This window comes from Anoplopoma fimbria, chromosome 7 (assembly GCF_027596085.1).
Source record: "Anoplopoma fimbria isolate UVic2021 breed Golden Eagle Sablefish chromosome 7, Afim_UVic_2022, whole genome shotgun sequence".
Lineage (NCBI taxonomy): Eukaryota > Metazoa > Chordata > Actinopteri > Perciformes > Anoplopomatidae > Anoplopoma > Anoplopoma fimbria.
In genome coordinates, this window is record NC_072455.1 from 12,251,311 (window position 1) to 12,394,691 (window position 143,381).

The following is a 143,381-nucleotide window of genomic DNA, read 5'->3' on the forward strand; positions in this document are numbered from 1 at the left end:
CCACAGGCAACAAAAGAAACCAAGCCAACAGATGAAAAGACAGGAAGAAGAGACAATGATGGAGGAAAGAAAGAGAAAACAGAGATGGAAAATCAAAATGAAAAGCTTCAGCAGTGGGCAGTGGAGCTGAGGAACATCACAGAGGTGTGTGTGTGTGTGTGTGTGTGTGTGTGTGTGTGTGTGTGTGTGTGTGTGTGTGTGTGTGTGTGTGTGTGTGTGTGTGTGTGTGTGTGTGTGTGTGTGTGTGTGTGTGTGTGTGTGTGTGTGTGAGAGAGAGAGAGAGAGAGAGAGAGGGATACACATAGAAACAAAAATATATCAAAGCCAAAGAGTCCTGAAAATGCTATGTGTGTGTGTGTGGGGGTGTGTGTGTTTGTGTGTGTGCTAACAGGCTAACGGCGTGTCTGATGAGGAGCTGAAGAAGCTGCTGTATCCCAGAGGACCGAAGGAGTCGAGGATAGCCGCCATTCTTCCGCTGCTGGAGTTTGTGGCTTGGTCCCTGTTATCAGAGGACACTGAGGTGTGTGTGTGTGTGTGTAGTACATATGTTGTGGGGACATATGTCTGTTCATACAGTCATGTGGTGGGGGCTCGCCTCACTTTTGGGGAGTTGGACTTAGGTTTACTTGTTTAGGTTAAGGCAACAAAAGGATTTGGTTAAAATAGGAACATTTGTTACGTAACTGACTATTAGACAATGTAGACTTCAAACCGAACAGCGGTCTCTCGAAATGTCCAAGTTTTAAGTCTTCTTCAATACAGCATGATGCTCATTTTGTAAATGATGGTCCTATTTAGAGTCAATAAAACATAATGCCATAAAGCAGATGATTGTGACTCTACAGGAGGCTGTGTCAAAGCTGTGGCTGCCGACCAAACAAAAGGCCTGGAGGACAGGAACCGGAAGCCCCAGATACATCCCTAACTCAGGTGACTTAGCTGCTTTGAAATATCTTCGATAATAGGACTGAGTTCCTCTTTGTTCAGTCTTTATTTTTACTGCAATTATAATGTATGACCACAAAATATCTTGTCATCAGCTATGTGACCAGGAATCCTTTGAGATTGCTGTTCGGTGTGAATGAATGAATGAATGAATGAATGAATGAATGAATGAATGAAACACAGCTTGATGTACTGTGGGGGTCACATCAGCTCGGCCCAGAGGCCTTTTGGGACAGTGGGAGTAGGTGTCTGAATAGGATGGGATGGGATATAGAAGATCACCCTGATATAAATATCATATTTCTGCTTTTAAATCCAAACACATATTGTAATTTATGTCATGATCATAGGAACAATAATGATAATATATTGTATTGTCTTCCAGTGTGGCAGTGGATTCGGAGTGCCTCAGGTAATCTTTATTTTAAAACTTAAGACTGGTCTACACAACAGAAAATAATCAAATTGAATAGTGCTTCCTGCTTCCAGCGCTGTCACCACTAACAGTTTTATTTGAATCATAGTGTCTGTCCATTTGGACGTCAGCACCATCACTTCCTGGCTGGCTGTGTCCTCAGACCGCCTGCAGGTCCAGGAGGCGGCAGCGTGCTCCCCTGCCTCCTTGAACACAAGCCAGCGTTCGGCTGAGTGGCCCTACGTGCTGGGTGACACCATCATCACCGCGGGGAGACACTACTGGGAGGTGGAGGTGTCCCCTAGCGGCGGCTGGAGAATAGGTGTGATGTCAGAGTCGGCTCCCAGGAAGCAGAGGTCCCCCATTTCCCCAGGGAGAGGGTACTGGACCCTGTGGAAGAGCTCCTCCTCTTTGTGGGCCTGCACCGAGGAGCCCACCAAACTGCAGAGAGCGGCCGTGCCCCGACTGATCGGGGTGTATGTGGACGTGGGGGAGGGTCAGGTGTCTTTTTATGATGTCGATCGAAGGGTTCACATTTTTACTTTCTCCGATACCTTCAGACGCAGTCTCGTCCCCGTGTTTGGCTACTTGCACAAAAAAACGGTCCTTAAAATCATACCAGCAGAGATGTCAGTCAATGCCAGAAACATGTAGGATGTAGATACGGACATCGGTGATGAAGATAACATGTTCTCTTTAATTAGCCTCCTTTAAGATTCTTTGGCACAAATGACTAGATCAGAAAAGTTGATCGTAGAATAAGAGTATGGATCATCTCACTACTTACTTATCTCACCTGCGAATGTCTGCACTTTGTTAAATTAAATCAAATAAATTAGATAATATACGGTTTTATCCAGTTTGTTTAACAGAAACACCTTCACACATTCCACAAATTCTCAAAGGCAAATACATTTTTTATTTGTTCTAATACATACACTTATTCCATAATAATCCAAGGCATTATCTGGGGTCATGGAGGCCTTGAGCCTCGCCTGACTAACACCCTGGACAGGTCACCATTGTATCACAGGGCTGACATACAATGTCCAAGTTTTGTTAATGTTCTATCATTTTCAGTGTAATGGGATTTTTTTTCAAAATAAAAATAAGAATAATAACACTATTTACTAGTTAACACTGTCGGAAGTTACTAGTTGCATGTTATGGAGTCGCAAAATCGAATTAGAAAATGAATGTCAGTGATGGTTATTGAGAAAAAATCTGTAATTAAATTACAGTTACTAATTAAAATGTTTTATTGAATACGTTTTAATAAAAGTTTGACAGTAACTAGTGTCGAGTGCTTTTTTGAGGTTTACACTGCCCGGTTTATGTTGATGATTTTAGGACTTCTCAGCTTTATTGGCCAGTTTCAAATGTTTTTAAGAAAAGTAATCAAAAAGTTATCAAATGCAGTAAGTTATATCACTTTGATAAAGTAATAAAAAATCGTTACATTACTCGTTACATTGTAACAGGGTTACTAGTAATGTGTAACCACTAATAGTTGTGCTCAGCCTGTATATTCATACACCGTTCCTTACAAACTCTGACAGGATGACAGGGAGGGAGTCAGATGTTGACAGCAACAGCATGGAGTGTAGTGAGGAAGAGGGAAACCGTAGTGACGGGAGGAGGGAGAGTGAGTGGGAGGATGTGGTGAGAGGGAATCGATCCATGAAGGCAGCTAGCCGTAAGAGAAAGAAAACTAATGCAGCTAGCTCAGGTGGAACGGAGAGTGATGGGAAAGAGGGGGAGGAGAAGGACCCGAAAGCTGGGTTGCTTAATGTTGTGGTACGATTTGAAGGAGAGGGGGGAGTAAAGAAAGTCTAAAGTGGTAAGAGTGGGGGAGAAGAAGGTTGGTGGTTGCAAGGTGGTGATTACCAGATTGTTGGTATGAAGGAACTGGTGGAGAACTTGAGGGTGCGGAATGAATCAGCCAAGGGTGCTAAAAAAATGAGTTATACTATGGATTCATGAGATACAATGTGAGAGAGTACATACCAAAGCCTATACGGTGCTTTAACTCTTAGGAATTTGTGGCTATATATACTATGTATATATATATATATATATATATATATATATATATAGGCTAGATAGATATAGGCTAGATAGATATTAGATTATGGGAGTGTGTCGTATGGATCAGCAGCTAAATCTGTGGTTTCAGGACTGGATGCAATTCAGGCTCGGGCTTTGAGAGTGTGTTTAGGAGCAGTGAGAACATCACCAGTGTGTACACTGCAAGTTGAGGGAGGAGAAATGCCACTGTGTCTGCGTCGGAAACATTTGTTGGTAAACTACTGGATAAGTCTGAGGGGACATGGAGATAGTCATCCGACCCAAAGAGTACTACAGGCTAGCTTGGAAAGGGAGACAGCACAAAAACTAAGTTTGGATGGACAGGAGATGCAGCAGCAAGAGACCTGGGAGTGTATGGAAAGGAGTTTTGCTCAACAGTATTATGGCCTTTAACTCCTGTGTGGACGCTAGGAACTCTGGTGGTAGATTTGAAACTACTTCAAATTAAGGAAAACAATAAAAGTGCAGATCTGGTGAGTGAGTTTTATGGGTATGTGGAATATAAATATAAAGACTATGTGCAGGTTTATACAGATGGGTCAAAGGATCCAATAACAGGCCACACAGGTTCTGCAGTAGCTATTCCTAGCTATAGAGGTGAGGAACACAGACGGACCTCAAACTGCCTTAGTGTATTTACTGTTGAGCTGTATGCCATCCTGGTGGCTTTAGAATGGGGAGAACAAAACAAACCAAATGAAGTGTGAATCTGTAGTGATTCAATCTCTGCTCTGTACAGTCTCATGCCAGGTACAGTTAGTAATCGTCAGGATTTAACCTATAAAATAATGTCTATTCACACAGGAATAAGGAAACGAGGTGCTGAGGTTGCATTAATCTGGGTTCCTGTCCACATAGGCATTCTGGGAAATGAAAGAGTGGACAAATTAGCCAAACAAGCTGTTGAAAATTAGAAGGAAAGAGCATTGTACGGAAGGAAAGCAATAAAGAGTGGCAACAGCACTGGGATCAGGAGACAAGAGGAAGACATTTACACTCAATTCAGAATAGCGTTGGTATTGTGAGAAATAGGGGAGGAAATAGAAAACAGGAGACGGTCATTACAAGGATTTTTGTGATTATTGAGAAGTACCAGAAACTATAGAGCATGTGCTGGTTAGATGAGGAGATATGAATCACAGAGAAAGGACATGATGAAAATAATGGGAATGACAGGAGCAGGAGTAAAGAACATTCTGGAGTGTGGTGGAAGTGGGCAAGGCAGAATAGGTCTGATGAGGAAAATATAGCAGGAGTTAACTAACTCCAGAAGATGGCAGTAGTGCAACGCTAACGAAGAAAGCTGCCCTTAAAAGAAGAAGAAGAAGAAGAAGAAGAAGAAGAAGAAGAAGAAGAAGATGTAATGCGAACTGGCGGAGCTCTTTTTGTGTTACACAGCGTCGTCACTTCTATCTCCACAATGGCGGAAGAAGCTGTTTTGGTTGAAGGGTCGTCCTTTATGGATCCCTTTAAAGGGCTTTTGTTGACATATTTTATGCCGGAATCATGTTACGACGAGTTCTTTCTCAATTTCAACTTCCTGGACGGTAAGTGGCTCATGTTTAGTTCAGTACCGGTTGTCCAGGGACCGAGAAGACACTCTATTTAACAACCAGCTGCGTCTATGTTGACTTTATGAACATTCAACTTCCGGGTAGAAAAACACCTGACAGCTTTAGATATTAATTAAGCAACCTTTCCACTACATAACAACCTCACTAAGCCTTTTTAACCATTATATATATATATATATATATATATAAGAGAAATAGAAAAGTTTATGCCTGTATGGTTTATGTGCACTGGGAACAGACCTGAGGTATCAAACATTAATTACATAAAGAAAAGAACAGAATAGCCAGAAAAGCATGCTGGCTTGCATACTGCAAAATGCACTCGGATGTAGAAGGACATCCTGGTATTTATGGCACACTAAACACTATGGTAGTTTGGGTAATGTTATAATGTAAGGTTATTTTTTACTCAATCCTACACACACCATTCTGCAGCACCAAATACTGACTAGGGCACCCCATGAAGATTAATCCACTGCTGAAAATATTCTTTAAGAATGTTTCATGTTTGAGTAATATTTGTTAACAACTACATTGTTCTTGTAACTGTGTGTGTGTGTGTGTGTGTGTGTGTGTGTGTGTGTGTGTGTGTGTGTGTGTGTGTGTGTTTTACTTGTGATCTAGATGTGACATTCAGCTCATTTATTTTCCTATTTCGTTGCAGTACCATGTCTGAAGATTCTACTGAGCAAAGGCCTGGGGATCGGCATCATCCTGGGATCAGTGATGGGTAAAACACCTCACCTTCACTTCTCTTTATGGTTCATAATTCATTTGGACACCTGATTTAGGTTTAGTCTAAACTTTAGATGAATCATTGATCATTTGGTCTTATTTATTTAACTACTCTTAACAACATTGCATGTTACATGTTTAAATGAAAAGATGAGAAAGTATCATGAATTGACAACTTTTTATTTATTAGCAGGCAACATGAGAAACATATTCCACTCTCTCTCTGAGACATACTCTGTCATAATAACCCCTTTTTATACAGAGATCCTGCAATACGTCAGCAACAATGTCGAAAGGTGCTGTAGTATTCTTTTAAGAAGGATATTGTTGATAGATACCTGCCCCGTTTTTTAATCAAATTTCCTTCCTCGGTGTTCACAGTGAAGCTGCCTCAGATCTTTAAGCTGACGGGAGCACAGAGCGCTGAGGGGCTGAGCTTCCATACGGTGCTGCTGGAGCTGCTGGCCATCACAGGAACAATGGCCTACAGTATCGCCAACGAGTTCCCTTTCAGGTTGGGACCATATTCAAATTAACTCTGTGATATAGAGATATACATAGAGCGCTCTGACTTCTACAATCACACTATTGTAATCACTGACTGTATCAATGCACTGTATGTTGATTCAGATGAAGCTGTATACCTTTTTTGAGTCATGTGTTAAGTAAGAAGTTGAGTAACGGTGTGAATGTTTCCTCAGTGCCTGGGGCGAGGCTCTGTTCCTCATGCTGCAGACAGTCGTTATCGGCTTCCTCATTCAGCACTACGGAGGAAGAAGCAGCAGAGGTACAACCGCATGCACACGCAACAATCACTTTAGTCAGAATTAGAGCTTCATGTTTAGAGGCAGTACTGATACAAATGTTTGGTCCCTCTTGTTGGTTTACTGAAGAGATGTGATATAGATAAATACTGATACAACTATCTGTATTATCAGTGATGACAATACCAGACAAGATGAGTGCATTCTTAAATAGTTACATTTAAATAGAAATTTGATTTAAGATCTTCTTTAATCCAATTAAATTAAAAAAGGGGGAAAGAGTTCCTTAGCGATGGTTGCTGATTTATCTATTTGGATTTGATTAGCTCACGAATCTCTTCATTCACGATCTCTCCCAGTCTCTTTAGCCTCTTTCTCACGCTACAGACGTGTTCAAAGAAAAAAAATCAACTTTGCAAACGTTGCTTACTCAGCAACAAACAGCTGATGTGCGCTAAAAGGCAGGTGTGGCCGGCCCGACTATGTAAGCAAACCCAGAGAAGCTCAGATAACAACACACACAGAGGGAGAGTGACTTCATTCTCTGCTCAGGTAGACATTACTCCACTCTATCGTTACAAAGCTTATAGCTATTTGTTGCAATATTAATTCTCTGAATGTGGGATTTAGCACCTTTAACAAGACTCACTGGCTGAAGATGGCATACAGCCTTAACTTAAACATGTGTACTTTTAATTTAAGTCAACAAAACAATTGCGAAACTAAATATTTGATGGAGGGTACTCATGGCTAAATATTTGTACATCGTTAAAATGTACATAGTAAATAGACATTTTACTACTATAATAAAGTCTGGGCTAGTCTAAACTGGCTACAACCGCCCCTAATGAAATCAAAGGGACCCAAAACCCAGAAGATCTCAGAGCCGGACTCAGTCCTTGGATTGTCTCCTCTCTCCCAGGTCTGCTGTTCCTGGTTGTGTATTTTGTTCTGCTGGTCCTCCTGCTGTCTCCAGTCACTCCCATGTCAGTGGTTACCTTCCTACAGGCCTCTAACATGCCAGCCATCATCATCGGCAGGGTAGGCGGAGGCCACACAGGTCTAATACATTTATAGTCATATAATGAATACATTCCATTTTTTACATCATATTTGGCGGCAGACATTTCAGTCTGCTGGTCAGTGCTGTGTTCTGGTGTTTATCTATCTATTGAGACTTTTTTTTTTATAGAAGGAATGAATAATATTTATGACATTCAGACGTTTTTATCAGTATCAACAGTAATCCGATGATCACTGCTTGTTTGCATGGTTGCAGTACAAACAGGAACTAATGCAGAATAACTTTTTCATTTTGTGAACTTACCAAAATGTAAAGGAAGTATAAACTAAAAGAAAGTAACTAATGCGGATTTATAAAGACACACACACACACACACACACACACACACACACACACACACACACACACACACACACACACACACACACACACACACACAAAACTCAGGAGAGACTGACAGAGTGTGTGTTTGTCTCAGCTGATCCAGGCGGTCGCTAACTTCCGTAATGGGCACACTGGCCAGCTGTCTGCTATCTCCGTCTTCCTGCTGTTTGCTGGATCCCTCGCTCGCATCTTCACCTCACTACAGGTAAGAGTACTGTTGGCATTTCTCTCTGTTATATGTTGAAAAATGCACTATTTTTCTTATCAGCCTGCGTTCACATCGCACTAGTAAACGGTTTTGAGCCATATTGCCTTTTTACAGGAAACTGGTGACTCTCTGATGGCCCTCACCTACGTCATATCCTCCACCTGTAACGGCGTCATCGCCCTGCAGGTTCTCTACTACTGGAACAGCTCTCTGGAACGCAAGAAGAAGAGCGAGTAGGCAAAGGACAGTCGCAAAACTGTAATCATAGAGCAACACATTTCCATTTCCAATTTCTAGACATTCTCAAAGAGGTGTCTTCAAACTTGAACTACTTGGCACATGCAATGCACGTACAGAGCCACTGAGAAGTGCAGGGACATTGGATCTGATGGACTAACGCTTAACTTTAAAGCAAGGATGTGAACAGAACATGCCAAGCAGATCATCCATGTGATTGTGGCTTTATGATTGACAGTTAGCTGGGTTTGTGCTGTGCAATACGCTGAGATTACATTCCTCTTGATCCTCATTTGTCAGGCTCTGTCCACACCGGTGTGTTATTATGTTACCTTGGATTGCCTGTAAAGAATGATTTGTTGTTTCATCATTTCCCATAAACAGAATTCCACACTAGCTCCCATATTTGTAAGGTCCTTTCTATGGTCTGCATTAAGATGTGGCTTTATAGAGTGACATTGATGCTACCATGAAGGGTCACTTTTTCAAATTTGTACTGAAAGTAATGACGCTGACACGTCAGTGAATTACATATCTCTAGAGGTCACGGGAGCCAAATGATTTACAAACATATCATATCACAAAACCTTAGTAAAACACAGTAACATTTTCTAAAATACAATTGACCTATTTCGTGGTTGTATAGAAGTCTATGAGAAACTGACCCTCCATCTCACTTGTTTTATTATCTCAGTCAATACTATAAACATGAGTTTATGGTCTCAATCTCTAGTTTCAAGTCTTCTTCAATACCGCATGATGTTCATTTAGTGAAATATGGTCCATTTAGAGTCAAATAGACCATAAAGCAGGGTATGCTTTAGGGCGGGGCTACCTTGTGATTGATAGTTTGCGTCACTCAGGCGTTCATTGATTGCAAAAAAAAAGGAGACGGCTGAATTGTCGAACTTGAGGTTTCTAAACCGCAGTCTACAAACCAATGGGTGAGGTCACGACGACTATGTTCACTTCTTGTACTTATTCTATTGGGTTATGGCCGGGACGTCTTTATCAGCTGTAACCGCCATATGGGAGCAGTGGAACCGGAACCTACCGGCTGTCAGCTTCACATGCACGGCTATGTCAACCAAGCAGGGAAAAGCTGGAATAACAACACACAACGAGGGAGTAAAAATTGCATTAAAAGTCATAGTATAATATGCCATGAAAATGTCATTAAAATGTTATAATGTAGTACTCTATAAAAATAGTAATATACAATGTAATGAAAATAATCTTGAAAAATTCATAGTATGGTAAGCCATTAAAAAGGAATAATATAAGTCATGATAAATGTCATCAAAAATATCATAGAAAAGTACACCACACAATGCAACGGGCCATTTAAACTCCCGGTTTGGATCCTACGCTGTTTTGAGTTTTGGATCTGATTAGATGACTTAATCCTGTTTTTTAAATGCTGATACCAATTGCCGATTGTCGCTGATCCATAATGGCCGATACAGATTGTTGTTTTTGTATTTGTTTTAGCAGCTGTAAAGTCAGTGTAAACCGTTAATCAAAATCAAATGATAAGGAAATGAAAGATTGTATTTCTATTGATTACCAAAATTCAATTCAATTCAATTCAGTTTATTTTGTATAGCCCAGAATCACAAATTACAAATTTGCCTCAGAGGGCTTTACAATCTGTGCACATGCGACATCCTCTGTCCTTCCCTCACATCGGCACAGGAAAAACTCCCCTAAAAAACCCCTTTAACAGGGAGAAAAAAGGAAGAAACCTATGGGAGAACGACAGAGGAGGGATCCTTCTCCCAGGATGGACAGAATGCAAAATGCAATGCAAAATCATGGAATATAAGTATAGTATGTCGTAAAAGTAAAAAAGAAATCCTAGTATAGTATGTCGAAAAAAGTCGTAAAAAAGTGATAGTATAGTACATTGAAATTTCTTCTAAAAAAGTCATAGTATAGTGTATACTAACACATAACGGAGACAATAAAATTGAAATATAAAAATCATGTCATGTGACTCTTGCAGTTTCCAGCTGTGTACAGACGATAATGTTTTTCAGGTCCTCCTATCCTCACCTTGATGTCCTCGTCTCCATCCAGTCTGCTGGTCCTCCACCATCACCTCATGTCTTTTTCTCTGAGAACCAGTAAAGAAGAAAAATGAGTTAAATGGGCTGTAATGTCAGCTTCAGGTATTCTGAGGTTCTGGACATAAGAGACAGTGGCTACAGTCGAATAGTCCTTTTAGCTAAGAAAAGGTTCCTAACTGAGTGAAATGACCCAGAAGTATCTAAGAGAGGGCCATGATAAGAGCTGTTTTGAATTCTCTAAATGTTAAGGAAAGGTGCTTCAATGCTTCCTTTATTAGCTCCTTTAGCATAAACTGGACCATCCTTTACCAAAGGAAAGAAAATATACTGCGCCCCACAATTCCTTGCGGCGACAAAATTTTAAATGACGCCCCATTCGGCCTAAACTAATGGGATTAATGTAGATAAATATGAAAAGACAGTGGCAACCATTTCGATCTATTTTATGTGTATTTATTTACTTCCAAATTATAAGTAATTATTTACCAAATCAGTAAATATAGCCAACTGTCAATGAACAAATTTCTCATTCTCAATAACGAGAAGCATAAGAAGAAATCATAAAACAAGCTAGGCCTGTGACAAATTATTAAACTGTTAAAAAGAAAAATATTACCAAACCGTTGAAATATTGATATTGATCAGTTTCATTGATATTCTACATGAAAGATTGTCACTTTCTACTGAAGCAGTGTTGATTGTTAAGTGTGACTGCAGGTTTCTCTCCTTCACACACCACGAATGAAGCAGCCTGTCACTGAAGGAGCTATTAATAAAGCCTGCATGCTATATTACAATAGATTTCATAGGATCATGTTTTAGTTGTGATTTTTGTAGTCATTCTTCTTGTCTTTTCCTAACTACTTATGAATTCTACTTCACATCTTGCCTTGACCCCATGACGTTTTCCATCGAGGTCAAGGAAAAGTGGTTAGGAAAGGACATTAGGAGGTCATTTTGGGCATTTCGACCGCAGCCAATGTCTGAATGTCCATGTCTATTACACGCCATATTCTATAATTTCAGGACTTTTTGAAAAATTCATAACAAACCTAAATAGACTGAATTTATAATATTAAAATAATAATTAAAAAAACAACACTAGAAATAACGCAGATGGTATTGAGGAAAATATCCTACCTGAGAGCTTTAGCACAGAGAAGATGTTGGTTTGTATAACATTCCTCTCCTTCCCAGGTGTCCCCTGTTGAAGCCATATATCTACAAGTGTGTGACAAAAAGAAGCACCCGTCTTCACATTTAACACAACTGACAGTTCAAGTAAAAACCAAACTACAACAATTAACTTTATCAGAATTGTTAGTTATATAGTTAGCATTAACAATGGAAAGTGGCAAATTACATGATGTCCATGAATAAAATGACAAAGATAAGCAGGATTCTAACAAACGACCATTAACGATACACATTACCCATTTAACTGAAAGCAGCTTAGTTTAAATAAAATAGTTTCTCCAGCTATACAATCTAACACTTTTGAATATTGTTTTTATTATCAGCTGTCGTCCTCATTCTTCCTCATGTTGTTCAGAGAACCAGTGTGCTTATAAATGCTCATTCAGAGGTGGCGTTGATTTCCCCTGAGAATAAAAGTACACTAAATGTAACAACATCAAAACTGATCAACCCAGGGCACACAAACCTGGTCTCAGTGATCCTGAGAGCTGTGTTGTCGGGGGCAATAGCTCCTGGTAGGGTCTCCGAAGGCAAAGTGGTCTCAGGGGAGGGGTCAGACTAATTCACAGACCCCTAATGAATCGACCGATAACGAGTTGTGGGGGGACATGGAATCCGACTGGGCCATGTTTAAAGCCTCCATTGTGGAAGCTGCTGCTAGGAGTTGTGGTCGGAAGGCGATCAGTGCCTGTTGAGGCGGCAACCTGAGAACCCGCTGGTGGACACCAGCGGCGAAGGAGGCTGTCAAGCTGAAGAAGGAGGCCTTTCGGGCTTGGCTGGCCCAGGGGTAACAGCAGACAGGTACCGGTTGGCCAGAAGGGCTGCAGTTGTGGCAGTTGCCGAGGCAAAAACCTGGGTGTGGGAGGAGGTCGGGGAGGCCATGGAGAAGGACTTTCGACTGGCCTCAAGGAAGTTCTGGCAAACCGTGAGACGAAGCAGGGCTTGTTTTTACCCCAAACTATCTTGTTTGTCTCATTTGCAGTATTGCAGAGACAGATTATGTCATGTTTAAAACTCTCTGTAGCTGCACTGAATGGAAACAAATTACTGGAAAATAAAATAATAAATACTTGAATGAATAAAATTAAAAATAACTTTGACAAATATGAGAAAATAATTAAAATGTCTCTCTTTCTGTCTTGACACGCACGCGCGTCAGTAAATGCCATGGAAACAGAACGACGACCCGACCGAGGTCACGTGCATAAGGGAGGCCGAACATTCTGACCTCACTTTGCATTTGGACTTGAACACGAGCTGAAAACCTCTTGTGAACCCAAACTGTGGAGAACGAGCTCTTTGAGTTTTGACTGCTTGAGAAAAATCAATTTATACGAATCTTGTTGGAGAACTAAACTACTGGATCACTTCTATCGTGGGCAACAGAAGAGCCTGAAAATGGCCCTCAGTCGTCCGCTGATGGAGGAGGAGCACCTGCTGCTGGGAGTGGGCGGAGATTTGGACATCAACCGTGCAGGTAAGACAACTTTTATATTTATTTTAGCATTTTTCTTAATGATTCATCTCCTTAAAACCATTTAAAACGATATCAGTTTAGAAATCAGTGAAACTTTTTGAGTTTAAAGGTGAACAATTCACATCATAGTATGAGGCGTGTTGGAAAAATACAGATTTGGTGAAAAGAGACACTCAGTCGACGTTTTCGTCGTGTAAAATGATTATTTGAGGGACAAAATGTCTTAAATATGGCGGGACATCTGTGGAATGTAATAACAGTTAGTGTAGAGCTTTGAAAACACTGTTATTTTGGTTTGAAGGCATCAAATCTTCCAAATTTAACATTGAAATTTGTGAAAAAAGATGGCGCCTGGGCCATATTTCATAAAATGCTAAATATGTGCTGAAATGGAACGATCAGGAGCGAACGTCATGACGCACAGGTGGAATCACACCAGGGCACGAGGCCACCCTGAGCTGGTTTTGATTGTTGAACGTTGACTTATTGTACAAACATCTGCTCCTTTATTTAATAATATTACATAAACTACTCCTTTAATATTTAACATTGAAATGGGCTTTGCTCGTTGTTGAGGTATTTAGTTTTTGAGGGACAAGAGAGCGATCTGTTAAGTAACTGTACGGGACTGAATGTGCGCGTGCTGCGTTCAGCTTGACACCATGTCCTCCACGCGCTGTGATGTTCGACTCATAAACCGGGAGAATAATAAGTTATTATTTTTAGTTAACTAAAGAGGACACTGTGGTCATGTTGGATGAGCGTATCCACGTTTCACTGTGCGTCATGACGCACGTACTGCGCTGCACATTAAATACGTTCACGCTGTTTATATCAAACAAATGCAGAATGAATGTATCTGTCGAGAGCTCACGAGGACTCAACAGTCGGTTAATCGACCTGCTGACTGACTGATTAGCAGCTGGAATCTGAATCCAGATCAGATCAGAGCTGCTCCTCTCCTCATCCAACAATTATGAATCGCTCTTCACGTGCACCTCATGATAAAAGCTTTTTTATGATGAACCCTACACTGTTGTTTCGGGCATGAAATAATAAAAGTAACAATGATAATATTTAAAACGACAATAATAATAATAATAATAATAATAATAATTATTATTATTATTATTATTATTATTATCATAGTTGTTTTGTTAAAAACAAACTAACAGAGGCAGAGCTGCACTGTTTAATATTACTGTTAAAAGGTGAAGCCTCTGGTGTGTTGGTTACTTAATGACACGTGGAGTTCAGTCGTAGTTAGTTTATGGATATGCTGTTGTTTTTTTAAATTTAAACTTTGATTATTGCTTAATGTAATCCAGAAATATTTCATGCTATGAGGAATCCTGACAGTTTAAATGTTTCCCTCTCAGCTGGTGGAGTCTACGTCGTCGGACGTCCTGCACAAGATGGCCTCCCTGAATTCATCAGGATTCTCCCTATCTACTACTCTTCTGATGAGGAAGGTGAGGTTGAGATTGCTGTTGTGGGTGGAGGTCGGGTGGAGTTTGGTGTTATGGGTGAAGGTGAAGGTGAGTTGCTTCCCCGGATCTTCTCTGACGAGGAGGAAGGGGACGAGGAAGACGTCGGGCCCGGCTGGGGGAGCGAAGATTCCGGGTACAGCTCCATGTTCGAGGATGAATATGATGAAGAGGCTGAAGAGGAGGAAGTGGATGAAGAGGAGGAAGAAGAGGAGGAAGAAGATGAAGATGGCATCAGACCACGGTCCCCTCTCACCCAGTGGTTCCCACCTCTGAGTTTCTGGCAGGAGCTGCGTCGAGTGCTGACTCCTCCTCCCTTTCCAGCTGGACATCCTCTCTCCCTCCCTTTTGGTGTGGAATGTCCTGAAGAGGCTCCGCCCCCAGTCCCCCAGAGGTCAGAAGAGTCCACCAAGAGGAGCAGGGAAGAGGACCACACGGAGCAAGTGAGTGTGAAGAGGCAGAGGAACGGTGAAGACGACCACGAGGACTCAGCGCCCTCCACTTCAGGCCTCGGATCCTCCACCAAGAGGACCAGAGAAGAGGACTACAGATGGTCACCACCCAACTCTTCAGGCCTCATCTCCCCCACAGTCAGAAGATACTGGCAGTGGAATGAAGACAGCGACTCGGATTGAGACCGACAGCCTGTTTGCTGCATGATTGTAAAACCTTTACGTCTGGCAGGACTGATAAAGCCCCAGACAGCCTCCCTCGCATCTGGTGGGGTTGGTGATAGGTAGCATCTTGAAGCAGAGCTTTTAAATATCTCTTTTTTTTTATGGATTTATCTTTTGAGTAACAGTTGATGATGCTAGATGCAGATACCAGAGGTAAGTTTACTATGAATGGTTGTTGTTCTGTTGTGTATTTTTCTTTATAAAGTCTAGATGTCTTCACCAGACAAAGGTGAGTCAACACTTAATGACAGCATTAACACAAGTCTCCTGAAAGTCTCACTTAACAGAAATTCAAAGATTGTCCATTTTACTCACTCTCTATCTTTTTTATAGTTAGGTGAAGGTGGCTGAACCAGACAGAGGTAAACTAATAATTACTAACGTTAAGAAAAAGTCTCCAAGTCTCTTTTACTCAGGAATCGATGGCTGTGACATAAGAAGCATCATCCAGGATCTCCTTGACAACAGAGACGATGAGTTTACTCCACACCAGAAGGATGGAGGACTACAGGACCAGATGTGAAGGATGGAGGACCACAGGACCAGATGAGAAGGATGGAGGACTACAGGACCAGATGGAGGGCGGCGGTCCCCTTTCTTTCAGTGGGCTGAGTAAGTAGTCCCTCACTCAGACTACAGAAGTAGCACTAGAACATTCCATCATTGGAGGCCAGATTCAACACTATAGCTTGCAACAATGTAAAGGTTGTATAGTTGAGTTTAAAGTATTCACCTCTTGTGTTTGTGTCTCACAGGGCAGGACTCCTCTGTGCTTTGGTCTCAGTCCTGGGGCAGTTGAGAGTGGACGTCAACCAACCCATCATCCCAGGAAGACCCAGACCCACAGCAGACCACTGAACCCTCTCAGCACCCCAGAGAGTCCCAGACCAAGTGAGTACGATCAGGACCCCCTGCCCGCCCACCCAAACCCCCCGACACCACCCGCCCCACCCACCAGCCGAGAGGACGAGGAGCATCCCGTCCCCAACAGCACAGAGGACGTTGTTTGTCTCCATCTGCTTCTTCTGTGCTAGTGGCTTTGGGAAGCTCCTCACTCACACAGGAAGCTGTCAGCAGCTCTTCTCATCTGCTCAGAAATAATGATTCTAAAAGCTTTAAAGTATTTAATTTGTCACGTAGAATACAATATGTTCATTTAAACTGTATGTACAGTATTTATGCTGTTGATCTCCTGAAGAGTTTATTGAAATAAATGATCAGCAAACTTTACAAATATGTCTATGTGTTATTAAAAATTACTGGGTCAGCAATCACAGCCAGAACACAGTTATAATCTTCATATTGGGAAAAGATACTCCATGTAATGACTGAAGAAGAGTCTGTTGGAGCAGGAGTTTTAAATGGCTTGTTGTGCTGTTTTTCTCAAATGAGAAAATGTTAAATTAATTGGTTAAAGGTGCTAAATGTGAAATTTAACTGGGCGGCCGTCTGGTTTTGCATTTTGGACTTAATTTACTGGTGGAAGCTTCAGCAGTTCACACAGAAACTTGTGCTGCATCATGAAACTTTGAACACCATTTAGACGCATAATGTTGAGGGCCTCAAATGTTCTCCCAGTGTTTCCTATACAGAGTCTTTACTCAGACAGGCTCACCGGGAATATTAACAGTTGCCACAGTATATTAGGAAACACATTTTTATCATTTATAATTTTTATTGTTCTATCCTTCCAAGAAGAGTCCTCCGTGATGGATGAAGTAGTGGACTATTGGTTGGACTGACAGGCTTCTAGTTACAGTGACATATTACGTATTCATTCCAGAGCCAGCAGTGATTGTTTTTAAGAAATCTCTTAAGCCGTCGTTTTACTGCTTTCCCTCATAAATGTTATTATTTTCATGTTATTATTTCACCCAGCCGCTATAAATCAGAGATGTACATTTATTTAAAGACACTCTGTACATGACATTCATTTGCACACCCTACATCACCACATTTTTACATTTGACTTCATTAATTCATTAATTGGATAAACTAAATTTATCTTGTTCTTGGCTAGTAAAAATAAAATATAGCGTGCAGTATTCAGTGATGGATCTTATCATTTTTTTAACTCACATGTAGCAGTTTATATGAAAAGCTCTTATTGTTGATCGTAAGAACAGGTAACGTTATTGTCCCCCTCATTGTGGACTGTGAGACCCATGTGGTCTTTGACTGTGATTGTGATCAAATCAAACAGCCAATCAAAGGTCATGGTCCGTATTCAAAGTGACCAATCAAAGGAGACATCAGAGACGGTCGTTTTGGTACTCATCACGATTTTAAACAATAACATATATTGAGATTTATTCGCTTTTATAATGCAAATTGCAGTTTGTCAACATCTGTTCATCTCATAATATAGAAGTTACCACTCGGTTCATCTCACTTCAGTTCTTTTTATTGCAGCAGAATGGTTTTGTCAGTCATAAATGTTTCATCATGCACCTGACAAACTGAACTGTTCTTATTAAAGTCTACAGAGTCTAACCCTGCTGACTTTATTCATGACCACACTAGGAGAAACTCAGCACCCTCTAGTGGACTGGAAAATAAATTGTTAATCCGAAAGGTTTAAATTGTAATTGCAATTAGGGATGTCACGATGTGACGTCATCATCAACTATTTCCTTTACTTTGTTTTAGTCATCTATAGTGGTGATTTGCATAAAAACACATCATTCAAATGATTTGTAAATAAAAGATTGTATTTTTATTGAATAAAAAAAATCTTTGCACTTAATATTTTAAATTATATATTATAAGATGCTTAGAGCTATTGTTAGGAAGCTAAATAATGATTCTCTCTCTAATATCTATTAATGTTGATGTGAAAATATCTCAGTCAAACAACTGGATTTATTCAAATTTCTCACCAGTACTATATTTTATAAGATTTTATAAGCAACTTGGGGTTAAGTGTCTTGCCCAAGGACACATCGACCCGGCTTCGGCAGTCGATGTGTCCTTAGGCAAGACACTTAACCCCAAGTTGCTCCCGAAGGCTTGCCATCGGTGTGGACTGGATGTGAATGAATGTTAGTTAGAGTCTGATGGTGGCACCTTGCATGGTAGCCCTGTCATCAGTGTGTGAATGGGTGAATGATATGTAATATATACTACTGATTGTAAGTCGCTTTGGATAAAAGCGTCTGCTAAATGACTGTAATGTAATGTAATTCAAGTTTCTCACCAGTACTATATTTTATAAGATTCCGTTTTAACACATCATGATAACGTGATGATTTACCGTCATCCTCATTTTTAATGACACTATCCTTCATTTTTAATGAATGGAGCTTGAATGCACCATAATGCCTCTGTACATTATAACAGTATGTACTGTTACACGCTTAATACTATATGGTGACTTTTTGATGAAGAACTTAACTATTATTTTACACTATGACATTGTTTACGACTTCTTATCTCATACTATACTATGACTTTTCATGAAATACTTGTTATTATATTTTAATAACAACTTATTCAATTGTTCATGACATTTATATAACATTTCTAAGGCACTCTGTACTATGACATTTTTTTATGTCATACTATATTATGAGAAATTTTGACTTTTTTACAATATGCCATCCTTTGCCCACATACTATGATTTTTTTTTATGACATACTATTGTACTATTTTTATGGCATACATAATAATGTCATTAACCATGGCATTTCTTATAACTTTTGTATGACACTTGTTTTAATGACATTTTTATGACATACTATAGCATGAGATTTTTTTATGACATTTTCTATTACATTCTATATAATGCCGTTTTTTATGAAATACTATACTATTGAGATCTTTATGACATAGCATCCTTACTACAATAGTTGAAATATTTAAGAAAATATTTGGCTCGGAGGTGGCTGAGCTATTTCTGATGATCCTCCTGTGGTTCATTAGCTGCCCCTTCAGAGTTTTCTGGTTGACGGAGAAAAAGAAAGACACAAAATTCTTCAAATATAAATATTATGTCATGTGACTGTTGCAGTTTCCAGCTGTGTACAGGCGGTAGTGTTTTTCAGGTCCTCCTCTCCTCACTTTAATGTCCTCATCTCCATCCAGTCTGCTGCTCCTCCAACAACATCTCGTTTTTTTTTTCTCTGAGAACCAACAAAGAAGAAACATTTGCTTCTTAAATGGGCTCTAATGTCAGCTTCAGGTATTCTGAAGTTCTGGACATCAGTGACAACGATATTTTTGGGAAGTATAAATCAAATTGATTGATATCTGAATGTCAACGTCAAAAGAAGATCATATAATGTAATTTCATGAATTTTGTAGAAGTTGATAACAAAGTCAAAGCTGCCACTGAATTAGGATTTTACATAACGCAGCCAATTATGAGAAAAGTATCCAACCTCAGAGCTTCAGCAAAAGGATGATGGTTATTATAACGTTCCTCTTCTTCCGAGATCTCATCCATTGAGGTCACATATCGACTAGTGTGTGACTAATAGAAGCACCTGTCTTAACATTTAAAACAACTGACAGTTAAAGTAAAAGCTAAACAACAATAATATTTATGTGACATTGGGTTCCCGTATCTGCCTACACTTCTAGGAATAACAGTCTGACTTTCTGGTCAATTGAACCACATTTAAAACAAAAAGAGAGAATTTGTGATTTTTAGACTCTATTGGGTTTATTATCAGTCATTGTAATAAAACTACATGTTCATCCTCACAACAATCTCTTGGCCTTGCATCATTCCGGAGAATTTTGTTGCAGGGTCATTTGTTTATTGGCATCATACAGCCCAACGATATAACCAACAATATATTTAACCCTGTAATAGGTCTACAACTCATAAGAAGCAGTTTTCCACTTGCCAAAAGGAGAGTACAGCTCATTCCCCGTCGCTGTGAGGTTGTTTATGTCTCTAAATGACTTGACTTAATCTATGAGGGTTGAAAGACTATAGCAAACCTAGTCCTTTATATCTAAGTGTAGCTGACCTAAAAAAATAAAACATCTCACAAAATGTGGTTAAGACAAGCCTAATTTATTTTTAAAGTGTCCTTTTTTATTCATTAGGCTACATATAGACATTCTTTCCTTATTTCTCTCATTACAATAAGCACATTGAATAAAGGCTGTACATGCTGTTTGGAATTTTCTGAACTTACAAATAATTTAATTATCATATTATTTTTGTAATATTATTTTATAATCAGACAAAAAGGATTGAATCGAAGAAACAGCATTTTATTGGCTTGAGGACTATATCTAAACTGGTAAAGCGAAACTTCTGTGTTGATCATATGTAAATGTCATGCCTGATTACTAAACTGAAAACACTATTATTCGGTTTCAATAAATGTTTAAGTTTCACAAAGACATGCTTTCCTACTACCACGTACATGCTTTGCTGTATATGAAAACATAAAAGGCCTTACTAATTACTTCTTTTAGAATGTCTGTGGAACGATGCCATCTAGAAACTCACTTCATCAATCAATCACACTTTATTCATAAAGCTAAAGTCATGCATCTAATGCAACTCCAAGTGCTGAACACAGAGTTAAAAAGAACACTAGTTAAATAAAAACAAAAACCTTAAAGTGAACATAGACATTTGAAAGAGTGAATTAAAGTATAATAAAAAATGTTTGTTTTAAGTTTTCTATTAAAGATATCCACACTCTGCTCCCCTCAGGTCGTTCCATAAACTGGGGCCCCGCTGAGGGTCTTGGACGGGACCCAAGAGACAACAACCAGAGGACCTGAGGGGTCAAGTATTGTGTGATTTGTAAACCAACAAAAGTAATCCTTAATCTATTCTTAATCTAACAGGTAGGTAGTGTGTGTTGATTTAAGATTTAGGAAGGTGTGATGTTGGCTCTCCTTCTGGTCCTGGTCAACACATGATAACTGAATGTTTGTATGAGTTGAAGTTGATCTTTGGTTTTTGAGTTTTAAATAGCTTCACCATTGTAGCTTTCCAACATGATATATAGCTCATTTCATATACTAATAACAATGCATCATGATGATATAGCATGTTTTCTGGTAATTCCATGAAATAAGCACATGGTCTTGTAAACTAACAAATATTGTACTTTTTACTGTACTATATCTCAGAGGTCAATATTGTACTTTTTACTGTACTACATCTCAGAGGTACATATTGTACTTTTTACTGTACTACATCTCATAGGTCAATATTGTACTTTTTACTGTACTACATCTCAGAGGTCAATATTGTACTTTTTTTACTACAATATTGTACTACATCTCATAGGTCAATATTGTACTTTTTACTGTACTACATCTCAGAGGGCAATATTGTACTTTTTACTGTACTACATCTCAGAGGTACATATTGTACTTTTTACTCCACTACATCTCAGAGGTACATATTGTACTTTTTACTGTACTACATCTCAGAGGTACACTTTTTTGTACTACATCTCAGAGGTACATTTTGTACTTTTTACTTCACTATATCTCAGAGGTAAACATTGTACTTTTTACTTCACAACATCTCAGAGGTAAATATTGTACTTTTTACTGTACTACATCTCAGAGGTACATATTGTACTTTTTACTCCACTATATCTCAGAGGTAAATATTGTACTTTTAACTGTACTGCATCTCTGAGGTAAATATTGTACTTTTTACTTAAATATTGTAATTTTCATACTTATTCATTAAATTTCTTACCTTATAAGTTGTATTAAGTTCCATAGAAAGTGAATGGAGAGTTTGGAAATGCTTAAAAACTTTAAGTTACATTTTTAGTTTTTGTGTATCTTTTAAAGTAGGCATTATATTTATTTTTTACTTACACATATTAAACTGAAAAATGTATTTACTCCTCACTCCACTTCAAACGCCATTTCCAGAGTTGTTTCATTTGTCACTTTTTAGTGATGGGTAATTGTATTGGTACATTTCATCCCTTTTTCGCTGTATTTTGCACTATAATATACTTTTGTTGCTACCATCATGATAAATTGTGAAAAAACCAACACATTCTCACTCTCAACTCGTCACTCAGTGGCCCTACAATTGTAAGTGAGGCTCTATGTGCCCCTATAGCATCAGTTTGGGACGTGTCAGGGACTGCATGTCAATTTCCATCTGTTACATGCAGAGTGTTATTTCAAAATAAACTTCCATCTTATCAGGCAGTTAGGTTAAGGCAGCAAAACTACTTAGTTTGAGTTAGCAAAAAAACATGATTGACCTAAATATAGATCAGAGGAGAGGGAATATTGCGCCCTTTGTGCTACAGTACACACTCACTGAGCATCGAATAATGACACAGGTGAGTTTACAATGGAATTAGATGAAAGCTACAGACGCTAAAAGATGTCTTTGTATGTCTGAATCCGAAGAAAAAATTAAATCGTAGTGTTTTATTCTACCTATAGCCGTCTCAGTTCCACCCCCGGTCCATGATACTACCGATCATAAACACAGAAGCCTCCTCAGGAAGTTCAGTCAACTCTGACCCTTGTTGTACAGGTCCAAAAACATAAACAGGCCCGACCAGGTGAGCATGGGCACAGCAAAGCGAATAGTTTGGGTGGAGGAGGGACAGTAGGGTTCGGGGGGCAGATGAATGAAGAGCCAGTGGAGGGGGTGAACAGAGCCCCCACAGCTAATGCTGCCGATGAAAGGATTGAACTAACACTGGCCATCAGACTGTATTTTCCACGGTGTGAGAAGATGATGTGGACGGAAGCGTCAGTGGGGCATATTCACACGTCACTCACTGACTGGCCGTTACCATGGCTTGACTCGTCGCCCCTGCAGAGGCGAGACATTACCTGTTGCCAGTCACTCACTCACTCAGTGGGCTTTTGGTGAGGGTGCCGTGGGTTCAGATGTCTTCGGTCTCGGTAATCAGATAAGCCGTGTGCACAACAGGGGATGTCACACAGGAAAGGGAAAACCTTTTCTCCTCACTTGAGGACATGTCTCCTTTCCTTTCCGTCCCGGTCCGTTCCCCTTCAAATTAGAATAGTAAGAGACCCTTCACCACTCTGATAGCAACTAGAATTAATGTAATTACCACTTAAGACAGCAGAGGCTGCTGTTGCTGTTGAATGGGAATGCACCAGGACTGAAACACTGAATCTTTCTTCCCTCACCACTCACTGTTTCTACCTTAATTTAAAAACTATGTACAAATGTGCAGTATCATCATGTTGGGCTACTCTGCTAGAATTCACTGTTTAAGAGCATTTCTCCCATCTTTAGTTTTTGAGTGACTTTCGTGCTCAGAAGTCTATAAATTATTATATTAAATTATTATAAGTTATTTTTTTCCCACATGGGGGGTTAGGGGTTAGTTATTCATGCCATACTGTCGTAGGTCACAAAGCTACCACTGTCACATTCCTTTACCCTGGTTGTAAGACAGAGAGCGGACAATACAACCTGACACAGAGGGATATAAACTGGTTTCACATTTTTAACATGACATTATTATCTATTACCATATGTGTCTCTCTAATATGCATTCGTTAACATGTTTGGCTTATCTATAGTTTGTTACAAAACAAGCTGACATTACTAAAGATTAAATTCCTAACATGTCACAGATGGAACAAGGGTACATTCTGTGCATTTTTTTTTGTGTATGTATTTGCAGATGGTTTTCTTTTCTTTTATTTCTATCTATTTCTATTTTCTTTCATAACCTCCTGTGGATAGGTGTTGTAAATTTGCGTTTCGCTACAAACACTTGTGCATGGTCCTTTTGCATAAATGTATGTTACAATTATTTTTCTACTGTGATGTCCATATCTAATTAAAAAAGAAAAAAAGGTGGCAGAGAAGAAAACCAAAAACAGGGATTTATTCATCTCATCGGGTATGGAAATAATCTGCAGATGCTCATATTAAAAATGACACCAAACTTTTCTATTGATGTCAGTAAACAGGAATGCCTTTTGCTACAGTAGCAGTAGTCAGTGGTCAATGACACAATGATGTGTAAAACAGTCAATAACGTGTTTTCTAAAAGTGTGAATCACCAGGTTGAGACGTCCTCGAGCAGTATGTAAGTTTAGCCATGGACAGACAGACAGGAATATAGATGCACACTCACACAAAGATGCCCGACAGAATACATAATCTCCTGGTAGAGATAATAATAACCAATTCAAAGTAAAGCACAATTAGAAAACAAGATGCACATTTTGTACCACAGTTGTTCAAGGCCATCTCGAGATGTGGGCTTTCAATGCTGATACCAGAGGGTGTGTCGCATCACCTGCATCACCAATCAACTCTCTGTTGGACAACCTTTATACACCATCCTAACGGGTGTGCCGGAGTTCAGGGAAGGGACAGAGCAGGTTGGCTGCCTGGGATCAACAGCGTATTTCGTTAAAAAAGAAAAGAAAGGGAAACCTCTTTTAATGAGAGCGATGGGGTGAGGGGGGGGGCGAGTGTAGCCGCAGGCTGGCTCATGTCTGATTGTGGAGCGGAGATGGTGCAGATTGGCGTGTTTGCCGGGCCCGATCACCTGCCACTTTTCATCTTGGGAGGTCTTTCTTCCCTCCTCAGCTCCAGACTATGCTCACCACTCAACTGCTGTTCTGTCTTAACCTCTCTAAAGTTAATGTTTTAGGTACAGGTGAGCCACAAGTCACCTATCATAAGATTATAACATTCTAAAGTGGACTCACATGGTAGTTAGTTAGGGAAATTATAAAGATACATGGTGATATCAACCCTGAAGTAAAACCAACGTTGTCCTTAGCCGGTCTACAGGTCCAAGATCAGGACCAGTGGAGACGTTTTGTGATGTTTAGGTGTTAGCCATCTGGGGTTCAAAGCTAAAATGCCCACTTGTGCAAAATTAAAAACACTGCTAATGAAAATGTACAGGTGCTAATCGACCGTCTAGTCATGACAGAGATATAGAACAAAATCATAATCAAACTATTTGGTTATTAAAAGCCGAATGCCCTCAGACGCATCAGTGAATAACTTGCCGAGGGCACCAAAACGGGCGGAAAGATTATTTGTGAGTAAGCAGATCCACTCCTGCAACTAGAAATGAAATGGAGCACAAAGTGTAGTGTAGTTAACCAGATAAAATGGAAAACAGCCAACTGCCTGTTTGTACTGCACCAGGAGACCTGCCAGCAGAATTAAATGTGGGGAAACAATTTTTATTCTTTCAAATCCTCTATTTGGAGGGAAGGATAAGGCTTTGTTCAGATGTTTGAGGCATCTATGAGTAACGTTTTTTAAAGATAATGGGAGGGTTACTGTGTTGAAGGCTGCGAGTGCCTCTAAATCTCTATCGCACCTGTGATCTGACTTATGTGTGGGCTGTTCATATCAGAGTCATCAACGAGCCGCATTTAACCACCGGACTATCTGCAAAAAATAAAACCGTGCTGAATAGAGTGGAGGAGAATGGAAACACTGATGAAGATGAAGTGCGCCGACACTCCTTTCATCCGCCCGTGAGGCCTCGTTGCCGACGGTTCCCGTTGTAAACATCTGTTTATCAGAGCATCTAGAAATGCAGGGTGTTTTCACAGCCATGCACGATACCGATCAGAGGGCCAACACTGACAACAGCAGCTCCGCCTCAAGCCATTGTGCTGCTATTGCTAAATTCATATGTATTTCCTGTCTGAGTAGTTTACTGTGATAAATAGATCTATCCATTAAAACCTTAACACACACTAGCAGTCTCAGTGCTGGCTTCTCCACTGAGGGACAACATTTCCCATCAACCCTGTTGCTTTTCTGCTCTCCTTTGTTCCTCTTTTCTACTTTCATGGTGGGGTGTTTAGGCAGTGTGTGTGTGGGGGGGGATCCACCAGCCTCCAGATAAACTTATATTTACCTCCAACTGCTGACAGAAATCTGAGGAGAAACACATCAGCTGAGAACAAGCAAATGTTTCCTCTACATCTTAGTATTTAATTTAAGTGTTTCATTTAACCAACTCTTATTGTGTTCATGCCAATAACAAACCTCAATGTGAGATTAGTTATTATTCATGCCTGACATTTCCTTATATTATACGATAAGATGAGATAGAAATGTATTGTGCCAGAGATTGCTCAAAAAATTACATAAGATAAAAAACAACTCATTGTTTATATGACTATTTATTTTATTTTGCAATCCTCACTTTTTTATGAAATGTTGATTATATTACCTCTTGGGACCTCAAGCAGCTCACTGAGCGGTTCAGAGGGAAAATGACTCTTTGGTGAAACAGCTAACAACAAGACTTCTGAAAGTAATGAGCCCGACGTTGCATTTTGGCTTGTAACTCTACAAAGTTACATTTGGCAACCAATCCTTGGCCTTTGGTTGCCATCAGTGGCAGACGTGGGACTGCAATCAGCAAAATAAATACATATTTAACATTGGTTGCATTAGTGATATTTAAAGCTGTAACAGTTGTAACGGGAAGCTGACAACCCTGCACGTGTGTTGGTGAGTTAACTCCAATGCCCACAGGTGTCTCTTTTAAGAAGGAAAGTGAAGACAATAAAGTTATTTGACAGTGTTGTCAGTGTCAAAATGAACAAGCTAATTGAGAAGAAAGAACCAGATGAACCCGAACGAATAAGGGTAATGTGGTAAGTCTTGGGAGGCAACGTAATCCGCCATCTTTGAGCTGGATGGAAAATTATACTGCAAAGCCAATGACTCAGCACCTCAATAAGTGACACTTCAAGTTCAGTAGTTCAAGGTAGCGTGTCCAACAGCTCAGCGACATAATGAGTCGGCGGCTGGAGAGCTGGCACACCCATTGATGGGCCTGTGAACACTGTTACACACAAGATTTTCATTATTAAGCTAAAAATAGCAATCATATTATCAGTTTCAGCAACTTAAAAGCTGATGCCTTCTAAAAGTTAGCGTTGAGCCCTGCTACAGGCCACATGTTTGTTATATAAGATATTATATTGTCTATTAGTGTCTGTCTCTGTGGATTCCCATGGACACCTGTAAACACAGTAATTATATTTGGTTAAATCTTCAGGCACACAAACACAGAAAACAGAAGCTTTGCCGCTCCTTCACCCAGCCGCTCCTCCCACACATCCACCTTTCCCCTCACCTCAGGGTGTGCCTCTCCCCCACCTTCTGCACACACATACCTCATTAGGGTTACCTGTCAGTCAAGTCTTTCATGGCTTAGCAAACACTTCCCTCTATTAGTGGCGGTGGGGCCTGTATCTGCTGACAGCCCTGCTGGCCGTCATGGTGGTCCGTCCCATTCAGAGGCTCCCGTTTCTGAAGAGTGGTTCCGCTTTGATTCCTGCAACCCTGAGGTGTGTTATCTTTTCGGAAAGGTTGATTTTTACGTGGTTGAAGGCATACTCCAACCAAATACATGTATTTTTTAGTAGAAGTTTGTTGTTTGCACAATGATGTCCCGCCCCCCCCCCTTCTAATGGAGCATGTGACTTCTGCAGTTCTCAGACATAACAATGATCCCTATCACACCTTTAGCCCGCTCAGCCTCACTGCGTGCATGTGTGTGCCCTCCCAGGTATTGCGTGCCACCCGCCTGCACGCTCAAAAAATGTGGCAAATCTCGTGCTCATGGGCTGACGTACTACCCAACTGAAGTGGAGAGCTGCCAAAACGGCAGCCGCCCACCTGTTGACCTGCCCCAACCGCCTGTGTAGGAGGGTGTGCATGATGGGAGTTCAAAAGCCTTCAGTTCTTCAGGGGTGTTATTAGGGTTTGGGTTTATGAATATATAAACTATAAACACTATACTCTATGCTGCTGTAAATCCTGTAAACTTCCCCACTGCGGGACTAATAAAGGATTCTCTTATCTTATCTTATCTTATTTTCGATGTTTTTCGTTCATTCAATCTCTATATCTCTTGTTTTAAAGCATTTTGTTCTGCTTTACTTCTATGAAAGGTGCCATAAAAATAAAGTGTTTATTTGTCGTTATCATATAATATAATGACGCGGACTGCTGAGGCCTCATGTTACCTTCAGGTGAACTTAAAAACATATCAAAAACTGTGAATGTTATCCCTTATGCCATATGAGGGGATCTTTTGATGGTCAGTATGAAAAGGAGGAATGATTACAGGAAACAACCTGTTTCAATGTTCACATGGGCACTTGACTAACGTTTTAAAATAGACTTGAAAAACTTTTCAACATGTCCTTTAACTGTGATTAAGTCTAGACGTGTCTCTATAGGGCAGGTTTGGTTAACACTATTCTTCATGCTCCTATTTAGTATTTATAAGCAGTATATAAAGGATTGATAAATGGTTGATGAAGCACTATAAAGTAGTTGTGAGCAGATGTCAGTGCTCTTTGTTCTCAAGCTCTTGCATACTTTGTTCAGCGCAGTGTAACTGTATTGTATAGACAGGCTGGATTGGAAGTGTGCAGGAGCCCCGTGCTTTCTAACAACAGTGAGTTTGTGAAGCTTTACATTAGCATCTAATGAGAGGGAGTTTTTGGTAGAATTCTTTTTACATTTTTTACAAGGCTTATTTTCCAACTACAGGAGAGACTTTGGGCCAAGTGAAAAAAAAATTGAGTTCTGAGTTTAAAGTCAAAATCTTGAGAATAAAGTCAGAATTCACAGAATAAAATCTGAATTCTGAGATTAAATTGGGAATTGGGAAATAAAGTCAGAATTCTGACATTAAAGTCAGTATTCTGAGATAAAAGCCAAGTCAGATTTGTGACAATTAAAGCAGAATTCTGAAGGCAAAATCTGAATTCTGAGATTCTGAATTGGCCAAATAAAGTCAGAATTGTGCAAATAAGGTCAGAATACTGATATTTTGTTTTCTTTACTTACTAACTTTAATGTCAAATACATTTTTCACTTGTTGCCTGAACTCAAATACATTTTTCATGCAGCTCTAATCCTCCTCTTTCTCCCCTGTTCATGTGTTTACATGTCTATGTGCATACCCATGTGTGTGTACATAGGACGGTGTTTGTCCTGCTGTGCATGCAGATAAGAGATGTGTCTGTTCTCCTGCTGGAGTGCAGCAGGTACATTCAAAATCCAGGCAGCTTTTCCATGACTGCTTTTGAAGTGGCGGTTTCCTGGAGCAGTGTTGCCAAACTCATTCCTGTCTTTTTGTGCTGATATAATTCCTAATTCCTCCTCTTACTTGTTGGAATGTTCATTGAAGAAAGAGACAACAGCAGCCAGTGAATGAGAGCTTGACCGGCCAGTGAGCGAGCATAAATTAACTTCGCAGGAGACGAGCTTGGACTCAAATCCATTAGCTTGTAAAAAAACATAGAGGTTATGAGTAGATTGTGTGTCACCAGTAAATGTCGATTTGCACTTTAAAAAAATAAAAACCCTGTTGGTAACCACCACCTGATTCTCACACATACACTCTCTCACACACACACACACACACACACACACACACACACACACACACACACACACACACACACACACACACACACACACACACACACACACACACACACTGACACACACAGAGGCTGACTACAGCTCTTTGTGGAGACTTTTAAGTCACTCTCGGTAGATCCATGGCAACCACTTGTTGAAGCCTCACTGCTCGTTGCTAAGTGATGGGATGTATTGGACCAGAAAATCCTTTCCATTGACACTCCCTCCACCCCCTTCTCCACCCACTCCTCTCCCTATCCCCCAACCCTTCCCCGCCCATGGACTGCAGCCAAAACAACCCACATATATGCTCGGACTTCCGCTGGTTACAGGGCAAGAAATGCTCCTTTGGAACTTTGCCAAATTCTACCTGTAAATACGCCAGCTGCTGTAAGAGGTCAAAAGGTGCTAGTCGAGCTGTCACTTGTTGAATCATTTCTATCCACATGTCTCCAGTCTTAAATACTAGAATGCTTCACAGCAGCAGAATCAAATGAAACGTGCACACTGGAGTCTTTACTCAGATTTTCACAGATTTTTTAAAAAGAGCTGGATTACATAGATATGCCCCAGTTCAAAAAAAGAACTTTGTGAACTATTTTTAAATGAATTAATTTTATTTTACTTTTATTTAATTAGGCATTTAGACATAAAGAACCCTGCTTTATGTCTATAAGGTCCCACAAGCACTTGGGCTAGTTCCAAAGGTTCTTAATGAGGTTCAAGGGATCCTTGAGAGACTCAGGAAGTTCCAGATGGGATCCTGGGGGACGAGGAACGACTATTATAAACAAAAGTTGGACTATGGCTTTAAAATAAGTTTCATAACTAGAAATATCCAAACACGAAGTTTCATAATTAACTCTACATGAGCTAAAAGTTATCATATCCCCATCACTTGTGAAATGTAATCACTTTCACATATAGTCTGAGAAGCTATGCCCCCCCCACTCCCCCCACATCTGTTCTCCTTTCTCCTCCTCCTCCGGTTGATCCTGCTGCCCTCATCCCCCCCCCCCTCTCTCTTCCCCCCCTCCTCTCCCCTCCCCTCAGTGACCGATTAGCCGGTGCGGGGTTCTCTCCCATTTCCATGAGAAAGGCGGCGGTCGGTGAAAGGGTTAAGCCAGAGGACGAAGCCCCGAAAAAGCAGCCCTAATTTTCTGCCCGGCGGGGGATTTTGGGGGGGGGAGCATGGAGAGGGAACAAAGACGCCGGGGGAGGAGCGGAGACTCCGGCTTTACTATATGCACCTGCGGCCTGAAAGGCCTCGGACAATGCGCCTCCGACACGGCCAATTACGAACGGGCCATCCACCCGCTTTCTCTGTGGAGAGACGGGGGGGGGGGGGAGGAGGGGAACGGGGGAAAGTGAATTTTAAAAGAGGGTAAAGATAAGAAAGTAAATAATCGAGCTTTAAATCATCCCCGGCACTATAGACTCCCGCCCCCTCTCCCCCTTCACCATCACCCATCACATCTTCCCACCCCCGGCAAGACACCCATGTTCTCCCGATAATGTCCACTTTTGTCCCGAGTGTGCGCGGAGCGGCGGCCTCGGGAGGAGCTGTGAGGAGCTGTGGGAGGGAGAGGTCGGGGTCTGATCGCTGCTAGGCCCCTCTTATGCCCCTCTTATGTCCTCCTTATGACTCGGGTGGATGAGGTCATGTTTGAAACCAACAGCTGAGAGACACCACAACTCGTCTGGTGACACGCAGATAACCAGTTTTTTACAAACCCACCTGAGATTATTATAGGCCACTGACGTCGGTATTTGTTGGAACAGAGATTAAATAATAAAATAACTATGAGCAATTCTTTTGAGACAAATATAAGTGTGTATACTGGGAAATGTGGATGAACATACTAGAAACCATTGCGGCCAATTAGACCTAACCCGTTTGATAATCGTCCTGATGTGTTTTTGAATTTAAAACTGATTTTTTTTTTTTTTTTTATATTTGAAATGAAGTTTTCCTAATGCTACAGGTTGTCATTGATTTCCATTCATTTTTGATAGAAAAGAGTCTTAAACACAACGAACACACCAAGTCTTCATTATTCTATTCGAATCCACCTGCACACCGAGCACCAATAATCCCAATTATGCAAAAAACTATTGCAAATGTGAAGTTCACTGCGATGATTTAAACATTTGAAGCATTTTTGTTCCCATTGAGTTCGGTATAATATGGAAATTAATGCAATGCTTTAGAACAAATACATGTAAAGATCTGAAACATGACCAGTGTTTGTATAAAATCGTGATGCTTTTAAGGGGATAAACTGACTTAATGACACTGGTAATGTCCTCTAAAGCTGTATAGATAAGCACTTCTTACTCAGTCACTTCATTAGGTCTGCCTGTTAAATATATATATAATAATATTTGATTACAGCAGCTCAGCCATTAATTATACCTTTATAGATCTTTTATGTTCAGTTTTGGACGACACTGCCAACTGTTCATAATTGAGGTTGTGGACTGTTTAAGGGTTGTTATCTAATATTCCACCTCCTCATGTAAATTAATGGACAAATCAACACTCATTATAGTGCATACACCGGTATTATGACCAGTACCACACCTAAACATACGGCTGAATCAACATAGCCTCCAAATAAAGTTCAGTTGATATTTATCACACCATCAGCTGATGAAACCTCGTGATACGGTTGAAAGCTCCAGAAAGTGCTTGTAAGTGGACTGTTTTTTATTTTAAAAGGACTGCTTTCATTTGTTCAAGTGTCCTTAATAAAGTGGCCAGTGAATGTATTGGTCATGTGATAAAAAAGCTTTTCACTTTATAAAATGCTGTAAAATACAGTTAACGTGACATCATTAACGAAAAAAAGGATTTGTACTTTATTAATATTGTCATGAATGCCATAACAAAGATTTTTTTTTTTGAACCAAAAAGGAATTGAGACTCTTAGTATAAGAGCCTAAAAATGTTTACATTATTTACATGAATGCTACATACAGCAACTATAGCATATGGCAGCATTTACATACAAGAGAATTCATTCTAAAAAATAGAGATACAAGTCAGTAAAAAAGTTAAAACACTCAGGTAACAATGTAAACATTCACGCATTACTTTAATAAAACTGCTCTCCCTTTTTCAAAAAGATAAGTAAGGCATCTGTTTCCAGTGCATGTGGAGTTAGTAATGGAATGCTTCAAAGTTAAAGTCGGAATAATCTACCACATTCAATATTCACAGTGTTTTCTGAAGGCTGAAAGTAAAAGTTCCCTTTAGGTCCATAGCAGCACTAGTAACCAGACAGCAGGCTAGACAGGAAAATAGAGAAATAACAGTACTGTCGGTTTGAGAGAACCAGGATTAAAAGCACCTGTTACCTAAAAAATTATAGAATTACCCACAGGTAAATATCTGAAAAGTTTGCTGGAGATTTAATCTGAAACTCTGATACATTCTCTTCAGTGGTAGTAAAAACAGAAACATTTGACAGGTGGTTAAAAAACACAGGCCTTTTGTCACTCCAGTTTACTTTGTGGAAGACAGAACTTGTAAATCTTAGTCTGCTATTTTGGAATAAAACCACTGAAATGTAACATTTCATATTAAATTTCATTCACTTACTGAAAAGCCTATAAAACAATACAATTCTTGCCTAGAGCAAAGTGACAATGAATACACAGAGCGACTCAGGATGCTGCCAGAGCAACGCCTCTGAACAATTACGTCAAAAAGATCAAATCTAAAAACTAATTATAGCAAATAAAAATCATACAGGCAGCAAAAAACAAAAACAAAAAAAAAAAAAAAAACAGTGCCACATCTTTCCCACACAGCAAATCCAGTGACACTGGGGACACTAGACCTGACTGAAATGTAGGATTTAGAACCAGCCCGGTTCTACGTTCTAAAGAGACACCACACATCGGAGAGGCCAGTGTGTTCCGTTTATTTCCTGTGGATGCAGTGCTGATTGTCCCAACAGGTGGTTTCCGTGTCATCCAACAAGATTTCATCAGTTAAAAATAAAATGGAAAAATACAATAGTACTAAAACCAATGCCAAGGTACAAAAAGTTATTAAAAAAAAAAAAGAAAAAGCTCCGTCATTCAAGTTGTGCATTTCCTTCCCTTTATCCCCACCAGCACCCGGCTGCTCTCTAGCTCCGCTCACGCCTCGGGACAGCAACAACAAATAACCAGAGCGATTCAGCTCGGGTGATTTGTCCGTCACCAGCTGAGCGATTGTGATCCACCGACCCGGCTGCCAGGTCTTTTTAGTCTCTGTGCTGTGGCTGTGGACAGCAGGGACCTTCTCCGTGGAAGACTAATACACCCGCTACCCGGCCCAGTCCCCCAGCACTGACTGGGCATGGTGGAACTGTCATGAGTGCCACTGTCACAAGTGTTTTAAAGTGGTATTTTTATATAAAAAAAATAAAAATAAAACTTATTATGGATACTTTTCTAAAATATAAGAAAAAAAAAAAAAAGAGACAAGAAGACAGAAAAAGACAGAACATTTCCTTATATGTACACAATAAAGGTGGGCTCCGTCTTCACTGCAATCCTTCGTGGAGAGAAGTCTGCTGGAGGCTGGTGGGGCAGGGAGGAGCCTCCGCTCTGTACGTGTGCTGGGTGTGTGTGGCATTTATCTTAACTTGTGTGGCACCAAAGAGGTAGACAAACAGCTTTTCAATGAATATAAATGGAGTGGCTCGGTGTGTCGCGGAACCGTGTGTTTTCCTTCACGTCTCTTTGCCCGACTAAAGTCCCCCCACACCCGACTCCCATCTCCTGTACAGCCAGCTGTGCACCGAGAGCATTTGTGGTCCTCCCACTCAGTCCACCCCCACCCCCCGGCCCCGCTCCATCGCCCCAACCCCATGACTCCCACTTCCAGTCCTAGATGTGTGTGAGTGGGACGGTTCCGGAGAGGTAGTGCTGCTGGACGCTGGTGTAGCCCCTCTGTGCTGCCGTGGGGTCTCCGGCGTCCCCCTGGTCCGGGGATGTACATGCTGATCATGTCCCTGAGGTCGCCCTGCAAAGGGCCCCGGTGGTGGTTGGGCGTCCCTGTCGTGGGCGAGTGGGACACGGGTTCTGCTTTCACCATGGACATGGTGACGGGGCTCGGCTGCTGGGGACTGCTGTAGGACATGGGGCTGTAGGGGGACAGATGTTACAAGTAATATTGGTTAATGGTTTCCTTCAGTCAATGGATCTGTTGGACTGGTGATGCCAAAGATATTAAAAAAAAAAGTAAATTGCACAATGTCTCCAGCTTCATGGTGCTGATGCTAAAAATCATGATTACTGTGGAACAAATCAAAACTAATTTAAAATATTTTTTTGCCCACTTTTAGCACCTTAATTCTGAATGTCTTCTTTTGTCCCTTTAAAAAAAAAAACTTTTAAAATAAAAAAAGTACTTTTAAATAAACAAAGTATTTAGATCCTGAAGAAGACCATCAGCAACACTAAACTACTGAGCACGGAAAAACAAACTTTAGGCAAATTTGACTAAAACACATTTATCTTCTGTCTGAATGTCACATCATAACAACTAATTTTTCACTCAAACAAACGTTCATCTCACGCCAACGTAACTGAAGCAGAACTGTCTTTTCACAGGTTAAGGAAAGTTGATTTGTAAATCATTCATTTCCCATTTTGTGCTACTTCATGCGTTCAATAAAACAATACAGTCTCTGCTTTTCACCGATCTGAAAACAAACAAAAAACATCTTGTATGAGAGAACTAAACACATCTTTAGGTGGTGATGCCTTTTGATCAACGTCACATCAGTCTTTTGACACCACTTCATCTGGTTTCAGTTGCAGACTGAAAACATTTTAATAAGACTTTCAGGTTTAACAAGTCATGCTATGTTAAAAATAAAGCAATGTGGGGAACTGTGCATACGAGCAGCTCCTCTTCCACCATTATTCTGACCAAGAGAAGACACTCAAATGGATGGAGGGACAACTCTACTGGGAGCATGCTCGGATTAACAGCCTTAGGGGCATGTCAGGTACATCGCAATATTGGAAACAAATAGATTTCAGACTGCAAAATAAATCCCTGATGTAGCAACCATAGCATTGGGCTAACAGGAGACATAATGAGAGAATAGGACTTTATGATTCCCAAATGACTTCACTGTAGAGACACCTGCTAACTGACAACTTCTTACTTAATCCAAATTGTCTCTGGGCCATCTAATAAAGCTAACGGGGGCTAGTTTTATACTGCATTACAACTTAAATTTAACAGAGATTTTTTATAAATACTATTTTAATTTACTGAGAATATATTTGCCATTTCCTCAAGATCAGCTCTATTTTTTGGCCATATGACCTCAAACTTTAAGATTTCTGAGCATCTGTTGACAAGCGGTCACCTTACTCTTACTTTAAAAAACTTTTGTCTCTAGCGGTGATTCAGGAGGACGGGCATCAACAAGTTTTGGCTTCCAACATGACTCAAAGCCTCTGACAAGTGAGTAGCCATTAATCAAAATATCTTTTAGGAAAGCTTTAAAAAAGGATTCACCTGCTGGAGAACAAATCTGTCTTAACAAATGTCTGCAGTTGAATCATCATTCCAAAAAAGGAACCAAATGATCAGATCCCAGAATAGATTTCCACATCATCCATCTACATTGTTCAGTCTTTGTACTTTGGGGGGGGGGGGGGGGGACGTTGGACCCATAAGGCAGGAGGCAGGGACCCAGAAGTGGAACTGGGACAATGGCGGAGCAGGAATAGGGGATTGTGGGTAGAGGACCACACACAGAGCAGCCCTTCCTACCGTCAAGTCACCCTGATCAACATTCCAGGCAGGACCCAGCCCAGAGCAAAGCGTCACACGCATAACAAGTAGGCAACAGACTGGAGCCTGTTGTTCCATCGCAGGCAGTGCTCCTCAGTGACTCAATGGGCCTGAATGCACTTTATCTCAACACTCCCACCTGATTAAAGTCACAGATTAATAAAGTGCACTCTGTAAATTGGAGTTGAATTTTCACACTATTGGTCATATTCTTTCCTCATTTAAACTTCAATTTAAACTCTTGTAGATATAAAAAAAAAAAATTAAGGGGAATTATCAAAAACAGAAGTGCTGTTTTACAGCTTCTAAGTTTAATTTCAAGTCACAAAACGAATGTGTATGGAAGAGATATATGTGCAAGTCTAAGTATTGGAAGTGTATTTACATGGAGCAACTAAATAAGGCTGAAAGCTCAGTGGAATAAATTAAAGAAAAATGCATCACTAAACGACTTAGTTCACTGCGCATGCTCGCCCACTTCACTGAAGAGCTCCTCTCCTCCACTGATTGAAAAACAGTTCACCCTATTTCATCCCCAAAAAAAAATTCTAGGATGCCATCATCAGGTCCCATGTTTTATACTGTCGGTTGTTGGTTTTGAGTGCCTCGAGAAATAGTACATTTAATAAAACTTTGAATTTAAAAAAAAAACGCCATATTATGCTTGAAGCAGGTGGATCCGGCCTACTGCGCGCGTTGGGGACCTTCAGTCTTCTTTTCTTAAGCGTGTAGTTCGTTCTGAATTACTGGCTTGTGAAATAATTTAAGACGAATCATGGAAAAAAACAAACAAAAAAACAACACTTTGAAGTTTTGGCTGCACTTTGATCATTTTCACTTGCCCATTCCCCCCCAGTAAGTGTCTTGATTAAAACCATGTTGGAAGTTCTTATGCAAACCAGACACAACTCACCTGTACGAGTTGCCTCCGTTCATGTACGTCTGCGCCGCCGTCATAGCGGGCGGGTACTGGAGAGCTGACAGGTCGTACCGGTGGAGCTGCTGCGTGTAGCCGAGCGCCTCGCTCTGCATGCCGGCGTACCCCCCGGTGGGGCCCCAGCCGTAGCTGTCCATCCTCGGACTACCGCCTTGGCCCTGCGCGGCCGCCAGCAGGTTGCCGGCCGACAGCGGGTACTTGCCCACCTGGGCGTCCTTCTTGAGCATGGGCTTGGTCTTGCGGCGCGGCTTGTACTTGTAGTCGGGGTACTCCTTCATGTGGACCGCCCGGAGCCGCTTGGCCTCGTCGATGAAAGGCCGCTTCTCGGCGTCGGTCAGCAGCTTCCACTCAGCTCCCAGCCGCTTGCTGATCTCGGAGTTGTGCATTTTGGGGTTTTCTTGAGCCATCTTGCGCCTCTGTCCCCTAGACCAGACCATGAAGGCGTTCATTGGCCGCTTGACTTTATCCATGGGGTCGACTCCCGGTGGGCATACAGTTTTGGACCCCGGGTGAGAGTTGCCATTGCCGCCCATGCCCCCGGTCATGTTGCCGGTGACCGGTGACATTCCCTGGGAGGTCTGGTGAGACGGGGGCTGGCCGGTCGGCTTCAGCTCGTGTTCCATCATGCTGTACATGTTGGGACGGATGTAGCAAAGTTGACACGAGTTAACGAAGAGTTGAAACGAAGTCGCACAGCCGCCTTTTTGTCGCCGTCCACCTGGCGACTTGTGCCCAGGTTTCCCTACAGATTTAACCGGGTGATGCGAATCAACTAATTACTCACGACGAACGCGGGGACACAAAACAACCGCAACGGACGATTTATTTGTTTTCTCTTAAATAAAACGTCTGTTTGTGTCGGTCAATACTTTGACACTAAAACACACAGTCGTTGTTGAAAAAGTTAGCCGCTGCCTCTGCGTCGGTGCTGCGAAATAGTTCTCGGCGGAAAACCACTTGTTGTCAGACGGCCAACTCACACACTGAACTCTTCTGCCCGTCCGCTGCAAAAGTTGCCCTGTTCTCGTGCAGTTTGGCCGGGTGCGGACCAATGGGAGGGCGAGGAGCTTCCGCGTGCGTGCGCGCATGCAATTTGCAAATGAAAAGGCTCCGAGGGTGCGTGAGACACTTGTTGATGACGGCGGCGGAGAGAGGGGAGGCATTCCGCGGAGACAAGTATCTTAATATAATTAGCCTGTTATCAGACAGCAGATCAGATTATTCACGTTGAATAAAATGTTCAATCAAAGTGATCTACTAAAAGAGAGTAAAAATCACTGCTTCGATTGGGTCCAAACACTACACGCGCGCACACATACACACGAAGGCTAATTCTCTAAACCCAAAACCAGTTCAAACTGCCTGTATCTGTCTTTTTTCAGTCCAGGGTACTTATTCTGTTTATGTACTGCATGACACAAACAACACACAATTTATTTCAATACGTGTACTACATTTGATTAAAGCGTAAACATCTACTGATATAAAAAAAGTAAAATAACATTGAATATTTCTTCTTATGTTAATCAAATCCCATTGCAATTTGCATAAAAGCAACATCAACAAAAATATATATAAAAAAAACTTTCAGGAAGACTGTGACTGTACCACACATCATTTTTTAAGTGTATTTTCCTTAGAAAAAACAATTATAGACCTATATTGGAAGATAACTAAAGTGCTACTTTCATGAGAAAAAAAAAATCAGTATCTTCTATTTATGAATGTAGACCACCACAAAACATACAGATGTCTTTTTTGAGGGGCCAGATTAACCCCTTTAAGGACCCCTGTTGACCTTCACTTCCTCCCATTCAACAGTATGTATACATGTGTTTGAGTACTAGTCACGTACAGTGGGGACTGCAGGCAACAAATAGCAGCATCGCTATATTTTTGCCTAGAGGCCCAGAAACATACCAGTTTAACAGTTAGAAAACTAGACAAACACAGTGCCCCTCTACACCAGACATCTGCAGTTAATGAGGCCTTTAAGGGTCTGGCTCCTGGGGCAGTTGCCCACTTAGCCTGGGTGGTAATCCAAAAGGTCACCCTTTTAGGGCAAATAAAATCAAATGAATCTTTTAATCTGTAGGCCTAAACTTTTATGTCATAACGGTGATGTGGTACACCCTGTTCACTCATAACTTTGTATTTTGTATAACATTGGGCATATATTTTTTTCAAACCATGATAATGAAAATACAGTGCAACTGCATTTCTATAAATTAAAGAAGATTAGCTAAATGTACATGTCACACACTTTTTTTAAACTAATCACACCTGCTATAGAGCTTGTTTGCCGAATGTGTGAATACGGGTGTTGTTTCCTTACTCTAACATTTTGACAATGATGAAGATCCAAGTAGATTCGAAACATAGTGTATAAAAGTATGGCATGTAGTAGTATGCAGGCCTTTTCCTTCATGAAACAGCAACTTTTTCAAACATATCCCTCCGCCGCTAAACTAGTCTGACTCAATCAAAGACAACAACATTATTATAAGTGCAGCTAACCGCTAATGAAATGCTTGTTGAGTCTTCTTTAAAGCCCAGCTTTTGAGAAGCCTGGCCCTCTTTTCAGAGGATTGTGCTGAAGACATGTCCCCATACACGGGTATTGATTCGGCTACAATGGCACACAGAATTACTTTGGAGCTGCAGGAGAATGAGGAAGATCTTTGTTGGTCTGGTGAAAATAGACCTCTTCTTTTGCTGTCTTCCTTTGTCTAGAGCGGGGCTCCCCAAAAACTACAAGGACCGTGCTGGGTTCGAGTCTGCTCCACTTCATCCAAAGTTGGCTTCAGTGATGTGGCAGATAAATCCATCCGTCTAACCTGACACATAAAGTCATACAATGCTGTAGGCAATATAATTAAGGCCTAAATTATAGAAGAATTGATCTGTTCATTAACAATAGGCAAGCAGTATTTCCTGAATCTACAATCAAATATTGTGTAGTTCTTTGTCATATAATGATCACAAAGAAGTGTCTGAACGTGGGATGTGTTGGTGGTTCCTGGCGGCCGTGCCGGGCTTTGTGTGTTTCCACCCCTCTAGTGAGTGGAAGAACTGTCAGCAGAAGGTGCGTGTGTTGGAGGAAGCAAGTTGAACTGGATTCAGATTCATTGAATGTCGTATAACTCCATCCTTACTGGGCATTAGCTTATATGAGACTGCATACACACTGAGGACATAACAGAACACATGGCTAGGGGCTAGTAGATGTTTTGGAATCTGCGTGGCTGAAATAGTTTTATTATAGAAAAACTGTTTTTGTGGACATTTTGCAAAAACTATGTGGGGCCCATTCAATATCCACTAAAATATGACATCACAATGAACTGCATTGGACATTCCAGGGCAGCCCAATACCCCAGAAATGAGCTTTACAATTAAGTAATGTTCAGTTGTGTGTCCTTTATGTAGCCCTGTGTAGAGTAAAGGTGTGGGATCTGTCTTTCTTGCAGAAGATTTGACCTCATGTCGAGTCATAGACCTGTACTTTATGTTTTACGTTTTTGTGATCCATAACCAAGATCTGAATGTTGCCCAATCCTGACCATACTGTTTTTACCTCGTCATGAATTGTTTATTTTTATACAGAAAGATTTCAAACGTTCATTGTTACTGAACATAATCCAGTACTTCCTATACCAATGTTCTTTTGTGGCGATTGGGTTGTACCTTCTTCATCATTTGTGTGTGTCCACCGTTATTTCAACTCGTTCTCACTCCCAACTCATCAAATACTGACACTTGGTCAGTGGCCCAGTGGGGTCTGATGCCGATGCACCAAGGCACCCTTTAGGGTTTCCATGAGACGCACCAGGCTTACAACTAAATCCATTTAAACCCATCTGCATCATTATTAGACGCTCAACTGATGTAGTATGATGAGCGAAAAAGTCAACATAGGGTTGGAGTGGAGGTTTGATAGGTAAAACAAACACAGAACTCTCACCCAGTAGGGCACTGTTTGTGTTCTGTGTGAAACCGGTTCTACTTTAAAGGTCACAGTTTAAAGAGTAATGCTACTGAGCGAGCATCATTAAGTTAGAATGTGTTGGTTGTTTATCATTATTTCATCATGTCCTTTGCTCAGCCTCGGGTTTGATTCATACTTGACACAAGTGGTAAACAGGAGTCTCTTCATAGATATCTACGGCATAGGTTTTGATTTATATCTCTTCTTTCAGCTGTTAATAACACCCTCTCAAACACATACTATTGTAAATGATCAGGTCATGTCCTGCTTTGATAGTATTCCCCACAGTATTTTCTTCACTTCACTTTATAGGCTGTTTCTGTTATTGTGTGGCTTTGGAGAATCCAAGTTACCAAACTACCCCTTTAAAGGGGAACTCCACTCATTGACTTGTGGAGTAGTACTAAATGGAAAGAAAGTTGCATAAAGTCTCCAGAGGGAGATGTGCCTTTTAAATGTCCTCAAATGATGTCACTTCAGTCAGAGCTGGTTGGGGCCGAAGAGAAGTTTAAAAAAGGAAACAAATCGGGAGTTGTGAAGTTAGAAGTGGTTTTGCAGCACTTCAGTTGCATTGTGGGTAGTTTAATAGTCTTTTATTATTGTCTTCACTATCAGCCACCTCCACCTGCATCGGACACATGTGGGAGGAAAAGCCAATCACAGTTCTTGTGATCTGCATGTGATATCCAACAAGTCTCATGGTGTCAGCTCCATAGCTACAGTAAAACCCTTTAACTAGAACTTAAATTCAAGTTCTCAAGCAAGATTTTTCTCAGTAGTGTCACAGCCTTGACTACATCCGACAGATAAGAATCACTGTGTCACTCACAAACAGGTGAGGCAGGTGAGATTTCCCGGCACTTGGCATGAATTTGTGTGTGTGTGTGTGTGTGTGTGTGTGTGTTTGTGACATCCTACCAAGTGTGTGTAAGAGAGAGTTTACAAAGTCAGTTGGAGAGTGTATTATGCAGATGTGTGTGTGTGTGCTATCTGCAGGTGTGTGTGTGTGTGTGTTTGTGACCATGTGTTTGTGACTAATTGGGAATTGTGAGGCTCCAGTCTCCCGTTTCCATCTCCATGACAACCTTGTGTGGAATCCCTTCCAAACCTTGCCCTCCTCCGCCTCCTTGCTCCCCCTGGCTTTCCTTCTTTCAAAAACAACTCACCAACACACTCACGCTCTCGGCTTTTCTTCGTCTATCTGTCAACCTCTGCGGCTTCAGAGGGAATGGAATGGCAGAGGAGTTTTTTCAGCCCGCTCTGTCCCGTCACACGCTCTAACTTTACGCTTGTGTGTCACGTCAGACACAACACGGCAGTGGGTTTCCACCTTTCTGTCATCATCACAGAGCTGCGCTCTCTCCTTCTTTTTTAAACGTTCTTTTGCTGCTTGTCAAAGTTGATGGAAGTGAAGTGAAGTGAAGACAGCAGCGTTTTTCAGTCCTCCCCCCCTCACAGAAATGGCCATGCTGTTCACCACCTGGTCTATTATTCATCAGGTTTTCCATTGAAATCCCACTAATTAGTAAAATGAACTGTTATACACTCCTTTTCTCCACAAGTGATGCAATCCATTCATTTTTATCATACCGTTTAATTTAGTCTTTGGTCACAGGGGACTCCTTGGCCTTCAGTCATGTGGCAGTAAACTGTAATAATAGTCATAGCTGATAATGTGGCAGCGGTGTGTGTTCACCTGAGGTGGGTGTGTAGATCCTGGTGTGTGTGTGGATGTCAAGCCTACTCTGTTCAGCTTTAATTACGGCAGTTTCACCTGTGACAGACAAACTGGCTCACAAATGGTTTCCCTGTCATCTGGAGAGATTCTGGATCATCTTACAGTCTCTATGATATTATACTGAAATAAATGTCAACAATATATCACTATAGCTGAAAACAGACATGCCATAAGTGTACTCAACATGTATTATATTGAAAGAAATTAACTGTGAAAAGTATGCTTCATAGCCACCATAGGGCTATTATATCATTGCAGGACCCTAAGATGGCATTAACTAGCATCACAGTTTAAAAGTGGATTTAAATAGGTGAGTTTTGAGTGCAGGGTTTGATCAAAGATGACACCAAGGTCAGGGATGTGTGTGTTTACATTATGATTTGAGGGAAGCAGTGCTGGGGTCGGGCGCATATGGTAGTGTTCCAGAAACCTGGGAAACTTTTGTGAACTGAGGAGAGTGCCAGGAGATCGTACATTAGATCAAAGACATTGTCCAACACCCAAGGACTGAAGGTTCAAGACTTAAGCTCGCCATTTACTCTTGCTGTTGATGTGCGTGATGTAGTGGATTGGAGCTGTCCTCCTTCAGCTCGGTGAGGACGGCTGTGAAAAACCAGTGGCATACTATTCCACAAAGTTATCCAAACCAGCGCATTCAACCACCAACAATGAGGCCATGAAGCATTTTGAAATTGAAGTTGCCAGTGGCGACAAGATCATGGTTTACCACAATCAGTTAGCTTTCCTGGCCATGTGTCAGTGTGCCAATGCTTGAGTATTCAGATGGAGCCTGATGTTGCAGCGATAACATCAAGCACATTTAAGTACCCTTACAAACTGTGAACATTATCCTGAGCTCATCCGTGTCAGACACATTCTAACCTATTATCATTTTATTATGGTCCATTTAGAGTCAAATAGTCCATAAGGCGGAGTAGGCTTTAGGCCGGGGCTACCTTGTTGTGGACTGGTTGCTGCACTACCAGAGCCGTATACGGTGGTTCTACGTCAACGTAACTTCCGTTCATTGGTTACAAAAAAGGAAAAAATGGCATCGACCTTATTCCAAGATAGTGACAGCCAAGGCGACGAACTCAAGTCCACAAACCAATGGGTGACGTTGCAATGACTACATCCACTTCCCATATACAGTCTATATACTGGCTAAATAGTCAGATAATTTTCTCAGGAGTCTGTGGAGACCAAACCAGAGCAAATAGAAGAGTGATTATTGGACTTGCATTCATCCCGTGGACAAAAACATCACTCCAAATGAATGCTAATATTGCTCTGTGTGTGCTGGATGTACACATAGACATTTAATATGTCAGCCATATCAGCTTTACAAAGCGTGACAGGCCCGTGGCTGTATATCTGTCTGTTTCTGTGTCTTTCTGCTCCCTAGTGGCTAAAAATCATTGAATGCAGCTTTAACCTAATTATGCCATAATATCTCCTGCTGACTCAAATGTGGACTCACTAAGCATGTCAGAGCATCAAGTCACATGACTTATTTTAGTGTTAAAGAGCTTTGACCATGACATTTCCATTATGGCCTCTCATTCACAATGCACACAAAGTAATGAGAGGATTCAAATGTTATGGAACTCACCGAGGTAAAAAAACAGCTTGATGGAAAGGAGGGAAAATCTGAATGAACAGAAATTAAGTGGGATGAAATCAAGAAGTAAGGAGGGCAGCGGAGTGGGGGTGGGGTGTAGATTAGAGGGTGAGAAAGAAGCAGTGAGGACGAGTAAGTGAAAGCCACAAAATGAGGGAAGAAAGGGGGACCAAGATGGCGAGAGAGAACAAGGGAGGAGGAGGAGGCTCGAAAGGATGAAGGGATGGATGATGAAGGGGTGGGGTGTGAGGGTTCAGTGCAGGAGGGTGGTTTTGGGTGACAGGCCTCATTGAATAGACCTCTATTCTCCCCTCTGCTGGCTTCTCTTCTCATGCAAAACAGGCCTGTTCAGCCTCCCAGCCATCCGTCACACAACAGAAAGACCATGGCAGGCCCTTTACGAGCCTCACACTCGCATAATCCACCCCCCCACACCACCCACCCACCCCACCATCTCTCAACCCCACAATCCAGCACCCAACAGGGGGTGGAGTGGGTAACAGTGTGTGTGTGTGTGTGTGTGTGTGTGTGTGTGTGTGTGTGTGTGTGTGTGTGTGTGTGTGTGTGTGTGTGTGTGTGTGTGTGTGTGTGTGTGTGTTTGTGTGTGTTGGGCAGTTGGGGGATGGGTACGGGGGTATCTTCGCCAAAGTGCCTTTGGAAGAAGGGCCACCTAGGCTGAGAGCGGGACAAAAAAAATCAGAGACGTAACATGTTTTGAGACTGCATGGACGTCATATTGGGACACCGGGGAGGTTTGGAGGGGTTAACCGGCCTGGGATGTAGTGTGTTTGTGAGTGTGTGTGTTTGTGGAGTGGAACAGGGGGCCATTGAGAGTGTTGGTTCAGAGCTACAAGTCAATGACAGCTGGAAGGAGCGCAGTTTATATTTATTTAGTTATTCATGCATGCTGGTGCAGGGCGCATATTTACATTCACTGTGCATGACAATGCATGTGTGTGGATGCTGCATACATGTGATGTATGACATTTAGCCGGTAGACTAGGGGATGCCTTGTGGCAGATGCCAACAATGTAAAAATGAGAGCTAAATACAGCCTTTGCTGTTCCTTTTGCCCCTCTGACGGTAAATCCCAGATTGATGTAACCAACCTGTTATCGTCTTCTTAACTGACTCCTCCTCAGCACTCAAGGTTCCTCCAACTCTGAACTGACGGGCCCAGCGCTGTCACTTGCCTCTCGATATTCTTTTACACTGTGTAGTTATTTCAAAACACCACTCATTCTGCCTTAATCAATGACTTTGGATCCTGAATCAAAGTCCGAATGCATTAAGCTAACGCTACCGTTACTAGTTCATGCTATGTCAGACGTCACATCCATCAAATTTTGTTTCTTAAATATCTAAATGGTTGTCTGTAATAAAATTTATTTTTTTAAAAATGTTCTGGTTATAAAGGGACAGTTCTACCCCAAATATGTCATATAGTCCCATTATATGGGAAGACAGACATCTCTTCTGTCAATATCTACAACATTATGTAACTTACACTAAAACAGTCCAGATATATTAATAGCACTTGCAGGATAATGGAAAAACATGTATTTTTGATTTTGGTCCTTTAACTTGGGCCATCTGGAGTGCAGTAGTGAGGTCTTTTAGCAAGGCTCTTGCGTACCAACAGACCGGAGCTTGCATGCCATCAGTGGTGCGGGAACAACAGCTTGAGAATAACTGCCTTATGTCAATGAGGGTCATTATGACAGATAAAAGTGCATATATATATATATACCATGACATTTCCATATATATATATATATGTGTGTGTGTGTGTGTGTGTGTGTGTGTGTGTGTGTGTGTGTGTGTGTGTGTGTGTGTGTGTGTGTGTGTGTGTGTGTGCATATAAGATGCTTGTTCATTCAAAGAGCTGTTTTAACTATACTATTTTAAATTGTTGAAAGAAGATTATTTTCTTTTAAAGACATCTTCTAAAAATCTTGTTTTTGCCAAACTGCTCTAGTGATGTGCTTGGTGTACCATATGACCCTGTGACATCACAGTTACAAGTGACTACAGGTGCAACAGGGCACACTTCCAACCTCAGCCAGTCACAGGCGATAGGGGCAGTGGTTCAAGATAAGACAGTCCAAAAGGTGTCAAGTGTTAACAGAAAAATAGTGCTGTCCAGTGTGGGGTAAGATGACTCTTTGAAATGAGATTGAGACAGTTTTTGGATGGAACTAAACCTGTCGTGGTTTGCTCTGCCTGCTGTCAGATTACTCCACATTATTTATTTTTTAAATGATGGACGACAATCCAATCCCAAAAAAAATGAAGACTTCATTCAGACCCAAATGATCTGCAGAGCACCAAATCAGTTAACCAGTCCTTCTTGGTCCACTCACATTTTTTATCTTTCACTTTCACACAAATCATCCCTCGTGTTAATGCCAAATGAAAACTGAGGGAGCATTTAAAAGCACAGGAAAAAAACAGAAAGGGACAAGATTTTGGACTCAATGACCGATTTCCAATGTGAAATCAATGAACAATGTTAAGCACCGCATCCCACTGTGATCGCACTGCAACATGACAATAAATCAAAGACGTACAGGTCCAGCACGTTAATTGTAATATTATTCCTAAAATACTGAGCATTCTCCAGAATGCGTCGCTCCAATAACCCCCTGCTGCACTGTATCTACTCAGCCTGAGTCAGAACATGTGCCGGACGGACCCCAAATCAAAAGAAATAAATCGTTCAACCACTTAAACAAATTCATGAATTCTGAGTCCATCTGGGACTGACATAAAGCAGCCACGTCTGCGGCTGAGTGGGTGGCCCTCACCCTCACACCGGGGGCTCCCCAGTAATACTACAGTCTGATCTGCAGCTCTACTGCAGCAGATTAGGCGCTGCTCAAGGGCACCTCAGCAGTGATAATGAGGGAGTTGTGAGGGCTACTATTCCAATATTTATCCAGTCAGTGGGGGAATCGAACTGACAGTTTTCCTTAAAATCATTTAGTCTTATCCGTCCCTGTCTGGAGGATAGTTTATGCCCATAGCTTCTATTATTATCTGCGCCAGGGTTAGCCTGTGAGGAGGTAATGTGTTGGATCGTGTGTGCATTCGTGGGTGTGTGTGTGGGTGTCTGTCTGTCCGCAGCTAATCTCACATACTGCTGGACCCATCAGACTAATATTTTGTGTGCTCATTTATGACTGTGTGGTCAAGGACCTCTGGTGGTTGCAGTGATTCACAATTTGTTTTGTTTTTTTAAATTTTGCCCCAATCTTGACTGTAAGGAAGCACAGTGTGAGACAACTGAGTGAGATTTAACTTCCTCTTTGTTTGGGAGGGGAGAGGGAGACTCAAAGATCTGCATTCTACTGAGTGCACTTTTCTAGTTGACATCACTTTTCTCTTGGTCTAATTCAAATGATGTCTTAATCTATAACTGGTGACCACCTGAACCCATTAACCGGTAAATACTATGTGGGCACATGATATTTCCCAACCTTACATTGCCTGAACACTCAATCTGATCTAATTACGGAACTAATGATGACACCAATACACCATCTTAACCCAAAATACATAATTATGTCTGCTAAAATCAACAAAAAAAACGCTTGTTAACCAGCTAGTAAGACAGCAGCTCCTGTTTGAGTTAAATTAGTCCCGATTGATATCCCACTTGGTATTTGGAAGGAGTAAGATTCTTCTTCCAGTTTGAGTTGCTTGCAGACAGTCATCCTGCCAGTTAATTTAAGAACCCTGCTATAGAGAAGAACGATGTTTCCCTCTGGTGGAGGGACAGTGCTTTTGTCCTTTAACCCAGAGTCCATGTTTCTGTCATATCTTTAGGGGTCTAACTCTTAGTACTCAGAGGAAAAAGTATTTTAATTAACTAAGGGTTATAAATACTATGATAGCCATTTTTTTTTAGCAATAGGTCATGGAGTATGTTGGGGTTATTCACCCGCACATTGATTCCATATAAATGCTAAAACAACTTGCTTTATACTCCAAGAGTGTTAAACCATCTTTCTATTCAGTTTTATTATATGCAGCTAGATAAGTACAAAAACTCAGCAGCTAGTCACCATGATTACTTAGATTGTTTATAAGTCATATTTATTCAAGATAATAATTAACATTGAATACAATGTTTTTAATCTTAAAAAGTAGTTTTAATCTGTCAAAATACCTGAACAAAATGTACAGGTCCATGAAAATAGCCAGGCCCGGTCCCCCAAGGCTCATAAGGAGTTGTTTGGATTCACTAACAAGAATTTATTTGCAGTTTAATTATTTTTAGTTGAAATACTTAGGAAATGTAGCCCATGACTGAAGTTGGCCTTTTTGTTTGTATAACTGGAAAAAAAAAAAAAAAAAAAAAAAAAAAAAAAAGTTGTTAAAACGTACAACCAGTTAGTTTTACTAGATTTTATTTTGTAAATATTTGTTATGGCAACTCTGGTCCCCCTGGTGGTGAATAGACCAAACGTCGGCTCAAAATTTGACGTGATCATTTTTTGTCATTTCCAAGGTGTCGCAAACTCGGAGTATTTTGTTGGGATTAACTAAACATAACTCCAGTATCCTGAGGGTCAGCCAAACGGCTTCCGTTCAAACTTCCAGGGATTTCGCACCGTACTTGCGCGCGTGACTGAATGGACATGACACCGATATACAATTAAATGTTTATTACGAAAAGACAACAATCAGAACTGACCATATAGTGTATATAAGAAGGTAATGAATGACATGCTAGAATGTTCTTAATAGCGTCCAGGCTGAAGGCTGCTACTGTCACTTTAAGACTCAGATGGCAGAGCAGTAAAAAAGAAAACGAAAACGCACAACCACCACGTGATCGAAAGTCCCGTCACACCTACAGTCGTCAGATATATAAACGCTCGTTTTAACCAACTGAAAGGGGGAAAAACTCGGGAATAAATATTAGACCTCAGTGGGCACGTGTCTGTCAGTGCCAGGAGTCGTACTAAACCTCGCGCGCTCTCAGCCGCCAATCAGCGACAGGTTTGTGCCGGTCCATTAAAGCGGAGCTGTCATCTTAGTGTATCCGTTAAATACTAGCCTTTCCACAAAGGGTTTGGCCACAAACGGGGTTCATGCTAGTCAACAATGCAGAGGCCAGTTTACACTGTCAAGGAGGAGAAACCTTTATTTTTTTCTTTAAAGACCATTAAAATAAATACTATACAGAATCCAATGTAGAAAACGTGATACTGTTTCTATCTCAAAAAGGTTAACAATTCCGCAGTCATTTTAAAAAATAGCACTGACTATACACCTCAAAACATGACGGTTCTCCTACACACCAAACCCCATGATGACAGGCATTTTAATGAGAGCGCTTAGAAAGAGGAGGGGGGTCTCTATACTTCTGTAGTTTGGTCCTTTCATTTCAGATATCCAACCCCCCATCCTCCCAACATTTTTGGCGAGGTCGGTTACAAAAAGACACCTGCCACCTTATCAAAATCAAATATGTTGTTGAAAAATAAAATCTAAATGAACAATAATGTCAAAAGCGTTAGAGGTGAAGATCCAACCGGGTCGTCAGGGTCGAGAGGCAAAGTCTCCACAGCACTCACCGTTGTTTTTTTGCCTCCGAGCTTCTGTGGCCACCAGTCAGTCTTCGACTGAATGCTACTGCACAAGTCAAGCACTATGTACAATAGCAGTTAAAAATATAATATATATGAAACAGCAGTAAAGGATCAAAACGGTAAACAACTCATTCATGATGGATTTTACTATATAGGTCTTTTTATTGAATATGCCCTGTGTACTCTAGCCCCAGAAACCTCTTAACATGATCATGGATGGGAGTTAAAAGGCTGTTTGCAGTACACTGAAGGTTGCTTAAATACTGATCTGGTCAAATGCAGCGCTTCCCATTTCAGTTAGAGCATTGGTGAGTTTTTGAGTCCAAACTGAACTGCAGTCTAAGCCACTCGTCTATTTGCGGTGCAAATCACTGTCGCATTTCACAATAGCGTTGGTGATCTTCAGGTTAACGTTGTGCACTTTATCAATTAAGCAAAGTTATTAATGTAGTTTAAGCTTTTGCTGACAGAACTAGAATATTTCTTAACATTAACTTTGTTGGGGTCTTGTTTCTAATGCGCTTTTGGAAACGCGGTAATGTTTTGCACAAATTGGGACCCATTTACAAACTCGCTTGTTTGATGATGAATGTTCTTTTGTTTGCAAAAACATGAATGTCAAAATTAATGCTTTAAAGTTTAGAGGCTGGATTAGCTGCAGGAAGAATTTAGGTGCCAATTTTGGGGAATCGAGTATGGCAAGCAGATGAGGCAGGTCAGTAATTCCATCCTTCCAAAACGGCCAAAAAACTATTTCAAAAGGTAAGGGAGGAACGATGGCCACATTCTTCCTTCCCTTAGAAAGTAGAGGGTAAAGTCATGGTGGAATTTAGCAAAAGGAAGTTCTTAGAATTCAGATCGTGTAAGAAAACAAGGTTTTGACTGCTAAAATAAGTGGGGAGAGGGTGGACGATGGGCACGTGGAGTCTTCTAGATAAGATCAGCCACATTCATGGGCATCTCCTCCACGGTGGTGTTGTAGAATGTCTCAATGTCCCTCAGGGTGCGCTTGTCGTCCTCGGTCACCATGTTGATGGCAACTCCCTTTCTGCCGAAACGACCACCCCGACCAATCCTGACATGAAAAAATGAAAATCAGTTGCACTGTGAAAAGGCCATCTGGAGGCTCCAACTATGGGATTGATGGGAAACATCCCATGATTTATGTATTTAGGGTTCAGATTGTTATTTGATACTTTGCACTGTTGGTCTCGTCTTACCTGTGGATGTAGTTTTCCCTGTTGGTCGGCAGGTCGTAGTTGATGACTAGAGACACCTGCTGGACATCAATACCTCTGGCCTGAGCAGGAGCAGAACGACCATTAGTTAAGCCACACAATGTAATTTGCATACATACAGCACAGTGACAGGAGTGAGTTCAAGAAGAAACTGTTTCAGGTCACATGAACTATGAAGAAACTCATCTTCTGGGGATAAAATGAACTAAAGTCTACAGTACATTGGCGTCACCTCAGTTTTCACTGATGTGAATGTCAATGTGATAGCAGCACATGCTTTTAAGAAAATTGTTTTTCCAGTCATAATTCCTCTCCAAATTGTTCAATGTAAAATCTAAAAGATTTGATGAAAGTCTGAGTGTAATCCGCCAATTAGTTGTGAGTCAAGGACTTAAACCCAGCTACGGTGGAGGGCAGATAGGCTTCTCTACCAAGGAACATTCAGTCCTTCACCACCACTGCAGATGGGAGGAGAGGGAACCCTGGACTGCACACAGTGCTTGTGATAGCCGGTGTAAAACAGATATTGTACATACCAACAGGTCAGTGGTGATGAGGACTCTGCTGGAGCCAGAGCGGAACTCCCTCATGATCAAGTCTCTCTCCTTCTGGTCCATGTCACCGTGCTGAAAGACGAGATTGTGGATACAAGTGAGCCAAAAAACATGAACAGTCACAGGCAGTCGTCTTAGAGAGCTGGGCCGGTCACAGCAATGGACTTCATTGCAATATTACTTTAGGGACATTTTACCTAAGATGCAAACCAACAACATTTTGGAGTAATGCCTCAACCTGGTACTAATAGGGCTTTCACAGGCTCAATTTAACATGCAAAATGGAATATCCCCAATACATTTTTTTTTAAAGTTATGAATCTTGTTGGTTAGATTGGGTGGTGTATGCAGAGGCCCTTACCAGAGCGGACACGGTGAAGTCTCTGGCGTGCATCTTCTCGGTCAGCCAGTCCACTTTCCTCCTTGTGTTGATGAAGATGACCGCTTGTGTGATGGTCAGGGTTTCGTACAGGTCACACAGCGTGTCCAGCTTCCACTCCTGAAGACCACCAACAGGTCAGACAGAGCAGGCTCAAGCACTTTGTACACAGCAGGTCCTCAAAGATCTGGGCACATTATACTAAGCTGCCCAATTTCTGTTTTATTTATTGCTATTGTTAGCGCAACAAGCGTTAGCTAATGTATTGCGTACAGTGAGGTGATGTTATTTAGCCTACACTGATAGAAATGGTTGGGGAGAAAAAGCCACACCTCCCAGTAAAACACAAGTTCACCAGCACACCAAACTACAGCCACCTATAATTATCTTTTTCAGTTAATCACTTGTATTTGCTGACTAAACTCAACATTGACTAGAACTCTCTCTCCACCTCTTTCTCCACGTTGATGTAGAACTGACGGATTCCCTCAAGGGTCAGCTCCTCCTTCTTCACCAGGATTCTGACCGGTTCACGCATGAACTTCTTCGTGACTTCCAACACGTCAGCTGGCATGGTGGCCGACAGGAGGACAACCTGAACACACAGACGAGGGAGAATGTTAGAGCGTTGACAGACATCAGGGTATCCAGTCTTTTCAAATTGTTCGATATAAAATCTAAAAGAATTAAGTGTAATCCGCCAATTAGTTGTGAGTCAAGGACTTAAACCCAGCTACGGTGGAGGGCAGATAGGCTTCTCTACCAAGGAACATTCAGTCCTTCACCACCACTGCAGATGGGAGGAGAGGGAACCCTGGACTGCACACAGTGCTCGTCATCAAACCTGACATTTGTTAGTCTGATGTAAAAGTTAAGTTCTTACCTGTGTGCTGCTTGCCAGTTTCTGGAAAATCTCATAAATCTGGTCCTTGAACCCTCGACTTAGCATCTCATCAGCCTCGTCCAGCACAAACATTTTGATGAACTTAGAAGCTGCAAGGATATGACATAGGCAGATCAGAACACCACGTTTCATGCGCTCATACACGTCAATGTTGAGTGATGCTGGGGGCTGTATTCAGAAGTAGTGAGGTATGATCACGTCTCTGTAGCCCTGCTATGCTGAGGACTCAGGCCAGCAAAACGCCGACCAGAGCAACAACAAAGCAGCGGTTTACAGAGTCAGCTGACACGCATGGGTTTCATCATTATACAGCAAGTCTCTTTCTGATAATGCACTTAAAAGTGCAAGAATAGTTTGATTCATCGCTCATGGAGTGACTGATTTTACAAGTTGATCCCCCCCGCTCAATTCCCCATGCAGCAACTTTTCTACAACTAAATTTCCTAAGTATTTTGTTGATATTTATAGGGTAAAGTTTCTTCATTATGAGTCTCTGTATTTACTTACAGAGGTTCTTGCGATTTAACATGTCAAAGACACGGCCGGGGGTTCCCACCACAATGTGAGGGGATTCAGCCTGGAGCTTCTGGACTTCACTGCGAATGTTGGTCCCTCCGATACAGGCATAGCAATTGGCTCCCATGTAGTCACCCAGGGCCAGCACCACCTTCTGGATCTAAAGGTCACAAAACAAAATGCAAGAAAGAATCATAAGTAGGTTTTAATGGCCTAAAACAGTAAATCCATAAATTCTTAAACTCAAACAAGGCACATCACAGGTTGCATGTTGGCGGTTAAACCAATTTACCATTTGGCAAGGATGACCCAGTCTATAAGTTTTGCTCATTTTCTCCCAGGTAGACCCTTGTCATGTCAGCTAAACTGCAGGAGTCGCACTAATAATCAAATTATGAATTTTTACATGGTTTTGATGTTCTGTATTGAATAGTTAGAAGATTAATTCACATTATAAAAAAACATTTGAGTGCTGTGCAGCTTTTTTGCTTGACAGTTTATCGTTGATAAACCTGGTATTTTTGTGCAGTTGCAGTTAGACTAATCAGTTTCCCCTATATTCATAAAACTATGGCCACTGCTGCTAGAATTCACACAATTATCTTTATCTTCTGCATTTTCTTTTATCCAACGAAACATTGAAGGCATGTTTTGAAAAAAAAAAAAAAAAAAAAAAATCTTAGTATAGTTGGCCATAAAACAAAATGTGCAGTGCCAAAGAAATCGTTAACTGTGATATGATTGGTGCTCAGTGCTGTGCAAGCAGTGGCTTTGATTTGAAATTAGACATTTTATTCATAGGGAAATTATGCAGATGATGACGCATTTAAGAAGGGTGCTGTATTCAGAAGTAGTGAGGTATGATCACGTCTCTGTAGCCCTGCTATGCTGAGGACTCAGGCCAGCAAAACGCCGACCAGAGCGACAACACAGCAGCGGTTTACAGAGTCAGCTGACACGCATGGGTTTCATCATTATACAGCAAGTCTCCTGACTGTTAGTGGCCATCACCATGTATTAGTATTAATGTTCAGACATTAGGGCATGTAAGAGTAGCAAATAGAAGCCTGACTATCTGAAGTGCACCAAAGAAGGCTAGTTTTATTCATGACCTGAATAACTGATTACATTTTACATACGATCCATTTCCTCACAACTGAGCTCAAACACAAGATTTGATTACTTTAAGCAACAATACATTTATCTGGCAGGCCTTTAGCATTCTACACCATGTGATCCACCCGTACAGCCATCAGCCAATAAGGCAAATCAAAAATAATAAATTTGAACCACATATGGACTGCAATACTGTGCTGAAAAAGTCTGAGCTAGACGATGGAATTCATCAATTACTTACATTATTAATTTGTGGTTTGATGATACATTTTCACTTAAAATGTCAACATATGCTAATAAAAGTGAAGAGTTTGTACACCCAGTTGTCTTAAAATCAGTGGCACGACTACTGTATTCCAGCATCTAAAACTGAGGTGTGCAGCGTCTCAACAGAAGTATGTGGCAGTTTGGCTAAAAGCAGGCAACATTAGCTGGATTGTTTTGTGATAGTATGCCATATGACAAGAATGCCAGCACAAATGACAACCTAGCAAGACAGGCCCAATGGTTCTCAGTCAGCTACAACTGCACTGGAGGGAGAGTTGTGTGTAAGAGGACTGTGGTGTCGAAACACAAACATGAGAACGCATGAAGCTGTAATCTGGCCAAGAAATAGCCATCTATCACAAGTGTTCCATCTACAAGGGTGTGTGTGATAGGGGCAATTTAACATGCCACATGGCTAAACAATAAACACATTTGAGTTAGCGCCAAGTTATAAACTATATCAAAAACTAAAATTGGATAAAAAAAAAATTTTTTGACCAACTTCCCCAGTGCTGAGGAAAAATTAGAGAGGAAGTTTGAAGACACCATTTTGGTCTGCCAAATTGATTGCAACACTGGTTAAGCCTGCCGAACAGGATAGTCACTAGTTATTTCTAGTGAGTGCATTTAGTGGGCTGGAGGTCATTGGATTATGTTATCAAGTTTTCCCCTCACTCTCTTTTTTATGTTCTGTGTGACAGTTAGCGTACCTGCTGAGCCAGCTCCCTAGTGGGAGCCAAGACCAGAGCCTGGGTGCCTTTCAGCTCCACATCAATCTGCTGAAGGATGGAAATGGCAAAGGTGGCAGTCTTCCCAGTGCCAGACTGGGCCTGAGCGATCACATCGTAACCTAAAAAAAATAAAATAAAGATTCTTCATTGTAATGCGCCTAGAGAACACCTGCAAAAGATAAACTGGATAGTGCCAGGCAATTACATGTTCGCAATCAGAATGTGTGTGTGAGTTGGCACAGATGAGAACAAGCAAAAAAGATTGCAATCACTTCTAACCAGCAACAACATCAACCCACCCATAAGCTAGTACTTACTGGCTAAAGCAGGAGAACACCATGGCCTAACACCTAGTGCTGATCAAATTAAAATGGCCAAATATATATTCATGTATAACCTGATCTTGTTATTCTTTAAGGCACTGAGAAATACTTTCAGGAAAATGTGTATATGCATGTTTAGCAAGAATAGGTCACATTCTGCCTTGTGAGTTTACTATCTATATATATATATATATATATATATATATATATATATATAAAATAAATTATGACATCTCAAATAAAAAGCCTTACTTACCCTTGATACAAGGCATAATGGCTCTCTGCTGGATAGCAGAGGGCTTCTCAAAACCATAGGCATAAATTCCCCTTAGCAGAGCCTCGCGCAGGGCCATCTCATCAAAACTGTCAGTGATCTCATTCCAGTTGCTCTGTGGGGAACAACAAATGCATAACATTCAAAGTTGTGTGCTCAACAAACGGCGAGGGGTTCCTAACTGCTTCATCACACTTCCAACTAGAGTTAGAATTGTCGTCTACCATACGACTGGATGGGTATTTCACTCTGCAGTAAGGCATTTTATTTACATAGTCAGTACCACTGTTAACGGAGACTCACCTCAATGATCCCATCTGGCTCCATGCCCTCCGGGCCATTGTCTCTGTGAACGAGAAGACAATAAAGGCATTGTTACTTCACCTTCCACTCCACAATTTCCAAAATCAACAGAATGCGAGTGATTAATAAAAATCGGGTTAAAGGAACACCCACAACTCTGCTTATTCGTCAGACACCTAATTACACAATACATACTTTACCGTTAAAATATAAATAAATAAATATATATTCAGATTGTCAGACACCTATATAGTAAAGGTTTCACTGGTAATATAATATCACGGAGACGTTTGGCTCTGTTCTGCTTGATAAACGTGCTGCCTTTCAATCCTCGTGTTTAAAAGCAAACGCCTTTCCCCCCCACAAGTCCGCCATTTCTACTGCATACATTCAAGATGGTCGTTTCACCCGTGGGTGCTGAAAAGTCAGAAGCGAGTCGACGGGAACAGCGGGCCTAGCCACGTACTGTGTCATCGAGCTTGATAAAAAATATAATTATTATTGACTCAACGTGAAATAATCGTTAATAGCTGGTTTAAGACTGAATAGTGCAAAAAATGTGCGATATTAGGAATAAAGAAAAGCTCTGCTGGTTGTAGCCCAACCCCGCTGCTCTGCATGCGGCCTTGTCATGTGCCAGACCCGCTCCCTAACAAATCACGTATCTGTCCCCGACGGGAGCCGATGCTACCCCGCTAGCTACACCGGAGGCTTCCAGCCGCGTTGTAGCGGCCTAAGCTACCGGCATTGTCCGGGCCCCCGACCACGACCATGTGCGCCCCTCGCGATGAAACGACAAATAATCATACATTTCCGCCGCCGGACCTCGGCGTGCCCTGCTCTACTGCCCCCACACCGCAGGTTACTACCACCGCAGCATAATAGTTAACGTAATAACGGTCTGTGGTCGACGCAAACCTCAGCAGCATAAAGGAAGGCCTCAACCAGCCCGTTCACGTGCTGCCCGAGAGGCGCCGGCTGCCATTTAATTGCCCCTCGGCTACATTGAGCTCCCACAGCTAACTCCGGCATTGTGCCGCCAGACACGCGTGTTGCCGGTCATTTAAAGAGCATAAATATACACATTAACCGTGAGCTGGTCACAGCTAGCGTCGGGTTTTAAGAGATGCGACGCGGCGGTAGTGCGAGGCCGGCTCGAGGCGGGCCCGACCGTTAGTCGGGCACAGAAACTACAGATGCTCCGTTTACGGTCTCCTCTACCGAGACCCGTCGACGGCAGAGACGAGCATGTCGACGGAAATCATTTCTGAAAAATCTGAAACACGGAAGGCCCGTAAAACCATAAAAACCGTTCCCTTACCTATTATCATATTCAGCCGACATTATTCCAAAGAAAGAAACTGCGGCAGAGATGTCTTATATACGTTGACAACACACCAAGAAGGCCTTCTCATTGGAACAGAACGCCGTCATTCAGCGGTGAGCCCGCCCACGGAGACCTGTGATTGGCCAGTTTGTACGTCATATATAAGTAGGCGGGCTGTCGAGTCTGAAGGAGCGCTAGATTGATTCACCGTTAGCATGCTAGGGGGGCGGTGTTAAGCTTTTATAAGGAAACTGTATGAACGGTTACAACGCTTTTCGCCCCCGCGCTGCGCTGAGGTATACTTTTAAGCCCCCAATTCTCAGTTCAGCCTTTCGTCAACGCGGAGAAAAGACCATCCCTTAGGGTTGGTTTTCTGTTGTCTTCTGAAGCCCCTCTCAGATACAGTGATATGTGTGAATCACATTTCTTGAATATTAGTGGCACATCTCATATGTTGTGTAATCTGATGTTATCTGGACAAGGTGAAACAGTTTGGATCAAAGGTTTGGATGAGTCACAGTGTAATCATCTGTGGCATATTTAAACACAATTTATGAGGGTGAAGTGCTTTATTATATAGAACATGACCCAGTTATTTCTACTGGAGCAGTTGTTCCAAGCTGGAATTAATATCTTTATAAATGACAATTGAACTCACGGACGGATCCAGGATTTCAAAGAATACAGAGGTCATATATATATATATATATATGTCTGGATTTTAATGCAGGCATAGTTCCCCTTTAAGCAAAACAATCTATATTTTAAATGCATTATTGTTTACTGTAGCATTTTCTTGTTGCAAGTTTTTGAGGTGGAGCTAATTATAATACATACATTGTTGGGTTGTTTAATCGGTAACAATGCATCATGTTTTTTTTATAAAAAATCTTCACTTACAAGGGAACTTATATCTGTCAGATAAATGTTTTGAGTCAAAAGTACAATATAATTGAAGTATTAAGTGGCCTGAAATGGTAATTCTTAAGTCTAAGTGTGTACTTAAGTACAGTTCTTGAGTAAAACTTTGTTCCATCCCACCACTGGATGACATGTTAATCCTGTCAGCGTACCCTGCTGATGCGCCTCTCCAGTTGCATTAATGAAACGCACAATCCCTTGTTTGCCGCATATTTTTTATTTTCAGCAACCATAATGCATTGTAGAAGATATATAAAACTGTCAACTCTTTTGCATTAACATCCTGTTTGGAAAAGAAAAGAAATAAACAAACACACAGCTATCAACAAATTTGTCTTTTGTTATAAAAAGAAGAGGAGGGTGCTGTAACTCCGCTGTGATCTAACTCTGACGTGGTCCTCTCCAAAATGGCTCTCAAACTTCCAAAGAAATACCAACCAGAGGATCTCTTTTGTACTTTCTCCAAAAATAACGCAAATTAGTAGTCCTCCTTTTAACATCTTTTGTTTAAAGCAATAAGCATATCAACACGTTTACCAACGAGATAAAACAGGAAAAAAAAGATAAATGCAATGTAAAGACACCCCTTTCTTCGGGCCAATGTGTCATTCCGGCTTGTTTGGGCAGATGCTGATCCAGTCTCCCACATGAAGGCGTGTTATTTGGGGACGAGTGATGGAGGCAGAGGAGGTTTCCTGTGCAGGGGCCAATATGTGCTGTGTTCCATGGTTTGTGTTTTCTGATGTCAAAATGGCAGCACGTTAAGTTCCACTGTCACTTTAAATTCATCCAAACATCTTGTTGTAAATTGTTAAACAAATATGATACATTGGAAATGTCACTACAGTAGCAAACATGTGCTGACTAGATAGAGTTGTGGACATGACATCGGCTGTAGCATGGGGAAGTGTATTTCATGTTTTTTTTTTGCTGAGACTTTCACACTTGGAACACAACACACTGGATTGGATGGAAGGCGTGTACATCCGCTGGTACTATTTAACCACAAGCTTACGCAGACTGGTTCAAATCATTCAGCCGTGAAAACAGGAGTCAGGTTGAACCGACTGTGGTCCAAACTCTTCATCTGGACCGTATCCTTCAGACGTCTTCATGCTCAAGGTGGACTAAGATAGGATGGATGATAAGCACGTTCCCAAAACGGAAGCTAGTCTTGGCCTCTGTCAACCACAAAGGAATAACCGTGACATGGAAATTAAATCAAGAGTTTTCAAAAAGGGTGGAGAGAGGAAAGCGAAGAGAGAGAACAAAAAAGTCAAACAATGACATCACCTACAATAGAAGAAGTCGTTTCTCTGGATGTTGGCAGAGAAGAAAAAATGTTTTTTCAATGAAAAGTTTCTCTCTCTCTTTTTTTTCCCCCCAGTCAATCTTTTGCTCCCCTTGCCCTCCTTCTTGTCATATCATTGTCCCTCCATCTTGTTAGGGTTCTGGGTGGGAGCAGGTGGAAATGGCGGGGGGGGGGGGTCACAGGGTGAGCTTGCAGTGACAGAGTTCTTTGTACATTTGCCTCCTCAGCCGCGGCATGTCCTGTTGGCCGAAGATGAAGGGCTGCCCTAGAGCCAGACACTTGCAGTACTGCAGGACGGAGAAGAAAAAAAAATGTCACGACTATTCAAGTCAGTATGTGTGTGTTACTACAATGCTACGCTTTTGTATTAACAACATAAACACAGAGCACTGGGAAAAATGCTTGTTTTTGTTACCGACCGGCTCAGATTGGTTTCAGAACTGTCTGAGTCCATGTGCAGATACCTGTGAACATTTGTTTCTCTGTAATGTCATCATTTTGTCAGACAGGACAAACTCACCTGTAGCACAAAAGCACCACAGTCACTGTCGTTGTTCTGACGACCCACATTCTGCAACAAGAAAACCACAATACATCAGCAATATGCATCACAATTGTTCAAATGCAAAACAGAGCCATAGTGACGTTACAGCAGCAACAACAACAACAACAACAACAACAACAACAACAACAACAACAACAACAACAACAACAACAACAACAACCCACTCTTGGGAAATTAGTCACCTGAATCCGTCAAAGTCGGAAAAACAAAATCAAAAAACTCTCACCATTTTGAAAAAGCCTTTCCATCCCGTCAAAAAGTCTTGTTGGTCTTTTTTGATGGCCTCCGCTTGCAGATACTTAAAAATGTGCTGAAACAACAACAAGTGATTCTATTAAAACTACTGAGCTAAAGCAACACTAGTCATAGCGGTTTCTACATGTCATATATTGTTATACATAGATATTTAAAACAGTGACACAAAAAGAAACTCTTGAATTGTTGCTAAAAAAACAAATACACTATCACAACATCAAAATACGAGGACGTAAAAGGATTTATAAATAATGACATTTAACAAAACATTTATATTAAAAAACATAATATATTAGATTATAGCATTGGAAACATTATGTAGTGAGCTTATTTGATTACTCCTGCCATATCAATAACAATTGTCTTCCCACCAGAAACATTGATTAGAGCAGTCAGGGTCCCAGGGCTTCAGGTGGACTGCTTTTTTTTTTTTTTTTTTTTTTATTTTATTTTTTTACTTTAAGGCGTTTTAATGGATTCCATGTCTTATTGATCTTTTCAATTATTTTCCTTATTATTATTATTATTATTATTATTATGATGATGTAACCCCATATCTGAAATGTTAAAATCCGTTGAATAATCCTCTAGTGTAAGGTTAGGAGCTGCTGTCCGGTCCTACCTTCGGACAACGTCTGTTGAGAGTCCGCTGAGAGTCGAAGTAAGTGATGGCTCGACGCGGAATGTCAACACTGACCAGCGACCAGTGGACCTCCAGGTGGATGGGGATCAACAACAGATCCTTCTGAAAGATGTCCACCTGAGAGAGGAAGAGTTTGCAGAGAGAAGGGAGAGATAAAGGATGTAAGTAGAGCTTCAGCGCCTTAAGATGAATTCATTCTAGGGCTCCAGAATACGATGCAACACCGACACTAGGCTGAGGAGGAACAATGGTCCTTCTCAAGTTATCAAATGTTCTTACTTTTACATGATGGACGATATACAACTATTTAAGCAGGGGACTTTGTCACTTTGTTTGTTTTAATAAAATGTATCCACACTTTGGAATGTTTTAGTTAGGGAGGTCCACCACCTTCAGCCACAGAGTCTTGTTACTTGTTAGCACGTGGCTGACAACTAAAGCTGTGACACTGGACTTATGAAGGTGTTTTTTGACACAGCACTGATGACATCACGGGTGGACAATCACAACTAAAGTGGCCAAAACACATTCTCAGGAAGTAGAAGCTCTGCTTCCTCTCACTGAAAGAAGCCCGTTGAGGAGGTTTGGTCATCTCAGGTGTGCATTGAGATCAGATCACTCAGACCACATTCTGAGGTGATCCGGGCAGCATGGGGACACATTCTTTGAGCAGTGTGTTCGCAAATGTGTGTGAAGGAGTGCCTAATTATCTGAGGTCATCAGCGGAGGTATTTGTGCGTATCAAAGGCTGGCTTTTTCCACAACATCAGAAATTTTCAAAAAGCCAATGAGGATATATCATTAGCTCCACCCTCTTGCTTCTGGTAAAAAAAATTAATAAAAAGAAAAGATGGGGGATGCCAAAATGACAAACGCACAACAATCGGCACCTTCCATTATTCTGAAACAACACCTAAGCAAAAGGTATCTTCAGTAATGTTGTTTTTACTATTTTTCATTATATAAAGCTTAGGTAGAGGGGATCAGTGAGAAAAACAGACTTGATTTGATGATCAATTGACTATCTGTAAGACTTGACCAATGGGATTTGTAAATTCAAATTCGGGGACACTCCTAGCTTGACTAAGAGTGTCCCCTTGAACACTAATATGAACGACTGATGATTATCCTTCTGTTTGGTTGTGTAACCATATTTCAGTTATTGTTGATTTTCTACTGTTTTTTATTGCTTATTTATAATACTTGTTTTTTTATTTCATTTTTATTTTTATCTTGTCTTTCTTTTACTATGTCTCTTGTGTGCACTTTACTCTATGCTGCTGTAAGCCTGCAAATTTCCCCGCTGCGGGACTAATAAAGGATTATCTTATCTTATCTCAAATGTAAAGAGACTATCGACTGATAACAGACAAATAGAACTGCTCCACAAAGAGGGGGGTCCAAGTAAACAGCGATGAGGCCCGACTTTGTGATTTTACCGTAACGTGGAGAAAATCCTCCCCTACAACACTTACATTTTTTGTCCACCGTTTGACTCCATCATAGCCTTTTGTCCTCAGCTTATCGTAAAAGAAGCTGTTGAAAAAGTGAACCTGAGGGAGAGAACAGAGAAATGTAAGAATAGGTGCTACTTGGGTTTCAGCACAGCTCCATAAAGCAATCTTCATGGCTTCTGTTGCTTCTTGATGATCTACTTAATGAGTTGCTCGTAGCCTCCTTTCTGACACAAGCAGGAGCACATGTTTCAGTGATTAGCCCAGATGTCCATATGGTGTCTCACTCCTGTTTCACCCACTCACTTCATTGGGTTTAAAAATGATTTATTTTAAGAATATTCATGTAAATGCAACAAAACACAAAATTGGTTGTTATTGAAACATCGTTCTCATTCAACCTTCTGTTTCATTCCAGCTGTCAATCACATGTGATACATTCATATGTAACGTCTAAGGACCGACATTTTCATTCCTAACCGTCCGCTCTGCAAAGCAAAGGACAGATGGCGCTAGAGGACAGGTAGACGTCATCCTCTGGGGACCACGAGTGTCTCAACCTGTCCAGCAGTTATTGATATTTCAGTCTGGGCTGAGTGTCCCTGGAGCCAGGCCACTAGTAGGCTAACAATCTTAACCTATAGTGTTAATGATTATTGTTGATTATTAAGTTCATCACAAAAAAATCTGTGATGGGACAGTCTCAGGTGTTACTTTAATAAGCCGTAAGCCCCTCGGGATGGACACATGCAGACCTGATGCATTTTATTTTGGAGTGATAGGCCTTATTGTGTTAGAAATGACATTGATCATAAATAAAAATATTCACTATATTTTACTCAACTAATGATTATTACGTTTTAATAATCATTTTGTTTTATAGACTATAGGAAACCTTTAACTCGCCCAACCTGATGGAGACTGGAAGGCCTAACTTACTGAACATTTACTCAGCTCCACACTAAGTGAACCCAGAACAGTGAAGTTGTCGGTTTGGGAGCAGACACCAGTTTTAATTTATATTCACTGATCAACAACCAACATTGGCTAGTGAACATATTAAATCATTTCATAAGTTTGGTCTAATAAATAACCAAATCATTTTGAGTATAATGTTAATGCAGGCACATCCCCTTGCGACAGTTGGGACAACTAGTTCCATTTTTGGAAAACACGCATGCTGGTCGGCTTTGAGTCTGCTGTTATCGTTCAAGAATAAAATAACTAGGTTCTTATTAATTTGATATGCTGAAAATAGCTTTTCATGTTGATCTATAATTCATTCAGGCACCCAGTGCTCTGTGGCCAATTTAGTTCATCTAGAGATAACGTGCAGATCTGTTTCCTCATCAACCAATCGATTGGTCGAGGAGCAAGAAGGATTTTGGTCGACCAAGATGTTCTTGGGTGTTTACGCCTCCATCCCTCCCACCCCTGTGTGTTAAATGCCCACATCTTTGAATGTCCACATCTTTGAATGCCCACATCTTTGAATGCCCACAACCCCAGTTTAGAGTAGTTTGTAACATAGGCTTCTTCTCAACAATTTGATGTCTGAAGGGATATTTATTGCTCTTACAGAAGTCGTTATACTACTGTTTTTTAGAGAAGTAGTACTCTACATGATGATATGACTGTAACGTGAATCTGTGGAAAGCCTCTTCAATGAGCCCTTGATATTGTTATTTTATTTCCTTACCTTCTCGGGGACGGAGTCCATGACCAGGTCACCATACATGTTCATAATCTGAATAAAACACAAACAACAAAAGGGGGTTGCCAGATTTAAAGAAACATCTTAAAAAGTGACACCGTAACTTCTCTGATTCTCCACTACAAAAAGGTGCTATATAACCCATTTCACCTTTTCTTGGTATAAAAGAACAATCTACCCTATTTGAGATTACTTCCTGTATCTGTAAACACTAGAGTTTTTGGCTAAAGGTTTGACAATTGTATTCATTTTAGCCCGAGGAAGAGTAGCTGCCCTATCTCACTGGGCTGAACCACTTCATTATCTGGGCAGAGGACAGTTTTCTCAGAATACAGGAATTCTGTTGGTATTGTTATTATTAAAACTAAGTCCAATCAGGAACAAACCCTCTAATAAAGGGGTAGTGTTGGTTGCAGAAAAGTGTTCCAAGAAAGCGGAGCAGAACAATTTGATATGGCAGGAACAATATATGTATCCAAATTTAGATTTAAAGACCCCCTGTTTCTAAAGCATTTAGAAACAAATTGTCGGTCTTTGTAAAATCCTCAGGCAGTGCTTTTATCAGTGAACTATTTGGGACATGTCTAAGAGCTCCGATCACGAGCGCAGCATGTGCCTAGTTACATAAATTCAGAGGTGCATGGAAAAGCATATATTTTTTTTTTTACTAATTTCTAAGAAACTCATGAGCACATCTGAGGTAAACACAAGATAAAGTGTTGCCTTTGTGTGACTCTTTGGAGAAAATCAGTTTTACAGATGTGATTATTAAATCAACTAATTGATTTGTCAGCCCTACACATTGTGAACAGTCCTGTTAATGATCCTTCGTATTATCTAACAATGCGGCATGGTGTTGTGAGTGTGTGCTGCTCCACCTGGTCGTTGAGCCAGTTCTGTCCATACAGAGTGCCCAGGTCGTCCATGGTCAGGACGTGGCGTTTGTAGTTGACTCGGAACGTTTTGGCCAGGGCTGATCCCGACGAACGCTGGAAGGATTGTATTAGGTGTTGGACCACTGCTTTCCTAGAGGACGACAGCACACACACATTAGTACGGTACTTACTGAACTCTTTTACCTTCATTGTGTCACTTCAGAGGGAATAAAATACCTTGCACTGGTTTTGCTAAACCCCAGGTTAACTAATTAATGTCATACACTATAAAAGGTAGAATGTAGAATTCTGCTGGATATAAACCTGCAGTCTGACCAGGTGTTGGGTTGTAACTCTCATTTGATTATTTTCTGCTCACATGCTTTATGTCAAATATTTGTCTGGATAATCATACTGTATGTAGTCAGCTTTAATGGAAAGTTGGGGACACTGATGTGTGATGATTGTGGCTTTCTCTAATGTTTTGCACCACTAGAGATAATAACACATAATAATAATAATAATAATAATAATAATAATAATAATAATACATTATATTTATAGAGCGCTTTTCAAAGTTCTCAAAGACATTTTACAAACATTAAAATCATCATTAAAAGCTACACACTAAAAACGTAGAACACACAGCATTCGTCACGCATTAAAAGCAGTTCTGAAAAGGTGAGTTTTGATTTCTGATTTGAACATGGAAAGATCGTTGCAGTCTCGGATGTGCTATATGGATATTTTTTTTAAGGATTCATATGAAATTTGAAGATTCTCTGTTCAATTCAAATACGGTAATTATGTATCTACTTTTACCTGGACCCTATTTTCCCATGATTGTGTGTCTAAGGGGCTAATTGGGACAACAGTTTCTGAAACTGGTCCAGTATTGAGGGAGAACACTGCAGACGTCAGCAGCTAAACAGGCTGTAATGTAAGCGCTCCACTCCTCACCGTCAATGTTTGTCCACAAATGAAAAAGTGCTTGTTTTCATCATTGAAAGGCTCAGATTGTTATTAAAAGTGTCTGACACCATTATGGAGAGAAACCTACAGTCTTGCTCAAGGAGGAGACTTGTTCTGAAATCTTGCGAGAGGGTCAGGCCTCATCCACATTGTCAAAATCAGCTACATTTTTCAGCACTGACATTGACAATCTTTTGAATAACATTAACGGTAGAGAGATAGCACATCAGGCCAACAAACGGTAAGACTTGAAGGAAGCCGTAGTGGTCCGGTTTCCTCCGGTCTGTGCTTGTTCTTTGGCTGGACTGGTTTAAACATGGAGACCGGGTCACACACTTTCTCATTTTACTTCTAAATGGTGCACTAATATATATTATTTGATCAGCACTGCCTAGTTTTACTGTTTGATCTTTGACTGTTTGAAGCCTGCTGCTTTTAAAGGGATGGACTACATTTGCACAAAGTTGAGGTTTAGTGGTGATTATGCAAATGTGGATACTGAAAACGGTCGTTTATCTCGCCACGCCGTATCCGTCATGCAACACATGGTCGGCTCTCCTGCACTTAAAGGGAAAGTGCCACTTATATTTCAATCATTTTGAGTTTTTTGTCTTTTACCAGTTTACCAATTAACCAGTTAGTTACTGGTTAATGGGTGCCAGGCTATCAAAAGCAAAATTAACCAAAACTTATATCCCTACTACTATTACTGTCTTTTTTCTTTATCCGCAATAGTGACCTGAGCCTTACAGGGTGAACTTGGGCTTTGCAAAATACTGAGAGAAGATTAACTTATAGTTGCATCTTTATATTACAATCTTATTTCCATTTTATATATTCATTCTTATAATAAACAAAAAATGTTTGAAGTGAAAGCTAAATAATAGACTTTGAACACACTTGAGACTTCAACCCTAAACTTTAATATTGTAAGCTACTTACACTATGGAAATGATATCTGAAAGACAAAGTGTAACATACTGTGTATCATGAGATGTACAACACTGGTTGAACAATGTTGTTTTTTTGTTTTTTTAAAGAGAAATGCCAATATTAGTGCCAAAAGGACTTGACCACTACCAATTTAATCAAGGGAACAATAAGGGACAAGGAGGGATTGTGAAACATTTATGAGCATGCTGCTTTTCTCTGTTTCATATATTTGTAAGTCAAATAATCAGGAAAAGAACAGATAAATAACACTGTGTCTGACCTGTGTGGCTGAGAGAAGCTCTCGCTGAAGATGTCCTGAAGCTTCTCCACGATGTCGTCCACGTGGATGGGGATCAAACTGCCGTACTGCTGTAGAGACTCTTCAAGAATACCTGGACAGAAGACAATCAAAGATATTAAACCATGATCATCACACAGCAAGCATTCCTAAAATCCTGTTTTATCAGACCTAGAGCTAACATGAACTAACAGCCAGTCTGTGACCCGTACCTGTCACACAGCTCATGTGTTCCTCAGTAAGGGCCAGCTCCACAGGTTTGACCTCAATGTCCCGCCTCCCTCTGTCCTCCTGCTTGTCTGGAGAGCAGCCGTTCATCAGCTTATCTGCCAGAAAAAAGGAACCAAATTACATGAACACATTTCTTTTTCCTCTACACAGAATACTTTTCACTTCTCAGCAATCTGGTGAAGGTAAATTGTTGCATAATGGTATAATGTAACTCTGTTAATAGCGTGAAATCTCAATTAACAAGTTGGGAGTTGGAAGCATTGGCTCATAAATTTGCTAGTGTCCCCACAGCTGACATTATTACTGAAGCGCAATATTTTAGAAATCCCACAAAAAGGAATAAACCTCTAACGCCTCCAATCTGCTCCATGTTTATCTCGTCACAAAACTTAGAAGATTTAATTTGGTACACTTAGCACCAAATGTGGATGTATCTGCCGCTTTAAATATTCCTAACAAATGAGCTATTTTTACTATTTGGAGTAACCGGACAAAAACTGCACTGTCAAGCTACCCTAAAAAAATCTTTGTGCGCTGTTTGAAATATTTATATCTTCAGTAGAAGCTAATGGGACAGATGTATTGAGGGAAAACCTAATTATATCATGCAAATTGTTGATTAAAGAGAAAAATATGTGAACCATTTTAAAAACATTCCGTTTAACTAGCCTTCTTTGGAAGTAAGTGGTGTATGTCAGTACCTCTCTCGGACTCTCTCAACCTCTCATCGTTGCTGTCCTCGTCTCCGTCGCTGTAAGCTGATTGCCGATACCTTTTTATCCTCCTTTGCTTGCCGTACTGATTAAGCCTCTGCCCTCTGCGGCTGCACCGGTACCCTTGGGAGCAGACCCACTGCGCCCGCTGGCGCCAGCTCTTCCAGTGCTTGGTGAGCCGAAACCCAAGGCCTCCGTGGGAGCGCAAACGTTGCCAGCGCCGGAGCCTCCGCAGAGCCCGGTACTTGCTGAAGTGGGACCTGAACAAGTCCCCCGCTTCGGCCTGGGAGACGGCGTCCTCCGCAGGGACATCACCGCCTTCGTCCACCTTCTGTAGTGGTCCATGGTGTTGGTGGTGTTGTTGTTGTGAATGAGGGTGCTGCGTGGACTGGGAGGGAAAGTCTGGGATCTCCCACTCCAGCTCCGCCTGGTCTCCATCTTCCACCTCGTCCTCCTCATCTTCTTCCTCTTCTTCTTCTTCTTCATCATCATCTTCTTCATCCTCCTCATTGTTATCCCAACCCTTGCCTTCAAACTCTACCTCGTCCTCGCCATCAGGATTGTTTTCTTCATCCTCATCACCCATTTCCTTGATCCTACCCATCCCATCCTCCTCGTCCTCCTCCTCCACATACTCTCCTGTCCACACCTTCTCTTTCTGCCCCAGTCTGAGGTGCATGGGGCTGGGTACGCTGTTGCCTGACACAGGGACTATGAGGTGGTCTCCAGGAATCCCACCTAAACACAAACATGAGCAGTGATCAACTATGTCGGTCATGTTCAACCATGTGCCATCATAACCTAAAAGCCTTCATTTTAAAAAGGTCAAATGTGTAGCATTCAGGGGAGTCTATTAGCTGAAATGGAATATAATATTCATTATTATGTTTTCTAGTGGTGCAACGGACCATAGTCAAGGTTTGACACGCGGATTAATTACACAGTCTGTGAAATAAAAATGTACTGCCAATTTTCAGTAGAAATATGCAATTAGGAGATCGGCAAAAATGCATTCAAGCTCCCAATCCCTGACAATGCTACATTATGAACAACAAACGCGTGTGGAAATTGACAGGAGGATGGTTAGTGACCCTGATAGCACTGCTAAACGCTAAAGGCTAACGTACAGGTTCCCTTCAGTAACCTTATGATGCGTCCGTTATGGATCATCGATGATCAGAAATTGGTATGGCGATCTATAAAGTTATATTTGCGCCCTTTTTTCTTCTGTGCTGATCCAATTGGATCCGTGACTTATATCAGTGATACGAGCCAAACCATGAGTTTTATGATCCGTTGCACCTCTAATGTCTTAATAGGTGTATAATCATTAGAAATGAATACATTTGTGTTTTTGTTACCTTAGAATGAACCCTTCATATCTACATAGGGAGGAGTTCCTATTAAAGCCACTGACGCCATTTAAAATTAACGATGACATTATCAAGCTGACGGAAAAAGTTAAGACTAAAATCCAGTTTAAAAAAAAAAAACTTTACCAAAATCTCTCTTTATTTTGTTTTCTGCTAGCTCACTGAAATCCTACACACTGCTCCTTTAACCAAATACTACTGGAGTTCATGTCCCTCAACACAGGTACTTTTGATTGTGGGGATTAGACATCACAGTGCAGCAAATCATAACTGCAAATAACTCTAAATACAAAATGTTTGGCATATGTATTTGTAAAGCAAATTATTATTATTAATAATAATAATAGTAATAATAACGATAATAAAAGCAGATTATTATGCTGTCAATTGATTTAACACTTATTCAGGTTCAATTAGCAGTTTTGATACTGGATTAGGATTTGATCAAATTTGATCAAACCTCAACCACCAGTAGTGAAATGCCTACCTCCTCCTGTGTCGTCCTGCCCCACAGCGGTCAGACCCAGGTCTCCCTGCCAGCGGTTCTGGGCCAGGCTACCGCCACTGTCTCGCATTCTCCACGGACAACCCACAACCTGCGCCAGCTCGTCACCTGCAACAACAACACCACCAAACTTTAGTTCCTATATAATGGCAGCATGCTCGCTATCTTGGAGTGAGAGAGAACATCACTTTAAAACACAGCTGTTCCATAGTGCACCACTCTCACTCCACACTAGTCACATTGGCAATTTATTTATATGATTTATATTTCTCCCCCATAATGTGCATCACGACATTTCTGTACTTTTAAATATCACCACATCCTAATCCAGATAGATATGATTTAATAAAATAACGGCCAGGTTAAAAATCAGCCGCCTTGGGAACCATTATTCAAGCTGCATTCATTTATGGTACAGGTGAAAGAGGGGGGAAAGAAGAGATGTTTTTTCCTCATCACTCCAAATGTTACACCAGTCCCACAGTGCTTCCGCTGCAAACCTTAGGGGGAATATGTGAACCCTAATATTTGACCTTTTAATCCAGCAGTGGATAACATCTGCCAACTGGTCTGAACAAGGCAAAACCAACGTTTAAATGTAAAATGTGTACAGACTGTGTAGGCCACTAGCATTGAGTCAACATATGCTCATATGAGAGAAGAGTAGATGAGTCAAGTGGCACAGTGTGACTGACACCGTCCAGTTGGTATACAAAAACAGCCCGTCAAACACCACTCATACCTTATAATCACAAGTCATTACTGCTTGTTTTGCCAAATGCAGAAATGAGAACTTCAAAAGAAGCATTTCAATGCTTTAATTCACAAAAACATGGGATAGCTTTAATGGTGATTTAAGCCCTTTATGGCATTAATATTACAAATGTAACTATATTCTCCAGTTTTCAATCCACAACATATGTCCCTGTCCTGTTACAGGCAGAATACCTGTTCTTTTAACCCGGGACTCTTGTTACCATGTGCACCTGGTCAGTGAGCGGATATGTAATATGTAGCTTGCTAGCTAGCCTGTGTAATAGAATAACAGAGCAACAGGGGAAGCTGGATTTTACAATGGTTTATAATTGGATGCGGCCCGAGTCCTTTTAAAAAGAGAGATTCTTGCAGAAACGCGGCTCTATGGTGAGAAAAATGATTTCCGGTGCAGGAAATAGTCCCTGCCAAGGCTAGCTTGTGCGCGTTGAGCGCTAGCAGCACCCACGTCATTGTTTCACCCCTTAAATCCTAAATAAAAACAGCATTAATTGCAAACCTTGTTTAATCAGCAACTATGCACAGCCAAAGCACCTGCGCCCCTATTACTAACAATCTGAAATAACAAGAGCTCTTCAACAATCCGCTGTCTGTCCGTGCTAACATGTTAGCTGGTTAGCCATGTTGTCGTTAGCTAGCTAGGCGTCAGATACCATGTTAGCAATAACATCATAAAACGCCCGGCTGACTGTGCTCCTTGCATAGCTAGGTGTTGTAATAGCATCCTTACCGTTAGCCTGCAGATTTATATGAATGTGTGTCCAGCTGCGTGCGACTGAATGTTGGGCGTGTTTGATTTTCTGTGGGTATCGAACCAAAACAAATGCTAATTGGTGTTGAACCTCATTCAATGAAGTCAGGTGTGGAGCAGCCAGATGTCACCTCCTTGCGAACTTTGATTTCTTTGAGGTCTTCCGGTTCAGAGAAAAACGCAAACACTTCACGGAAACGTTGGATTGCAGTTTACGATGTGCATGAAATCGGCTGGAAGATTCAATTTCTATGTATATGGTCTGATGAGCTGAGCCGGATCGCTGCAGATTTTTCGCTCTCATGTGAACTACCAACAAGTCCGTCGCGCAGCAATGGCGTCACACAGGGTATGTTTTAGGATAGCCTTTCGTTTTTGACCCCTAATTTCATTCTATTGCAAAACGAATTTCTAAAAATATCTTATTGTGCTAAATAAAGTGAGTGAAACGCAATTAGCGTTATTTTGGTGATTTATTTTGTTGAGTACTTCCTTGTTTTCTGCAAACTGATTAATTAAACTAAACATTCAATTATTTTGCTTTCCCTGATCTATTGTAGCCCTCTCGGAATTCGGTGATGAGTTCGTGAAAGTTTTACGTTTTACCATAATATTAACTGTGCTACTAAACTAAAACACTTCCAAAAGATTCATTGTTAGGTAGATAGGCAGGCTTGTTCCCTTTACCTTCAAACCTAAAGAACTAAGATAATTGGTGCCTATATCATTGTTAAACTTATATTATAATTGATATACCTCTATATGCCAGTGGATTAAACATTTGTTTCAATTTCATCATCTCTATAAAACCATCTGGATTAATGTAAAATCTGCACAGATTTTTTTTTGACTTGTTTTGTCCCTTAATTTATAAAATAACCTCATAAAAGGCTTTTATTTAAGAAACCCTTCATTACATTGGTTTTAGTCACAACTTCGGAAACATTTTACAATGATACCAATAGTAATATTTCCTTATCAGAGGGACACCTCTCCCAGATTTGTCTTTTAACAGAGGATTCAAATATGGCTGTCCAGTGTGACCTTTTGATGGCTACCAAAATGCTAAACCTATTGACCATCCATTGCGCCAACATTGAGTTCATCTCAAAAGGAGACAATACTCTTTATAGTAGTCATGATTTAAAATTTCTGAATGTCTCGCAATTCTTTTCCAAACCACAGGCCTCAGAATGAACTCAACTAAAAGCTAAATATTGTTAATGATTCATGGGTAGCTCTCAAGGTTGTCTGCATGGCCCCCAGTTTCAACCTTGGTGCCGTGGTCTGATAAGTACTCAAATGGTTTACCCTTGTGGGCAAGGAATCTCAGATATGCCATTAAAGAAAAGGTCCAAATGACCTGCCCTGCTAGTCACAGGCACTTAAATATGTTGACTCACCTCTTCTCATTCCTACAACCCCCTTTAATGATGCAAAGGCCAAAGCAGTCTTCTTGATGTTGAGAGCTGGGCTGGACCTCCTCCCTGGGCAGGCCAACTCATCGTTGTTTTTGCTAAGGTCTACCAACGTTTTGTCGTCTGCAAACTTGCGAATTAGTAGGTGAAGAGGTAATGGAGAAGAGGACCCAGCACACAGCCCTGTGGGATGTCTGTGTTCTGGGTGAAGGTTGAGAAGATGTGGGTGTCTAACCTCACAGACTGGGGTCTGTTGTATGGAAGTCCAGTATCCAGTTGCACAGGAGGGTGTCGATGTCAAGGTCAACAGATCTGGAAATTAGTTTGGATGGTTTTGAATACTTAACTTAAGTTGATGAATAGCATTATGCGGTCCTCTGCAACACAGTTCCAGAGGACTATACTTTTTTTTTTAAATCTAAAATGAATTATATTTGTTGGACTTTCTCTTGTTGCATATAGTATATAAAATATATTGTATAGTTAAGTAGCAAGGAGTTGTGTTCTTTACAATTTTGAAAGCAAGACTTAGATTGATTCATTCCTATTTCCAATGTAAAAAAATTTAGGTTTTGAAAATGTATAGAGCTAATGTCGAGAGGGATGTAATCAATTTATTTTGAGAGTTCTGAAGCAAATTTTCACGAGTTGTGGATAATTGCTGTACCAAAAGGTGGCAGCATAATCAAAATTACATCAAACTAAAGACAGAATTAGTTATGTTGCACCAGCAGCAGACCTAAAATGTGTGCAATTTGATGTTTTGCTATTTGCTAAAATGCACTATTTTGGAAAAAATGATAAAACAGAAATAGTAATAATGAGTAAAATACTAAATAAAATATTAAAGCAGATGATTACATGTGAATGCCAGTTTGAGTAAAATATTAATGAACATTAATGTACAACCCAAATTTTTTACATTTAAAACAAATTAAATAGCGATAAAAAGATTGAAAACACATTGTTTGGCAACAGTAGACAAAATATTTATGCTTATTTCTCAGCTTGTACCATAAGCTGTAATGCAAACTGTGAAAAAAGTGGTTGGGGCTCTGCCAAAAAGCTTCCGTTTCAAAGTGTGTTTGACTGTAAGATTACTCGAAAGAGATACAAAATAAGTTGATTCAAAAGGTCTACAGTTTTTGCACTTTTTTTGTGTGGTTACTGGGGACTACTTACTGTTAGGCTTGTCTTTGTTTTTACTTGTCCAGTTATTTTATAATAATGTCTCAAAAAGAGACTCCACTGTCTTTTTTTGGGTTGCTTTGTAGTGTAGGCAGTTGTTACACGGAACAAAAAAGTATTGTTAGCAATATAAGTTAGTGTTAGCATAGCCTACTGTATCAAACTCCTGTATTTACCGTAATTCCAAGATCCTATTAAAGACATTACCATTAACATACGCTTAATCATTTTCTTACATAGAGTTATTTGAAAAAAATAACACCAATCTCGGTAATGTAGCTGGAGCAAGCAGCAGGTTGGCTTAGCTTAGTACAAAGACTGGAAACAGGCTAGCTAGCATGGCTCTGTCTAGAAGTGGTATCAATCTTCTCATTCAAATCTCTACGTAAATCAAAACTCTCTACGCTCTTTAGTGAAACACCATGAATCTGTTTAGTTCCAGCTCGTTTTTAGTTGCCTGACTCACAAATAGAAAACCCACCCAACACCACCTATTCAGCAGCAAACAACAGACAGACTCAGTTAGAGACTAGCTGGTGAACTTAGTGGAGCATTAAGCAGCTATGAGCCAGATAGGCCTATTTTTTTCAGGAGTTTGAAGAGACCAAAAACAGAGCTTAAAGAGTGAATATTTGACATATCTTGCTACTTATGTTGTGAACAACTGCTGACAAATTTCCCCTATTAACATAAATTTGCTCTGGTTTATGCTTTTAGATGCTTGTTTAAGAAAGGAGATGCACTTATGACTTCTGGTGACTAGTAGTTCTCTTGAATAACTATGTTGAATACACTTATTGTAAGTCGCTTTGGATAAAAGCGTCTGCCAAATGACTGTAATGTAATGTAAGGATATGTCAAAAAGTAATAGGTTTGAAGTCAAGTAATAATTACTCATCTACTCCTTCAAAAACCACATGTTTGTGTACAGCTAAACCACAACGCCTCATTGCTCTTGCTAACATACAGATGCACAGTGGGACATTGCCTCTTCCCACGCCACCCCAGGTGTAGCTTCTTTGCAAATGTTGAATTCCGTTTTAAAACCATATTTGTTGCATATAAGACTTTACACAACAAGATACTAGATGGTGAACTTTAATTCTACCACAATAATCTTTTGGCTTTGAAACAGTCGACCAGATATTATTTGGTCTGCACCATCTCCGCATTTAAATCAAGTCTTCAAACACATTTAACAGTCTTGTCTGCCTTTTTATAGCTATATCATGTTAGCATCATTTCACGTTTAATATACTCATTATTGATTTTGTCGTAATATTCTTCTTGGTGGTGATTTTTTGATTAACAACCCCCATTACTCATTTATTTATTATATTTATTCCTTCCTCATTAACACCACCTAGATATTAAAAAAATACATCAACAATAGTGTTAAATAATTCTGAATAATAATAATAATATTTTTTTTATTATTTAATAATAATACAATTGTAAGTCTTAATAATAATTACTACGATTATATTTATTATTATTTATTATTATATTCATATTTCTCCCCTGTTGTTATCAAATCATACCACATGCGAATTCACTGCTGTTTCATATTTGCACCAATAAAGAGAAGAAAAAGAAGGAATGAGAAGACCCAAGGCAAAGATTTTACACAATTCACTTTATTTGTATGAGGTTGATACAGTGTGATGTTGTGGGTATTACAAAGCATCCAAAAGAAGTAACAAAAACACAGGATAAGTTGGTCAATGCGCCGACACAAGCTCAAAACGACTCCATCAGGAGGCAAATCAACAGACTTTGATTAAAAATATGCGTTTTGATGAAGCAACAAAAGACGCTGTAACTTTGAAGGAGGGCGAGCAGGCAGCTGGTTCAAAAGGTGCTTTCATCAATGTGTTTCATGATGCCAATGACCCAGGAGAGATTCGGATCGACACAGATGCGACGACCCTTTTTTGTAACCAGACTGAAATAAATAGATAAATCAATGACATTATAAAAGTCGACAATTGATAAAAATAATAACGGAACAAAAAGGAAATTAGTTCCAAAACTACGATATATATATTAAAAAAATAAAAAATTGTATGCAATATACTGTATATCTAATTAGAGAGAAATGTATATAGTGTGCATGATGTGTGAAATGTGCGCTTTTTTATGTTTATGAATTGAAATGCATTTAAAAGCAATAGTCACACTAAATAACACTCATTGTGCTGATCAAAGTTCTCTGTATTATACAAATAGCAGGGTGTAGTAAACTTACATGGCTCCAGACTTGGAGCATCTGTAATCAGTCATGCAATACGATTTTATGAGACTTTTGTTCATTCTTCTCGGGTAAGGTGTGAAGCAGCAATCGTCTGGGCCGATTCCATCTTAAGGAAAAAAAAAAAGGTTATGCATTATCAGTAACACACAATATGTCTGAATGTTTAACAGTCTAAGGTGATCTTACTTGCGCAGTTCACAAAGGAGAGCAGCGCATATCCCAGGATGCAGAGCAGGAGAATGTCAGTGGTCCTCATGGTGACTCGATGTCCCTCTCGATGTGATGATGGAGATTAAAACCACAGCTGCTCCTTATCTTCAGTGAAGGGCTTCTAAACAAAAGGTGTTGCGCTGTCACGTTTATCATGTTTTTTCACTGATGTGTCACTAGTGTGAAGGAGGGAGGGCAGCTGTGGTTTCACGACGACTGATGTTGCCTGAGACGGAAACTTTCCACTCAGTTTTTCAAAAGGTTGAGGTAGATTACAGGAAATGCATTCGTGGTTAGCCCAGAGATGTAGCTCAAAGTTACGACACAACCAACAGCCCCGAACAACTCTTAAATTATTTTTGAAATAAAAGTAAATACCTTAGACTGGAATTAAGTATTGGAGATGTTTTTTTTAGCATCTTGGGTAATTTCTTTCTTTCTTTCTTTTTCTGACATTTAGTATGCTAGTAGATGCTAGTTACTAGCAAAATGTAGTCAAGTTTCTCAATTTAACAAATAAGCAATTTAAATCTCAACTTTTATGGAATCATGTATAAAAGGTTCTTTAGGTATTCCAATTATTTTATTTTTCATTTCAACATCTACACTTCTCTCTTCTGCTAATGCCCCCCAAGGCTAAAATCATCTATCTATCTATCAACAGCTGTTGATCTGAGTCATTTCTGTGGGTCAATTTACAGTTTGCACAGTTGTCACTGGATCCTGTATTTCCCATAATGCCACTTGCTGAAAAACAAAATAATCCTACTGACTGGAAAAATTGGGGGAGTGCTCCTTTAGCATCGAGCTTTAGCATAAATTGCTAATAATCAAAGAGCAAAGGCATAAAATAAACAGTCACAATAGAAAAAAATCGATGAAATGCAGAAACAACCTTTTCAGAAAGATGCCTCAATAGACCAGAATGCAATGCTGCAACAAGACTTTTAAAGCTGCACTTTTTGATCTTTTTTTAAATATTGATTACCTTTAAACAACGGGGGCGTTTCTTTCATGCTATTATTTCGCACATTAATATATTCTTTACAACTGTAGTTTTTGTCATGAAAACTTTTTCAAAGAAAGCCATATTACGCAGAGTATAAGGTGATTTTTTTTAAAAATAATTTTTCTGAGCTTCCGCACCACAAGTAAAGGCAACAACCGACCATGTTATGAAAAACGGCCATATTCAAAATGTGATGTAGGCTTAAACAACAAGGAAGCTCCTTAGTCTGAACTAAGACAGCAAACTTTGTTACTCCTTTTAATCTTGAAAAAGATGCAGACCAGATCCACGTCTTCCGATCTTACTTTTCAAAATAAAAGCCCTATGTACATATACACTGCATAACTGTTTATCAGAGGCAAAAGCACCATACTACAGATGTCCAGGGTAAAAATTAAAACGCTTCAAATCAGTTCAAAGACACACTGCTCCTGGATGAATATGTACATCTCTTTATTTTAATAAAACCACTGTTTATATACAGTTCAAGTGAGCTAAAGTTGCATGGTAACCCTCTGCTTTCTCCATGTAAGTCCACCAGTCCTCTACAGTACAACAGGTCTCTTGAGGGATGGGAAAACAAAACAGACAATGCAAAACAGAACCAAATAAATTACAGCATATTTCACGTTTTATTCAAATGAGATTGAATTTGGTTTGTGGCCACAGTGGATCGTACAGCGTTGTGTGTTTTGTGATGGGAAGCAGGTAGTGTTGGTAGAGCTTGAGGGCCAGCCTTTAATGTAACAACGAACTAGTAACTAACAGATCGCATTCTGAAAAAGCCACGTAACACATGCACATGAAGCACACACACGCGCACACACACACACACACTTCAACTTGCACTGTCACTACTTAGCACAAAAAAACTAAAGTTAATAGAATAAAAGGCAGACAACCCGTTTAAAACCTGCGAGTGATGACATTATAAGTGATGATGCGAGGCACAACTCAAAGTGCTTACATGTATGTGCAAAAAGCTTTATTGCAGTCCTGCGGTTTGACACCACACTGGTGGAGTGGGGGGTGAGGGAGGGTGGGGGAGTTCATCAAGTAGATCAGAAAGTGTTCTCTGTGCCGCTGAGCTGATGCAAACGCTGTTTCTGTTAGCAGGCATTAACCAAACAAGTTTAGGGTTCAAGGTGCTTCCTGTTTTTTAAAACCCAGAACATGTGTTATACTTCATCTGTGGTCCAGGTATTTAAGAACGTTTGGTCAGATAGACATTACTGATAACACAGGGAACAAACGGAGGTAAAGTCCTCCATACATCAGATCAAGCAGCTTCACAGCCAACACCAGGACAATGACTGTCTGCACTTCTCAACTCATCTAATTTGTTGAACAGGTCTGTGCAAAATGGGCAACTCACAAGTTAAAAAAAAAAAAAAAAAAGAAGATATTTAACATTCAACTACGACAGTGTCTTAGGGCCATTGTAGGTGAAAATAAAAAAATACGTTATGGGAGACAAAAAATTAAAAAAATAAAGTGTTACATTTATGAGATATAATCTGAGATTACAGATTAAGAGATTAAATTTGAGATTTTAGTTTTTTCAGTTTTAAGGAAACACAGACTCCACAGCTGTTGTGCCTGAAGTAAATGACCCAATCATATTATACTTTGCCATCGGATTTAGCTTTGAGGAAGCATCCTGACTTTGAAGAGACATGAACTGGGCCTATTTTTTTTTTTCTTGTAAATTTACCATTTTAATCTCAGACAATATGTGAGTGTTTTCCATCATAAATTTACAAATTTAATCTAGGAAATGTCATGTTTTCCTCTGATTATTACCCCCCTCCCCTGCTCCATAAATGATTTTACTTTACCCACACTGGGCCGTCATTTTCACCAGTAAGATGCTTCTTCACTTTTGTTTTAGCTGATTATCAAGAAGTGTCATGTACTAACTGTCCAACCTGTGTTAACTCATCAAAACAGCTGTGCTGTAATAAAACCTCAACCAACAGTGCTTTTACCAAAACACTCATGAGCATGTCGACTACTCTGTTGTTGAATAACTTTGATTTGCGTACACATTCAAATCAAGCGTATGCTTAAGAGCGGCTCAGCAACAACCCTTCATTTGTGTCCTTTTGATAAATATTAAATAAATACATTTAAAGACATCACACTCAGGAATCAGAACACCGACAAGCTGAAAGATACCTCTAACATTAAGGGGAATCCGTGTCTGACGCTGAGTGTTGAATGTGTCTGACAGCAGCATCATTTCCTCCATTTTGATTGACATAAATATACTGTAGAACTCATTTTACAGGCAGCTCATGACCTCCTCAGAACAAATGTAACCGCGCGGTGCTCTCAGAGACTTCGGAATATATTCGGTGTTATGTGCATTCATGTTTCTTTTTAGCTTGAAACTGAGAGGTGACTTCATGGAATGGATTAGAAACCAAAATCTGTACCAACTGTGAAACACAACACAAATGTAAAGCACACAGAGGACAAAATCAAACTGAAGGAATGTCTTAAGTTTTGGGGGGGAAGAAAAAAAGTGCAGAAACAAAGAGATTGAGACACAGAGACGCTAGCTGAAGTTCACATAGTTCCACACTGTCATTCACACATCTCACTCTGGAGATTCACTTTAAGACATTACTCTTACTTTCCATGACTGGAACTTATCGAGATTGGGCAGTCACACATGGAACTTTGTTTTGTCATAAAAATAGCTACATTTAAAAGAAAGACAAGTGGAACTGTAGCTAGAAAGAGTGCTGAATTCAAATCTAAGAGGAGTAGTACTGGTATCTCTGTGGTTTCCTCTGCTCCGTGCAGACCTGAACCCTCTTGCCGATTGTGGGAGTGTGTGATACATTCTTCAGCCTCCGCTTCCCAGTCCACCACTGGGCCTCTCAGCAGAGGAGGTGGGAGATAAATAAGGCCTCGTATTCCTTTTCACACCCCACCCTCATCATCACCATCACTGATAAACCCCCCCTCTAGAGTCCTGGTTCCAGATGGAGCAGTGACGCGGCTCTAGGGGAGAAGGTTTATCACAGCGGCTACAACCAGATAAGTCCTGCTGAGCTTAAAAGGTCTTCCTCAGGTCCATACGGCCTGCTGAGGGTCAGGTTTCCCCCCCAGAGGGCTGGATGGGAGAACTGGTTGAGTCTGGTAACATGTGATGGCTCAGCGCTTCAGCACCGGGCTCCCTCGCTCCGGATCTTTCTGTAACGCCTGCAGGACCTGAGGAGATGGAGGGAGGTACGGTTAAAAAAGGGAAAAAAAAAAGAGACCTAAAAAGCCTAAAATGGAAACTGTGTCGTCTTACCTGCGCCCACTTCCTGTTGCGGCTAGTCATGTGAACGGCGGCGATGTGCTGGAAGAGCTGCTCGGCGGGGATTAGTTCGGGCAGGCGGGTGAGGAACTGAGCCATGTGGATGAAGTCCATGGTGGTCAGGACGTCCTGGTAGAGACGCAGCAGGCCCAGCCCCGTGCGGAACAGGAACTCCTCGTTGTCTCTGCAGAACACGTCCCACACCCGACACGCCAGGTCCAACGGCAGGGACTTGCTGTACAGGGTGAAGATCCTGGAGGGACGGGCGGACAAAGGGAAGAGGAGAAGTGCACTTAAGATAACACCGTCATTCAATTAAAAGTGATGGAAACATCTGAACTGAGCTTCATGAGCTGCAGAAATGTGGCGGATGAAGAGGAAACGGTTGAAACTCACCAGTCGATTAAATAAATATCGGGCGTCAAGTTGTTTTTCTGGAAATGTGCAAAGAGCTTTGGTAGGTTTTCTTCAAAGAACACTTCAAATGCCGAAAAGTAAGTCAACATCTGTGGAGAGAGGGAAAGCTGGTCTTATAGAGTGACACAAAAACCAGGATTGTGTCCAACGAGCAACAAATATTTGCTTGTTTCCTTAGTCTTCAACGATTTTAAACTAAATATATTTGGGACTGTTAGACTGCTGATCCAAAAAAACAAAGTAGTAAAAAAGAATAGTTAGTTTGCTGCCCTAATTAAAAGAATGCCCCAGTTAAAAGGGAAATTCACCACATTCCATGTGGATGACCAATCGGTGTTGATGGTAAAGGTAGTTCACTGACTCAATTAATTCCTCAGTGCGTGCTATATTGACAGAGAAAGAAGGGTTCTCTTGCTGCGCGCTGAGCCATTCCGGCAGTGACTACACGTACCAGCATGCATTTTGTGCTAGTGTCCTCAGACTCTCTCTGCTGAATTTCTTCGGCCGTAAACTCTGACTCCAATACCTACGGCTTAATATCAGAGTCACTGTGAAATTAATCCTCCTAAAGAACATCCTCTGTTCCCATATTTTAAGAAGCCATTCTGACGCTATACAAGTGAAGAGGACCAGAAAGTTCTGAAGTTTCTGAGCGCCATCTAAAGAGAGGCAGAGCCCAGAGATCCAAGCTTCAGTAACAGCATGTAGTTCTTCTTTGCCTTTAACTGTCCCGTGATGGAGCTGGATGCAGGAAGAACTACAGGTTTTGCATCCGAGAACTCAGATTTCTGGGTCAATATGAAGTACTGAGGATTTTTTTTTCTTCAAATCGATTTACCATCAACACTTACTGGACTTAAATAAATGACTGGGTGTGTCCACAAGCATAAACTACAAGTAACAGGCTGTAATGGTTCTTAATGTGTGTGTGTGTGTGTGTGTGTGTGTGTGTGTGTGTGTGTGTGTGTGTGTGTGTGTGTGTGTGTGTGTGTGTGTGTGTGTGTGTGTGTGTGTGTGTGTGTGTGTGTGTGTGTGTGTGTGTGTGTGTGTGTGTGTGTGTGTGTGTGTGTGTGTGTGTGTGTGTACTGACAAGGCTGTGGTCGACTCTGAAGAAGGCCATCTGACAGGGCTTGTTGAGCAGGTTGGCAAAAGCTATGAAGGCGTCAGCTGTGTCAAGGTTCAGGATCAGCACTGCTGCGATGAACGACATCCCCTGCACCTAAATATACGCACACACACAGTTTGTACAAGCAAACAAGAAGCAGAAAATAACTGTGGTCTAACAGGGGGCTTGCAGACGTATACTTGACTTCCGTCTCTGAATGCGAGAGCAGAGAGACACCAGCGGCGGCAAGTCAACACCTGCTAGAGGTGAATTTTGCTCTGTGCTCTAATAAATCTAATCTTATTTTAAACTAATCTACAATGACAAACAACTGAGCTTCAGTCTGGATATTTAAGATGGAAACAGAGATGAAATGCTGATGCAGACGGATGCAAAGAACAAAACAGAAACGGCTGCACGGAGGGGAATGCATCGATTGTGTGTGTGTGTGTGTGTGTGTGTGTGTGTGTGTGGCAGCACAGGGGTTGGGGTCAGTGCAGGAAGTCACAGTCATTTCTACCTAAGCACACACAGCGTGGGACTGCAGTGATGGAGCAGCAAGGCAAACAGCAGCATCTCCAAGCACAGTGTGGCTTTATAGAATAACAGAGCGTGAACATGACTTCATTATTAGAGATCGGAGTCAAAGAACTTCCAGCACTTTTTTAACGCCACTGGCTAATGTGTGAGGTTTTATGCGTATGTGGTTCGTGGAACTTCAGAGAAACTGACCACAACCACACCTATAAATCCGTCACTGTCACCTAATTTAACACATTTCTCTCATTGAATCGAGGTCATGTGGTTTGTTACCATTGATGCCGATACCAGTCAATACCTAATGTATTCATTATCAATACTCATAGTAGTTAGAACATATTAACTGAAAAAGTAAGTGAAATGTTACTAAAATATGATGAAAATGTAGTGAAACAGGGCCAAAAATATTAGTAGAATATGTCAAATAAATTGGTGACATTTCTGAAAAATACATACGAAAATTTGCATCTGATAAATATTTGAAATATGTCCAAAAGATATCTGAGAAATATGTGAAAACATCTGTGATATATCCAAAATAACATTCGTAAATAATGTGAAATATACCAATAAATGACATACAAATAGTATTTTGTGAATGAAGTAGCCTACTGATATCATGTACTGGATGTAGCATTATGTTATTTATGGAACCTTATATTTTACAGTACGGATCAATTGCGGCAGGATGTTGGTATTCCAATCAGATGTAATCACCTGTCCAGGCAAAGGACAGATGATTTTACAACCTCCGCACTCATAGAAATATAATTATTATGTGAAAAATATTTGTCAAAAATATCAGAAATGTATTAATCAGACATTGAAAAAAGGCAATGCCACAAAAAGACAAACAATTCAACATTTTAGGTTTAAATGAATACATTTAAGTCTTTTTTGTATGAAATAAATGTACATTAAAACTACATTAACACTTGAATATATTCATCAAATGACACCTCACACTACGTAGGTGTCGTGTGATAATTCCAGGTCTGTGCTGTGTCATTTTAACCATCATAATCTAACAGTAGGTACTGTAAAATATCTCTAAAATATGACACATATAAAAAGAGACACGGACGTCACACGCGCATTAAGACCCATATAGTTCATGTTAGCACACGTTTGAGGTCCACTTGTGAGGCTACGAGGCAGTTTTCTTAAAAGGCACAGAACACAAAGTGAGTATAAAAAGGTATAAAATGTGCAGACGTATCACAGCTGGATGTCATGCTATGTTTGGTGTGTGTGTGTGACTTACGTAGCCAACGTCTGGCCGGTAACAAGTGTATGCTCCCAGAATGCTGTGCAGCACATCATGATATGGCCCGCCCTGACGATTGACAAAGAAATAATGAAGACAATGGAATAAAGAGACCAAAGATACACTCGTTCACACACCCTTTCCCAGAAAGTTCGGTGTCAGATTTACTTTGATACAATAATATCAGAGTAATGTCACCGAGCTTGGCTTGGTTCTTGCCAAGGTTACCAGAGTAACATTGTATTTAATAAAAGGGCTGAGTGAGACATTTTCTCAATAATGACAGCCAAAACGTTTTAATACAATAGACGTATTGTATAGGGTGGCTGAGCTTCTCTCACTGACCTGCTGGAAGATACAAAGATGGGGGAAGGTTCTTGAGATGTCCAGCTTGATCAGCTCCAGGCTCGACTCCCGATCTGACGAATCAGGATCTTGAAGACAGAGCAAAAACATTACAAAACACAAAGGAAAAATCTAAAAACGTGTATAGTATAGCCTCTGATCTGACTTCACTTTTGTTAGCCTAGATGGTCCAAGATTTTAAGGAAATGGCCACATGATGATTTATTCTGTGTCTACCTTCAGGTTCAGTCTCTAAGGAATGTGCTGGTGTGCTCCTCCACTTCTCTTTCGCCCGGGCCAGACAGATGCTATACAGCTCTGCAGGGACACATAACAGCACCACAGTACAATCAATCTGAGAGAAAGGGAGGAGGACAGAGGCTGAAGACACTGAGCGGAGAACATGATGACTGGACAGAAACCACTTGAGGTGATAAAAGGATCAGGCTCTTCACATTACTCTGCAGCAGTGACACTCAAGGTGATTACAGAAAAAGAGATCTCCCTTAATTGTCAGAAGTTTGACAGTAACAATAATTAAATAGCAAACATTTGTTTATATTTGGCAAATTGGCACCAGTGAAAGCACGCTGAACTGGCTAAAGTTAGTTCTGGAGTTACGAGGAGCATCTCTTTTTCTGGATTGATTTATGACATTTCTGTCATACACTTCTGTCCCAAAATGTAGCAGTAATAGTTGCCACCTAGCAGTAATATACAATAGACACACTGAGCTATTCATATGCCTTAAAAGTAGTACTTGTAGTTGGCTAGCTGTAGCAGTAATGCAAATAACTAGCAGTAGTTCCTTCAATACCACTAGAGATAGCAAAGTTAAAGGGGCCATATCATGCTCATGCTACTAGAACATGTTTACATGCTTTAATGTTCCAAAAACACATCATTTTCAAAAGAGAATACTCGGGGGGTCCCCGAAGTCCCCCTTCAAGTCCCCTTCAATAATAGTAGAAATGCTACTACTAGCATTAGCAGAAGTATTAAACTACTTTACTTAAAATGGGGGAATACTGTCACTGAGCTGCTACTCATTAAATTATGGACATCTTTGAAAGAGACTGAGCTTTTAAGGAGTGTGTGTGCTCAGAGTGATGATGAATAGGACTCTTCTCCATTTAAAAGGCTGAGTAGTACAAAGCAGAGTGGACCAGCTCAGTAGTCCTCAGCTTTCCCAGAACGGTTTGACGTTGGTGCTCTTTTAGCAATAGGAGAATGAATCTGCAGTGTGTGTGTGTGTGTGTGTGTGTGTGTGTGTGTGTGTGTGTGTGTGTGTGTGTGTGTGTGTGTGTGTGTGTGTGTGTGTGTGTGTGTGTGTGTGTGTGTGTGTGTGTGTGTGTGTGTTCTTGGAAATCTTTCTTTGTGAGGACCAATTTTGGAAAGAGAGGTCATTTTGACTGTTCAGAATTTGCCTAACCTAGTCCAAGTCTTCACAGAGATAGAAGTACAGGGATGTGTGTGTGTGTGTGTGTGTGTGTGTGTGTGTGTGTGTGTGTGTGTGTGTGTGTGTGTGTGTGTGTGTGTGTGTGTGTGTGTGTGTGTGTGTGTGTGTGTGTGTGTGTGTGTGATCCCCATCCAGACTTGAGAACTCATTAAAATGATACTTTGTTCCCTCTTGTGCTGGGGGAGTCATTGAACCATGCTCCTTCTTAATGGACACACTCCTCCTTCCTCTTTATTTATCTCACTGCCACTGATTCACTGGGACAAAGTGAAACACCCGTCTTTGTGTTGTGTGTTGTGTGTGTGTGTGTGTGTGTGTGTGTGTGTGTGTGTGTGTGTGTGTGTGTGTCTTTGTGTGTGTGTGTGTGTGTGTGTGTGTGTGTGTGTGTGTGTGTGTGTGTGTGTGTGTGTGTGTGTGTACTGGTGGGAGCAGTCAGGTAACAGGGCGGATCAGGACATGACAGTCAAAGTTCAGGCACAGTTATGGCAATTATGAGTCATACATAACACACACACACGCACTCTCAGACGCACACCCGTACCATGTGTGATGTTGAGCTCGTTGCCCACGGCCAGGCTCCACACTTTGCCCCTTACGCTGGGGGGGAGGCCCTGCCACCAGAGGTCCCTCACTCTTCGGGATGTACACCTGGGGGAGGGACAAATGTGGGTTCAATGTGGGCTGCTTGCTAGTTGTGTTTCACAGAGGCAACTAGAATTTAGTGATCAGAAACCACAAGGTGGCAGTCATTTACTCCATCGCTGCAGTCACTTATTCCATTTAAGGGGCAAGAAATGACTTACCTTCAGAGAAAAACTAATCCTTGACGCAAACATCATTTAATCTTTATGTTAGCCCCATATTTCACAATAGACTTAGTTGGTAAAACAAGATCACATAAGCCTAAACGCTTTGCAAAGACCTCCTCAATTTTTACACTTAGGGGAAAAAAGTACTAAACTTATTCCAAGATATGTAGGAGTGGTGAAACTTTGATATGGAATCAGACATGACTGAATGACAGAAGCCCTGACATTGATATTAATTCTCATCAACAAGCTGGAATTCATGTGTGGCAGTTGTGCTTGTAAAACAGGTTGTGTTTGTATAATCTCATACTGAATCATCATGTTTGCATGTGAGGCGTTTGTCATTAGTCACTGAAGTGCTTGTCTACAGCAGCTGTTCGGTGTATGCTTGATACCACAATAAAACAGCCACATAATGCAAATTTCCCCGCTGCGGGACTAATAAAGGATTATCTTATCTTATCTTATCTTAATGATGATTTGGTGCACTGTTAAGAAGACAGACAATTAGTGAGGCCCATGTAGGAATTTATAGGGATCGTTTGGACTTAAACTGATATTGATATTATTTAGGTGTTTAAAATACGTTCTACTGCTGCCTCCGTCCACAGCAGTACATTACTTTGCTCCTGGGCTGGTACTCCTGTCTACTGCTCCAAGCTACTGTAGGTAATACACTGATTATGGAGAAGTACCTCGTACAACCCCATTCAAAATATCTGAACTATTCCTTTAAGGCGTTAATATCTCGATCATCATTTTACAGATGCCAACATGTACTTACTTAATTGACATTGACAATGATAATTTATGTGATATGGAGGATTTTTTGTGTAAATATTTTTGAATACCAGTTTATGCTATTTAGTTTTTCTTCTCCAGACTACAGCTCTCAAATGCAATGCAATCTACATCCATGCTCCAACTCTGCTCTGTATTTGATTTCTAAGCTACTGAAACGCTTGAAGTGGTTCCCAAAGGAACCTGGCCGCTTTTCAATTTTAAATTTTCCAAGACAGGTCCAGTTACATTTAGGGAATTTCTGCACACTGCTGTGTTTGTACTTGAAAATTCCTTCTCAGTACAAAGAAGTTAAAGTATCATAGAAACTGAATTCAGAGCGTCTTTAGCTTCCGTACTGTGACATATTTCACAGTAAACTGAATATTTAAGCGGTATATAGTTACAAATGGGATTTAAATCAAATCCTTTGCTTTTGATTGGGCCACTAAAAAGTGGGCGGGCTTAGAGTTCAGCCCTACACAGATCTGTTGGTTCCACTCACATCTCTGTCACCTGTTGTCAGATCAGGAGGAGGACGAAGGAGAGATGAAGGGTGCTTGCAGATTTTAAACCTCGGCCACATTGTTTTTGAAATGAAAACTACATTTTTGCCCACTGATATACAAAAACACATTCCTTCCTGTCTCTCTCCATATTGCTCTGGTAGCTACTACTATCCACAAACAGTGAAGGTGGCTGGATAGTCACCCAAACTCTCAGTTGATTGGATTTTTTGTAAACGCCCCTGAAGCCAGGATGAGTCCACAAACATTCAAAACCCTAACAGAAGCGTAAGATGTCTAACTTCCGTTTAACTGGGACTTTAAGTTTCCAGAAATGCATGCAACATCAGTATATTTATTATTCTAAACTCAGTCGTTGTTTGTTCTCACATTGTGCTCCAGTTAGGCAAGATTTCCTGGTTCCAGATCTGGGCGGCATTGCCGATGCTCTCCTCGAGCTTACATCGATCCTCGAGCTGCTTCTTTCTCTTCTGAGCCTCCTTCAACTCTACAGACAGGAGTGTGGAGAGAGGTGGGTAGATACAAAACAGAGGGAACGTTAATACAAGAGGTTTACAGCAGGCTTAAGAGAGACATCATCAGTTCAGTCCTGTAGTAGTCTCACCTCTCTTCTTGGCCTGGGCCACCATCTCTTCATACTGCTGTCTGTGCTTCTGTGCCTCCTCGGCCGGCTTGGCAGGCAGATTACTGTAACACATATACATCAAGCAAAGGAAATGGATTAGCGTCTATGTGTTCTCTTAGCTTTGCATTATTCATGTTGAGCAGGCTTGTGATGTAATACAACACTCCTCAAGGTCCATTAAGTAGCCTTTCTGGAGCTTCCATTCATATCACATCTTGGGCTGAACCGGTTCATCTTTATACATTCAAAGCTTCTATTAATGTTTTCCAATGAAATTAGAAAGTCTATTATCCTATTTAATGATGTTTTAGATTTTTTGTTATTGTGTTTTATAAATGTAACTTAAGGTGCTGTAGATTGCTGCTGAAAAAAAAAACCAGGTTGTGAATTTGATCATTACATCTTTCTTTTTTCAATACATTTTGACTTTTGAAATTGACAACACCCTGCAGTTAGTTATTGGAAATGTTAAATTGAAATGTTTTTTAAACATTGTGAACAGAAAAGCAAAAAATAATAATAATAATAATAATAATTCTACGCTGCATTCAAATATTGATTGAGAATACAAATGTAACAGTCTACATTCTAAGATAACTGGGCTATTTGTGCGATGAAGATCATGAGCGAATGCTCGATAACAGCTAATACATTAACAAACAGAAATATATAAAAAAAAGAAAATTAACTTGAATTGTATTTTCTAGCTTTTTATCATCTGTTGATTTGCTCTGAGTTTTTGTTAATATGATCTACCTGCACTTCTTGCAGGGGGACATCTTACTGGGTCTTGTCAGTAGAGGTTCATGTGATTTTAGGAAGTTTTTCTTAGTGTGGAATGCTTGTGTCATGATTGCACCATAATAAACTGCTCTTCTTCCATCTTCTTTAAATATAGATAGACTGAGGGTGCACTGACACTTTGCAATATTCTGTGCGCTTTTCTAGATGGGTTTTACCAGCAGGGGGTGACAGTGAAGAAGGAGTAGAGTTGGGAGGTTGCATGCAGCAGCTGAACTCACAGTTTTGCCAGTCATGGTGTGCACACACAGGAAATCAGGCTAAATTCTACTATTGTTTTCTTTCACCTTGTTGCCAAAGCAGAAGTGCTAATCTTCAGGCTGAGCAGCAACACTGAATTAAACATGAGGCTCAGCATATGTCTGTAGGTCTGTCTGCCTGTACGCATGTTAACAAAATGTAAAATGCTAAAAAAAAAGCAGGGTAATGGAGCCAGGCTCAGGGAGGGCTATTAAACTTTCAGCAGCACCTCTCTTTTACCGTCTGTGAAACAAACAGAGACACAGCACAGGGAGCTGGAACAATGATGAAAGGAGTCTAATGACAGAGGATGGAGGACTGATAAAGAAGGAATGAGGGAGAGATAAAGATAGAAAGGCAACAGACGTGGCTTCATTGTCTGATAAGCAAACTCCACTGGTACTGAGAGGGAAAGAAAAATGTGGGATAGTCTAATATCCCGCAGATTAAAGATAAAGATGAAAGGCAACAGTGTGGCTTCATTGTCTGATAAGAGTGTGTGTGTGTGTGTGTGTGTGTGTGTGTGTGTGTGTGTGTGTGTGTGTGTGTGTGTGTGTGTGTGTGTGTGTGTGTGTGTGTGTGTGTGTGTGTGTGTGTGTGTGTGTGTGTGTGTGTGTGTGTTTACTTACGCAGGTCTGTCCTCCAGTATGAGTGCAGTGGTGGAGAGCGGCTCAAAGTCCAGGTTTTTCCTCGCACCCTGCCTGGGAGACGTCGGGTTGCCAGGTCCAGCTCTGCCACTCTTTGTTTCATATTCCTGACGACGAAAAACATACATTTAGACACAGAAACTCAAGAACTGTAAGTGGAGTTTTATTTACACTATTAAAACAAACACGGACACAAACACAAACAGCAAAATTGGTGAATAAGTTGCTTAATGTTCCATGTCAAAGTACAAACAGGTCATGCATGCAGCTCCAAAGACAGATCAAATTACCACAAGGGCCACAGCTGACCGCAAAGCTACTGTTGAGGTCAGACACAGAGTGGTAGGATTTAATTGGTTTCGGAGAGGAAAAGAAGTGAGATGATAAAAAATGAAAATAAATAATAAGAGAGAGGACTTGTAGGTGTAAATTAAGTCACACAGAAACACTGAGAAATGTCTTGACGACCTTGTGACAACACACTTTTGGCCCCTGAGCATTTGTCAGCTGCTGTCTAATGAGTGTATGGTTTCTGCTCCACCACTGGGAGTGTGACACAGGCCTATAGAAAGAAGAGGCCATGTGACATTCAGCCTGTTACAACCACAGGGCAGTTTAACACAAGGCCGACTATCAGCTGACATACAGGTTATGTGTGTGTGTGTGTGTGTGTGTGTGTGTGTGTGTGTGTGTGTGTGTGTGTGTGTGTGTGTGTGTGTGTGTGTGTGTGTGTGTGTGTGTGTGTGTGTGTGTGTGTGTGTGTGTGTGTTAGCAGCTATGAGCTTCAAGAATTAGGGAGCTGATAGAGAACAAACAGTTCAGGGAAGACCTTCAGAAGAAACTGTTACATTGTCTCTCTAGTTAATTAGGAAGCTACTGTAAATAGGGCAAGTGCAATACGAGCACACGCACCCCCCCCACTGTGTGTCCAAAATGGCCTCCAGTGTGCGTTGAGCTGGTTAATAATGCAGGCGGAGGACTGCAAGCGATCAGCTTAACGCCCTGCTGCCACAGGGATGTTCCCATTGATCAGCGCAGGCCATAATGAAGACAGAAAAATCAATGTCTACAATAGTAGTGTGTGTGAGTGTGCATGCATGACTGTTAGTGATGCTGCCCATGTTATTAATCTGTCTTTTTGTTACTGTCGGTTGTACCGGAGCCTTGGAGACAAATAAAGGTAATTCAATTAGGATCAGGAAGGCAGGGCATCACAGAACAAAAGGGACATACAGACAGCATGAATTACTGATTATAGCCACAACCTTCACTTACAGAGCATCTTCCATAAAGCTAAGTTCCTAACAAGATTTATTAAAATGCCAGAAAGCAGAAGAAAAAGCAGTAACAAATCTACAGCCGTGCTAGCAGCTCTGTGAGGCTGAACTTAGGCACCACGGTGCTTCTAGCTAAATGTCAACGTGCTAACACACTTACAATGAAAAAGCTAACATTCTGAAGTTTAGCAGATAATGTTTACCAGGTACTGCACCTTAGTTTTAAGGAAACCTTGAAGAAAATGCACTTATTTTGTCTCTTGCTGAGACTTGCATAAGAAGAAGAGAAGAGAACTCACATCTCTTTAGCTAGGAGACAAATAGCTTAGCTTAGTCTACACGAGTTAATCTCATGGTCAGATATGAAAGTGGTGTAGAGAAACTCATCAAACTCCTTTCAAGAAAACCAAAAAGAGAATGAATGAAATAGCAAAAAAAAAGAAAAGGAATTTAGAGAATTTAGCTTAAGGTGGAAGTAAACAAAAGTAGCAGTCACCAGTATCCACTTCTGTTATCTTAAAAAGACCCAAAACGGCCAAGTCAGAAAAAAGGTGGCCACATTTCAAGGTGAAAGCATGGTCTCATCTTGTGTACTTTCTTTCTTCTTTGCCGTCACTATCCTCACTTTCATCTGCTCTGCATCCGCCTAGCCTTCCCTCAGTCCCCTAGAAGTGTGAATGCTTGTGGTGCCAGTTGTTTAACTACTGTAGCTGGCAGGCTAACCTCTAACAAGCTAGCTAGCTGGGAACATGCTAGCACTAGTCAGTCACAATAGCACTCTAGCTAGTTTGTAAACCGTCAGTTAGCAAGAAAGCTAGCTTGGTAGCCAACGCGACAATAAGCTAGCACATTTTATTCTAGACAGGAGAGAACGTTTAAATAATAGGATGGTGAGAATCAGCTGATAGGATAGGTTAATCAGTTTTGGTGACAAAGTTGAAAATTCAACACTTTATAGCTTTGTCCATAATTTCTACTGTTAGCAAAACTTTGCTCATACAGCTAGTTAACAAATTACCAGTTTAACCATATTATCTAAACCACTTAAGTTTCATGTTAAACATAGAAATACGCATTTGCAAAAGAGGATCTCCCTCATGTGAATAGTTGACCAGGTTTGCCTTTAGTCAGTATTGATTTGTTCTGGGCTTTAATGAACAGCAAAATACATATACTGTTGCCTGTGTAATTAAAGACTATGGGTGCCTGAGGGAAGAGCTGCTTGTTGATTAATAAAAGGTTAGCCAGAGCTTTTTTTGACCCTGAGAACAGATTGATACTGCAGAGAAAGAGAGGGGGGGTCCAGCAGTAATGCAGGTGCTTCAAACACTGGGAAACACAAGATTGGACATATGTGAAGCTGTACTGAGAGGGAGTGTATCCAAGGGAAGCTACATGTGGACGCGGTTTGAGAATGCGTGCGGTGCAAATAGTTAAGTGAGTAAAAGTATTACAAGTATGTGAGGGTAAGAAACTACGTAAATGATTAGCTATAACAATGGACTGATGATGCTAAAAAAACACACTGGAGCAAAATCCTGTAAAGGCTAACCACGTTACTGTACATTCCTCTGCCACTCCACAACCAGTCCTACTGGTGAATCAGCGCTTTAGATGAAAGGTTCATCAGACTTCACACGGCTCTCTCTGGAGCTACAAACACAAAAGGCTTTATATAACTTTTTCCACAGTTGCATTAGTACTCCCCAAGACCTGTAAACAGACTTTAATGTGTAAAATCAGTGGGAATCCCCCTCTAATTTAGCAGCAAACAGATAAATCCAACAGAACGCATGAATACATTCAACAGAGTAATGCAACTGCGCTACATAGCTGCAAACTATCATACTGATTCAAACAGATAGTTAAGCTCAGCTCATAGTTTACTTTCCATAAAAAGTGTGAATCTCAATGCATTATCTATTCCTCAACAATGTTGAGAAACCCCTCATTACCCCTCGTTTCTAGGCTGGAACTTGACTCTTTCTGTATGGCAGCTTAAAGCTGCCGGAATAGCAACTGTATCCCATGATAACCTGCCACCAGGGCAACCGGCTTTGTCACGCTGGCTTTCAGTTCTCCAATTTCCTGGTAGTGGTGGAAGAGCTCTCTGGGTGCCTGGCTGCGCTGACTGGCTGTCATGCTGGCTGCTAATGGCCTTTAAAACTATATACACTAGGAAGTGGATTTAGCCTGGTTTCGCTGCATGCCAAAGTATTTTCCAAAGCTGATGTGGGTCAGTGAATCAGACGGCGCCTGCCTTGTTGGCAGTACCTAGGTGTGTTTGTTTGGCAGCTACTGCGGGACAGGTTAATCAGAGCCGTTACTCAAATTCAGATTTTGTTTCTGCCGATTGTGCTTTTACAGATAATAACGTAAAAAAAAAACGTATTCATATGCCTCACATTTTGGGATTTTAATCCAAAACTTCTGACTCGAAGTTTCAGGATCCATCACAAGCACAGCTTCCTTTATTTTGCTTCACACATATCATTTGAGGAATTAACCTCATGATCAACCAAATCCATTTAAGGTAGACTGTTCAAAGATGTTGTCATTTGTGGTTATTCAGAGTGACAGAAAACTGCAAATGACACCTATTTAAGAGCCGATACAATGTTGAATGAATGAATGAATTAATGATTTAATTAATAGTGGTATCTTTGTTGACACACTAACAGCTGGATTACCACAGGGGAGCTAAACAGTCTGTTAGTAAGGCCGTGATGATCTGGCAGCTTTGTGGAGACAAAGTGATGAAAACGTAACAATATCCAGGCAAACAGATGGAACCATGAGCACTGGCACCAAAACGCTCAGATACAATCCTAGTGCTTTTTAAATCTGAGCACGCTTTACTGGAAAGCAGAAATAAACAGAGTCCCACTAATTCAGCTGTCAAATGAGCTCTGTGTCTCTTTAACTGCATCAGTGATAACGGCAGGATGAAATCCCTTGACACGCTTCAAAGAAAAATTTAAAAAGACGCTGTTGCACGTGCTTCTGTTGTATTAAACTGAGGGCTTTTACATCGAGTTAAATACAATAAAGATGAGTCGTCTCCTGTACGGGCATCGAATCCATCAACACATTCTGGAAACTTAAACATGTTCATCTTTCTAGATGTTCATCTCTGATGCCACGACGAGCTGAGAGAGGCTTTTATGTGAAACCTGAGCCTTCATCTTCCACCGCCGTGCGTCCCTTTCACGCTCCGACTGCCAATGCCCTCTGATGCTGCCAGACAAGGAGAGAGACGCCGTGGGTCGGCTAGCTCGTCCACTTGTCCTCGCAGTGCAAATGCTCACTCACCATGAACGCTGCTGTTCCTTACAGACGGACAGTCCTCCGGTGGGGGTTCCTTTTACAAAACCTTAGCCCAGCGTCATTGCTGCTCCTAGGGGGGGTGCTCACTCCTGGCAACAAGACACCCAGGAGCGAGAAGACGAGGAGGAGGAGGAGGAGATCAAAAAGGAGGGCAGAGGGACAGTCAAGCTGCCAACGGAGGGACACACCCCGCATTGGAAACGATGCAGCAGCAGCATGATATCCCCCGTTTTCCTCCCCCTTTCTCTCTCTCCGAGCAGTGACGCTACACTGAGTGGCTCTGCATCAGGTCTATGCTGCTGCGTGTGTGTGTCAGCAAATCAGCACCGCCGTGTGTTATTAGTCACCATCGCTGCACTGAGAGGAGCTCTGAGCTCTGCCGTGTCCTGGCAGCAGCACTAATCAATCCCGGAGTAACGGATCGGGTTTCAGACGCTCAGCCTCAAAGGTGCCGTTACGAGTTACAAAGGATTTTTCCCTCGTTTCCTGCTTTTTGGATGATTCTCACTATAATGATCGTCTAACAACACAACAATAAGACATGTGGGAGATGTACAAGTTTTTATTTACTAATGAGTAATCATAACTTAAGTCTCGGTATTCTGCGATTGTCAACCATGGTTTTGTTTAGTTATTTTATCCATAAACAGTTTCAGAGCTCAGCAGACATAGCTGTCCATCCACTAATCAGAAGATCGGCAGTTCGATCCCACGCTCCTCCTGTCCGAATGTCATGGTGTCCTTGGGTGAGTGTGTGAATGATGTGTACTTAAGCACCCTGTATGGCGGGCTCTGCCATCAGTAGAGTTGTTCCGATACCAGTATCAGAAATGCCTGCGATACAGCGATACAAAATGCTGGATTGGGTATCAGCAAGCACGCAGATCTACCCACCTAATCCAGTATCATGTTATCATATCATGTATCAGTTTATTTATTATCTGCGAGATGAGAAAGAAGCAAGATTGTCCCGAAATCGATGTTGGAAGTACCTGACAAGCGAGGCATCTAGCTTCTTTCTCATCTCTATTGAGCGTTACACATGCACAATACCGACCATGCAGGCGCTAGCGAAAAGTGTAGCATTAGCTGCAACTAGCAAATGTCAGCAGTTTGGCAACGTTTAAACACTGAAAAATCTGTCAAACCAGAAAGACCAGAAAGTTCCATGGCATTCACTCATTGTATTTATTTGTTCATGTTTTAACAAAGGGCTTAACCTGAAGCAGGCTATACAACATCCATAGCAATCATATCCATATCCAACACATCCATTTAGGGTTTGTCTGTCTGTGTGTTCTTGGCATATCTCGAGAACTGCTCATCCGATCTACTTCACACTGTGGGTGTTTTGCTGAGTTTGTCAAAGACCCAGATAAATGAATGGAAATCATAACAATAGCAGATGCTACCATACAAAGGAATTCATATGGTACGACCACAACAGTCACCAAACCGTAATCTATGCCAAGGATCATAGAAGCTGCTATGGAGGCTCATGGGAAACCAACACCTCACTGAGACTCTACTCTCTGCATGTTGGTTTTCCATTCATGTCTCACCCATCCGTCACCCAAAAAAAAAAATGACTGTAGTGTAATGTAATCTGGATTTGGCAAAAAACGACCTCTGATATAAAAAAGATATTTGCTGCATTTACAGCAAAATTGATCCAGACTTTTATCCTCCATGTTGATCAGATTTCATTGTTCAATTATTGTCCTCATCGCATGACCAAGATGGTGTAATTGCAGCTTCAGAAATGTTTCCATTCTGACCAGAACAAAAAAACTACAACACATAAAAGCGGTTTAATGACTTAATATTAAAAGGAAAAATCCTGCTGGGAATATTCAATTCAGCTCCACTCCCAAACATCAGTAACTCAAGACATACCCGGGTTGCAACACAGTGTGATTTAGACCAGAGGCTTAGCAGGTAATAGAACAATTACTCTTTCTTCAGCAGTGACCAGACATTGTACCGAGGCCACCAGCTATATTTAAGTCCCCAGACTGAAATGGTGTAAATTAGAATGTTAAACTTGATTCGCCGTGTTCTCAAAGGGGGAATATTGCTGGTGGAAACAGAACAGCGTGGGTGTCATAGCAGCTGAACAATAACCATGGCAAATAAAGCATTACGCACACGCACACACACAGTTACTGACCCCGCCTTCGAACAGCAGCATCAGAGCCAAGACAAAAGCTTGAAAACCTAGCCTTGTTATCCGATTCCTGAGGTTGAATATAGGGTTACAACCACAGATGAGATAGATTTCAGATAAGAAGCACATGCGGGTGTGTGCATGAGTCAGACAGCCAATCCTAGGAGTATGGTTTCTTACCATTACAACAAGATAGTCATAGCGTTTGCGGCATAGCCGTTTAAAAGTCATGTAGCCGTTTTTATGTAGCCATTTTCAAAATCTTGTAGCTAGCTACATTTCCAGGGTGCTGCAGGTATGATGTCATTTAGGTTGCCAACCCTAAATGTTAGCATTTAGGGTTGGCAACCTAATGTATGCTCTGCATGTTATCAGGCATTAATTAAATGTTATCAGGCCTTTCAAACAGGTTTCAGCAGCACAAAGAGCACAGGCTAAATGGCAGCACAATAACAGGCTTCTACAGACTCTAATTACAGGCTGCCATCATGTTCTTTGGTTTATTTCACCAGTAGGTGGATGCTGTGCTCTTTAATTGGCCCCGAGACACGTCCTCGACTGGCTTTTTGAACGGCAGTGGGAAATTAGACGAGTGTTCAGTAAGCAGCTGGCTATCTAACAAAGTGCTCTCAAAGACCTTGACATTTTGAATTTCAGCAAGCTGAGCAGCAAAGAACACTACATGCACGTGGCACGTTTCTGCCACACTAAGCTGAGCGTCTGACACAGAAAAATAGTAGGATTCTCGTCAATTGCATGTTGAAAAGGAAGATAATCAGGGATTGAATCTATTTTAGCTAGTAAAACATTTATAATTTGATCTTTTATTTTATTTAGCTGTCTTTTGTTATTAATTATTTAGAAATTATTTAGTCTTCCATCGAGAGATACAAAAGCAATTAAGAATTGAATGACATTTGCTTGTGCTGCTTTTTGAATTTGAAGTGCTGGGGAAGCTAAATTATAGTAGCTAGAGGCACTACAAGCTGTTCTTAGTTGGAAGGAGTCAAGTTACAGCAACAATATACTTTGTTAAGAGTAGAAAGCTTATCAGTTGAAACCATAGACTTTATATAAGACGTGGACGAAGTCATCTTGACGTCACCCAATGGTTTGTGGACTGCTGTCTTGAGCCTCAAGTACGGATTATTAAAAATTTAAAATAGCGATTGAGACCATAAACTCAATGTTTACTGAGATAATAAATCATGTGAGAAGTAGGGCAATTGTTACAGACTTCTATACAATTGTACTTTTTGCAACCAGATGAGTCGCCCCCTGATGGACATGAGGAAGAATGCAAGTTTCAAAACACTTCTGCAGCGGCTTCATTCAGCAGAACCGGAGGTTGCCACCTGGTTGAAACATTGAATTCAGAAAAAGCTTACTACACTGAAGGTATTTCCAAATAAGTAACATCAAATGTTAATGTATATCATAAACAAACAGTAGACCAAGTAGAGTGCTGCAGGAATGAGTCCTAAAACCTGGAAATGAGTCATCTCAAAAGTCAATGGGTTCTTTGAATTGGTTTTGCATGTAGGAAAATTTGAACATTTTGTTTTAAGGCATAAAATGTGTTAGTTTATACCCCCATAGTGAATTTTGAACCTTTTACGCATCTTAAAAAAGGCGGTTGCTAACAAGTGGCTAAATGAGACTACAAGGTAACCAGCACAATGCTAACATTTAGGGTTGGCAACCTAAATGACATCATACCTGCAGCACCCTGGAAATGTAGCTAAACAAGATTTTGAAAATGGCTACATAAAAACGGCTACATGACTTTTAAACGGCTATGCCGCAAACGCTACTGGGAAATGTAGAATTGCTAGTGTTTATTGGAAAGTAGTTCAAGTACCCTTCTTCCAAAGATCCATTGTGGTTAATAATCAGCCCTGTTCTTTCCATTATGTTTCTAAGAACTGTGAGAGGTTGATTCTTTTCAGCATGCGCCATTCTAAAAATAGCTAAAGAACCTAAATGTCACTGATGGGAAGTGTTGTTGCTCAGGGCATTGAGCTGCTGGTATTTGAGAACACCACTGAGATTGTACTCCATATCTTCCTGATATTTTAGACCTCTATAAAGTCTTAGCCTTCAGTTGGTGTGCTATCACGAGTGATAATGTTGGTTTATAGTACTTATTGGTCTTTATTGACCCATGGTAAAACAATGAGCTCTGCTAAAACGTATTATTGCATCGAAAGCCAGTTGCTCATCCATTTGACCTTTGAACAACAGCTTCAATGGAGTTCCAAAATATTAAATTGTTAAAGTCATCTAGACTTTAAATGAATACAATTAAATATCCATCTAATATATTGAATATTTGGCTTTGGTTTAAGGAAGTTGAGTATAACACTTACTTTCCAGCACTGAAATGAAAACCGATTAAAATCTAAAATAAAGCTGACTGAACAAGCCTAATGCTTCAGTTTAAAGATAGCTAATGGTAAAATCAGGCACTTTACTAAATCCATTAAAATCGGTTCATTTTGAAGCCTGCATTACAGAGCTAATATAGCCGTTTATAATGCTGTCCACCGGCACTATATTTCTCGACATAGTGCAGGTGGTTTAAATGTGCGGCAGCTGAGGAGCAACCACAAAACCACAGCTGACAAGGCCAGATAAACCAAAGCCATATGATGCACGTGGAGGGCTTGTTTGCAAGGACTTAAAGGAAGCTAATGAAAGTGAAAAAAGTACTGTTGGATTCTCTTCCAGTATCTTCATACACCTGTTTTGTACCACAATCAGATATGAACTGCCTAGAGGAGCCACGTCCTCTGTGATTGGCTTAAACTAAGTACACAGACAACCAGACAAATGGTCCGTGAAAAACAAACAAACCTATTATTGGTTCATGGGACTAATATCTACTCAGGGATAGAACACAAAACGCCGCTGAGCGAACTTCAGCTGTTGCTATGTGAACAACAGGACACAGTGTGCTGATTTTTTAAGTGGACTTTTTCTTGTGGGGGAATTCTGAATACTGAAAATTCAGCTGATGTGTGAAGGAGATTTTTAGTTGTCAGTGGACATATAACTTTTTCTTGTGGGGGAATTCTGAATACTGAAAATGTGCCTGAAGCCTGAAAATGTGTGAAGGAGATCACTGTAGCTTAACTGTGTGTTCAGATGGAGCACAGGGTGAATTTCAGAGATGGTGCAATTGCATACAAAGTCAATGAATTCGAATTCCCCCCCGCAGGAGTGCAAATTTACATGAAAAACCTTTCAACTTGGCTTCAGGAAACTTACAGACTAAAAGGAAAAAGGAGAGACACTGGAGGGAAACGCCAGAAAGAATGTACGTTTCAGGTGAGATCTGAGATCAGGCACTGAGTTGAACACACACTTTTCAAAATGACATTTGAACAAATACGTTGGTCCCTCCCAAACAGGAAATAGCCCCCATGAACACAATGTCTGTGTGTGATCCTTGAAATGAAAGATTCTACCTTCTGTATCCTCTTCGGGTCCTTAATGGGGCCTTCCCGCGGTGGGATTTTCCCAAACAGCTTCCACCCTGGATCCTTCTGCTCCGCTGGCCGACTGTCCTTCACCCTCCTGGCAAACAGGCTCCTGAGAGACCAACGGGGAGAGAGAACAGGAATGAGATCGGAGGAACAAATTGGGTCATTATAGCACAGGAGGAAAATGTAGAAAAACAGAGCTATGATTGCAGTCTTCACTGGGTCACTGTGTGGGCCCCCAGAGAGCTGCAGGAAGTGTGTGTGTCTCACTAGAGAGTTTAGCTCGCAAAAGGAATCAAGAGCGAAAGGTCACAGGCCACCCAGAGAGCGTTTTAACCACCTAGGTGACCTCATGTGAGCTGGCAGGCTAGTCGACTCAAAACTAGACGTTAAAAGCATGACACAGCAGCAATAACAAACCGTTACAGCTGCAAGAAATGTGATTTAAAAAAAAGCCATCTTTGCTGCTGTAAAAAGAATATGACCCTCCCACTTGACCGCCTGCTCTTCCATCCACGATGTTTAAACAGTGAAAAGCCTTCCTCTTTCACTGCATCATATAGCCAGCTATTCTTTTCATTCATCCATCGGAGTGCTTTGTCACTGAGCTGTTAGCAAAGCTTTCATCAAAAGCCTGAATGGAGCCCAGCTTTGAAAAGATATGAATGAAGTGATATAAAAAAAAGCTTATTCTGACCGGACCACGAGACACACCAGGCCGTAACATCAAAGAGTCCATATCCTACTGTTTGTCTAGGATGCATCTCATCGAGAGGCCATTCACCTTAAATAAATGTAGTGATTCTGACCCATCAATCAATTGGGAAATATTTGCTATATGCAACAATGAACAAGTTGCGTTGACACCACTTGGCTCTAAACCGGTTTACTTAAGAGGTGGAGAGGAGGTCTGACTACACAAGCTGTCTCAGTTGGATCAATCTGACCTTTTGCCCTCTGACTGTCTCACAGTCGGTCCAGCCATGCTTCTGAACACCGAGCAGGCTGGAGGCGTCGTTCACCGATAGCTGGCTGTGTCAGCTGCAGGCTGCTGTGTTTGTTTTGGAGACGTTTCATTGAGACATGCGGTGCTTCTTCCGCTGTGCTCACTAATGACTTGTTGAAGGCCGATTTTTTTAACGATCCCTTCATCCGTGTCCATAATGATATCTATAATAGTGATGGTGTTGTTTGACTATGCCGAGGAAAATTTTGTTTCTTACCATGACTTAAGGGTCAGGACTAAAGTGATCAGATTTTGACAAAAAAAAGTAATGTGAAATTGTCAAAAATACACTGACTGGATTAATATGATTTAATATGACATTTTGGATGGGCAACCCCAGCAATGATTACTTTAATCTAGAAAAGGTTTTTAAAAAATGGAAAAACTTTTTTTGAAACAGAGCTCTGTTGCACAATCCAAAACTAATCTCTGTTTGTTAAATCCAAGTTTAAACCAAAATTAAATAGAGTTTAATCAATATGGAGATGATCGCTTGACCAAATTGAATAATTAAAAATAATTAAAATAATCTACAAAAAATGAAAAAGTTTGTGACTGTGGACTGCTCTGTATTCCTTAAGAAAGAGAGAGAGAGATGTGACCTGCAACATAACCCCAGTATTTGAATATCATGGCCGTGCTCGTATGTGCTGTAGAGTTTACAAGGCAATGTGTAGAACACAAGCAAATAAACATATTAATCCTGATGCATATTTAAATTTGCAAAACTGCCTCTAAGATGTTCACCTTGCAGTAGACGTAAAGTTGCCCGTGTTGTACAATGTTAATTGATTAACACTGAAACTAAGCAGCAGTTACTTCTGCCATTATGTTTATAGTGTTGGTTCATTTTTGATTAATACCTTATTAGTATCTATTAGTATTGCATTTCTGGAGAACCTCCATTGGCATCATTTGAGAACCTCGCCTCTCCACAGTTCTACACCGTACGTTTGTGTCGGGCTGCTGAGCCAGCATGGCACCCTTAACCTTATTTACTTTCCAGTGACAACACCTCCCTCTTTGTATGTTTTGCATCAGTCTCCCATCTCTTCCACTCTGCTTACCGGGACAGCGGTACACAAAGACAATGCAAGCAGTGGAAAGTATTTCCTCATTGTGTGGGTGACTCCAGGCGTTAACGGAGGAGTCGAAAGACATCACGAATATTAAAAAGGCCAGCACAATGAATTATGTTCTTCTCACACTGCACATTGGAAACATAGACCGGAACCACCAGCTTCACACTGATTTTTCTTTGCTGGAAGATATGAGGCATAGACGCTTGAGGAGTAAAATTTCACCCTCATACATAGAGCTGCTCAGGGAAGCGGTTCATTCAATATCCTCCTGAAGGAAGTTATAAGGCAGGAAGAAGCAGCTGTCAGTCCACAAAGAGACAACGGGAAAAGAGAGGATGATCATAGAGAGAAGAGTTTGCTTAATAACTACTAGTGAACTGACAAAGAAAAAAAAAACTGAACTCAAGGTCCACTTACTAGCTTTTATGCGAGCGTTCAACTCCACTCCTTGCCATCTTACTCAGCGTTTAGACACATGCATGACCCGTGCTCTTGTTATCACATTTTGTAACGTGACCAAAGTCTGATACATGTGATGACAACTGAGCAAACTCCATATGCTGAAGAAGACCATTAAAGACGGTTGAAAGCTCTGGAAAAAAGACCCTTGAACTACTACTTTCAAGGTCAACAAACTATCAAGCTCAACAAGTGAATTAATCATGAACAGTGCACTTCAAATGTGTGATTTTTCTTTAACATATTAACACGAATGCATTCTTTTTTGACTCTTAATAAAAATGTCATCTCATCCAAAACACACCAACAGAGCGAAGGCTAAGCTGAGGTGGAATAAATAAAGTGTTACCAGTCTTTGAACTATGGCGAGGGGTGAACTTGAGTGACCCTCGTAAGCCTTCATAAAGAAATGCTGCGTAGATCAAAGAGCAGAGGTCAACTGCCACCTTTACAAAGTAAACCCTGTCTTTAAGTCTCAACCTCCAACCCTTTAATACAGCAGCTGGTCAGCTATCGTGCATTCCACGGAACAAAATGCTCACAAAGCAGGAACATGATTTGCATTCAGTCCGGGCCGAGTGTGTCCCGACGTGATCGCTGAATGGCTGCAGCTTCGGTCCAGTGCTCAAGTGGAACGGCTGGAAAAGTGGCACGGGTGCTTGTTTGTGCGTTGAATTGGAGCTGAAGTTTTGCACTGCACTGGCTTGTGATCAAGTCTCCTGAGAATTTTGAAGGATTTCACAACAACTTGGATTCAGTCTTGGTGTGTGGAAATAAGGGATGGAAAGGCATGGAAATACCAAACAAGCTAGTACAAGAAGAAGAGGGAACGTACATTGAGTTCTTCCCATCAGAATGGATATACCAGTGAGCAGGAGGTGGAGCGACTCCAAGCTGTTAATTTTACAGCACTGTTTGGTCCGACAGAAAATAGACCGTCCAGCACAAAGGCCACATTATTCAGATTCTGATCAAAGCTCTGCTGCTTGCATGCTCACAAAAAACACAGAGAAATGAACAACTTCAGGCCACAGTGGTTTAGAAATGTCAACCACACTTTTCATGTCATCTGCTGGTGTCCTACCTGTCAATGTACAGGAGAAGTGATGGGGTTGCCATCCTGCTCCTTCACCCGCAAAAAACAATGAATCAAAATTCTTCTCCTTCCCCCAAAAAAACAGAGAGAAACAGGTCCCCAAAAGGTTGAACACAAGAGGAAGTAAAAAGTAAATAAAAGGAGAGCAAAATCTGAAGCTCTCCTTTAGGAAAGATTCAGGCCCATGTGTTCCATAGCTTTAGTTACAGAGAAAAGGGGAAAGAGTCCCGCACAGCCGCTAAATTGAAGCAGAGTGAGATTGTGGAGGAACAGTCAACAAGAGGACTTACTTAACAAGTGGGAGGGGAGGAACGGGGGGGGTGAGGAGACGGAGTCTGAAGGGCACCAAGGGAATGAGTTACTTCTCCATGAGAGGAAGGAGGGATAATAGAGAGAGAATACTGAGAGGAATGGAAAAGGGGAGGAGCTGCATGTTGATGCATGATGGATCACATCTATTGATTTCATCTAAAATGACGATACTCAGTAATGCGTTACTGCCGTCCAAAAACTTAACTGGCAATGGAACATACTAGGGTCCCTGTGAGGCGGTACTTAGCTCTTTAGCTAGCAAAGCTAAAGTCATTCTAACAATGACAACATGCTCATTTTTAGCAGGTTCAACATGCTCATAATCTTAGATTAGCATTTTAGCACAGCATTTGCGCTGAAGATGAATGTTAGTTTTTTAAAGTCAAACTTTGACCTGCAGGTGGCGCTAAAAGAAAAAAGAAAAATCACAGGATCCCCAGTTATATTTATTCATACTCTGGGCACCATGACCTTATCCATCCATTCTCCATATAATTCTTGTAAAGATATTTCACTCAGGACGGACTGACATTGCCGGGCATTAACGGCCATGATTTTCCTGCCTGCATTTAATATGACATCATCTTTAATATATTATATATTTACATAATGATTATGTAATAATCCCTCAATGAGGTTGTTTTACATTCTATTATCCGGCCCTGTCATGCTATAATTACAGGCTACAGGCACTTTGTGCATCTTAAAACCTTTGTTTGAAACATCGCTCACTCACACACGAAAACATGTCAACACAGCAGGTGTCGGGTTACAGCTTCTTATACCAGCAGCCTTGCCCAAAAGTTAGACCAGGTGCTCTAAAATCCTCTTCATGTTCATTCAAGGAGAACTCAATGGAGAGCGGAATGTGGCAAAGCAGCAAGAGGAAATGAAAAGCCTGCTGGATGATTAATGGCCCCATGTGATCGAGGCCAGTGAGTGTGAAACCAGCTTTAGAACCCCTTCGAGGAACTTCAGACTAACTGCTGAATTCTCAATAGAAATTCAACAAGCTCATATGTTGTACTTATCAGTCACTGTCATCCTCATCAACACAATCACAGCAAAGGGCACAACTACAGTATGTAAATGAATAGTCGTTCTGGGTTATTAGAAACTGCTAATGAAGGATCTTTGTTTGACTTTCAATAGGTTGACCTTTGACCTAACTGCTCTGCCCTGCTGTCCTTGCTGATTGCTTCTCATTGTGTTTACTGTCTTTTTGAAATTTATTTTGGTAATTCAATTTTCTTTTTGTTTTACAGTATTTTGACTCCGTATAACACTGAATGTGGCTGGGTTTCTTATTGATTTTTTGTTCTCGTTTATCTGAAGACTCTTGATAAACCTAAAAAAAATATATTTTGAAAAAAAAAGTTACTTATGAGAAATTTTGAGTGGTATGTCTGCTCAGACAAAAATCTGTATATTTAACCGATAACACAAGGTTTCAGATCTCTTAATATTTATTTTACGACAAAATGTTCTGCTCTCAAAAATACTTTAAAGAAACCCCTAATTATCCCAGACTTATGAAACCTAACAGAGAATCAATGAAATACACATAAGCTAGAGACCACCTTGCCATGGGATCACACCAGCCAAAAATGGACCAGGGGCATAAGAGGGGGTGGCCAATAACCACTTTGGAACTGCCAACTTCAAACTAAGCCTTTATTTTGATCCCAACTCGACTGTAAACTTTAATAAACTGACGCAGCAGGTGCCAAAATCCATCCACAGACAGACAGACATATTAACACTTGGTACAAGTACTCTGGACCTCCTCTGTGGTAGCTCTGCTACAGTAGGAGCCTCCTGCACCACATTTTGGTAGCTATAAGAGGAAGGAACACCACACAGCCAATCACACACATACTGAAATGGGAAGTAACACTTCACATGCAACAGCATGACAGTGTCCTCTTTACAAACGGAGTGCGAGTAGAATGATGCAGTCTCCCTGTTGGCCAATCAGTAACCTCTATGCAAAATCTGTAATGCTGCACCGAAGAACATCCACAGCCAAGACGGCGATGGTGGATTTAGGGTATTAGGCCATTTTTTCTGAAGAGGGTCTCATTGTTAGTGAGCTGTAATATGCAACAGTGGTGGGAGGTGTGAGTGAGGTTTGTAAAGCAGCTTTGAGCAATGCCTACTTCTGCAAGGCTGCAACAAGGCTTCCGACAAAGAGTCCAAGATGAAAGCAAGTACAGAATGAGGCTGGGGCAACAAGTAAAGATTCTTTAACTATACAAAAGAATGAAAATTACAAATAATATTCAGCTTTTCCAGATGTGATGTGCAAACACATGAAAATACATTGAAGACACATATTAAAAAAGGTGTAATTTTACTTGTTTTAAAGATGTATTGCACTACATAAACATTGTTTATATCTGCTTTCAGTAACCTTTCTAATATATTACTAGGACATTTTAGGATTTTTAATCAACATTTATAATCCATGAGGACATATTTTATATTATCACAACTAGGTTTTACTATACTGCGATTCATGATCCGTTTACCACAGCCTGTACTTGTGGTTGCACAGGGTAACAAATTTAGTTGCAAATTCATGAACAAACTGCTTTCAACTACATTGCGGTGTGTTGCAGTTAGTAAATCATGTATTACGTGTTAATAAACTCTTTATAAATGTTAAATAAAGGGATAGAAAAGAATAGGATGGATATCTAATTGGAAGTGCCATATCTAAAATCATTTTTGGTTATGAAAAAAAAGGATGACTTCTCTTAAATGATTCAAACCTATTTTGACAAACCATTGCAAATAATGGAATTAAGTTTAAAACATTGATCTTGACTTTGAGTATTGGGCCTTGCATTTGTAGTTTGACTCAAGCTTAACAACGGTCTGAATAAAATGTCCTCTGGAGGATGATATTCTGAACGTACCTGTTGAACAAGCTCGCTAGAGGTCCCAGTTTCTTTTGTCTGCCATCCTCTTCCTGTTGCGTGACACCGGACCCCGGATGAGGTCGTACTGGACTCCAGAAGTCTCCTGGCGAGGATGACAGCGTCACGTCGGAGAAATGAGCAGCCCCGCTGTTGTCCGTCTCCAAGGTAACAATGGCGCTGGAGTCAGAAGTGACGGTGAGATCCAGGATGTCTTCATTGGAGACCGACAGCTCGGTGCTCATGCTGGACGCGCTGCACACAGAGATGTCATCGCTGCGGTTCAAAGCTCTGCCCCCGAGACCCGTCCCTGTGGTGGCGGATAGTCGGAGGGCGGGGCTAAAGTGGCGGATGGAGTCGTACCCACTGCGGGGGAAGGTGGAGGATTTTCGGAATGCGTTGCCATCAGACGGGTCGTGATCTAAAGTCAAAGTGGCAGGAGAGTAGGTACTGGAGTCCGGGAGAAAGCCATCACCTGGGCGTTGGTGGCTTTGGAGGATGGGCTCTGGAGGGTTGATCTCCAGAGTTGGGATACCCGAGTCCTGGGAGGTCAAGCTGTGGCTGTCCTGGTTCAGGTCTGAGTAGCTCTTCTGGGGGCTGCAGTAGTAGATGGGGGTGGAGGAGCAGGATGCCCTGTAACTGGGGAGGACGGGCCCGCCGTGCAGGGTCTTGCTGGGTTCATGGCAGTGGTGGTTGGTACGATTGTGGAGGTCAGAGTGAGTCGGGTCCGTCACTACACAGCCATTCTCCACTATGACTTCTCCAGACACACCTTCAAAAAGAATAGGAGATTCAATTAGTTGGACTTTTATACATTTTTACAGACAAGTATTTCATTGACTTAAATAAGTAAAACCTCTAGGGTTGTGAAAGTTACTTTTCTTAAAAAGGTACTATGAGGAACTTTTATCTGGTTATGATACAGGCTCAATGTAATACTAATGCTTCTACCTGATGTACATAAAGACCATCAGCAAGAAGTTGGCTCTTTCTATATAGTGATTCTGAATGATTGAACCACAGGTGTGGCCAAAATCAACACAAATATAAAGTTCCTTCTTGTAGCTTTAAAGGTCTGGTGTGTAGGATCTGTCTGTGTCTAGGGGTGAAACTGAAACCTCTCCCTTGTGCCAAGCAGGAACTACAGTAGCCGATGCAAGAATACGTGTAGGGCCCTATATTTAATAAGTTGTTGTTTTTTTGTTTTGTTTTTTTAAAATCACTCTTTAAGTGTATCTCACCTGTCATACATGTTAGTGCATTTCAAAGTGATTTAGACTGGCACGCTGATAATAAGACAGAACAAATGTAAACAGTGAAACTACCTGAGATTAATGCAAAAGAGAAAAGAAATGATGAGGAGGTAAAAATATATATCTTTGAGATGATAAAGAGATTGGGTGATATCCCCAACTGTGAGCTCTATAGTTTAGTTCTGATTCAAAGACAACAATAAGGTTTCAAGCCTGCTGGCTCCGGGCAGTGTGATAAACATCGCTGTCAACAGTTCCACTGTCAGTTAGTGGCGCAAATACATGCTGCAAGGAAGTCAAGGACGAAAAATCTGATATCTTACAAAAATAAATAAACAATGCAGCTTTAAAACAAAAAATTGAATCTGAAGTGTGTCAATGTTTTTATGAGTCACGAGATACATTTACTACAGTTATGCATTTTAGTGTGAAATACTAAATGTAAAAAGAACTTTGTCCCCAGAAAAAAATTAATTCTTGATCTATTGCGGTTGCTTATGTTGTAAATTGATTTTATGTTTCTGTACTTATCTTCTGGTGCTATAGTTTATTTTCTTTTAGCCTATCTCATATTTACTGGGAAGCACACAGAAAACTGAGCTCTTTACAGTAGGTTAGCTGTAGGTTGAATGATCAACAGAAAATTAATCTACAACATTGTCACTTATCAACCAAAAATGTCAAACATTCACTGGTTCCATACTATCAAATGTGACGATGTGCTGCAAACAGAATATTGTTGGGTTATGGACTTTTGGTCGGGGAAGTCATTTGAAGTCCCCTTGGGCTTAGAGGAATTATGATTAAGGCTAATTCTGACCCTGAATGTGATGGCGTTTTTCATACGTTATAGACGGGATCGATTACAAATGGACATCAGCAGCTATGCGACATACAATATTACTAAAGGTTTCTTCTGATCAACCACAGCATCAGAGGAACTGGGTGAAAACTAATCCCACAGGCTGTAACCGGAGTCTGCACTGTAACGTGAACAACAGCTGGGAAGCTAAGCTAAAGCTAGCGTGTCAGCCATTGATTCTCATGGTCGGAGACATCCGTATCCCACCTGGTTCACTCTCAGCTTTGGCCTCAAGCGCCATAGGACGGTCGTGGTGTGTTTGTGTGTGTACGTGAGTGTTTCGACAGGAAATACTATCTGTGCTTGCTGACAGTAAGGGCATTGAAAGCAAACATACCTGTGTAAAATGAATAGGTAAGTAAAATAGGAAAGTAAAATACTTTTTAAGTCAACAGGGACTTGCGTTTTACCCAAATGGTTGACACGTAAAGCCAGATTCTTACCTAAGCTCTAAACCCTGACCTGCAAGTTGTCACGCGAGTCTGGCAGACTTTGTCCCAAAACAAAGCAACAGGTTTGTCCTGTGCCACTGTGGAAATAATTTACAAAAAGAGTCTGAATCTGTACAAACTCATCATTATTATTTTACCATGTATAGCTGAAAAACTTGCCTGGAATGTATATTTAAAAATAAATGCCACAACGCTGGTAAGCTTTTAACCACGAAGCATTTAAACACATCAGCAGTGAACTGTGAGGCCACACCAACATAGACATGCATGTGCTTGTCCTTAGAAGTCCTGATAAAAACAAAAGGTATTGTCTATGTTAGTGAAACACCCATATGAGCACACACAGCAAGTCTTGTTCTGTGAGTTAGGATATTATTATAACTAGTATTGCTTTTAACCCTAACGTGACATCACAAATGTGGGGAAATGCATAAGGTGCATGGGTTTTGGTTAAGACACAATATACATTTACATACCTTCAGCCAGAGATTGGAATGCATGGTGTGATGCATATAATGCGGGGCACATGACAAGTCGCCTGGGGTTTCCAGTCTGTATGCCTGTTTTTCAATTCAGCTTATATTTGCTTTTAACAAATCAAAAATTATTTTATGCCATTTTTAATGTTTATAATGTTCTTACAAATACATTTTGCAGGACGGTGCTGAAAAAATGGTCCTCTTAGATAAAAAAAAATCTAAATTGTATATGAGCAAGTGCAGCTTGCATTTGAATGAAGAATGCTAATAGAGACTGGTTTTTACATATCACAAAATGTTAAGGGTCATTGCATATTAATTGTCGTGTTTAAAATGTAAATTTCATATCAATAAATGCCATTCGATACTTTACATGTATGCCGAATTGAATACATTCTTCTGGGCGAATTATTGACTGGCTTCAAACAATTACAAGTCAAAGTATCTAAACTTTTAGGTTAAAAGTTGTAAAAAAAAAAAAATCTCATCAAATTGCCTTTAGTATTTTAAATACGTGCCTAATTAAATACCGACTTTAAGTCATTCACAAAACGCCAAAAGTGATGCTGTATCGACTTTGTACATGTACACTTTGTGCATATAAATCAAATTATTTATAAATGCAGTTTTGGCTTGACCTGTAATGTCACCAGGGGAGAGCCGCACATACAGCGTCAGGTCAGAGTTCATGTAGTGCGTGTGAACAGTGAGAAATACGTAGGAACTCTGTGACAGTGCGTCATGGTGACCTACCACAGCGGCCGTCTCTCCGGTCCTGGGTACCGGGGGTCGTGTTCGCCATGTTGCCGCCGGTTGATGCTACAGGTGGGTGTCAGGTAGCCGCCGGCTGGAGCGGTCCATGGTGATGGTGATGGTGTGACTGCTGCTGCGCCGCCCTCGACTCCCCTGCCTCCTCAACGCAGCTTAGAGGACACAAACAGCACCAGTGTGAGGCTCATTTAGTCGGAACGAACACATTCATTCATTAAGGGGGGGAAAGTCAGATTAAAATAAACACCACGTCGACCCGGACCTGCTCGCCAAGTGCACTTGCTGCTGACGCCAACTCGATGGTTGTCGCAGCGCTTCCTCAAGTAGCAGTGAGATGAAGTTTAATATGACGAGAGACGTGTTTTCTGCTCTCACAGCATCGCTACAGGAGCCGAGACGCTGCTGCGGTGTTACAGGGAAAACAAGCACATTTCACAAGTTTATCCGGTAGCGGTAACATTTCGTACCTGTTTTGACGCTTCCGCCGCCATTTTAAAAAACAAACTTGTTACCGTGAGTGCGGTGTAATCGAGTCACGAGTGCTCACCGTCGATAGATTCACCTGTCTGGAGACGAAGGCATTAATAATCGACCTCCAACCGTGCGTACAGGCCGGACGGACTGCTGTTGTGAGGACGGTTTGGTAGGGAGGATGAATTCCCCCAGAACTACAATTGTTACACGACATTTGAAATGTGATAACTGTCGTTAAAGGTCACACTGTGTTTAATACATTTTAATACATTCTTCCTGAATGTATTTATTGGGCAGTAAGATTGCCATATTGACTTAAACCCATATTGCACGCACTGACACACCTGTTCAGGCACTTTTAACAAATCCCCACTCCAAAAAAAGAAAAAGACAGGATACAAAAAGGTTTCATTCTAGGCATTAAATACTTATTGTTAGATTAATTAGTGCCAGATCACATAATTTGTATCTAATTGAATTTCAAGTATGTGCACACAATATATCAAGACATGTTAGATATACAACCTTATTCCTAATCCTATATGGATTACTAAAAATATCAAGTAAAGCCCGATAAATGCTGACGTGATGGTAACATTATTTCAGTGCAACCTATTGGATGGATGCTGTAGTTTCACCAAACAATGAACGGCCCTTTCGGTTGTTTTCTTTTGAGTGACAAACCACAACCACAATGTGATTTTCAATGGATAATTATTATAATGTTTGAAGCTCTCACATCAATATTAGGCATAAATAAAAATGGACTAAAGCCTGATATCTGATATGAATTACAAGCTGGTAGTTCCTCCTCCAGCATCGTCACCCTGCCCTCTAGTGTCACCATGAGGTCGAGGATTTGAAATGTTATAAGCTGCTTTCGACTCCAGTCTGAGAAGTCACCACTTAGGCAAATACACTATATAATCAAATAAGAAAAACACAGGGAAATCCATAGGCTGAGGTTTGGTTTATTCCTTTATTAGATGTTAAGAAAATCCACAATGAAACAAAATAATTTTCTCAGGGTGTACATGAAATCAGAACAACACCTCTACTCTGGGACAGATGGGATTTGGGAACATGGAGGAAGAGGAAGGGTGATGGAGCCTGGAGGTGGGAATGACAGGACGAGGAAAACTCAAGTTTTCAGTGCTGGGTATGTTCTTCAGACCAGAGAGCAAACGAAACTCAGCGACCCTTTCAGTGTCGTTCCAAATGCATATACCCACACTGAATTCATTTTCTCGTCAAACATGTTATTTTTTTATATATATATTTTTTTGTTTTTCTTTTAACACGGCCTATCAAAATGGAAGAATCAAATGGAGAAAGGTGTGATGCATTCCTTTCAACTCCCATGTAAGTGCTTTTTGTAACTCGGCTTCTTGCACACATTCACTCAGATTCACACACAGTCGTGAACATTCTTTCAATCACTGATTTAACCTCACTTGTATTTTTTTCTACTTCTTTTTTTTTTTTTTTAAACAAAATATTTGGTTAAATCCAACAACAACAACAAAAAAAACAAAACGAGTGTGATGTTTGCATGCTGAATTTTAAAGAGACAGTCCATGTTTTTTTGTTTGTTTATCTCCGGTGTCCCTAACTCAAAAGGAATAGACATGCAAAATGAACTGAATGAATTTTCTATATTCTTGAATGTTTACATGCGCCAAGGTATTGCATAGGACTCAGGGTTCTTGAATTCCCCCTCACATTGCTTATGCAATCTACAATGGCTTAGTTCTTTTTTTCCCCTCCTAAAACAATACTAATAAATTAAAGACAGTCACCTCTGTGGTTTGCTTGGAAAGAGTTGTTCCGATACTGATACCGAATCAGAAATGCTTCCGATCAGGTCTATGCGCCGTTTCAATATCACGTTATAATATCACGTTATAATATCATTTATAAGCTAATTTACGTTGCAAAGGATCTGCCCCATTGCTACTGCACATGTGCAACTCTCAACAGGGATGAGACAGAAGTGCGATGCCTCACTCCTTAGCTACTTCCATCGTCAGCTCTGGGAAAAGAAAACTTGATCGATAGAAGTAGCTAACGAGTGAGCCAGATTCTTTTTTCCTCTCTGTTGAAAGTTATTAGCGAAAAGTGTAACTTTAACCAGAGCAATCAAAATGTTACACTGAAGAATACTGGCCCCCTACCCAAGATCAGGTAGCGGAATCGGGAAGGAAAAAAAAAAAAAAAATGGTATCGGAACATCTCTAGAAAGAACTCCAGTCAATAATTTCTGCTCTACAATCAAAGAAAGGTTTTACATTAATGCATCAATGCACGGTCACAGGTCTGAGTGTAAATTATGCAGTATGCTCATATCAAAAAATTCCTGAGTGTCTGATGACTGTCAAAGAAAAGTGACGAGACCCTGAAGTTAGATTACCTTGCATTCAGCTACTTGGGGGTCTTTTTTTTTTATTTTATTTTTTTACTTAAGTGGCATTGGATTGAACAAACCGTGCGCCTGTGCATACAATCCTTGCATTTTAAATGTGGGAGCCATTTCCAAAGCCATGCCTGCAATAGAGACACTTTACAGATGTTTGTATTTGCCCATTAATGGAGGAGTGATATCAGTTATGTGTTTTATTTGTGTAGTGTGTGAAAAAGCAGTCACCCTGCTACTGTCCTCATAACTTGTTTTGAAAGATGTTAAGGTGTACTTTATCAATTCAATGTCTATTCAAATATAATATTCCATGAACAGCGGGTATTCAGAAATGCACTATTTAACTTTCAAAGCACAGGCCACAAGAAGGGCCAGTCCAACCACACCTCAAGAGGAATTAAAAGCCAATTTGTTAAGGTGTGCCTTTCTAATCTATCGGGCACTGATGCATTTTTGTGACTATATGTCTCTGCATACGTCCGCGTTTCTCTGAGATAAAGTTCTAGTACACTCATTCTGAACCAGTGCCTTCACAAGTTCTGTTGCCAACACACACACACGAACACACACACGAACACACACACGGGCACACACACGGGCACACAAAGTGAGACTCAATATTTCAACAAGATATATTGTAAACCCAAAAAAAAAAAAAAAAAAAAAAAAAAAAAAAAAAAAAACACACATTGTATGGAGAAGAAAAAGCATTTGTACCTTAGTGTAATTATGACATGTTTTTGGTTTGACCACCACCCCCGCCACTTGTTTTGTTAGACATTTGTGTAGTTGCAGAATGGACAATTAACCGTCTGTCCTTTCTGCTTGGGGACAAGTGACTGAATGGATGTGTAGTAATGTGAGATTTAATACCTGCAAGTATTTCTGCCTCGGCTGTTACAGGCCTGACAACTAAGAGGTTACTTTAAAGTAAAAACCAAGCCACATTAAGCGAGACCTGCAATCAGGCCTAACCCTTTTTTTTTTCTTCACAATTTTCGCAAAAAAGGTATTCATGGAGTCTGACTGTCTGGATTACAAACAAAACTAGGCTATGCTGTCTACCTATCAAAGCCGTATTATGGAACTGCAACTTCAAAAAAGGTTTTTGAACATATTTATAGCACCAAATAGTCTGTACCGTAGAAATTACAAGAAATTAAAACAAAGTTTCATTCAGTTGTAACACAGGTGTCTGCAGAAATGGCTGTAGTCTTTTCATGATGGGTCTTTACCCAAAACACAAACTTTTTTTTCTTCTTTTTTCTCCCCAAATTCTTTTACAGCATTGCATTTCAAGTAGATTATTAGTATTTTTCCAACAAAACTCCTTTTGATTTCCTGTTTCTTTTTTTTTTTTAAAGGATTTTTTTGTATTTTTGCCTCACAAACCATACTATTTCTAATACTAGCTTTAGTAAGACTATCACCATTCAAAAATCAGATTCATTTATGATAACTTTTCACACATGGGGATTTTAGGGATATTGAGAAGAAAGCTGCACACATGCTCTACTTCACATTCAGAAAGTCATCCAAACTCACTTTTTTTTTTTCTTTTTTTTTTTAAATTAAACTCAAATTCTTACACAACTCAAAAAAAAAATTCAACATCCTTGTATTATTCTTTCTGAACACAAGATGGAAAGTAGAGGATGCGATAGCAGTCGTTTCACACAACATTATGTTCAACTAGAAAAAGAGGAGTGAGACTGGCTGGACGAACACACATGCACAACCATTCAGATACCACCAACTACCAGGATCCTAGCTCAAAAGCAAAACGGTGGGAACAAAACCGACGAGGATAGAACAAAAAGATTGTCCCTACTACCTAACTGTGAGACTTGAATGAGGACAAGTGTACAGAAGAATCAAATGGAACAAATTCTAAAATGCACATCTGCACATTGCATCACTCAAAGACAGAACATATTTTTTGAGTTTTCCTATTTTCTCTCACTTTTGTTGATCTGATTGTTGATTACACAAGGTTTTAAGTTAGTAAATGAAAACCTGCAGGGTTATGTGTGGGGTTTTTTTTTTTTTTAGGTTTTTTTGGAGGGGTGTGTCAGAAAATTAGCCTACATTAGGTTTTCCAGCTCTGAGATGACCCTGAATCTTTGCTGGTAGAGGTCCAGTCACAAATGGAGAGGATGGGTTCCTCTCTATGACAGACGTCCTCTGCAAAACTGGAGTATTCAAATGTTGCTGCTCCCTGGAGAGAGAAGTCAGACAAAATGGTTAGACTGTTGCAAACGTAAATATTCACTCTGCATTTGACTGTTCTGCTGCCTCCTTTACCTCCTGCATCTGTTGTGTTTTCTAACGGACCGTTCGCATTCTGTGACCAAATTAGGAATTTCTTGGCTTTGATTGCCACAGCAAATATCTTTCTAAAATCCCCTCAGTGGATTTTGGTGTCCAAAAGTGTAAAGTTTGAAAAACTGGTTTACCTGTACACTGAGATCCAGGGAAAAGGGGGGAACAGAGTTTGTTCTGCCACCAGCACTCGTCTTGCTGGCTGCCAGTTCCTCCCTGTCCACTTATATTTAACAGAGGGAACTAAAGGAGACAAATGAGAAGTGGTTAGTGAGTTTCAGCTGAACCGCTTGCTAAGACGTCACAGGTGGAACACATTTCACAGCTGCTGACAGGTTATGAAACACTGCGTGGTTAGGCCAGCACTTTTGTTAAAAGTCTCACTGATCCCAAAATCTTGATAATCTTATGAGATAATTTTAAGAGAGCCTCACCTCTGGCACATCTCCAACAAAGTCATAAGCAATCCCATACTTGGGGATCTGACCTGCTGGTGCAGATAAACAGGACTGCTTTTCTCTTGAAGATTCCTCCTTTTGAACCTTGCCAACAGAGACGTCAGTCTGTCCACCTGCAGTTGATGCAGCGGCTGCCGTTTTGCAGTCTAAGCAAATCTCTTGCTCAGCGATTGGCAGGAGGGTACTGGAGCCCTCCTGTGAATCCAGAGAGGTCTGAGCACTCTTCTCCATGCCAGACTTCTTTAATCTGGGTAAGAATTTACCAGATTCCAGTTCTGACTTCCCGTAATAAGGGCCCTCACATTCTGCATCCTCCTCCAGCGGTTTGAGATCTGCCTGAGGATCATCGAAGACGTCCAGAGGGGCCTGGACTGGAAAACTTGTCTCCTCTTTGTCAGTCTCGACCTCTGAATCGCTCACTCCACCAGGAGATAACTCTGAAGCCGATATCGGTCGGAAATGAGTCCTGGGGGAAATGCGAATGGCCCTGTACTGTGTCCGGTTGATGCCATATATTCGTGGGTGGAAGGCTTCGTTCTCAGAGTCCGAGCAAAGAATAGATTTAGGCTTAAACCCCGGACTGAATGAAGCCATGTCCTCAGGCTCAAAGGAACACTCAACGTGGAGGACTTGAGAGAAGGGATTGTTCAGGTTGAAGGATGCGAACGGGTATTCCAAACCTTGCTCCTCACTTTGCAAGCCTCCGTAAGATCCAAGCAAATCTTCATGGAAGATGAAAGAAAATCCCTTATTCAATCCGTCTCCGCCTCCTCTGATGGCCTGGTCACTCTGCCCGAAGGACACAAGGGGCCTCCACAGGGGCCTGTGCCCGGGGGCAAAGCAACTGCCAGTGTTCATGAACACATCTGTGCCAGTGATGGTAAGCATATCTGAGCTGGAAGCAGATGCAGCTGCAGCGGCACACTGTAGCAGGCTATCTTGGGTGTCACCTGGCGGCACGACAGCCCAATTCTTATCACCACTTAGTGTCTTCAACTCTCCGTACACCCCTCCCAGGATGAATGATGTACTCTCCTTGTCAGAGTTCAGGTCCCAGGGCTTGGACGGAGTCATGTAATCCCCGGCACCATCTATCTTGGAGAGTTTGTTTTTGGCTAAGTCCTGTTCTCCTTTCTTGCCGTCCCAAAGGTGATACTCTGACCTCTGCACTGCTTTTTTCTGAGGCCCCTGAATCAGGACTCCTTCCGCCTGCACCTCCGGACAGCTGCAGCAGTAAGCTCCTGACTCATCTGAGAATAGCCCCTCGCTCGGTTTTTCTGCTCCTGGCTTTGACATTACAGATTTGTCATCTCCTATTGCCGTCCAAATGTCCTTTATTATCCCTGAGCTGTAGTCATCACTTTGTTGGTTTGTTTTGTCCGAAAACATGCCAGTGCTGTACTGTTTACTCTCATCCTCTTCCAATGCGATACCACAAATGGACTCCAATTTAGATTTTTTGGTGAAGGTCTTGGATGCTGTACTAACACTGACCTCCTCACACTTCCGGCCAGAGTTTTGTTGCAAAAAATCCAAGATTTCATCCTCCAGATATGTACCAGAGAGAGGAGGGATTATACAATCAATCTCCTCGTTGCCAATTTGAGCAGCATCCTCCGTCGGAACATTTCCTTGCTCGTTGTCTGACCGAGTCTCCTCTGAATGTGACCACGGACTGCAAGTTCGAGTTGAAAGGTTAGAACAGTGTTCAGTTTCGTCAAAGGCACTATTTTTGGTCCATATTAGCAAACGAGACTGTTTATTAGAATGTGGGTCGAGACAGCTACTAGAATCTGTGTTGTTTTCGTGACCAACGGTGAGTGAGTCGCGGGGAAAAGGAAAAGTGGGGCTGTCATACTGCAGCTCGAAAAGAGAGAAGCAGGACGAGTTCAAACCAGATGGTTCACTGGTGGCTTCAGAGACGGCAGGCTCCTCCAGATTTCCAGACAGTTTGCTTAGGGTGAATGAAACACTGTCAAGGAGGGGGGAGAGTCGGATGGGAGAGTCTCCCAAGAAGCTTTCTCCATCTATATCTTCTGAAGTAGATGGCGAATAACATCCCCACACTTGAGCCATGTTTTCAAGATCCTCCATTAAGAATCCAACAGATCCCAGAGCTTCCTGTGAGTCTGCCCGTATTGCACTTTTCCCTTGCTGCTCAAGGCCATCTAGCACTAAACAACATTCTGCCTCTACGTCTCCTTGCTCTTTGCTTTTTTGTCGAATCATGCTTAAGATCCGACTCTCTTGTATAGAGTCTGAGGCACTAGTATCCAATATGGATTGATAAATGTCAACTTCATAGAAGTGAGTGAATTCAGACAGATGCTTGTCATCTAAATCTCTACTATCCTCTGGCTGAGGGCAGCTTGAGGTCCCAGTGAGTTCAACAGTTTCATCTTCTGCTTCGCCAGGCCCTTCCACAAAGTGCCCATCCACAAACGAGCCTGCTGCAAGGTATGCTCTCTGGTAGCTCTCATTGGCTATGCAGATTCCCTGGATTCTCTCCGGCAGCCTCTCCATGTCGGTTGACAAAGCAAAGCCATCAGGAGAGTCTACCTTGTTTCGATATTTTGTTTCCAGCTTGCTCTGTCTGCTGCTGAAAGGTACAAAATACTCTGTGATGGGCTCAGTGTACCAAAGTGGCTCCTCCATGTATTCATTTTTGTTTCTGGCCTCAGCTCCGGACTCTTTTGCCTCCTTCCAGCCTGGATCTTTACGAATCTCTTTCAGAGGTCTCTTCCCCTTTTTGTAAAGCTGTGGTTGTTTGGCAGCGCCTCCAGGGGCACTGCTACTGCTCCCTCCTGTGTTTTTTCGCTCCTCTTTGTCGATTACCTTCACCTGAAGCTTCAACTGCCCGATGTTGCGTGTTCTCTTATTCTTTGCAACCTCCCTCGATTTGTGCCTAATTCTAACTGCTTTGCTTCTCGATGACTTCAAGTCACCCTGGTTCCCACTTGAGCTCGAGCCAGCCTCACTAGAGCCAGAAGACCAGGATCTGGGTCTGTATTTGCCCTCAGATCTGTGTCTGGTCTGTCTCTTCGAATGGACGGTAGATTTCTCCTCTGCTGCTGCACCACCAACATGGTATCGATTTTCTTTCTCCTTCTTGCTTCTTCGCTGCTGGCCTCTTTCGTTTGTCACAGTAGTGATGGTGCCACAGGCTTCGAGGCTTCGCTCCTTTGCAGTCTCACCCTCACTGTTGCAATCTTTTGGGGAAGAGGTGTCTGTGCTGGTCTGTGGGGCTGCGGAGGATGATGAACTTGAGTATGTGCAGGCCTTAGCCTTGTTCCACACCGTCATGATCTCTTGGAGACAAACAGGTTTCTCTGACAAAGGAGGAAAGGCTTCATAATACCTGCAATCACAATAGACAGAGTTTATTGAACTTGATATGAATGCATTCGTAGCAGTAGAGTTGAAATAGCAGACACTTTTTGTAAATACACATATTTATAGATCCACAATATCCATGTTGGAGCTTACATTTCCACCTGGTCTTTTGAAGAGGGGGACTCAGATCGCTCCGGAGACTGAGAGCCATCACATTTCTTTTGAATCTGTTTTTCCTCTGTAAAAAGCATTGAACATGAAGACATCTTATTAGAGCAATTATTATTCCTATTACTATTTTTTATATCAAAAACTTAAAAATATGATGATAAAAGGGTATAAACAGACCTTTCTGTTTGTTTTGGATGTCCTTTAGTTTAGAGCAAAGCTCTTCAACCAGGCTCTCAATTCCAGAGTTCTGCAAATATGAGAAAGAGAAGAAACAGATTTTTGAGAACTCAAACTTAACATTACAAACAGCTGATACATTACATGATGTACTCATATACCTGTGAACGTGTGGGAAGTGACTGGGATTATTATTTTATGTGTAAGGCAACATCAAGCTTTACTTCAATACTGCTTTTCTAACTTTGTAAAAAAATGTAACAAATAAATAAACAAATAAATAGATGTATATTTACTAAATTGTTATTAATCATTAAAATAATAACTAGAGGGTGGGTAAAAAGTCTTAAATCTTAATATTAAAGCAACTTGGTTCACTCTCTTTCTCAAGGACACAAAATGGTGAGGAGGAACCGGGGATCAAACCGTAATTTTGTTATTAAAGGACAACTCGCTCCAAGGCCCTCTCCACACTATGTCGTATATCTTTTGCTACATTTACACTAAGCGTCCACACTAGGCAGGAGTTTTAGGGCACTGGAAACGGAGGAGTTTGAAAATGCTCCCGAGGCTGGATCAGTTTGAAAACGGCGGGTTTCCCTTATAGTGTGGATGGCGGGAACGAAAACATTTGGAAACAATGACGTAGAGAAGCGTTCGCTATTTGATTGGGTCTTAGGAGTTGCGACGTGTCCTTCCCTGATTTGTCATGCCCTTACCAGCTGACCCTTTCCGGAAGAAAACAAACAACAACAGCGACTACCAGGTTAACTCAATATAGATAACTAAATACAGGTGTTGCTGACCTAGCGGTCTTTAGTAGCAGCTGTTGTTCAGTTAATTGCTGCATTTTATAATTTGACTACTGCCGACATGCGGAGGAAGCAGCTGTTAGTGGAGCGATTAGCGAGCGACGTGTCCAACTGCTATATCAGCCCTACGGAGCGGACGTTTTAAGTCACGGTTTGAGGCTTTGAGGAGAGCGATGGACCCAAAACGGAGGACTTCACTTTTCTGATTAATGCTTATTTTGTTCTGCACAACTATTGTGAAGTTCACAAATAACCGATAATGTCCAAAAGCATAAACAGAGCTACGAGTGTGAAAACAGACAACGAAACCGGGGGAAACGAGGGAGAGACGTGTGTTGACCAAATGTATGGACTCATAATCTATTAAACTTTGTTTAATAACTGTTCATTTTAAAGTAAATTTCATGTGTGCGTGAGAGAGATTAAGCAAGACCTGAGGCGTTGTAACTATGTTTGAAAAATAAAACTTCTAAAACTTTCCACGAAATTTGTCCGTTTGAGTTTACAGAGGAAGATCTTAAGTATCATGCAGAACCTTTTATTATTAAAGAGTAGTATAATACTCTGTCGTATTATCTGTAAATAAGCAACCAATGTACTTTCTGTTTACACCGGCAACCGCATGCCCAGTGTATGTGAATAGTCATGTGATATTCGTTTTCAGGCAAGCTAGTCTGGACATAAATCATTTAGAAAACTATGCTAAAACGCCCCTTTTGGACAGAGATCGTTTTTGTTTTAAAAACCTGTTTTTAAACGAAAACGTATACGTGAGGATGTATCCTAAGTGTCTGTTCAATACCTCGGTAGAGTTTTACTGGTCCTATAATATAGTGATATATTGTATTAATCAGTTGACTTAACAAAATCCTTCCTGGAGATTTTAAGGGGGTCAGTGAGTACCAGCCCTAGAGACTTGGCTGAAGTTTTGCCATTTGTGAATAAAACAAAATACAATACAAAAAACAAGCTATGACATAAAAACTCAATAATATTTTTTTCCGTTTCCAAAAGCTACATTGACCCCTAATGTGACCCAAAAGAAAGAATGAAAGGTATGGGGTTGACACAAGTCAAGCCAGCTGACTTGTTAGAGCTCAGGCATGCTCGGCCATGACAGTGCTATATTTAGCTATGGTGCAGAAACGCTTAAAAACAAACAAAAATAAAAGGACTAAGCAACAGTACAAGTGATTGCCTCACTATGTTTCGAGATACTCAACATTTACAAAATATCCTGTTCAGCTTGATGCCCTTTCACATGGAGCAGTATGATGCATGAAAAACAAACAAACAAACAAACAAACAAACAAACAAACAAACACAAGCTTAGATCAAGTGGGCGATGTCGAAGCAAATGGCCTCAAACAAATCACATCAGCACATAGCTATTCCTCATTACCAGTCCTGCCCGACACTTTAGCTGACTTGTTTCCTGTTCACTCTTCCAGAAAATAATATTCCTTACCATGCCACCACATGAAAAGCGCAGCAAAGTTTTCTCCGGCCCCGTGTTTCCTCTTGCATCATTGTGCTAATGCCGGTCAGCTGACTACCGACCGGCTACGCTGCTCACTGCTGCAATTCTGTGCAGCGTGTGCTGGTTAAAAAATAGACTGCAGAATCCAGTCCCCGGAGAGGAGCTCAACACTCCTCATTTTGCCTTGCAAACTCTTCCCCCCTCCCCTCCCTCCAGCTTTATGTTGTGTCATTCTCAACTAAAGCTCACCTCCCTTACTACTGCTGGCCACTGACGAAATGTCAGCAAATCTCTCTGTAGCTTTTCAGTTACACAAAAGGTATGAAATAAAATGAGTATACTTCTGGGATATATTCTTGAATGCTAATGACACTGGTTTGAAGGGCATGAATTATAAGTGAGGATAGCATTTTTTTAATGTCAAGAAACAACAACAAACTACTGACCTTAATGTAACCTTTCTAATCAAGTAAATGAGGTGACGATGCATGTGCAATGAAGGTCTTCCCTTGATCAATGCTTTAGCCTCCCACATTGACATAGCTTTATTCATTGTCTATTTACCGTGATTAATCCCATTATATCTGCATGACTGCACCATAACAGACAACAAGGAATACTACGGCAAAACATTCCTGACAAGCCTTCTGTACTGTAATGCTTTTCATTTAACAGTTTCATAGAAGAAGTGGCAGGTCGAACTGTTCCTGCTTTAATTAACGAGTATTGACTCGTTTGCATTCCTCCAAAGCCAAAGTGCTTCAAGTTAACTATTATCTTATCGTACAGAAAGAGTCAGGCTGTGTGATAATGATGCTTACTTCATCAGATGCAGAGCGGAGGCATTGCACAGCAGCTTGCTTCTTCATTTCCTCAAGACTCAGGTCAGTCCCTCCTTTCTTCTTACTCTTGCCCCATTTCTTCCCAGTTCCTTTCTCCCAGCCCAAGAAGATGTCGTTTTCCTTTTGAACAAACCGTGAAAAGTCAGTCACAGAGAACAAACTAGTGTTTAACAGTAAAACAAAAGTTTCAAAAAGATTAGAAAGATTACACATATTAAATAATAAAGAATTATAAACATTTCTATACAGGCCTTTTACCATAACAATTTGCACACAATAACTGCAAACTTGCATATAGTCCTTTTCACACACCCAGTTCAAGATGGGAATGTGGGGTCATTATTCCGCCTCGTTGTTCTGTATAAAAAGGTACAAACACTGAATGCGGGGACAGAGTTGCTCCGCCATTAAGCCGGCAGCAGGGGTATTCACATAGCCAAGACGATGTCTTTTTAGAAGCGACAGCCGGCAAGGTGGAACTACACGCACACACACACACACACATTTGACGCAAACTGTGTCAAACCTGTCACGCCTCTTTTCCGGATGCCAGCATGCTATCTAAACATCACACGTCGGTGTGACACTGCTGCTCGGTTCAGTGTAAAAAAGCAAAGCTGTCTTAATGAAGGATCTCCTTTACTTTCTTAAAGTGATCTCTCTGTGTGAAACGGGCTTATGTCAGTTTAGTCATTGGTACAAGCGCCATGATGAGAAAGAAAAGCTCCATTGTTAACCTCTTCTGGCAAATTGATGTCTTCCTCTAACGAGGCCATTATATTCGCAAACTAACTTCCCTTCCTGAATAAAGCCCACTCATTTGACAACGCAAAACAAAAACAATGACAAACAATAATTTTCTAAGCTTTTTGACTTGACTAGGGATATTTAAGAAAGGTTGTGAGAGCCCACCTGGTCCTGCAGGTCATAGTCGTAACTGTCATGCAGGAGAAGGCTAAGGACGTAGCGGGTGTAAATCATGGCATCAATCCCGCACTTCTCAAGCTCCTGGCCCAGCCAGCTTTGTACTGGCCCCAGCGACTGGAACAGGGACATCTCTGAGGCAGGCAGGGGGCCCACGAGGGGGTAGGGGCAAGAGAGGTTTTCAGGAGGAGCAGGACCGTCTGAATCGGTGCTGACTGGACGCATGGGACCTCAGGTGTTGGCCATTCTCAGGTGAAGCAGCATTGTGATGGGTAGTTACTGTAGGGTGGTCGGTGGAGAAGGGTACAGAGAGAGGACGAGGCAGAATCTTGGGAAGAGGGGGCAGTCACTCCAGCAGGACGCACTGAAGGGGCTCTACATGGGGAGGCATGTAGGATGTTTTTTTTTTTATTATTGCTTTGAGCAAAAGAGGGGATTTTACTCGTCAGGCATGGCTTGTGCTGCTGAAAGATCTCAGCTGCTGAGCAAAACACAGGACGTGTTTGCGTATCAGTCGCAGGGGTCCATTTTGGGTCTACGTCCTACTTCACCGGCAAAACCTGAAAAGAGCAAATATGCATCATTCACATGGCGATATTTACAAAGTTCAATGCAAGCACTTGAAAAAAAAAAAAAAAAAAAAAAAAAAAAAAAAAAATCAAAGATATAGTTAAAAACCTTTTACGCAACCCCAACACAGAACCAGACAGAAAGACTAAAGGCGCCTCTATATTAAAATATTCATAAAGGGATGATGGAAATTATATTTTCCTTGATTTAAGAAACAGAGAGACAAAAGGAGACAAACGTTAATACAGATCCTACCACAGCATATAAATTGTGTTTGTTCTCCCAAAGGATGTAGCCTGACTTTTCATAGCCGTGCTTACCAGCAAGTTAATGGGCTCCTAAGAGAACATGAGCTCTTTAAATAATGTCGACAGCAGACACTGTCATGATAACACATTATGGTGGTAATTCCTCTTTAAAGTGAGTAACAGGTTAACAGGGTGAGGTGCGTTATTAAAGTAACATCCAATGATCAAGTGATCACAGCTTTATAAAACTGCTACAACAGGAAGCACCACTTACTCCCTTCATTACAACCACAAAAAAAGGAGCTGCATAGTTCCAATTGTGAGCTATAAAACCAAACATATCCTGGATAAGTACCTATGACGAAACAACAAGAACCAGCCAACTCCAGCAGTTGAGTATAACTGTGGGCAACGGGACACTTGCTGTCAAGTGCATGTGTTTCCTACGGCAGCAGCGGATTAGGGAACCGACGTGAAGAGCAAATGGAGGATGCGCCAATTTGATTGGCTGGCCCGGTCGTCACTCATCAGTTGGCTATTATAGGCTATCCACAGAGACGTCGAAGAGGCAATAGTTTGGCCGTATGCAACAATACTGTTCCAGCAGTCATTAACCCTTTCGTGGATGAATGGTGCCCGTTAAATAAACACACATTGGACAGCAGCTGAAAGGTTAGGTAGCTTCATCGCTCATTTCTAATGCTAAATATGGCTGACCAGCGTCTACAGCCCAGCTGTTCCTCGTATGCACACCGGCCCCGACAGCTAGCTCGAGACTGCACTGCCCACACAGCAACTTTATGACACAGCCCACTATCTAATGCGATTTCTCTCACAAGGGAAAGGGCCGAAATAATGCAGTTTTAGTCGCTTTGTAACTTCACTCCGGGTGCAGCGCTGTGCGGACAGGAGGTATGTGGCGGCAGTGAAAGCACAGAAGAGCCAGGCTAGAGTTACATCTGGATTAAGTCACGTTACTGCTGTCATTCGTGTGAACATTGACCGTAGATCTGGTGACGGATGCAGAGTCACCTGACGTTGTCCTGCCTTGTGGCGTGAACGTGTGTTAGCTGGTTAGCACAGTGCAGCCCAATGACAAGTGAGCCGGACCCCCGACCTTTAACGGGAGCTAGCGAGCTAAGCTGGACTCGGCTAGCTCGACCTGCTGTCACTCTTATCTACGTTTAAAGTGAATGTCACTTAACGTGTGTGACGGGGGGTCGACAGGATAAGTCACCTCGCGGTTTCATTAATTTGAGGTTAATCCCGGAGACTCCCCGTCCCGGTGAGGACTAACAGGACTAACGTCAGTGTGGCGGACGGCTCTCCGTTAAACCCGTAACGCGAGCTAGCCCGCAGCAACACGTCCACGTTAGGCCAGGTCTAAACTCTCAGTCGGAAAGGCAGCACAAGTCGGTCCAGTATTTCCTGGATGTCCGGTTTAAACGTTAGCTAACGTTAGCGTTCACGTCTGGCTTGTTGTTGTGACCGAGGGGAGGAGGAGGAGCGGCGGCCCCGGTAGGCTAGCGTTGTCAGAGCACTGTCAGACGTTTCCCTTCAAAATGTACGCCATATCGTCATGCAGCGAAAGAGCAGGCTAAACACAAAACACTCAACGGGAACACAACACAACCCCCCCCCACCCACCCCCAGCGTTACAACCACACTGTCCGCCGGGTCGCGGGTCGCCTACCTGCCGTGGGCTGAAGTGAAGCGGAGCAGCGAAAGGGGAGCGGCTACTTCTCTCCCGCTGCCGTTCCGAGCTGGAGCTCTGGAATCCGCTGCGGTAGCATCGCGTATCATGGACGCCGACAGAAATGGCGCTGTTTTCACATTCGGTACTTCTTCAACAGCGTCAATGAAACCGGCGACATTGCGGCTCAAGCGAGCGGAAGGTCAATCGTCGATGACACTTAATACCTAGAACCACAATGTCCGCTATCGACAAGCCAGTTTCATTCAGAGCAGGACTCCTGAATGCGCCACCCTCCGCGTTCGTATCTAGGCAACAAGGCAAACCTCTGCCGTCCTATTCGTATAGGTTTGATTCCTCCGCTAGGGTATTGCATCAGAAGCCCAACTAGTACTCATCATTTGAACACGAACTGAAGTCAATTGAGGAGATTAACTCAGCCATGAAAATTGAATCAGTGATTTAATCCTTGCTCTTTAAATCTGTACAAAGAAAAAACACACAAACACAAATTACTCTTGCCTCCTAAAGAAAATTATTCTTTATGTCTACAAAATACACATTACACTATTGTTACAGTTGATCACAATTGTTTTTAAATACTGTGTAATTATCATTTACTCTACAATGTTAATGAAGGTATTTTCTTATGCTTCATTACACATAGTACATACCTTATCAACATAGTTGACAGAATGTAGCAATCAGGGCACATCAGAAACATTTCTGTGCGATTTTGCCATTTCACTACAGCTTTGAGTTTTACATTTTTTTGCACAAACTGAACCTGTTATTATTGTCCTTAAAAAATGCCACATTCCAGTTCAAGTTTTGACGAAGCAATCATACATAGGCTGATTTAAGATTTATCAGTTTATTTAATTTTATTTCACTTTAGATTCCTGTTATATATCAGGCAGAGTCACAAATACAAGCAGCTTCCCCCTGTTGGAAAGTGTCCTTTCCAAGGTATTGCTTTTTTTTTTACTAATTTAGTATCACCAGGGACATTGTTTCTTATTATGAACCACTGTTTGGTAAAAGCAAAGTGTTGCAGCTTTAATTTTCATATAGACGCAATACCATCGCTAAAATAAGTACTTCTTTAGTCATAAAAAAAAAAATCTTTCTCCCTCTCAAAGATTCTTGGTTTCCACTAACCACAGAGTGTGTATGTATCTTGGGGGTTGGTGCTCATTCTTTAGACTGAGCACCTGCCCCTGATCAAGGGACCATAGTGTGGCACACTTCATGTGCCCTCTGGCCCCTGGGGTTATGACCTCTGGGAGGAGATGAGTCCAGGTCTATTGACCAGCTGTACACTCCTGGCAACACCCACAAACCCACACCCATGCTTCATTAACAGATGTTATTGTCTTTTATTGTATGTGGGGTGAGTGTGAGGAAAGACAGCAAAAGAGGTCAAGACAGGAGTGGGTGGAGTCCCCCGGGGCCAGTCAACGGACTAATAATGAGTTCTGTTTTTGATCTTTATCGGAAGCCAGAACAGTGTAGCCAAAGGCCAAACACAAATTGACTCTCTACAACACTGACGCCTGATCGATGAGGAAGTTGTGTTGGTTTTCATAGCCATCCTGCCGCTGATAAAATCTCAACTGAACCTCTGCCATGAGCACAGTAACACGCAACAACTTAACATTCGCAGACAAACATCTCAATCTGGTTGCTCTATGCGCTGACAGCTTTCTCATTTGCCAGCTTTAACTGAAAGTCAATGTGGAGCAGATGGCACAGTCAAAAGATGCCCCGTAATCCTCTCCCAGGAAGAGGGTTAGGGAGACGGGGGATGGGGTGGGGTAAGAGGTTGCTGAGTAATTTCACTCCAAGATTGTGAGAGAAACTCGCGTCCCACAAAGCTTTATTGTTGCTTTCCACCTTAACAGCGAGTTCACAGAGCCATCTGAGGTCAAGCTGGTTATCATCAGCAGGGTGGGTCATTGCGGTAAATCCTTTATTAGTCACGGATCACAAGCTAGATAAATAGACATGTGGTATACTGTACATGCTGACTTGTTTACATTGTCTCTGTGTCCTTACTGAACCTCATAGGCATTTCTTTATGCTGTCAATCAAAGCTGGCATTTGTTCAATTTTTTCTCCATTTTCCCACAAGGGCCAATTAACGTCAGTCTAAATAAATGAGATGGTTAGATACATTTTTTTTTGTTGTTGTCTTTTTGTCAGTTCAACTGGGAAAACATCTGCAGTGACTAAGGATACTACTAAGTTAATACTAAAAATATAATAGAATCTAATCCCAATGCCTCATCAGAATCAGTTCCAGCTTTAGGATTGGGTTTTACCAGCTTTTCATAAATCTGTGGATACATTTATTTTAAATTCTTACAAACAATTAGCTATCAAACTCCTGATTTACTAAAGCTTGCTGCACCATTAAAACATTGCCAGTAAGGACTTCAGCTTTAGCATAACTTCCAAAAAATACAGTTGTAGGGGGGGAAAACAATATATTAAATTTAACTGCTAATCCTTTGTAATTGTAGGTGTTACTTTGTTTTTTTTTTATATATGCATACATGGAGAAATGTGTGTTTTGTACTAATAGCACTCCTGCAGTTTAGAATGGGAGATAATGTCAGTTTTTGCTAACATAGGAAATATTACTTGGTAATTCTGTCTAACATTGTTAGCATAACATTTTGCAATATTTAAGTGAAAAACTATGCGGTTCAATTGCATCATAATCAAATCAGCATTTTATCATATGTAAGGTCAGATATTTCGACCATATATTGTGCTCTAATGCAAAACAGGTCATACATTTGGAGCTAACATTAGCTTTGTTAGCTAGCTAACAATATACATTGATATATACAGTATATAATATACATAAACACTAACGTTACAAGTTTTAACTTATGAAGAGACAATTATGTTAGTCTAACCAACCTCATTTGGTCATTTCTAAATTAAAGATATTTGTGGTATTTCATGTATACCTAAAGCACTATTTGATTAAGTTTTAGGTCAGATGGTCAATGATATGTAAACCATATTCCACATTAGCTTCCTCTTTTACTTTCTGTAAACAAGCCATATTAGCAAGTTAACTTTTGTTTTGTAAGTTAGCTCAATTAGCTACACAACAGTTACACATTGGAATTAGTTGGTGTAACCTGTACACGAAATAAAGTTTGTGTGGTGCAACCCGCTTATCTCAACACTTAGTTAACATTATGACTAGGCTAACTAAAGTCACCGTAGCTTAGTAACAGGTAGTTCAACCAGTTCTGCTCCTGATCCTGAATAGAATTACCAATATTGAATGCATTAATAAAACAATTTCTCTTATCTGCTGTACTATTTATCAATCTAGATTGTTTTGGTGTGAGTGAGGAGATATTGTCTGTGGAGATGTCGCCTTCTCTCCAATATAATGCCACTTTATGGCACTCAATTTGTGGTGGTCAAAGTGCGAAAAAAGATACATTTGGAAAACTTAACTGCAACATCTCTTTCCTTAAATCATGACCTGGTTACTCATGATAATAAACAGTCCTTGTTGTCAGCAGTTTCACGACAAACTCTTTCTTTCTACTTAACACAGTATCACCGTGCAGAGGTGTGCGTGTCAGCTAGCTTGGGTTAGCTAGGTAGTTCAGCTCAGCCGAGAAGGAGGCCATTAGCGTTAACCTCTCAGCTGTCCCAAGCACAAGCCTCTTGTACATGAGGAAATACGCTTCCTTGTGACTGCGTCACTCTTGCATTTTCTGTTTTTCTAATAATGAAAAAAAAAAAAGAATCCTGTGTGTTCCACATGATGACCAAATTTATGAAACTCATTCATCATCATCTCCAGCATTTAGACAGTCACATATCAGGATTCATCAGAGTGACTGATGCCATATGTGTGGCACAACAGCAAACAACTCTCTGCTCCTTTTAAATTCAGTGACTCTTGCGAAACTAATCTTTTTATAGAATTTAAATACTTCCCTATGAATTGACAAATCACAGCTTGAGCTAATAATCAAAGAGACCAATCAGGATCTTTTAGAATAAATAAATCCCGCCCCAAACAAAGCCACATGACTTTGGTTCCTCTTTCTCGGCTCCAGAGCTGTTTACCACCGTCTGCTCTCTGTCTGGACTTTGTCTGCATGCCTGATCGCAAACATGCGTTTGTATGTGCTCTCACACAGACTGATGTCACAGTGACGTTTTGTGTCCTGTGTTTTACGATTGCAGAGTGCTTCCACTGGCACTCAGCCAGTATACCATACCTCAGTTCAGGCCATTCAGAGAGGTAATGAAAAAAACTGTTGACTGACCCTCCTGACCATAATATATTGGTGTATGCATTTTATCTGTAGTCCTGACAATCTGCCACCCTCTTCTTTTTATTACTTGGTCATGCTGCATCTTGCAGAGATAACCGGGCTACAAACTGTTATCAAGAGTTGAAACAGTGAGAGAAGGAAAATGGGTGCAGTTGTGTGTGAGGTCGAGGATGAATTTTTAAATGTAATAATGTTCAATATAAGAGTCAATGAAGTTGTTGATTTCAATGCATTCCTTGGCAATTCTTCACGTACTTGTTACCAGGGTCTGTGGTGGAGGGGCACACTGTATGATTTCTGTGTTTCACATGATCCTGATCAACAGGACCTCTTTCACTCCTCTGTGGTCTTGGCAATGCTGAAAAAACATCACCCTTCTGTGACATGGTGCACCAGCAGAACAGTTTGTTCCACCAGCAGCCGCCGCCTGACAGATATTGTCACTTCTGGCTACACTCTTGTCAGCTTATGTGGTAAACATGCATGATTTTCTCCTTCTTTGTTCAGAATAAACTCATTGGCATGTAATCTAAAGAGGCTGATTTGCTCCGCGACTCAATTGTTAACCCAAGCAGAGAGATCGATCAGTGGGTCGGTCGATAGTGATCAATCGGTCTGATGGCTTAGGGTCGTTGGTCTCTCCCTACAATCACACAACAAAGCAGCACCGCATCCGGATTAACAGCTAACATTACACAATGCAAGTCAAATAAATGTTTATTGTCATCATTTGTTGAGGTAATAATTGACTGTTGAGTGAAGGAGGAATGGCATTTGATTGTTTTAGTAATGATCTAGACCCAAGAGGATGTTGAGGGATTTAAACTACTGAACAACCGAACAGGCATTGGGAGCATTAAAGCAATTCTATGGGTCCAATGGATGCATTCGGACATGTGCTGGTTGACGGTGATGTAAGGCTGTCATTGCCGAAGGACTTTTCTAGGGCTGCTGGCGATAAAGAAGGACAAAGTCTCCCTGTCATGTGTTCCACTGTGTGTGTTTGTGAGTGTGTGTGTGTGTGTGTGTGTGTGTGTGTGTGTGTGTGGGGGGGGATAAGGGAATAAGACAGAGAGCAGGCCTGTTTGCATCAGGACGGTGCACAAACATGGCTCGTTTTACTTACGTCAGAGGCGAGTGGCTGTAAAAGCGTGTAAATGTGGATTACATCATGCGGTCACAGTCTATCCATAGAGAGCCTGTTATCAGCAGAGCACAGACATGAATGTGCTCTCAATGCAAATGCTGGGCCTCACGGCCCTCTGTTAACCTGTCTGCTCTTCTGCAGTAAAGAATGGTTACTGAGAGGTGTTTCCACGGGTTAACAAAGTGCTCCAGGTCAAACGATCAGTTTTGTTTCCTGTTTCTCTCTCTTTGATCAGAGCATTAACAGTTTGAGGGAATTTAAAGGAACTGAAACCAATCAAAAGTTAGTATATCCTTTTTTTTCATTTGCAGAATAAAGTTAAAGGAAAGCTCCAAGGGCAACACCAACAATGAATGTATCCTACTAACAAGTATTGTCTGTTTATCTAAAGGTTTTACATCTTCGTTTGTGACATTGCACTCATTTAGACTGGGTGATTGTCCATCCATCCATTTTCCGTAACCTGCTTATCCAGTTAAGGGTCGCAGGGGTGCTGGAGCCGATCTCAGCTGTCAATGGGCGAAGGCAGGGTACACCCTGGACAGGTCGCCAGCCTATCACAGGGCTGACATATAGAGACAAACAACCATTCACACCTACGGGCAATTTAGAGTCTTCAATGCACCTAAGCTGCATGTCTTTGGACTGTGGGAGGAATGGGTGATTGTGCTCATTTTAATTTTTAAATGTCCTTAAACACCCTCTTCGTCGTTTCAACCGAAAATATAAAGCAGTCACACCTTGGGCCAGATGGTAAAAAGATGCATTGTTATTCCAAGTTCCTGCACAAGGATCCCTACGCACCACAAGCCTGCTTATCATGTTTGTAGGTCAAAGGTGACGGCGCTGACGCTACTGTCTGGTACGAATGAGGTCTGTTTTGCATTTCACGCCCCTCACTATCAGACTTTAGAGAATTGAGGAGCTTCTCTGTCCCGTTGAGACAACACAGCGAATCTTATCAGTGTGTCACACATTTTGTATAAAAAGGGATCTGTCTGACTGTGCTGCGTTCAGAGGTCATAAATTCATCAGATGCCAGCATCCTGTTTGACGGAGACCGAAATGGCCTCTGTGTCACTAAATTGAAAGGAATGCTTGGTATGCCAGGCACCGTTGTATAAGCCCTGGCAATTGTTTATTAGCTGGTACTCAAACCACCACTCCACACACAACAGGCCTTTCTTGGGAGACAGGTTTTAAGGAAAAAGCTAACGACGTGCCCATCAATACAGCCTTTGTTTGGCAAATGATCCTGGCATGTTCTCCTCCTTTGCAATGCAAAATCAACGCATAAGTAATCTTCATGCATAATCATAGAGACTCACTGACTCACCAACTATTTCTGGTATTAAGAGTTGTCTCACAAGGTTTTGACCGCCATAATTTAAAGGGCCATTCAACAGAGTTTCAAGATTACTCTTCTGTCTTTAAATGAACCCAAATCATCCACCAGACCTGACTGAGGAGTTTGGTTTCCCTCTCTTAATTTAGCTTGGCAAACACAATGTTTACATAATGAGCCCATGCGTGTGTCATCAGGAGGGGTTGAAAGTGCCCTGTAGTCATTTGATCACCAAACACAGCCATAATATGGTAAATGGATATAATTTAATTTAACTATTTAACTGACCACAGACCAAGATTGCCATCCCTATTATTTTATCCACTTTTGATTGAAACCGATTTATTAAAGGAAATTGGGAATATTGGTAAAAAAAAAAAAAGAATAATGATCGTTTGTTTTGATGGCTTTTTTAACCACTTGGGAAAAGCAGAAAAAAGCCTTATAAAAATTATTTAGTAAACATGTTAGCCCACAGTTGACCATTTAAGCATCCAGCTGACACGTTGCTACATAAGCATTCATGTTTCAGGTGACCTGATGAATGGAAGTCCAATATTAACTTTCACTTTAGCTCTGGTTTGGTCTCCACCATCTCCTGTGAGAAATATAAATTTTCCCTATTTGGAGTCAGGCCTATGTTCACTCATCATCAATGTTCCCTTAGCCCTATGTTCCCTCGGCCCTATGTTCCCTCAGCCCTATTATCCCTCAGGCCTATGTTCCCTCAGCCCTATGTTCCCTCAGTCCTATGTTCCCTCATTCCTATGTTGCCTCAGCCCTATTGTCCCTCAGGCCTATGTTCCCTCAGCCCTATGTTCCCTCAGTCCTATTGCCTCAGCCCTATGTTCCCTCAGCCCTTCGTTGCCTCAGCCCTATGTTCTCTCAGCCCTATGTTCACTCAGCATCAATGTTCCCTTCTCCCTATGTTCCCTCGGCCCCATTTTCCATCATCCCTATGTTCCCTCAGCACCGTGTTCACTCGGCGTCAATGTTCCCTTAGCCCCACTTTAACTCTGCATCATCAGCATTGGCCCAAATTATAATCTGTCAATAACTTTTTGAGATATCTAATAACAGACGGACAGTCTGGCTTGTTCTTGTTGCCTTCATGTTTTGGTTGGTTAGGTTTAGGCAAGAGGAGTGAGATTGGTTAGTGTTAGGGTAAGAATGTCATGATAAGACAATCAAACTGGGAAGGTCAGATGATGTCAATTTGAAAAATAATAAGCTATGTGCTTTGGAGGTTTGTTTGTTGTTTTTTCTGGGCAATGGGCCTCTAAAACAATGGTGGCTGGTTCTCGCGATTAGGTTGTCGAACAAATGGGACTACCGGGCGCTTCGGGAATAATAGGCTGTTCAAACATGGCATGGCACTGGCGGAGGTACTGATCTGAGGGAATATAGACACGTTCCCTAATATTAATATTTACCTCGCCATTGATGACAAAGCATCACAAGCTGAAAGTTGCCATAATTAATATAAAAAAAACATCCGAGTCAAACAGTCATGTGTTAAGTAGCCTGTCGATAGTACCGGGCGTACTATATGGACCTGAGGTACGACCCAGTTATGCACCTTGACACTTAGGTAAACAAAGAGCAGCAGTCTGTTTATTGTGTTTCTCCTGCTGAAAGTCAGGCCACGAGAGGAGCAGTACACGGCAGCTCATATGACCAGAGATGTTTAGCTCTAAGGCAGAATAAGGTATTCATAACTGCCTCATACCTCTCCACGTGGACCGAACTAAGCAGTAGCCTAAACCGTAAAGCCTATGGGAAGACTGAGTGAAAAGAAGTCAGTAGGGATCTGAAACTGTGCTTTAAAAAATATTTATAAGGCCATTTGTTATGACAGAATGCTTATAAAGACATACTAGAAAGTGGTGGCAATTTAACATACAAGCAATAAATATGTAATCTGTTTGTGCTGCTGTTTACATTATTTATGACAAAAAACGGAGTAAGAGCATATGATAAGACAAATAAGCATCAAAATACAGGATTGCAAGCACCATAAAACACAGTAGACTCCACCACCACACTTTCTCTTCCCACCTGAATCTCCTGACTCCAGAGCTACATCCTCCTCCACTCTGGGTACCTAATCCCCATAAGCCTTTATAATGCCCCGGACAGAGAGAGAGAGTGTGAGAGAGGAGAGTCTGAGCTTGATGACCTTGCAAGCCGATTACAAGCCAGCCACGTTCCACAAACAGCCCTGTCAGGCCTTGCACTCTCGGCCCGCACCGTCCAATCAACTGCAGTCACATAGAAAAAAGGAGGTAATGAACCCAGATACAGTGATCAGGATGGCAGTGGTGACTGGTGCTTATGATGAAGATGAAGCTCTGCACTTCTTGTATATGTGGCCCAGGATATCAGAGGGAGCATGAAGCCGCCGCTAGAGGGCAGCCCCGGCGTTCTGTAATTACGCAACAGCTGGAGAAAGTGTGTCACTTGGCCAGTGCTCCCTGTGGGCTAATAGAGCGTTGACCTGACCTAGAGACACAAAGTATCACAGGTGGATTAAGAGGCAGGCCAGCTCAGACCAGCGGTGGAGGAAGTATTCATATCCTCTACTGTGGTACTATTCTGTTATATCATTACATTATCAGTTATCAACAATGTAAAAGCAGGATTTTACTCTTGTAGTTGGTTGAGGTGGTCTGACACTATTCTATTTATGGATTGATTTGCTGATTATTTTCTCCAGTAATCAATTGATTTTATGCCACCGCATTTACACCTTCACAAAGTTTTGTTTTTTTTCCAACCAATAGCAAAGACCTTAAAATAATTTGAAATATTTAAAAATAATCTGAAATAATTTGAAAACATTTAAAATAATTTAAAAAAATTTAAAAAAATTGAAATCATTTAAAATAATTTAACATTATTTAAATTCATTTTTAAATAATTACAACAATTAAAAAGAAAAGCAGTAAATCCTCACAGCTTAACAGCCGCAATTTCACCTTTACAACGTTTTTTGTTCATGCAATAGCACAGACCTTAAAATTATTTGAAATAATTTGAAATAATTTGAAATAATTTGAAATGATTTGAAATAATTTGACATCATTTAAATCGTTTTTAAATAATTGCAATAATTAAGAGGAATAGCAGTAAACCCCCACAGCTGTGAAGCTGGAACAATCACATTTTTCACATGAAAATATGATAATAAAAAATTATTGAATAAGTTATAATTAAATAATAGCTGCTAATTAATTTTCTGTCAATTGAGTAATCTATTTACTGACTTTCGTTTCATATGTTTTTTGTGTTAAACTCTAAATTTGTGAAGTAACCAGTAACTATAGCTGTCAAATAATGCAGTGGAATAATAAAGTATAAAGTGGCATGAGGAGAAAAGCCCTAAATACCTCTACACCACTGTCTGCACCTCAGGAGACCCGTCTGTTAAACTCCTGAAGTCTGCAGACGATACAGTCATCGGCATCAGTTGATCACCATCACATTCTGAGTAACACTCTGCCTGCTGTCAAAGCCTCCATGTTTCAGAGATTCACCATCTCCTAGGACCTCTCCAACATATAGACAGCCTCAGGAAAAAGGCCCGGCAGACGATGACAGGAAGTTCAACTAACCTCAGTAGCTGCTGATCCAGTTCTAAACCAAAATGATCCAGTCTGGTCTCTACACATTCATCACTGTGTGGTTTGGATCAGCCACCAAACAGGACATGATAAGACTACAAGAAAAAAATATCATTGGTGCCAGCCTTTCCCTCTAATCCAGGATTTATACACCTCCAGTCAGGTAAAGGTAACATCACTGTAGTTTCAGCTCTCCCCTCTGGGGGCCGCTACAGAGCACTATACGCCAAAACAAGCAGACACAATAGTTTTTTTCTCTTCAATCCACAGAACAACCCCATATTTTATATGTTTTTTAAGTTTAAATATACACTTTTCATTAAAATATGTAACTACCTGTCAATTATAAGTCGGAGCAGTGTGCGAAATATTGGGGTTCTCTGGGGTCCAGGACACCTTGATTGACTCTTCAGACCACCTGAAAGCCTAAATCAATACAAATGTCATTGGGTCTTTAAAATCATATGACAATAGTCTAAAGATCTTAGACTGCCCAATTGCCACAGGGTATTTTCCATTTCACACACTGAGTCTAAGCTTGATCTATGTACAGTTTGTATTCTGTGCATAGACTGAAAGCCTCCTATTATTAGCCATCCCATTCCAACACCACTCATTGCACATTTAACAGCATTATCAATGGCATTTGTAGACAGTAATAAAATAATACTATATTTATATATATAGATTTAGATAGATATAGCTTTAGTTACATTTATATGTTCATGTTTTACCTTTGATCAGCTTTGGTGTTCTTGTTTTTATGTATATTTAAATTGAACCAGACTTAGAATTCCTTATGTGTACTCATATCTGGCCTCATTCTAGTCAGGTGTAAACACAATGGAGGCCAGATAACAACTGTGGCCCAGGTCCCCAGTGCCTCCTCTACTAGAGTTTATCTGTGGTCTTCATAAAGATCCTGTTGTTGTTTTTTCCGTGTTGGCTTTTAACACCTACTTTTAACACCTACTGGAAATAGGTCTGCATGTGACTGCTAACATGTTCGTAGGATGTGTACTCGCTGCGTACTCGCTCTCATGAGAAAAGCCACTGCTCTGACCACTCGCTTGAGATTTCTCCGTGCTTCTGGTGTGGCGAGATGGTTTCCAATGATAATGCTGCAGTGTCGAAACCTTAGAATATTGAGTTTTAAGTTCGATATGTATTCTTCAAACCAATGCTGGTCATATTTTATCAGACAAATAAACTTGCGTTGACTAATCCTTTGAGTGAAGTGAGGACGTGAATGCATTGACTTTTACCTGTAAGAAGAGGCAGCACACCGTGTACACGTACGCCTGTTCCCCTGTTCTAGTTAGACGCTGACACGTGAGTGAGGCCATCTGACCACCTGCAGCAGCGCTCTAAAAACCATTTCCTGTCGCACACACCATCCGCCGCATGAAATGTCACCATTCATTTGTTTTTCTTCGACCTTCATTTGTCTCTACCACTGCAAAAACACACTGCAGTCTAGTTGGTAACTTTGAATACTATTCAGGTCTGTTGCACATGTATTTGTATTTTTATTCTCGTATATAAAGGTCTGTTATATTGTAGACTTGTTCTTTGTGTCAGTATTATCTTGCTGCTGTATAAAAAAAAACACGTTTTGTGTTATAATAGTTTTTGGTGTGTTTTATGTGTAGCTATCGTTTGATCACTCATGGGAGAAAAAAATATGATAAAGTACATACTATCTTTAAGGAACTAGAGTACATTTTAAGGAACTAAAACTTTAAGATTGATTACTACATTTTTATGATTGGGCAACGGATTTTTTAGAGTTTCATCATCCCAAGAGGGTGTTCACATTTGTCCATCCGAAGAAGAGCATGTCAATCACAAAGCTATTTAATTTCAAAAGGCACAATTTGCATTTGCAATATTTTTTACCACTCTCCAACGGCATTATTTTAGTATGTGGTCACTTCTCTATGACCTAAAAGGTTCTTCTCATTGTTTGTGATTTCACGTTGGTCACACGCTACAGGTAGACAAGCCACGCACAGGAAAACAAATCATTTTATTCAGTTGTTACAGAAAAGTCACTAGATGGATTTGATATTGCCTTGGCCGGGCCCCACCCCAGGGTGCAGTCGCCATGCTCACTTCTTGCAACAGCGGCTGTGGCAGGCGCAGGTGAGCGAGGCTACCAGCACCACGTATTCCATGAAGTCGACCTCAGAGTCTCCATTAATATCCAGACCTTTCATCAGCTTGTCAACCTCATCTTGGTTCTTTGCCAACTGCGCAGACCAAAAAAACATTCATATTTTTGGATGCTGTTACAATGCTACATTATAGTAACATTAGTGGTGGTCTCTTTTTCCAGACAGGTTTAGTAGACTTCTCGTAATGAAGCATGCACACACACACACACACACACACACACACACACACACACACACACACACACACACACACACACACACACACACACACACACACACACACACACACACACACACACACACACACACACACACGCATGCTGACGCACATCATTGTATGGCCTTGCAAATTGATCAAATAGAGACTTGACATTGGACAACAGCAACTTACATATTACCCAGAAAACATCTGTATGTGACCAAAAAAACATCAATGACACTCAGAAATTATTCAATCAATTAAATCGTTTCTTTAAGTTTCTTTAGTTTTTTTTATGATTTATATTAAATAAGCCCATCATTTTGTTATCACTACCGACTATTTTTTTTAAAGTGGTCTATATATATGAATTGTACCCATCCCGTGTTTCAATGTTTTTATCTTAGAATAAATAAATATTTTCTCACTTAAAAGTTAAATCATGTTAGCCAGGCATCATTTTGAAGTTTGTTATCCTCTGCATATGTCAGTAAAACTATATAGCATAAATGTATGCCCCTTCTTTTAAGAGTCTATTATTCAAACTCAAAGTCTATGGGCGTAGATATGGCAATAAGTTAATGTTGAAGCATGAAGCAACGATGGGAGAGACTGTTCAAGCTGGTCAGTAATGCTAAATCCACCTCAGCGAAACATCTGAAAAATGGTCAGCTGAAAAATACCAACATTTCCAACGTTGTGGCTGGGGATTGTTCACAAATCTGTCATGATTGTAATGTTCGACATTAAATATTTAACTAGCATCAATTAAATCAGGAAAATTGGCAGTGTGATGTGTCAAATTAGATAGAAAAAAAAGATCTTTAACTTTCTTGACTGGGGCCTGAGACACTTTACACCATGGGTCAAAACATTTTCAGTAGAGCACAGTGATGTGTACGGTACCTTGAGCAGTCCAGGCAACTCCTTCTCCAGCAGGGTCTTGACCTCGGCTTTGTTTAGACTGTCCTTACTGCCTTCGGCAGAAGCATACGCATCAAAGGTCTTGATCAGGATCGCCATGGCTGTCTCTAGCTGGGTCATGGTTGCTGCTTAGGAGGTGGTTAATTCGGTAAAATGGCAGATCAACAACTGATCAACAGAGCTGTAGATTTGTTGGCACTGGGAGGACTCTTTTTATACCTTTGGAACAAAAGTGAATGATTACCAGAAAAAGAAAAGAATAATTATCTGGCTATACTAGTTGAAGTGTTTGATACAGGTGGTGGCTGTGTCAACAAAACGGTAGCCCTACAACGCCCAGTGTACATATTACCTCACAGCCCACATGGAGCTTCAGTCTCCACTCTTTGTAACGAGATGTTACTTTTTGATTTAAGGTGAGGTCATTTCATTAACTAAACCACAATAGAGACTGTGATTTGTTTATTCTTAGACTATTTTGTTTAAGAATAGAGAAAATAAACATGATTTACTTTAATCATAATTATTTTGTTGTGTAGTTTAAACCCTGTGCTGGTTGTCTCTTTGGACATTAAGAAACACATTCAAACACAGTGTCACTGCATCACCTGTGGCATCAAACTGCTTAAAAGCACACGAGAGAGCGTGTTTGTTCACATGTTTCTGTTTACCGGCCTGGATTCCTGGAAACAGTGCTCTGTTATGGTATATAGAATATATAATTTACGGTATATAGAATATATACCGTAAATAAGCGTTTATCTAGTCGCAACTTAGTTTCAGCCCTGCTCTGGCTGCAATAGATCCCATCAAACACAGTGAGAAATAAACAGTATCAAAATCTCCACATATGCATTTCCAATATATTACTGCAGGGTGAAATTAAGAAGTTGAACTCATTCTGATTGTAAAGTGACATATATTAATTTATTATTGTTAGGTAAAATCATCTTTCATGTACTGGGAAACTTTGAAGGAAATTGTGGTTGTTTATTTTACTACTTTCTTTATTTTCATCTGAAGTCTCTCCAAAATTCACAAATGGTTAGAATAAGATAATGCCTCACTTGTATATTTGCACATACATATGTGGAGAAGTGTCATGGTAATATCTGTTAGTAATTTTTTTAACATATTCATCTGTGCAAAATATACCAAATTTTACAAAACATAACTTTAAAGGCCGTATACTCTAAATAAGATTTTTCACAAACTCTGAGCCAGAAATCTCCACTTCAGT

The 143,381-nt window shown here is 41.0% G+C and overlaps 9 protein-coding genes and 2 non-coding genes across 14 annotated transcripts in view; 2 read left to right on the forward strand and 9 right to left on the reverse strand.

Moving 5' to 3' along the window:
- Window positions 1–2,644, forward strand: part of LOC129093671 (nuclear factor 7, brain-like) — a 5,681-nt gene extending 3,037 nt beyond the window's left edge. Inside the window, exons 7-11 of the mRNA XM_054601757.1 lie at window positions 7–144; window positions 392–520; window positions 846–930; window positions 1,331–1,357; window positions 1,470–2,644. Coding sequence (XP_054457732.1) covers window positions 7–144; window positions 392–520; window positions 846–930; window positions 1,331–1,357; window positions 1,470–2,014 — 924 coding nt within the window. The 3' untranslated portion in view covers window positions 2,015–2,644. The remainder of the gene's footprint in view (window positions 1–6; window positions 145–391; window positions 521–845; window positions 931–1,330; window positions 1,358–1,469) is intronic.
- Window positions 2,645–4,834: 2,190 nt separating this feature from the next.
- mpdu1b (mannose-P-dolichol utilization defect 1b) lies at window positions 4,835–10,280 on the forward strand. The gene is made up of 7 exons (XM_054601466.1): window positions 4,835–4,995; window positions 5,687–5,752; window positions 6,139–6,271; window positions 6,459–6,544; window positions 7,444–7,562; window positions 8,024–8,134; window positions 8,252–10,280. Exons 1-7 carry the CDS (start codon window positions 4,869–4,871, stop codon window positions 8,372–8,374), a joined length of 765 nt encoding a protein of 254 aa, XP_054457441.1. The 5' UTR covers window positions 4,835–4,868; the 3' UTR covers window positions 8,375–10,280.
- A 24,244-nt stretch (window positions 10,281–34,524) lies between these two features.
- Window positions 34,525–38,149, reverse strand: sox19b (SRY-box transcription factor 19b). Its single transcript, XM_054601172.1, is given in 3 exon segments — window positions 34,525–34,642; window positions 34,644–34,806; window positions 37,390–38,149. Coding segments are annotated over 3 exon segments (915 nt in total). The 5' UTR covers window positions 38,049–38,149; the 3' UTR covers window positions 34,525–34,549.
- Window positions 38,150–50,491: 12,342 nt separating this feature from the next.
- Window positions 50,492–58,351, reverse strand: eif4a1a (eukaryotic translation initiation factor 4A1A). Its single transcript, XM_054600916.1, has 11 exons — window positions 58,287–58,351; window positions 56,966–57,008; window positions 56,645–56,777; window positions 56,045–56,184; window positions 53,943–54,111; window positions 53,415–53,524; window positions 52,983–53,126; window positions 52,514–52,651; window positions 52,135–52,224; window positions 51,581–51,660; window positions 50,492–51,435 (listed from the first exon to the last, which is right to left on the reverse strand). Exons 1-11 carry the CDS (start codon window positions 58,307–58,309, stop codon window positions 51,291–51,293), a joined length of 1,215 nt encoding a protein of 404 aa, XP_054456891.1. The 5' UTR covers window positions 58,310–58,351; the 3' UTR covers window positions 50,492–51,290.
- Window positions 53,606–53,745, reverse strand: LOC129093964 (small nucleolar RNA SNORD10). The gene has a single exon (XR_008531356.1). It is a non-coding gene; the product is annotated as a small nucleolar RNA SNORD10 (small nucleolar RNA).
- On the reverse strand, window positions 54,792–54,931 carry LOC129093963 (small nucleolar RNA SNORD10). The gene has a single exon (XR_008531355.1). It is a non-coding gene; the product is annotated as a small nucleolar RNA SNORD10 (small nucleolar RNA).
- Window positions 58,352–59,414: 1,063 nt separating the features above from the next.
- senp3b (SUMO specific peptidase 3b) lies at window positions 59,415–72,947 on the reverse strand. The gene is made up of 12 exons (XM_054600915.1): window positions 72,561–72,947; window positions 71,039–71,164; window positions 69,167–69,916; window positions 68,447–68,560; window positions 68,217–68,328; window positions 66,035–66,182; window positions 65,142–65,189; window positions 63,464–63,541; window positions 61,968–62,105; window positions 61,317–61,400; window positions 61,046–61,096; window positions 59,415–60,812 (listed from the first exon to the last, which is right to left on the reverse strand). Exons 2-12 carry the CDS (start codon window positions 71,124–71,126, stop codon window positions 60,702–60,704), a joined length of 1,722 nt encoding a protein of 573 aa, XP_054456890.1. The 5' UTR covers window positions 71,127–71,164; window positions 72,561–72,947; the 3' UTR covers window positions 59,415–60,701.
- Window positions 72,948–76,808: 3,861 nt separating this feature from the next.
- ccl36.1 (chemokine (C-C motif) ligand 36, duplicate 1) lies at window positions 76,809–77,792 on the reverse strand. Its single transcript, XM_054601840.1, has 3 exons — window positions 77,628–77,792; window positions 77,436–77,547; window positions 76,809–77,132 (listed from the first exon to the last, which is right to left on the reverse strand). The coding sequence occupies exons 1-3, from the start codon at window positions 77,695–77,697 to the stop codon at window positions 77,039–77,041; spliced, it is 276 nt and encodes a 91-aa protein (XP_054457815.1). The 5' UTR covers window positions 77,698–77,792; the 3' UTR covers window positions 76,809–77,038.
- A 1,304-nt stretch (window positions 77,793–79,096) lies between these two features.
- On the reverse strand, window positions 79,097–113,106 carry tbc1d14 (TBC1 domain family, member 14). 4 transcript variants are annotated; one of them, XM_054601328.1, is made up of 16 exons: window positions 113,032–113,106; window positions 112,747–112,886; window positions 112,467–112,636; window positions 108,668–109,439; window positions 101,777–101,900; window positions 91,518–91,642; window positions 89,827–89,909; window positions 89,592–89,709; window positions 87,648–87,754; window positions 85,885–85,965; window positions 85,648–85,736; window positions 85,300–85,371; window positions 83,481–83,609; window positions 82,370–82,479; window positions 81,968–82,226; window positions 79,097–81,882 (listed from the first exon to the last, which is right to left on the reverse strand). In XM_054601328.1, exons 3-16 carry the CDS (start codon window positions 112,513–112,515, stop codon window positions 81,826–81,828), a joined length of 2,175 nt encoding a protein of 724 aa, XP_054457303.1. In that variant the 5' UTR covers window positions 112,516–112,636; window positions 112,747–112,886; window positions 113,032–113,106; the 3' UTR covers window positions 79,097–81,825. The 4 variants fall into 4 exon arrangements, with proteins under 4 accessions (XP_054457303.1, XP_054457304.1, XP_054457305.1 ...); XM_054601329.1 differs by lacking the exon at window positions 112,747–112,886 and having other exon boundaries at window positions 112,952–113,045; XM_054601330.1 differs by lacking the exons at window positions 108,668–109,439; window positions 112,467–112,636; window positions 112,747–112,886; window positions 113,032–113,106 and adding an exon at window positions 105,423–105,507.
- Window positions 113,107–115,392: 2,286 nt separating this feature from the next.
- Window positions 115,393–128,604, reverse strand: kiaa0232 (KIAA0232 ortholog). Its single transcript, XM_054601468.1, has 8 exons — window positions 128,405–128,604; window positions 125,882–126,453; window positions 124,949–125,089; window positions 121,836–121,905; window positions 121,641–121,725; window positions 118,131–121,512; window positions 117,831–117,939; window positions 115,393–117,592 (listed from the first exon to the last, which is right to left on the reverse strand). The coding sequence occupies exons 2-8, from the start codon at window positions 126,116–126,118 to the stop codon at window positions 117,576–117,578; spliced, it is 4,041 nt and encodes a 1,346-aa protein (XP_054457443.1). The 5' UTR covers window positions 126,119–126,453; window positions 128,405–128,604; the 3' UTR covers window positions 115,393–117,575.
- Window positions 128,605–140,883: 12,279 nt separating this feature from the next.
- LOC129093664 (protein S100-P-like) lies at window positions 140,884–142,306 on the reverse strand. Its single transcript, XM_054601749.1, has 2 exons — window positions 142,124–142,306; window positions 140,884–141,093 (listed from the first exon to the last, which is right to left on the reverse strand). Exons 1-2 carry the CDS (start codon window positions 142,259–142,261, stop codon window positions 140,953–140,955), a joined length of 279 nt encoding a protein of 92 aa, XP_054457724.1. The 5' UTR covers window positions 142,262–142,306; the 3' UTR covers window positions 140,884–140,952.
- Window positions 142,307–143,381: the final 1,075 nt, after the last annotated feature.

What these genes read in the sequence shown, in the direction of transcription:
- eif4a1a (XM_054600916.1), bottom strand. Translation starts at nt 58,309, where the DNA reads ATGTCGGCTGAATATGATAATAG. An exon ending in CTAGGGAGCTGGCTCAGCAG is followed by an intron (nt 54,112 to 56,044) that starts GTACGCTAACTG and finishes TGTGACCTTTAG; the next exon opens with ATCCAGAAGGTGGTGCTGGC. An exon ending in ACTTCACCGTGTCCGCTCTG is followed by an intron (nt 52,225 to 52,513) that starts GTAAGGGCCTCT and finishes CTCGTCTTTCAG; the next exon opens with CACGGTGACATGGACCAGAA.
- senp3b (XM_054600915.1), bottom strand. Translation starts at nt 71,126, where the DNA reads ATGCGAGACAGTGGCGGTAGCCTGGCCCAGAACCGCTGGCAGGGAGAC. An exon ending in GTTGAGAGAGTCCGAGAGAG is followed by an intron (nt 68,561 to 69,166) that starts GTACTGACATAC and finishes TTTTTCTGGCAG; the next exon opens with ATAAGCTGATGAACGGCTGC. An exon ending in ACACATGAGCTGTGTGACAG is followed by an intron (nt 68,329 to 68,446) that starts GTACGGGTCACA and finishes TCTTCTGTCCAG; the next exon opens with GTATTCTTGAAGAGTCTCTA.
- tbc1d14 (XM_054601328.1), bottom strand. Translation starts at nt 112,515, where the DNA reads ATGGCGAACACGACCCCCGGTACCCAGGACCGGAGAGACGGCCGCTGT. An exon ending in ACCCGAAGAGGATACAGAAG is followed by an intron (nt 91,643 to 101,776) that starts GTAGAATCTTTC and finishes TTTCGTCGTCAG; the next exon opens with GAATATGAAACAAAGAGTGG. An exon ending in CGAGCTCAACATCACACATG is followed by an intron (nt 85,966 to 87,647) that starts GTACGGGTGTGC and finishes GTGTCCCTGCAG; the next exon opens with AGCTGTATAGCATCTGTCTG.
- mpdu1b (XM_054601466.1), top strand. Translation starts at nt 4,869, where the DNA reads ATGGCGGAAGAAGCTGTTTTGGTTGAAGGGTCGTCCTTTATGGATCCC. An exon ending in CATCCTGGGATCAGTGATGG is followed by an intron (nt 5,753 to 6,138) that starts GTAAAACACCTC and finishes CGGTGTTCACAG; the next exon opens with TGAAGCTGCCTCAGATCTTT. An exon ending in GCATCTTCACCTCACTACAG is followed by an intron (nt 8,135 to 8,251) that starts GTAAGAGTACTG and finishes GCCTTTTTACAG; the next exon opens with GAAACTGGTGACTCTCTGAT.
- ccl36.1 (XM_054601840.1), bottom strand. Translation starts at nt 77,697, where the DNA reads ATGAGGACCACTGACATTCTCCTGCTCTGCATCCTGGGATATGCGCTG. An exon ending in CTCCTTTGTGAACTGCGCAA is followed by an intron (nt 77,548 to 77,627) that starts GTAAGATCACCT and finishes TTTTTCCTTAAG; the next exon opens with ATGGAATCGGCCCAGACGAT. An exon ending in TGCTCCAAGTCTGGAGCCAT is followed by an intron (nt 77,133 to 77,435) that starts GTAAGTTTACTA and finishes TATTTATTTCAG; the next exon opens with TCTGGTTACAAAAAAGGGTC.
- kiaa0232 (XM_054601468.1), bottom strand. Translation starts at nt 126,118, where the DNA reads ATGCGTCCAGTCAGCACCGATTCAGACGGTCCTGCTCCTCCTGAAAAC. An exon ending in CATCCAAAACAAACAGAAAG is followed by an intron (nt 121,726 to 121,835) that starts GTCTGTTTATAC and finishes TGCTTTTTACAG; the next exon opens with AGGAAAAACAGATTCAAAAG. An exon ending in TCAAAAGACCAGGTGGAAAT is followed by an intron (nt 121,513 to 121,640) that starts GTAAGCTCCAAC and finishes TTGTGATTGCAG; the next exon opens with GTATTATGAAGCCTTTCCTC.
- LOC129093664 (XM_054601749.1), bottom strand. Translation starts at nt 142,261, where the DNA reads ATGACCCAGCTAGAGACAGCCATGGCGATCCTGATCAAGACCTTTGAT. An exon ending in AGTTGCCTGGACTGCTCAAG is followed by an intron (nt 141,094 to 142,123) that starts GTACCGTACACA and finishes TGGTCTGCGCAG; the next exon opens with TTGGCAAAGAACCAAGATGA.